The following is a 114,801-nucleotide window of genomic DNA, read 5'->3' on the forward strand; positions in this document are numbered from 1 at the left end:
TTTCCTGCAAAATGGCAGCATAACTGGTAAGGGAGCATAAAAGGAATAAGGAAGCTTGCCAGTGAACTGTACTTGTCCAGGGATTGTTGAGCCTTGTGTTGTTTAATAGAAGTCAATGCTGGTTTTGGATGTGCAGATAGAATCTGGCCTTCCACAGATCTGAGGAATTTGAGGCACCAAAATATAATGTCCAGTGAGCTAATACTACAGCATTTCCAGCAAAATAGTGCACAGCCACTTGGCCTTGCAACAAGTGATATGTGCAAGCAGCATGGCATGCCTGTGCACGTATGAGGCTTCAGAAATTAAACTGATGTGCAAGTGAGGCTGGGAACTGCAGGGAAGAGGGCACAGGAACGGATCAGCAACGTTGCCTGAAGAGCTGAGCCGTGTCCTGCTGTGACAAAGTGACAAATGGCCACTGGAGGCTGAGCCGTGCTACCTCTCCAGCTCCTAGCGACTGCAGAGAGGGAGCTGCGTCTGCTGGGCTCCTCAGGTCGTGCTTGTTCTGTGCAACAAAGCTGGATAGGCAGCTATTCAAGGCCATCTGGACAGGTTTGTCTGTTTAAGTGGAGTGTCAGCTCCAGGCTACGCTTGGCAACCCTCTTATCGCCCAGTACCACTGATAGCACCAGCCCAGGGATACCTCTGTAGTGCTTACTCATGTGGGTAGTTTTTACTCACTTCATACCTACGTTTCCTGTGTTTTACTGCACCATGTGAGTATGGATGTGAGCTGCCTGCAGGGCTTGGGCAGCCTGAATTGAAAGTTTCTGGGAAGTTTCCTTGGGCTGGGGTTCATCCTCCAACCTCCGTCCTACGGTTTGGGATGGAGGCTTTGTCACGAGAATGATGGCTTTCCCTGCCTTGTAGAAAGTCCTTGGTTTTCTTTCCTTATAACCTGGCTTAGCCCAGCAGCTGCACTTGAGAGCTGTCATTTCTGATTTCTCTCTCCTGGCTGGCAGCCATGATCCTGAGAGCTGCTGTGGGAGAGCTTCCCAGTCCAGACGTGATAGTGGCCCTCCAGGGGACCCTGCTGCCCTGTTGCAGAGTAAGTGGATGCTTTTAAGTAACCCAATGTGTTGGTGTCAAAAGTCCTTGCTGGCTTGCTTTTATTCAGCCTGGGGTTACCCGGCAGTGCCAGTGTCAGATCTGCCCTCTTACTGGTTACCTAACATAGCCCCCTACAGGAGCCTGCATTAAATGTTATTTTATATGCTGCCTCTTTCAGCTTGGTCCACAGTTTACCAAGGTACTACTGGGAAATGTATAGCCCTGATCTTTTCTAATGCTATAGGACGAATACTAACTTGGGGACTGCCCCGTTGTGCTGGTGTGGGACATGTGGCATAGCTGTCCTGGGGAGTGGGCTCCTCCTGGGAAGCATGGCTGTGGTGTGACAGCAGTGCGCAGGGTGCCAATGCACAGACCCCTACTGGAACAAAAAACAAATTAGTAAGCAACGATTAAGACATTAAAGCAAATGCTCATTAAGTATTTGTGTCTGCCCTGCCAAGATCTTCCTATTCACAATCTGAAGGTTTTGCTGTTGCCTGGAAAGTACTCCGGTATTACAATGACAAATAGCTTGCAGAAGTTTGGGATAGGTGTACCCTTAGGTGCCTGGTGCTTTAGTTATGATGTTAAAACACTGTTAAGCTGCATAGTCTCTATGTACTGTGCTTATTTGCGAGCCTGTTCAGTCAGGGTAACATTGCCAACAGCATGCTTCTTGTAATACACAGTAAATATTTGTTCATTGTCTTTTGTATTATAAAAACAAGGAGTTCCGTTTGAGGAGCGGGAGTTGTGAAAGCTCCCTGCTGAAGTAAGGAGCTGTATAAGGCTTGGCTAGACACTATGAAAATTCTTTTGCTTAATGTAACAAAAAAGAGAACCCCCTCCCCTTCTCTCCTTCTGCATCTCAGTTGCCTCTTTTGTTCAGACACTGCTGCAAAGCTCATGTAACCATCTCCTGATAAGTTGCTAAACTAGTGTATCAATATCCTGCATTCCTGTCTCACGCTGGGCCATCATGACCAAATAAAAAAAAAAAAAGAAGTTGAACCACAACGCCGAGGAAGACTACGGCCTTCATCTTCACGACCACCAGAGGGACAGAGACGACCCCCTAGCAACAGTGCACGCAGTCACAGAACATACCAGGATGTGCTGCATAATCCCAGAATTACCAAGATATAAAAAGGGACCCTGGCGGGGGTGAGGTGCACGCCGTTGGCGGAGCTGAGTCTCCCCAGCCGCCCAGCGCTGTTTTGCTTGCTGTTGCTTACTTGATAAATTCCTTTCTATTATTAATGCAATGCTCTCTGAAAATTAATTAAGGGGGCAACTTATAACACTTCTGAGTTGTGCAGAGACCTTTTGATTAAACATCACTCCTTAATCTTTCTGAATTTCATTTGCACTATGTACTTTCAGGTGGTGTCCTTATAAATGAGAATATTCCCCACTTTTGGGGTTATTTGACAAACTTGGATATTGGTTTAACATTTTGTTTCTTTCCACTCAACCCAACTATTCTTGTCACTTGTGAAATTTGTAGAAAGCTTAATACTGTTAAATACACACTGCTTTCTAAATAAGTCTGCTTCAAGTGCAGGCACACAAGTTGTGAATGAATAAAGCAGATAAAGGAACATGACGGTCTAGAAGCTGGAATCATATTGAAAATGAAAGTTTCACAACAGTCCTGAAACAGAGCATATGAGTGCTAAACTTATTTCTAGTACTTGCAAACAGGGAGGAGAATTACTAATCCTGACTAACCTACCCAAGAAAGTGCTTGCTATGACCTGAAGGACTGAAAAAAAATCCATTTGCTTGCTTTGGAAAAGAATCTATTTTTCTGTGTAGAAGGAAGCTGGACAGAAATTTAACTGCTGGGGAAGAAAGGGGAATTTAACAGGGCTGCAAATCCCCCTCCGTTTTCCCTGCTGACCACATCTTCTCACTCTTGGCCCTCTTCCCACTTTCCAATAAAAAACCAGACCCCAATATGAGGTTTTATTGAAAACAAACAAAAAAACAACCAAACAAAAACTTTCCCTAACTAAGAAGCTGGAACAATTTTGTGCCAGAAAGTTACTGGCAGAAAGAGCAAATGTACATTAAGCTAATGAGGGTGTCCAAAAGGAAGGAGGAAGAATGAACTCTTTTTTTGTTAGGGCTTTAAGATTTGGGGTTGCTGGCTCAAAGAGGAAATATTAAGCAGGTTGGAGATGGCCCATCTTTTTACCAAACCTTACTGTGTTGAAAGTCAGGGAAAAGTCGTTTGGGGTTTCAGTGGAAGTAGGGCTGAGAATGTCAGGCTCACTGAGGTCCTGAGCACCAAAACTTAGCTTGTGTCTGTTCAACCAGGAATCATTTGTGAAATATTTCCATACACAGCAATAATTAAATGCATTTTAAAATCAGAGTGTTTTCTGAAAGATACAGGTAACTTCTTATTACTTTGAAACAGTGTTTTTGACCTTTGCTTTAAATTCATGTCATGTTTTTCTGTCTTAAGGATAATTAACTATTTAATTACATTTACAGTTGTGGTCTCACATGAGTCAGAACCACCCAACCCACGGAAGTGTCTAGCGTTTTGCCTCCCAGGAGTTAGAGTGCTCATTTTCTGGCCATAGACTGCCCAGGTTGGTGAGGAGGCCCTTTCCCATCCACATGTCCTGTCGCAAAGTCCCTGCTTGGCCGGTCTTCTTAAGTCTGCTTCTTCTGCACTGTTTCTGCTGGGGTGCAGACAAGTTTCTGTGTATGTGTGTGTGTGTGTGTGTGTGCATGCATGCACTTGTCTATGTGAGGAACATTCGGACACATAGGTTTGATGTGGGAAGAACATAAAGTTACATGTGCTCTATCACCAGAAAAGCTCAATAATAACTCCTCCTTGAGAAATTGCTTTTGTGACGAAGATTATGGATACCTGAAGTTTTTAAATTGTCAGAGAAACTTTGTTTACACCCATTTGCATTGGCATTGTAAAACTGTGGGAATCGTTTATGGATGTGGCAGTGATTTTTTCACTTGGAGAACTTTCCTGTTAAGACATAAATGCTCTTAAGTTATAGGTGCATTTAATATCTGATTGTACAAAGAGTACATATAACTACCAGCGTGGAAAATGAGTGCCATCTTACTTTAGATAAAACCCCACTAAGCAGCAATAGATCTTCCAAGCAATACACTGCACCCACTGTGAATTATTTATATCCTAATCTAGTCTCTGTTGAAGCTAAGGGAGAGATTTTCATCACCTCCAGAAGAAGCTGAACCTATTAGCTAGCACCAGTATTCATGTGCGTTGTCACATGAAAAAAAAAACGAGTTGTTACTAGTTCCTGTAGTGATAATGAGGAGCCCATTGCTGTATGTGGCCTGGTGTGGTCTTGTTGAAAAAGGCTGAAGGTGATCTCTGTGTTTTTATTCCATCATTTTACTTCCATTTCACAATTCTCATCAAATTAACGTCAGAAATGTCCTCAGGGTAGCAACCCTATGCTAGAGTAGGTGATGACAAATTTCAGGAAACATCTGTTGCCTTGCTTTGGCTGGGCAGAATTTCCTGAAGTTTAGGAAGTTGTAGTTTTTACTCCACGTTATAAATGACTGCACGAGGCTGCTGGATACTGGCAGATTTTTGTGGCATTCTCTAGGAGATCAGAGTGAGAGGAAAAACTTTCTGCATGGGTCAAAACCATGCCCGACACTGCTTTCTGGGAATGTGATAAAGGTCCTTTCATCCCTATGAGAGCCAGGCCTCTGATAACTCAGCAGAGTTTGTGAAGGGCTGCTCTGGGCTTTATAGCCTGGGCCTTGAAAGGATTTTCTTCTGTGCTTAGATAAGAATGGAGAGGAAGTTGCATTCTCCAAGCCTTTGAACAGAAAAAAAGAGAATATTGAGTAAACTGAATGAAAATGAATGAACTCACATTTTTTAAATATTAAACATAGTTATGTTTTGGCTTCAGCAGTTCCCACTGACAGTTCAAGACCAGCCTGTGCTCAGTCAGAGGGACTTGCCAGAGGATGCAGGCACTGTGACATTGCTCTCCTTTCCACTCCCATTCGAAGGATGTGCACAGCATGAGGCTGTGCAGGGTGGGCGCTGCAGCTGAAGGCAGCGTGGAGCTGTGTCCACACAGAGAATAAAGCAATTGATACAAGGAAGGACATATTATCCCACTTTCTGGACAGGTTGCTAGCTCTTGGGTTGTTTTTTTTTTTTTTTTTTTTTTTTTTTTTTTTCTGTTATCTGTTTTGTTATCAGCTAATCTCTAAACTGTTATCTAAAGGTTACCTCCGTATGATAATGCCGGTTGAGGTGCATTATGCAGAGAGGGCAGAGGGAAGTTTGCATATGCACTCCTGTAAAGTGAAAGAGCACATTTGCAGTATTTTAATGTCAGGTCCCCAAGGAGAAGCAGTAGGATGTGGAGCCTTTCAGCACAGCTGTGATGCTCTAAACAACTGGGAAGTTTGGGGGTTAGCTCGAGGGAGTGCTGGCACCTAGCCAACACACACTGGTTTTAGTAAAAAGAGCAGTACCCCTATTTAACCTGGTAGGTGTGCGGTTGGTAACACAAGCACAAAAACAAGAGAGCAAAAGCTGCCCTATCTGTGCTGATTAGGTAATTTTCAGTTCATCACAGCTCAGTCAAGCCAAGCTGCTTTCTGCTGCATTCCTCAACGATTTGTGCCAAATCATATGTTTCAACCACGAGCAATTTCAGCTGCAAGTCTATTTTAATCTTGCTTTTTTTTTTTTTTTTTTTCCTAATGTTGTCAGCACTGCACACTAATGTCCCTGGGTCCTTATTCTCCATGGTCACTTCGAGTGAATAAAAGCTAAAAAAAAATCTTCCCCAACTGTGTGTTTTTTGAAATTCTGTCATCAAATCCTCATATTGTGAGAACCACAACTCCACCTAGCACAGTACCTGCTGCCTGTCACACAGGTGAGATGAGAATGCGAACAGGGTTTTATGTTTGCCCACCTACGTGACCAGCAGACGCATTTCCCTGTGACCTTGGGGCGAGCATTGCCACCTGTTGCCCTTTTTACACAAAAGCAGCGTGTGCCAGCATGCAAGAGCCAGTGCTGACCTCTCCCTGGAGAAGCAAATAGAGCCTGGTGGCAGTTTTGGAGTATAAGAAATGCTTGTGACTGGCACAAGAACCCCGTTTGTCACCTATTGTCATTTCTACCACCAGCCCTCGCCTGCTGGCCTTGCAAGTGCCACCCCAAGGTACTTGCATCCCGAAATACCCTTACCCCAAGCTGACACTGCAGGCAGCGCAGGGAGCAGAGGCTGAATTACCCTTTAACATTCATCAGTTGTATGATTTCTCTTCAAACATATTTATAATATTAATTTACTCTGGTTCTGTTTCCTTAAATGACACCTAGAAGCTCAAGAGGGGCATGGACCATCATCTTTATCAATTCTTACAACAAAAAGCAAGACTCAAATGTCATAAAAGCATTGAAGAAAAACTAATGCCGAGGAAGCCTGGGTAGGATTTTGAGGTGCTGCTAGGCAAACTAATGAAGGGGAATAAAAGATCACTCAACAGAAAATGTAGAGAAGCAGAGATGAAGCAAATGGATGCTGAAGAATAAAGGAACAAGTAAGATAACCAAGTAAATGTCTCTTCTTGTAGTTTAATACGGGCCAAATAAAGGACAAAAACAGTAGGAAGTATGCAGTAAGGCTGGATACCTCTTTTCAGGTCACCTTATTATCAGGTGACTAAGAGAGTTAAGTGTGTCAAGAAACACAAGGAAATAAGTTTAGGAATGAGAGAAGAGGAAATAGGAAGACATGATGGGCACTGTGAAATGTCGGTGTGAATGAATACTGCATGGGTAAGAACAAGGATCAGCCAAACAGTTTAAAATAAGCCATTGATATGGAGCACTGCAGTGCTTACTGCTGGAAGACAAGTGAACTCATGTTATATCAAAACTGCTTCTGATTTAAAAAAAAATAAAAAAAAAAATCTGGCTAAATATCCCCCTAATTCCCAAAAAGGATAGACATTTTTCTTAGAAAAACTGTTCTAGCTGGAAAAATGGAAAAATGCACATCAACCTTTCTTTGTGCCTGGAACAGAAGTGGCAACTTAGAATTAAGCACTTCTTATGGCACATGCTTGGGTGCTTGTCCCTGTTTTGCTAGTGACTCACTGATAATGGATCTTGCTATAGGTCATGCACCCCAGAAGTAGTCCTGTTGAAATCATTAGAAATGTTACTCTTGGTTGGAGCAAGTACGGGACTTCACCCTGTGGGGCACAGGGGAGCACAGTGCAGAGATCCTGACCTAGCTCCTACAGGATGGCACATTCAGGGTGAAACGTGGACCCTTGCAAGGGAAACTTGTGTGTGTGTTGCTGAGCCATACCGTTTTCCTTTTGTTAGAAGAGGACAAGAGGATTTATTGACAAATATTGAATATTCTGTGATAGGTGACACTGCTGGGTGAGATATGTGACAAGTTGGCTCTTGAGGCTTGTAGTATGCGTTGAACTCTGTAGTAAAAGAAACTGGATGTGGAAGAAATATCCAAATGGATGATGAACTTTAAATCTTATTCACTCATATTTTCCTGCTGAAAAGGCCATTCAGCCTCACAAAGAGATACATGGTCAGGTAGGTTTAATGCTGAGGGAGAACGTGGAGCCTTGGCTTTAGGAAAGCCACCCAGACAAGCAGCATGGTGGTTCCACACTACCAACAGATTTTGCCTTTTGCTGTCCCTCATCTATCAGAGAACCAAAAGAAGGGAAATTCTGGGCTGTGAAATGGGTCCTCCTGGGCCAGTTAGCACTAAGACCCCATGTGGTCCTGTGCAAAGGTAGCTCATTTCCAGCCCATCCTACCTGTTTCAGCCCCACATCAGTCCTTCTGGGCCCAAGCTGGCTCCAGCCACTGAAGCACTACTTTTTTTCTTTTTTTGTAGCTGTTATCCTCCTTTCAAGCACCTGTTTGTACAAGTGATTTTTTTGGAGACTATTTGAATTAAAACCTCAGAAGTATGTAAGAGATACAGTCATGCAAAATTTGTGTCTTCACACAGAGGTTAAACAACCTTGAAATAAGATCTGCCACCACTGCGTAGCAGAAAAGATAAGGAAATAACTTATTTTAGACACAGAGGAATTTGTTTCTTTGTCTTTATTAAGGTTTGTTGCTAGTACATATTTCTAGACAGACATTCTGGAAAATCATTTTTTTAAGGACCAATGTGCAGGTGTCCACAAATGTTACCTTAAAAAAAAAATAAAATTAAACACTTCAAACAAGGCTTCAAACAATCCAATAACAAGGCTCCCTCTGGGATGCTGCATGAAATGATGCAGGGGGAGGCTGACAACAGGACATGGTTGGAGCCACAGAAGATCAGGGTATGGTAAAGTGAGGTCTCTGAGGTGGGTAGCTGGGGTTGTAGGTGTCAGCATTGGGATGGGACAGGATGGGATGGGAAAACACCAGGTCAGAAGGGAAGGTTTGACCCACTTTTGCTGTTTAGGAACAGGGTAAGGAAACAATTTTGAAGAGCTACTCAGTGTCCTGTCTCTAAAGCTTGGGTCCATTCATGATGCCAGGCTGCATGCTATCCAGTGCTCACCATCTGGGAAACTGTGCCAATACCCAGTAGCTCTTTTCTGTGGAAAACTGGATATATGCTCAAAGTGTAATCTGATTACAATGTTTTCCTGATTGGATACAACACTTATTTTCTGCTTATTAATAATGTTTTACCTGGGAGAGGCATATTTAGCCTGTTTTCCATGTCCATTTCCTTTAAAAGGGAGCTTGGAGAGAAAGGTTTGTTATCCAAAGCCAGACCTATTTGTTTTACTGCACAGCATAACTCAGTGACTCACATCATCACAGAGAGAGGGTGGAATTGTTTCCACCCATTGCAAGAGACAATACAGGTAATTTATGATGAAGAGCCTTGACAAGATGCTGCTTTAATCCCTGGGTTGGCTTTTATCCCAACTGAAGATGTAGTTTACTTACGCACCTGGTTGTGGAATACTTTAGTGGGGTGTATGTTGGCTGTGCTGATCTTATCCACATCTTTTATTAAAAATATTCCCAAGGCTCCTCTTCCCCATGATATTAACCTGTGAGTTGGCTCTTGCCATCACCCTTTCTCAACACAACCTTGCAAAGTGTGAAGGAGTATGCAACCTCGGCCCTGTGGCCAAGGAGATAAAGCCTGAGCTGCTCCAGCTGTGTCCCCAGCTCCCAGGCACCCACATAGGGCAGGCAGAGTTTCTGCAGTGTGCTGCCATGGGGCTCAGCATGGCTTACTTCCCACACGGGTCACAAGATGTATTTGGAAACTGGTGTTTCAGTGCCTTTTTATAGGTGGTGGCTCACGCAGGTGGCTCCTGTGAGTTATTTCGCTTTGCTGGAGCTGTGCAGCTGGGGATCCATCAGCCCCGCTCTCCCATTGTCTCCCACTGGTGTCTGCAGGCTTGCTGAGACTTTTTTTGAATAATAGGCACTAATTAAAAAAACTAAATGTCACAATCAGTATATACCAGCTCTTTGGCTTTTAGAAAGGGCATTAATTCTTTGTATATTCCCCTTTAGGACCCCATAGGTGCTAGCATGGAGTTGAAGGGGTCCGAACGAGCCCTTGCCCTGATGGGGTGCACCACTGAGCTGGCAGACTAGGGGATGGGGACACACCTCGCCCCAGACATTCTTTACAAGCAGATGTTTCTTGCTTGCTTTTGGGGCTGAACTTGCATTTGTGCTCCAGGGCTCCTTGCAACAGTTACTGCGGGTGTGGGACGGATGTGAAAGCACGCTGGGCGCTTCGAGGTCAGCTCTGGCGAGGGACTTTGAGCATGCTGTAGTCTTGCACTGTTTTGGGCACTGCTGTTCCTTTTTGTGCTAAACATATTCTGGCGATCCGTAAACTGTACCAAATAAAACAATTCACTGTTTTTGTCAGCCAGAAATTATTGTGTTCAGGATATATTCCTCAGACGGTCTTTTTTTTTTTGACACAGACACTTCATTTTTTCAGCTGGAGTTTAGACATAATAAATATTTAACTTCTACACTTTCTTGCTCTGTTTATCTCTGTGTAATATTTTACTTTATACTCAGTTAAGCAGACTGCATTATTATCAGTTTATGTGCTTTGGTAATTTACCTTTATACGTTGTAACTTCTGTTCTCAAGAAGATTTTAGAAGTAAAGAATGCAAACTTCTTTCTCCTTTGTGTGGTGCCTTCGACCCTCAAAGAGGTACACAGAGGAAGAGTCATTGGGAAATAAATTTTATAAGAGGAAAAGTTAACAGGCACACTTGGCTTGTTTGTATTACCCTGCCATAAGCAAGCAGCAGAACATCTTTCTTATGTTTGAGGTTTCATGTAAAAAACTCAGATTTGAAAGGCTTTGTGTTGATAGTTCCGATAAGGCAAGTAGTAAATTTGGGATTACATACAGCTTTGAGGAGGGAGGGGGAAAATGCAGCGTGTGAGCAAAAGCTCAGAGAAGAAGAACTGGTGGCAAATGAACTGGCTTTGGCACAGTTGAATCTGCTGCTGTTTAAGCTATTTTTTCCAGTCCTATGCCATTACATCACACCTTGTCATTTGAGGAAATAACATTTTTGGTAGCCTGACATAAGCAAGCTGAATCAGTTATGGCCATGTCGTCTTCTTTTTACGTGACAGAATGCCATTTCCACAAGAGCTTGCTGTCTCCTTCCTATTTTGGGGATTCCCACTGACTCTACTGCCGTGGAAAGAGCAGGTCCTGTGTTCTGAGGGGGAGCTTTGGCAACTCGTGCCAGCAGTTGGCCATCAGAAGATCCCAACTCATAAGCTATATATTTTTATTCATAAGGGTAAGAGGGGCAGGAGAAGGAGAAACATTTGATAAACAAAGATAGTAACAGAAAGTGGAAGGCGTAGTAGCTGAAAAATCCGTTCTGTATTTGAAAAGGAAAACACAAAAACCTCGAAACCCAACAAAGTAATTACATATTTAAAAACATGTGTTTGCATTTTAAGCTGGCTTTCTAGCTTTGTTTCTAGTTTGTTTCCCTAAATATCCTCTCTCCACATAGTTGAGTATGCATGCATGCACATATATATCAATTCTCTTTTCTGGTACACCATAGAAGTTTTGCAGTTATTTTTCTCTGCTTTTATACAGGGGATTTCAGAAACACCTTGTTTTCCTGGTTTGGCATCTAATTGTTCAGAAGACTGGTATTTCACAGAACTCATTAAATTCATGACTTCCTTACACCCGTGTTCCTAAGCTGATGAGTGCCTATGTGAGGTTAAGGAGCAAGTGGGACTGAAGCACAGTTTTGGCTGGGTCCACGCAGACCTTTACCCAGAGCCCCACCAATCCTTGTCCCAGAGCTCTTGGAAGAACTGATCATTGCCACCTGCCCTGCTGCTCAGGGACTGCACGGGGGGCATTGCCTCTGCTGGAGTTCCCCTTGGCTCCTCACTCATTTTCTATCATGGAGGGACCTCACTCCTCCTTCCTGTTCCCTGGCAATTGCCATCAGAATTTATAATCTCTTCCCAAGTGTATAAAACAGTTACAAATGCAAAATGAAAATTATTCCATTCCCCACTATGGAGAGAGCTGAAAAGATGTAAGGAGCTATGCCTGTTCTGAAGATCCAGTAGCTCATGGCTTTTAACTGATACATGTGCTAGACATCTTGAAGTGCTTATTTACAAGACATAACTTTATTTTTTCTTCTCTTGATATTCCAAACAAGTGTAAGCAGATGCAGATAGAGTACAGTAGAGGGCTAGACAGTTTATGTTGTATATAAATGATGCACTTGGGATGGCTCTCAAAGAGGAGAGGCTGATTCAGTACAGTGATGTGCATACCCTGTAAATCAAATCGAAAAGAATGCAGCTAAGTGATTTTTGAGTCAGGCGCTTAATTTACTTCATCAATGATAGCTAATAGATGTATGTAAGAGCAGCACTTTGTTATCAATATTATTATATCAGTACTGGTGAGGCCACAGCTGGAGTGCTGGGTCCAGCCTGGGCTCCCCAGTGCAAGAGAGATGTTTATTGTGCAGGGAGAGGCTGAGCAAATTGAAGTGCTTAATCTCAAGAAGGGAAAGTTTGGGATGAGGACAAATCAGTGTGCATAAATATTTATAGCAGGCATGGCAAGAAGATGGAGGCAGATTCCTCCCAGTGGTGCTCAGTGAAAGAACAAGAGGCAATGGGCACAAACTGGAATACTCTCATCCACAGGAGCCAGTTTTGGAGCTCTGCTGTATAAGATAGCCCAACATTTTATTATGTATTTTATTTACATACAGCTTCCCTGATTTCTTTACATGTTTTTCTAAGTAATTTGGTTAAGACTAGGTTTGGAAAAAGCCAATTTCAGAGAGTAACAGGGTCCCTGGATGGATAATCTGGTGAGTGTCAAATTACTGAGACACATACTCAAATTGCTGGCAGTTTTGCACTTCCATGTTGATGACAGGAATCACAAAAGGGTACTTGCAAGTGATAGAGAGACAGACACACAGACACACACCTCCTAGAAACCCTCTTTTCAGTGGGAGACAAGGCAAAAGTAGGCTCACTTAAGTTTCTCTAAGAGGGCTAAAAATGTGGTTTGTGTCTTTTTGAGACCCGGACATGGAGAAGAATGTGATAGAAAGGATTAATTTGCATAGTATTTAAAATCTGAGTTTTGCTGGTTGGCAGATAGAGGCATTCAGGGGGCAAAAAAGTCGCCAGTGCCTGAGATGGTCTATTTCTACATCACTTGATTGTTGCCTTCACCCAAAACTATGGACATGATGCAAAAAATCACATGGCAGAGGCTGGCTCTGTCTACACAAGCAAGAAGTGTGGTGCAACAGGGACAAACGAGCAGAGTGCAGCTGTTCCAGATAGCTGATGTCCGCCCTCTCTGTGCCTTGGGGCTTTATTCGGATCGCTTTAGTTGTGCTGTGGACTCCATGGCTATTAGCAGCTACAGTGACTTAGATGCACTCCTGGAGGACATGTCCCCATTTCCTTTCAGGAGAAAGGAATCCGTTTTGCATTTGTGAGACCATCCACAATGCGACCGGAATACAGTTAAGCGGGGACTATCAGTACATGCACAAGTGTGCTCCTCCTTTGCGATGAGAAGGGAGTACAAGCTCTGGGCCTTGGGCAGTATTTAGATTTAGTCCTACACCTGGTATACTCCAGTAGAAACCAAGAGAGGTTGGTTGTCTTTATGTACAATAGAAGTACCTTCTATATTTTACAAAATATTATACATGTATTGGAATGTGTATAGTCTTGGCTCACACTGAAGGTAACTCAAACAACCTGTGAAACACAGGAGGCTGAAAACCATAGCACTACTCCATGTGTACGATATGGCAGGACTCTGAGATCGGGGTTGATGATTTACAAATGAAATGGGCCAGCGAAGCACACAGCCAAGCCACGGCAAGGTAACTTGACTTTCAGAGGTTGCTGAAATGACTCCAAGTTCCTCTGTTTTGTCACAGCACACCACAAACCTGCAGTCCCCTCACAAGCAGAATTTAGCGGTGGGTAACATATGGGTCTTGGGGTTGCAATGAGTTCTGTATCCCCTTTCATCATGAAATGTGCATCTTTTTAGCATCCTTGTACTGGATGCAGATGGCTTGTGTACAGCTGGAAGGAAAAGCTGCCCTCACAAGCTGTCACCTTGGCTTTGTAAGGTGTAAAGGGCTGCACCCTGCACTCCAAACCCTGCGAGCGAGCAGGCAAAGGAGGGACGAGGAGGCTCATCGGGGCTCCTTGAATTCAGGGGGATGAAGTGAGAGGGCTGAACCCCACAGGGAGAGAGGGACGGGGTGACTGACTGCCGGCCTGTCCCCGCTGCCTGCGGGGTCTGGGGCTGGCCGTGAGGGGTCGGAGCCGTCCCTGAGGGGCCGGGGCCGTCCCTGAGAGGCCGGGGCCGGCCGTGAGGGACCGGGACAGCCCCAGGCCCCGTGCAGGAGGCGGTGCGGGCCCTCTGTCCCTCCGTGCGGCGGCGGCAGGGGGCGGTGAGGGCGGAGGAGGCGGGCTCGCCACACGCACCCGCCGCTCCCGCCGTGCTCCGCTTAAATAGGGCGGCGCCGGGGGAAGCCGCGCACAGCCCTGCTCCGCCGTGCCGCCGCCGGGAGGTGAGCGGGGCTCGGGGGGATCCGCCACCATCACCACCGGGGGGACGGGGGCGAGGAGGAGGCCGGGGGGGCTGTCAGGGCCGGGCTGGGGCCTGCTGCGGGCGGCCTGCTTGGCCGGCTGTCAGCCGGGCTGCGGCGGGCACGGCAGCGCTGCCCGGCCCCCTGCCAGCCGTGGCGCAGCGCTGGCCGCCCGCTGGGCTGGGTGCCGGACCCGAGGGGGCTGCCGTGGGATACGGCGTGCTGTTGGAGCAGCGTCTCTTTATTTTTATCTATTTATTTTTTTTGGAGTGTGCTGTGAGATGACCCGGCCTAAAATGGAAGCTGAGGGGCTGGCAGCCCTTAGGCCGCCTGCCCCCTGCGAGGTGGGGATACGGAGCCAGGGGGTTCGCCCGAGCGCAGCGATGCTTTTGTTCCGAGGTGCGCGCGTTTGTTGTTCCTGTTCAACAGGAATTGCAACCCTGGAAGCCTCCTAAATTTCTAAAGGGCAAGCCCGTGAGCTGTCTGGGGTATTACCGAAACGCTTCTGGACACAGCAAGCCGTCTGAAGGCTTGCCTGCGTTGTGCCGGTGGCAGAGACGTGCTGGTGCTGTCCTGTGACGGGAGGCACTGACATCTGCACCAGCTGCTCCCGGAGCCCCGTGCTGCTGCACTTGTGCCTGGGTGAAACCACTCTGCAAGGTGTAAGCAGGCTTCTTGGACATGCCGCCTTGCAGGGAGCAGTGCTGTCTCCTCAGCCTGCTTGGGAGCTTTTGTATCTGCACCCCTGTGCTGGGGAGTGTGCTCTGGCGTGGGGCTGAGGCTTTGCAGATCGAGAGGTTCAGCTCAGATTGCTCGGATTGAGAAGGTGTTGAGCTGAGGGGAAAAACACCTTTCTCGTCTCCTATCACCAGTAACACCTAATGTAGAAAAAGGAAACACGGAGCTCCTCATGGAGCTGTATGGCTGTTGGCTGATTCCTTGAAACGGAAAGATATCAAGTGTGTTTATACTGGAATACAGAAACTACCAGGGGGTTGGATGAACAGCTTGTAGTTACGAGTATCTGTTCTGTGTAGTACTCAATTCAAGGTCCTGAGCAACTGGCCTTAGCCTATTCTGGGGGCTGCCGTGATTATGTTGAATCAAAAGGCTGCTTCTAAATTTGGTAGATACTGTTTTACAACCACAAATCTCCCAGCTTGAGGTTGGAAGTAGGTCATCAGTTCTTGAGAAGCCTGCCCCTGAGTAGCCTTTCGCGTCAAGGGCAAGTACAAGGTTGGTATCTGTATCAGTGGAAAAATAAAACCAGCAATTCACATGGAAGGAAAGAAAACTCTTCAAAATAGTTATCTGGGTAAGTAACTCTCCTGTTTCTTTGAGTAAAGCCTCTGTAACTGACTCTCCTACCTGATCGCTCCACTGCAAATTAATGCTGCATTGGATTTTTGGAGGAGGTAGATCATACCCTTTTCAGACCCAAGTGTGTTAATCTCCAGTGGGGAGGCGTAAACTCTTTCTATTTCCTCTACAAGAAGACATTTTAGCTTGTGTGAGCAATAGAATACAATAGTGGTGTTGTTTGTTTTGGTCTTTCTATTTATTTTGTACAAGTCATGATAATGCATATGACTGGAATGGGTAGACTCAAAGGCTAATGGCACCAGACCTCTCAAATGTGCAGCAGAGGGAGAGGTTCTGGCCCAAGGGAGTACATTGCTTGGTAAATCAGGCTTCTGGTAGTGTGACGTGAAGATTGGCTGCCTCATTCTGCTTCTGTGCTGGGCTAAACTGCAAGTGGAAAATACACAAAATACTTTGTTAAAATATAACCAGTGGTAACTCCTCAAATACTCACAAGTAGGAGGGGAGATGGCTTGTCTGTAGGTACAGGACTTTGTGTGGGAGTTCACTGAGCTGTGTGGCTGAGGGAAGGGCTGCTGAACAGTACTGACCTTTGCAGGCAGCAGCCTGAACCCTGCCTGCAGGTGGGGGGCTCGCTCTTCTGCAGGTCCTGCCTGACTCCTGGTAACACACAGGCTTCTGCTCTCCTTCTGTCTTTGGAGTTAGTCCTCTACAGAGGGCAAAATACAGTAGTGAAACACTTATTTTGGTTAAGGATTGAACCTTAGTACTGGTAGTTTGTCCAACATTGACTGAAAACAGCTTCTATGGTTTGATAGAGAACAGGGGAAAAAAGCTTTCTCTTATTGCTGGACTTCTTTATTTAAGGCTTATAGCAGAAATGCATGATGTCCTGTGGCAGCAAGCTGTTTCCAGAAAAGGACTTCTGGCTTTATATGAATTGCAGTTCTTAAAGAACTAAGCTTTTTTAGCCTGATGCTGCATGTGCTGTGTTTTTGACAACTTGCTCTCTGCAGTTGGGCTGCATTAATAGGCCAGTGAGGAGGGGTGAGCTTCCTGGAGAAGAAAGGTCCCTTTGGAGGAGATAAAGGGGCAGCCTAATACCAGGTGCCAAGGGGAGCTGCTTGGTTTGTCATAGCTTTCCTGTGGTGCTAGTGTTGGGAGAGCACTCTGGTGAACCAGTTGCTCCTAGGAAGTACTCACTGATCTGCCTGGCCTCAGTGCTGTGGGTTACACGCTTTTAAGCTTTCCTCTGAATGTAAACATCACTGATACAGCATGGCTGAAGTATGCCTGACCCAGGTTACCCTTTGCTGTGGCTGTCAGGTGAGCAAAGCATGAGTAAGAAACTCATTGTTGCGTGGTCTCAGGTGAGTACTTGAGGCATATGTTAACTTGAGGTACACGCAGGGCTTTCCTGGAAAAAGCAGCACGAATAAGTTGGCACGAGCTACTCAAGCTGTTAGTGCCACCAGGAAGCCGCCAGCTCAGGGCAGTCCCCTCTGTGGGGTGACTGTCATCTGTGCTGTGTTTGGGCTGAGATAAATCAACAGGGGAGTGTCACAGTGCTGGACAGAGTTGTAGGGATGCAGTTCTAAAGGGGAAAGCAACTTAGGCTTCAAAATAGGTGTTTGAGCATTTTTGTTCCTCCTTGAAGAGGAGAGACTGGTGAGACTTTCAGTGGCTGCTGTGTGTGTGTAGGTGCCGATCAATGGGAGCACTTCAGTTGGTCATGGTCTCAGGCGTTAGTGGGAGGTACTGATTTCTTCAGCGTGGTGGTGTTACCAAGCGCTGCTGAAGGGTGCAGGCTGCACGAAAGACATCGATCGAGCCACATGACAGGAATCCACTTGGCGTCTGAACTGCAGTGAACCCCAGTGACCTCGCTGGTGCGCGCTCAGATTACTTGCTGGGCCTCGTCAAGAGGCAGGAATCCAGGTGTTGTTCCATCTGTTGTAGGAGGGTCGCGGCCAAGTGTCTGAGGACAGGGCTGTGACTTTGCCTGTCAGTGCGGGACGGGGCCTTGACACATCCCTGTCAGATGCAGTGCTCCAAGGTTGCAACAAGCCTTCACTGCTGCAGCTCATTGAGTCACCGTGTCCTGCCTGGTAGGGCTGAATCGAGCTGGCAGGCTGCTTCCCTCCAGCCATCTGTCTGTCCCTAAATGAAGGGACACAGCCCTCAGAGGCAACCCAAACCACTGCACGGTGCCCTGTGCTTGCTCGGAGCCAGGCTGGGGGGCTGCAGGCAGCTGGGAGGCTCAAATTGTTGGGGGGTGAATATGGACAAGTAGGTCCCTGTGGGATGGGTTCCTCATTAAGAGCCTTTGGATTCTTTCTTCATCACTGTTGCAGGAAAGCGAATTTGGCAGCTAACTGCTTCAGAAGCAGGGTTTCTAGCTCTGAAACCTGGGTGGGGGGTTCTGGGTAAGGTAAGATACTTAGGTTCCTTTTAATTGGAGAAAGGGGGATGGAGGAGGAGGCTGGAGCAGCTGATGGGACCCTGCTACATTTCAACAGTATTGGGTTTGTTTGGGAGAGCCCCTTCTGGCCACTCGCATGTTATATGTGCCATGCTGAGCACCGTGCAACACATCCTGCTGCAGCCTTTCTGTCAAAGGAGGCTTAATCTGAGAAATCTCCTTCAGGTTTTAATGACCTCTGCTCCTCCGTGTCTTCAGGGTGCTTGTGGTTTCCCTGCTGGGTACGGCTGGCTCTGACACGGGTGGCTGCAGGACCTCAGTCAAGTTACTGCCTTGGCTGCAGGGCAGGGGGCAGAGAGTCCTGGGAGGTTTTAGATGTGGTGTCTGGGGTTACGTGCCTGAGGTGTAACTGCAGCTGGAGGAACCGAGGGGCAGCTGTGCTGTCTTGTTTCCTTCTGGGAGCTAGTGGCTATCTGCTCATCTAGCTGGGAACTGGCATCAGAACTAACCCAGGAAGGCTGGCTGTGCTAGACCACCTCTCCAGTGTGCGTGCACCACCCACCAGCTGAGTCCCCAGCCAGCAGAGGCTTGCAGGAATGTGCATCTGGGAAGGATTGGGCTGGTTGAAACTTAAGCTGATTGTAAATTGCACCATGAGATTAGGATTAGGTATCTATTCAGGCAAGGATTTCTTTTGTCAGTAGCCAAAGCTGTTAGTTGCACCCTCTTGTACTCTGCATTAAAGCTAGGATGTGATTCCGCACTTGGCTCCTCTTTAAAGGAGGAGTGGAGAAAGGCTTGGGCATTAGGGAGACACTGGGAGCTGGGGGGTGTAACCTGTAGCAGTAAGAAAAAAAAAAAACAAACAAATTGCTCAACAGCTCAGGCGAACCCAAAGGTAGGTGGGTGGCTGGTAACCTCTTCCAGCCTTCCCCAGTGAAAACATCCTGGGGCCACACAGCTCACAGCGAGAGGAACTGCAGGAGAAGCTGCCCTCCTTTCTGTAGGAGCACAGAAATAGGGTGGCTGCTCCTAGGCCGTGTGGGGAGCTGGCCTTTCTCACCAGCATCCTGCTGCCCTCAGTGTTAGGGCAGGGGAAAGAGGCTGTTGGCTCCTGGGGCTGTTTTCCCTGCAGTGAAGGAGCTGACGGCTGCTCTCCCGTTCTCTTCCGTCGCTCTCGGACCACGTCTGGCCACGGCCGGACAATGGGCAGGCTGCTGCCCTCTGTAAATAGCCCATTGTGCGCCCGGAGTAGGAGCAGCAAAGAACGGCCGAGTGCTGCCAACTTGGGCCGCTGCCTCGAGATACTGGCTCTGCTGTGAGGAATGAGCCCTGGGTGCTGCGGGGGGGGTGTGTGCACGCAGAGAGCTGGCTTTGTCTGAGCTGTGCAGACCTCTGAACTGATGCGATGAGTGTAGAGGGATGCGTTCAGGGGCTGGGGTTGGAAACTGCTGTTTCTGCAGAGCACAGGTAATTAATTACCTTTGGCATCGTTCTTCTGCCCTGCTACTAGAACCCCTTTCCTGTATCTGCCTGGTTTAGCTTAACTAAAACCAAACCAGCCGAGGTCTATTGGTTGCTTTGAGGAAAGTGGGTTTTGACCTGCTCAGGCGCTGTCCCTTGTGCCCCAAGCAGCAAGCTGAGTGTCAAGGACTGGTGCTTCTCACCTGGGACCTGCCTCTTGGAGTCGCCAGCCATGGCCTGCAGTCAGTCACCACGTACCACCTCATGGTAGGACCTCGTTCCACAGTCCACTGCCTGCAGCCCAGACCCTATCTGGGTAAGAAGTGACTTCAATACCCAAGTTTTTGGAAAAGAACATGGAGCTACAACCACTGGTCTCGTTGAATCTTGTTGGCCTTGCACAACTGCCTCCGTGTTGAGTGTCCTACCACCAAGTAGTTCAAAGTGCTTTTCTCCAAGCAGGTGGCTCATGCTGACTGCAGTTGGAGTTAATAGCGTACTGATCACTCTTCTGGTGGCTGAGGTGAAAGGTGGGGGCCAAACTTCAGTGAAGCTTAGATGGGGAGGTCCATAGGTAGCGGCTATGGAGTGCCCAGGTGTGGGTGAGCTCCACAATTTGAAGGGTAAGTTGGTGCTGGGGGGTGGAAGTAACAGAGATGAGTGGAGTGTGTGGAGCCTTGCTAGGCTGTCTTGCTTGTCTTGAGTAAGTAGGCTTAGCTGGGCCCTTACTCAAGGAAAAGGACTGAAGGCCAGGTCTAGTTGCATTAAAAAGACCTTTGTGGACTTCAAACTGTTCTCCTTAATCACGGGGAAGACCTTGGATGCCTGATATGGTTGGAGCATAAGCCAAGTAATTACTGGGATGGATTGAAGAAGGGTGTTGAAACCTCATCTTTTTTTGGGGGGCACATTCCTATATGTTCATGAATGTGAGTTCTTGTTGCATCTGACTTCATCTTAACTGCAGAAAGAGTTGGTACGACCCAGCTGATAGTGTTAAAGCTAGGAATTGCTTCATTCTGCGGAGAACTTTGTCCTGATCTTGTCTCTCTGTGCTGATGAGGCAGGAGGTGTAATAAACCAGCCTCCCTCAACACAAGCATAAGCAGTGGTTTCAGTTATGTAACTGAAATTCAAGAATGTTTTGTTATAAATTTCTCTACAAACAACTGGTCAAAGAAACAAAGAGTGGCAATACTCATTTTTCTTTACCTTGTCCTAAATCATCCCAGCTTCTTGACTACAATAGGACTTCTATGTGAACTAAATGAAGGTGTTTACTGCAGTTCTTGTCAGCTGTAATAGCACACCAGCCCTCTGAAAGAATAATTCTCTAATTACCCTGCATTCCTGAATTATACAGTATGTGAGCAGGATATATCCTGACTAACACAGAGAGGGAAGCAAGTATTTAAGTCAGAGCTGCTTATTGTGAGGCTTGAGGAAGAAAGAGCTCAGCTTGCTCTCTCCCTTACATATACTTTACCTCCCCTTTTGCTAATCTAATAGCATGGTGTCTAAGAGGATATCTAAAACTGATTTGTAAGCCAAGCCTTTCTTGTTGGAATTGGTTTGTTCTTAGTGTTCATCTATGGAAAGTTAAAACATCAGTTTTTCATGCCTGCAACGCAGAAAAGTAGTTTATGTATAAAAAGTGATGCCATAGTGATCCTAATTGAGTCAGTAATTTTTTATGCTAAGAAAAGATGAAGAGACTTCTTGATACACTCAGTTCTTCTCTACCTTTCAGTACTACAGCTTGAGGTGCCACAGATTTGTGGTGCAGTCTGCTGCGTGTTGCAGTGCGAATAACCAAAAAGCGCTTCCGTAGTGGCCCTAGGCCATGCAGTCAGCTACCTGGAGACACAAATACAGGGAAAGGCAGTGCCCCTGGGCTTGGTGGGGCTGGGACCTGTCCAGAGATGGACCTGGCACCCCTGTCCGTGACCTTATTTCAGACTGTCCTCCTGCTGACGTGCTCTAGGGGACCCTGCTGGAGCAGGGGGTGGACTCGGTGATCCCAGAGGCCCCGTCCAGCCTCAGCCGCGCTGTGCAGCGTTGTGAAACGGTGGGCCCTTTGAACCATCGTAAGGTGTTCTTGCTGTCTCTAGCAAATCCTTCTCAAATACTGGTTAGTCTCCTTATGGACTAGCCGACTCACTCCCCTGTCTAGCTGAATAACCGATGGCAGCAACAAAGATTTCAGCAGCGGACTGTAAACTTGAGATTTTTTCCCTGTAGAAGTGAGATGTTAGCCTGGTATGCTTGGTTTCAGAAATGAATGCACCTCTAATTCTGGCCGCTTGGATTTCAGCGTCTCATATACCACCGCCGTGCAGTAGTGTATTGCTCCACAGCACGTCCTAGCCATCCAAACACATCTGACACTCCCTAGGTCTCTTGCTGTGTTGTCTCTTGCCAGTGGCTGAGCTGCAGGGACCCGAAGGAGCACGCCGTGGGGCTGAAGGCAGGAAGATGAGGCTCTGGCCACGTCCCTGGGTGGCAGGAGGCAGCAGCCGTCCTTCAGCGCTGCGGGCCTGCTGCTGTCACCTCTAACCCAGTGGGCAGGAGCCCCTGGCTCTGGCATGTGACAAACGTCCCCGGGGACCTTGGCAGGGGAGGAGGGCACCAGCTGAGCTGCCCGCGAGGCTTTTTTCTGCGGCCGCTTCTTGCTGTGGAACACCCGCGTCAGCTCGCGGGGAGGCAGGGGCGAGGAGTCGCCTTTCCTCAGCTCTCTGCATGGACGTGACGGGTAAAACGTGCTTCCTGTGCTTGTTTATACCGCGGCTTGCTGCGGCCCCACAGATGCTGCTTTGTTCTGCCTCGTGTCCGAAGACGAATTGTTGGTGTGACGCCGGGAGAAATGGGAAGGCAGCTAGCACGGTGGGCTGCAGGGAGAGCCTTCCTGCAAGGCTCTGCAGAGCTCTCTGTGCACGGCTGAGGGGAGAGCAGGGAACAGGAGGTGAAAACTCCTATGCTCCTGCGGGATTAGGTTGCTCTCTGTTGGGTTAGTGCCGGAAAGTAAGCCAACGTAGCCCTGCCCTCTCTCCCCCGAGTCCCATGTGACACTGACTCTTTAAACAGCCTTGTGCTGTAGCTGTTCTGCCAGTAAAGGTCTAGCACTTCTGCAATACTATCCTTCAGACAAAAAACAAAGCATACAATCCTGTTTTGTTAAAATGCAGCGTCTTAAGTGATATCAAAACCCTGGAGAAATTTCTTCCTGTCAGCCACACCTGTTTTTCCAGAGTATGAACTAGTAATTGCTTATTTACGTAATTGCATTACAGGAATCTAAAGATATTGCTTGCTTAGTGGCAGATAAAGTCGTTTTGATAGTGAGAAGCTGGTAGGACAAAGCATACATTGCTCTCCCATAACAATGCTGCATTGAAGCAGAATTTCAAATCTGTCTAATTCTTTTCCTGTCAACAGATTCCAGCTCTGGGACAACTGCACTAAACTACAATGCAAGCACATGAGTTGTTCAGACATCTACGGATGCCAGAACTTGGGGATGTCAGGCAGTATGTGCGCACCCTTCCAACCAACACGTTGATGGGTTTTGGTGCTTTTGCAGCTCTCACAACCTACTGGTATGCAACAAGACCGAAAGCATTAAAACCACCATGTGATTTAGCAATGCAGTCTGTGGAAGTAGAGGTAAGTGTCCCTTTATGCTGTCATTCACTGAACTTTGGAGCCTACAGCAGTCACTGCTTATGCAGTGTTTCTGAACTGGAGAGGGGCAAACACTGCTCTGGAGTATGGCTTGGGCTCTTTTTTTGGCTTGCTGAATTTGAAAACCAAGTTGAGGTTTCAGGTCACTGATGATAACTAGCATGGGGGAAAGACTGGTGAGAAGAGCTTCTGATCTGAGTGGTGGGAGGAAACTTGTGAATGTTAGAGCTGGCACAGCGCAGTTTTCTACTTCAAAACTGTTTAGGCGATGACTTATTAAACTAAGTCTTGGTCTGAGTGTGTACGGTGGGGTGTACTGATGAGACTAATACTATTCTGTTACAATATCTAGCTTATAATAGCTGACAGATGAGACTTTATATTAGGTTACAAGCATGAAGAGGGTACTAACTGTCCTGAAATGATCTGCGGAAAGATATGAGTCCTGCCAAGACAGCCCAGCCATAGAGTAAGTTGAAATTAAAGCAGCCATGTACCAAACTCTGGATATGCTGGCTTAGTTTTTCCTCTTGATTTCAGAGGTGCAACGTTGCAGTTAGGTGGTCTTAATACTGAAGTCAAATACAGAAACTGACTGGAAAGAACTCTTGTTTAGAAGGAAATACAGACAACTGATTACATGGTTGGTTTCCTGAGCAGCAGTTTTTATCAATTTCCCTGTTTACTACAGAGTCACTGTTTTATGATGGATTTCATTCTCTCTATTTCCTCAGAGTATACAAAGTATTTCCTTTCCTGAAGGAAGGAGATAGCTTTGGATGCTTGTGATCTTCAGGTGAGGTTTTTACAAAATATAGGAAAATAAGGGTGACAGTTTACAGCATTACTCTTGATAGTCAGAAATGACATCTATGGATTTCTTCATACATCTTTGCAACCAAAGAATCCCTTTACATGAGATGCTTTTGTGTGGAAGACCCCATTTGGGTGTCCTGTGTCACAGGTGGTTTATGTGACATCTTGAGCTTAAGAGTAGATGTGACAGTAAACTGATATAAACAAATGTGGCAGAGCAGTTTGAAGTTTACAGTAGGTAACATAACCTTTCATGAGCTTTAGCAAAACACTCTTGTCATAGCCTCAGATCACACATTTCTTTCTCTGTATGTTTCATGATAGTGGAGCTGAAGAATGAAGCATCAGTTGGCCCCTCCATTCAGCAGCTTAGTTTCTTAGTCTCTTTTCCAGTATGGTATACTGGTAAGCTTGCCTACACTTTGTGTTACTGTCATGAAAACAAAGCAAGTAATGGTCCACTGTTAGAATTGCTGAAAGGAGACAAATGTGTTCTGGCAATGTGGTAGCTACAAAAACATCTCTCTGCAAGAAGCACATATATTTTAAGGATTCAGAGGCTAGATCTCACTTCTGGTGAGCTTTCCCAATCTGGACAGCAGCTATTTAGACAGTATATAGAATATTCTTGTAGAACTACATGTTTTAGTGGCTGCAATAAACCAGCTGTGAAGCCTTCCAGCTGTGGAGTGCCTCACTACCCAGTGCAGGCTGGGGGGGCTTTGCACTGGAAGATGGTGGAACTGCAGCTTTTAAAGGCCGTAATGTGACAAATGTTTATGTGCTTGAGACTAGACAGCAGTCTCAGCTCACTACCTTTTACCTCTTCAAGTTAAATAGCTCATCACTTATGGATTCCATGATTAAAATTGTTCTGTAGCATGAAACCTCACTAAAAATACTTAATTAGTACAATATGGATCAATTGAACATTAACATCAGCTCTGAGCAGAGCAGAATAGGTAGTGGGATTACTTTTCATTGCCCATTCAGAAAACATTAGTAGAAAGAAAGGCTAGTGTTAAATGAAGAGCAGCTGAATGTTTTGTCTTGAGGATGAAGAGCTCAAACTTTAATATCTTGAAATGACCGAGATCTGCCCAGGTCTGTTTGACAGTTCAGATAAAGCCCTCATCAATATGATGCTGCAAGCCATCTCAAACTGTAATCAAATGAGAATGTATGTTGAAGTGAGTTTCACATCTGTTAGTGGTACTTTTAACGATGGTACCAAGTGTAATGCAGTGCTTGAAATCCCATCTCTTGCTATGTTTGCTCAGAACTTCACTTCATGTACTCCATTCTCTTAGCTGTGTTAAGATGGATTGTCACTTCCACAGGAGAAAAATGTAAACCACTGCTCTCAGATTACGCCTTAATTTCTTCTTGTTTAATCAGAAGAGACGTTCAGAGGTTTAGAGAATCAGCAACATGCTCCAAAAGAGATGTAGCAGAACACAATTCTACACAGTTGTGAATATCAAATCTACCTGTTTGTTAATGGTTATAACTTTGAGTTGTAAATATGCTTCTGCTTAAGTCTTGCTCATGACATTCTCTTGGTATCTAATGAAGCTAAATGAAGCCAGTGACTGGCATAGGATTTCTATGCCTTCTGATAAGCCTTCATAGCTTCCTTAAAGGAGGAAAAATACCCTATTTACTGCTGTTCAAGGTCACTTCATGGCTCTGAAAAGCTGTAATTTAGTAGGTCAGCACCCAGTGACCTATTCTAACCAACACTGAGTAAGCACAGAGATTGTATGCTGAGTTAAATGGGCTCCAAGTTACTGGAAGTATCTGCTTTCTTTTAGAGTAGGTGCCACAAAATACATGGACTGCAGTCTTTGAAATGTACATGCCACAGTTCCATTTCACAGGGAAAACTGTTTTCAAAGCTGTAAACACAATATGAATTTTGTGAGAATGAGGCCTCAAAGTGAAAGCCTCTCAGGATTCACTTGAATCTGCTGTCTGTGGAAGGGAAAACAAGATTAAGAATGATCATAAATAAGCTTGAGACTATTGCTGAGACTCCTGCTGTACTCAGTTGTGCACTATACCAAAGATTTCAGTGCTGCAATAAGGCCTTAATATTGTAAGAGTGTGAGTTCTTGCTAAATCATATTTGTGACTCTTTAGGTGCATTTGGATCTGTCTGCTTATGGATTGCTTTTAGTTGGTGATGCATATTTAAAGAACCTGAACTATTGATTGAAGAGTGCAGGATGTATGGCTGTCAAATACATTATGTCATGCTTTAAAAATGCAAGTACTTCTCTTGGGTCAAGTTCTCCCGGAGTATGTAGAAATAGGGTGTGTAAACAGTAAGGATGTGAATATTGCCCTGTAAGGGTTTCGGTTGGACTTCAGCTTTCTTCCTTGGAAAGACATTCAAATATGGAGAGTGGTATTCCACTCATGAAGACTTTTAAACCTCCATGCACTTTCCTGATGGTACAGGAACTCTGCCTTGTCTTGTCTTGCAGTAACTGCTTGATTAGACCTGTGCTTCTCTCCATATTAAGGGATTGATTTGTAGCTGTTGTGTGCTCACCTGGGGATTAACGTTCTTAAAACTACATGGCTAGCTTGAAATCCTAGCTTGCACTTCTTGCTGCTCAGAACATGCATGTTAGTGACCCAAGCGTTGCTTGGCAGTTTACTTTCCCTTAGGAACATGGAAATGAGACCTCTTGCCTCTGAGGCATGGTTGAGACAGCAATATGTTTTGACAGTGCTGCTCATCCTAACCACCCTGTATCAACACGAAGTAAGCCTATGTCTTAAAGTGGCTGTCTTGTGTTACAATCAGTGCCTCTCTGGGTTATGTAATATGTCTCTTTTATAGAATAAATTTCTTTCCTTAAGATGCAGCTATTACAAACCAATCTAAGGTCTTACTCTTAATGTCTACAAGCTGCTGCATAATTGCTCATCTTCTTGTGACAACCTAAAATGCTGCAATGGCTGTCTTAAACAAGTAACCCAAGGCTGTTCTTAGCATTAAAAAAACAAAAACAAAAACAAAAAAAACTTTATTTCTTGGCTCCTTAAGGACACTTTAAAACTGACAACCCTTCTGAGTGCTTGCTTCTGTACTGGGCCTGCCTGTTGGAGCCCATTCAGGTAACCTGTATGGAATCAGCCAAACATCCAGTCCTGAGGCTGAGATGTCTGCTGTGAACAACACTGCTCATTACTAGTCAAACTAAAAAGCACTTCTGCTACAAAGCTATGCCTGATGGTTGCACAAATATTCTGGTAAGGACCCTTTGTACAGGCTCTTAAAATAGTGTAATTCTAGTCCTTTATACTCCAAAGCAAAATTAGACCAATACCATAATGCCACCTAATAGATGACTTAAAAGTGGCAGCATGAGGTGAGGTCTGAATGATCTTCAGCATATCAAGGTGCCTTTTACCACATCTCTGAAGAATAATATTGAACTCCTGATGGTCCTCACACGAGAAGCTGTGTTCTTCAGTGGGAAGTGAATTTCTAGCAGCCCTAGAGTAAGAGCTAGCTTCACTTTGTGTTGAGAAGAGGAATTAAGTAAGCAGGATAAGCTGGTTATGCTTTCTTTTACTAATAAAACAACCAATGGGTTTCTGCAATAGCAGTCTGTAATAGTTTCTTAATTCCCTTGTGAAGAAGGGGAGTGCAGTCAGCCCTGAATCTAAGCAGTGTGCTCTCTGCCTGATGAGCCTCGTCCTCGGGCTCAGGTAGTGCTTCAGGCCCTCTGAAAGCTGCTTTGTAGTTCTGAGCAGTGGGGCATGTAAACAAAATAGTACCAGCTCAGCTGAGAAGAAAACCAACTTCTTGGCAGTTGCCCAAGGAGTGACTTAAGGTGTGATACTCACCTGCACAGAAACTGGAGCGCATCAAACATGGTGCCAAAACATTATGTATAGATGTTTCCTATGACTGTGGTTACAAACTGTGTGGCTTCATCTGCCTCTGGTTAGCTCCAGAGGTGGTAAAACTGGGAAATCTAAAAGCTGGCCCTGGTTATCCAATGTCTGTGAAACAAATGCAATAAAACTGGCAGTTTGGCTTTTCTTTCCAGGCAGAGATGTGTCCAAGTGATCAGTCCATTTCCTATAGAGTAGATGTTGGTCTGAGGGCAAGTATGCTCTTGAATTTCTAATGTTATGAGTGTTTGGAGGTAAGCTAGTCATTAAGTTGTTCTGGGCCATGTTCACAGTGTATGCTTCTGCTTACAGTCAAAGGAGTGGCAAGCATTACACATAGTTTTGCTGAAACAAGTCCAACTTGTTTCAGTTTTAAAATGTTTTTCCTTCTCTGATGAATCACTAATGTGCTAGCTCCTTTCCATGGACACGTGTGATATGACATCTGCAGTTAAACCTTCATAAACCTGTATCTGTCCAGTTATCTGTAACAGGTGCTCTCTGATCTTCCAGGGTACACTGAAATCAAAACCAGACCAATAGCCTGGGAAGCACTGAATTGCATCTGAACAGGTTTTTGACATCATGGGTGATGGTACAATACATGCATAGACTTAGGTAGACCAAGATTTCTTTGAAAGGGCCACAAATTGTCTACAACCACTGATAAAGAGGATTTTAGGTAATATTTACTTGAAACTGCTTAACCAGCTGTACTGTCTCCGTGTTAAGAATCTGCTTGGTAAGTGTCTGTCACCTGAACAGAACTAATAAGTGTGACCCAATAGTACTTGCACAACTGCAATTCCTGAAACTTTAATAGGTGTAAAATGAGATTATTTGACATAGCCTATTTATAGTAGCACATTAAAACTGACCATGCTTAAAATCATTTAGGTTTTGAAACCTGAGTCTGAATGTGGTTGTTTACTATTTCCTAATTGGAAAAGTAAATTAGGATCTCAGTGTTAACATCTAGAATGCTCCAGTTGAGGTTGGAGGGATTTAGAAAGCTTAACTGCTGATATAATGGGATAAAATGCTTCTAAAGAAGATCTTTGTCTAGTGAGGGGTGTCAAAGGGCATTTTGTGGTTCTTACATATTTGCTCTGTGCTCTCATGTAGCTGAGGTTAGGTTTTTGCCTTGTACTTTCAGTAATGCAGGGAGAAATAGCATCTCTTTAAATGCTGATGTCCTGGGAAACAGAAATGAAGTTCTCTCAAGCAGAATTTATTAAGACTCATAATGTTTAAAATGGATGAGATGTTTTTATTCCTTGAGGAATTTCCTGTTAATTTGTAACTAACAAGTGTCCAACCTTTTTAACTGTTTTTTAGGGTGGTGAGCATGCTCGAAGGTCCTCTCTCCTTAAGAGTGATGAATTGTTAACTTGTTACTATGATGATGTGAGAACAGTTTATGATATCTTCCAAAGGGGGTTGCATGTATCAAGTAAGTTTAAAGTTACTCTTTTCAATGGTGTCAAGAACTGAAGGTCTGGGCTCCTGAAGCCCAGTTGTGGGTGGGGGATGTCTACCCATCAATAAGATGAATTCATTAAATGTGAGCATCTTGAAGGCAAATCCAATTACAATCTCTTGTGAAGCAGCATTGTGTGAACTACGTCAGTGCTGTCTTCCTCAGCCTAAGCCAACCTTCCCCAGCTTCATTCCCTGCTTGCTCCCCTCCCCAGCTCCAAAATGGGGTTTGCATTCTGAAGGTATCTCCAAAGAATTACAGGCTGTCAGCTTAATGCTGCTGGGTGTGCAGTTAGTGTGCTGTTAAGACAGGAAGCAGGGGTTAAATTTTAAGAAACTTTTTATTGCTGTTTTTTAGATAATGGTCCATGCCTAGGTGTTAGAAAACAAAACCAGCCATATGAGTGGATCTCCTATAAAGAGGTAAGTAGCCTTTCTAGCTTTGTGCTAGATCTGCTTCTGCGTACTGAGACCATTCACACAACATCCAGTGGTGTGATACGAAAAGACTTGATTATTCATGGTGTTTTAAAGTAGCATCAAAATATTGCAGAAAGATTCTAATTCTTGTTAAAATCCTAAATGAACGGCCCCAAAAATATGTCCAAGGGGAAGAATACCTCCCGCACTTTGTTTATTCACTGTTTTATTTCTGAATGCATTTTGGATTATCTTGGCAGCTCTCAGCATTTTATCGCTGAATTGCGTAGAACTTGGACACTACTACAAAGCTGCAGCCTTTCAGAGGCAGTATTTGGAGGCTCAGAATACTACTATTATAGTCACTCATTTAAGAGGCTAGTTTTACTTTACAGATCTTATCCGTGCTTTGTGGTTATTTGTCTCAATAGTGCTGAATAATGCTTGCACAGAGTGTTAATAGATAGACTTCTACCTAGTAGCACGCTGCTTCATGATTGCTAAAAATATCTTTATGCAAATCTTCTTCTGGACAGCTCTGCATTTTCAGGTTGCTCCTGATTTAGTAAGTGATATCTTAAACTTTGCATAAGCCTTGTGTAGTATGTAGGGCTAGGGTCAGTACAGACCTTTTGTATGTAGCAGAGGTCACTTCCCAAGGTGATTTTGCTGGGTATTTATTAGGTACACCCTCTCATTAACAAAACTTTTTTGGTCAAGACATATAGATTCAAGTCATACGCTATATGGAAGGAGGAATTAGAAAATTACTTTCCCAAAAGCTTTATTTATTGAACTGTTTTGTCTCCTTTATTCTCATACTTCTTGAAGAGTAGAGTGGTATTCATGTAGGCACCGGGAATTCAGTAGTTCAGCAGTCTTCTGAAAGCAGCAGAAGGATGGCATATGTAATGTGTGTCATTGAGAAGTATAAAGCTGCATCACTCCAGGGTCACTTCTGGGGGTCGATACAAACACAACAAAATAGCCTCTTCTGCATGTGAGCATTAAATCTAAATTCAGACTTTAACAGTTAAAGTCCAGCTGGATTAAGTACTCTTGTGTTTTGTGTGTGAGTATGGTGTCTATATTCAGTCTTCAGTTTATCAAGGTCAGAGGGTATCCAAAATATCCTGGAAAACCACTGTCTACTTCACATTAGTTAATCTTCTTGTAAGGTTAAAGGAAAATGTTCTATGGGGTTTGTACTGTTAAGCTTGTCTCATCTCTTCGTTTGGCTTCTCTTTATTTTCCCCCAGGTTTCAGACAGAGCAGAATATGTGGGCTCTGCATTACTCCACCGAGGCTTCAAACCATCTCAAATCCAATACATAGGAATCTTTGCACAAAACAGACCTGAGGTAATTTGACAGTGTTTCTATTAGTGATCTGGCTGTTTCTGAAATGGCACACTTCTAAATCTATTGATTTTTTGCAGTGTACCAAGCTTCTTTACTATGAGTTTTTTGGAGCTGGGAAAGGGCTCATAGCTGACACTGCAGACCCACAAGCTACAGACATCTAGAGCTAAGAGCCAAAACTGATAGCTGACACAACTGTTAGTCTCTTATGCTCGGGAGCAGGGAATCCAAAGTAACTTCTCTCTTCTTTCTAGTTCATAGGCTTAATGGGAAGCTAATATAGTGCTTATTTGATTTAATGTTATCACCATTTGCTTTCTCTTAAAGTGACAAAGGAGTACTAGGTGACTCAAAGTATTTGGAAGTCACAAGATATTTAAACCCTTCAAAACTCAAGACCTTTAGTGATGAAATATTTGGACAAATAAAAGATGGCTAAAGGTGATAGAGTTCTCTCTGAAAGAGGCCCTGGACATCAAGATGCTGGGTGGGAAAACTCCCAATAAAGGCAAAAATGGAAAATTCCTTAACTTAATAAGGAGGCAGAAAGACTAAAAGTGATACAACCGAAGATCATCTGATAATGCAAAATGTCACAAACCTTTGGCAACTGTGGGGATGTTTTGATTAGCTGGTGTCTATTCATCTTAATCCAGGAGTGGTTCTAGATTGCTGTTACTAAAAGTAGTATGAACTGTTGAGTAAATGTTTGCATATTCTGCCTATTAAATCTATTTAATAGGGGTGAACTTCTAACTTATGTTTGTGCTTAGAGCTTCAGCTGGTGCTTGCTGTGTTAAGCTAATTTAATCCAAGCCTGTATCAAGACAAGAGGATGATTCTTAACTTGTCTAAAATATTCTGTCCATCTTAAATAAACTCTGGCAGCTGGATTCTATCTTTGAGAGCCACCTATTGTGTTGACGTGGCTAGAAGTTGTACCACTGTCTCTGGTCCTGGACAGCACTCTGCTGTTGGATCTTTTCTGATTTCCAGTTTGTCACAAAGCCTTTCCTTCTATCATTAAAGTGTGACAAGTGACTTTACACCCCCAACTTCCTTCTTTCCTAACAGAAAACCTAACTCTAGCATTGTGCAAGAAAAAACTTTTCAGACTCTTAAATCTGGTAACTTGCTTGGATTCTTCTGCTGGAATTCTGGTTCTAACAGCTATGTTTTTCCTATTATGGCTGGGATGGCTCCAACTGGGAATCTGTTAAATGAGTGTACTTACAACATCAAGTAGAAATGAATAAAACAGGGAGCCAGATGTTAGCTAGGTAGACCTTTGAGTGCAAAGAAACTGGCCATCTGTTTTCCAGGGGCTTTGTTGATATGGAAAGTAGAATCTATGACTGTTAGGTCAGTGGATTTTCTGAAGGAGGGCATGGCAGTGTGGTCTGCTTATGGATGACAAAAACAAAATGTGCTTGAATTACTTCATTCCAGCAGGCTTTGAGCTGGATCAGAAATGAGCTGGAAAGACCTGTTTAAGCCAACAACTTCAATTCTGGGGTTTTCCCTACTGAAAACTACTGGATGAGTGTTGTGACATCCAGAATAAAATCACTAATCCAGACAGGAGATTATGTGAAGGTTTTTGTTAGTGATTCACATTTGTCAGTCTGGGGAACTGCTGGGAAAATCCCCTGGGGGGGAATCCTAGCAAGTTACTTGTTTAAACGTTCAGTAGAAAAATAAACTTTGGTTAATAAAAACTACTTTCCCTCTGAGTAACTGAAAAACAGATCTCTTCTACAAGTAGGGAACTTGTATTTTAAGTTGAGGGGGAAAAGCACAGTGAAATATGTGGTTTCCCTTAATAGATCATAGCCACATCAGAAAAATGGAAACTTTCAGACTGCCTCAATTCAGTACTAGCTGCTTGCTTGGGCTTTTAGAGGACTCCAGTGTTGAGGTTTGCTATTTGTTTAAATATTGTTTTAAATTGAGATGCTAAAAAGAAAAGAAATATCACTGGTCCAGAAAATAAAGATTGTCAATACAACAGTCAGTGTGCAAGAATAGTTGGAGGCTGTAATGGGAAGCTCAGTTGTCTGCAGCTTCTGAAGTCTGCTGTATAGGCTTATCTCCAATAAAACAAGTCCTAAACTTGAAGCTGCTCAACAAAAATGCAGGTGCCCCATTCTTGTTAGATGTATAGGTGGATGCTGTCTATGAAAAATCATCAGGGGACCCTGTTACAGCTGGTATAGGTATGTGTGCGTAGACTTCTTCATGCAGACCCTAGCTATACCAGTAAGTTCCCTCTTCACTAGTGTTGTACTAGATGACTTCTTTTGGGATAAGACATAAACAACAGGCATGTTGTATAGGTGCCTTCAGAAAAACCCCCTCTGTTAAAGACTCTCAATCAGTAGAAAACTTATTATGGGCAAGTTTCCTAAATTAACAGCTCGTAAAACTGAGATTTAGCAACTTTAGCATAGCTTCTGTTAGATCTCGTATGGAATAATCAGCTGAATGATGTTCAAACTTGTTGTCATTACAGGGGTGAGGCAATTGGCTAGTGTCCTGCAAAAACACTGGAAAACACGATAGTTGGGGGGGGGAATGGTGAAGGGAAATGCTCTTTATTAATGAAATCCTTGTTGAATTGCAAGTTTCTTCATCTTTTTAAGATGTATGTTTTATTTAGCTATCTGGAACTAGCTAAAGGTTCTGAGTTTGTCACTCTTGAGGGGAAAAACAGAGTTGTTCCAGTTCCACCGGCTGCCTCACTTGTCCAGAGGCTCACACTTAAGGAGTTGCATGCAACTCTGTTTTGGTGTAGCTGGTTATTTACAAACCATTCTCAATAGCTACTCTACAGAAGAAGAATTATGAGGCTCTTACCTTGACAGTACTTCAGATGAAATCTTTCTGTAAAGAATTCAGATGGTATCACAAAATAAGGCTACAGGGGTTTGATTACTATACATCTTAGCAGGTGAATCCTCTTAATTGCAGCTTGCAAGGCTGTCCTCTTCTGTGAAAACACAGAATTGGTACACATACATGTACAACCGCATCTTCAGATTAAACCCAATTAAAGGGGAGTAGTTAGTCTTAAGACATGATGACAGACTTCATGGAGCTGGCTTTCCAGAGAACTCTGAACTCTGTGGTAACTGTATGTTGCGTGTCTGGCCCTGATGAGATGTGGGTAATACAGAGATGAGAACAGGCTGTGTATAGATGTTATTTATACAATAGATAAATATACCAGTGTGTCAAGACATGTGCAAGTCCTTCATTGATTCATACTACAATGATATAAAATATTGAAAGCTTCAATGGCTTCTGTGATGACCTAAAGATAAGAAACAGTACTGTACTCCTATTAACTCCTATTCAAAACCTCTTTCCCCGTCACAGGTAGACTAAGGAGATGGAGATAGAGTTATTTTAAATAGTTTTAGAAGAAGTCGGTACACATTAACTAAGAACAGTTGAATTTTATTGGGTTGCATGCCTTCTCATAGCTACCTTCTTACTGACTTTTTTCTTCCTCTGACAAATTTAAAAATAGGCTTTCAAGGTAAACAAGTGATAGAAATTAGAAAGACTTTTTTGTTAAAATTTGTCCAAAAGAGCTCTGTCCTAATAGTGTCCTTATTAGGCTCACATTGGGATTACTTCTCAAAGGTCTGTTTCAGGTAAACACTGACTTGCATCTCATTTCTTTGTGCAGTGGGTCATCATCGAACAGGGATGCTATGCATACTCCATGGTAGTGGTGCCACTCTATGATACACTAGGAACTGAAGCAATTACCTACATTGTGAACAAAGGTAGGGTATTTTCAGTAGTTCAGCAACTGAATATATGATGGCAGAGCTGACTAAGGACAGAACTGTAGCTGCCTTCAGATGTTTTCCTTTCACAAGATCTGGAGTGTGAATGTAGTCCACACTTGTTGTATTGATAATGTTGTTCTCTTTCATCAGCTGACTTATCACTGGTTTTCTGTGACACACCTGACAAGGCTAAACTTCTGTTAACTAATGTGGAAAAGGGGGAGACTCCGATCCTCAACACCATCGTTATCATGGAACCTTTTGGCACAGATCTTGTAGAACGTGGCAAGAAGTGTGGGGTAGAAATCTTCAGCATGAAAGAAATAGAGGTAAGTGTGCTTAATCTGTTCTAGTGCTTTCATCTTATTTACTTGCAGAAGAATAAGATAGTGTCAATTGCACAGATCTCAGGACTGAACAGTGTGGTGGGTTAGTTTCAAACTACTTAACTGTCTCTTGGGTTGAAGCTCATACAAAGAGAAATCAACTTGCTAGTGGCATTTTACAATGTGCAAGATATAAAAATGTATGTCAAGATAATGGAAAAACATGGTACAGGTGTAACATCAGATCTGAACATTAAGGCTTATTCATATGAAACAATAAGTCATATGCTGTGAAAAATACTTCAGAATACAGTACAGTGAACAGAATCCTTTTTCTGGAAACTGACTTTAGCCTCCTAATGTTAGTCTTAGTCCTTTTGCTTGTAGCCATTTTTTCTGCTTGGATCTCTTGTGCAAGTTATTAGGAGAAATTTGTCCTGAGTACAAATTGCATAAATGGCATCTAACTGCGATATTATGAAATGGGATTTAGTCTGGTTCCAGCTGTAGTGCTGGTAAAGGCTTGGCTTATTAGGATCTGCATATCTCACAGTAACTGTGCTCATCTTCTGCAGAGGTGTGTGGTAACTAGTAATTAAAAACATAATTTCACTGAACTTGTTCTCATAGCAGGCTTATGTGCTATGTTAATAGGGCCACCTTCTGGTACAGATGCAAAACTGCCTGCATGTTATCCTTTACAACACAGTTAACTAGTCTCAGCTAGGCTGTCAAGTTGAAATGGTGCTAAAGACATGCAGAGTTGTACATGATCTGTACAGTGATATAGCTGACTGAGAAAATGGTTGGGTTAAATAAGGAAAAAACCTGCAGGGATAGGATGGTACACTAAAATCAGCTTCTTTGTGTTGAACTCTAGTTTTTATTAGGTATTGTCCACGGGATCTTCTAGCTACAGGGAAAAAAGTGAATATTTAGAGCATATCTGCTCGAGTAGCTACTTCCAGTACTGTGTTAGGTCTTTGCCATGCTATTGTAACAACATGTTGGGATTAATGTAGTAATGAGTGCTCCTTTCTCTAAGTCTAAGAAGTAAGACAAACTTGAGTATTCCTAATAGTGTCTCAGTGAACAAGAATAAGTTCTAATCTTTTTAAGGGGTAAGAGCTTTTAGTCTCTTAAAAGACAACTCTGCGCTGTTTAGAAGCTTAGATTAGAATGATTATTTCAAGCTTGTTTTCTAGGTTTCTGGCATGAACTTACTGTTTCCTGTACTCAGTGTGACCAGATAACAATCTTGGTTTCTGATGCTTAATGTCTGTACTTATGCTGTGATGATTTAGAGCTGATTAGCTGTGAATAAATGGCTATTTGAGAGGAAGAGATGTTGGCCTTCTCTTCTAGATCAACAGAATTGTGTAGGGATCTTAACTGTGTATTAAGTAAATACCAGGTCTTACTCAAAACAGGCTGTATTGAACTGCTGGTGGCACTTGAAATGCGGATGCTGTTTTGAGTAGACAGTAATATACTGTCAATTTTCTTGATGTAATGACACTTTCAGAAGGGCAAACTTACAGATTAGGGAAAAAGGAACATCTGTAAACAATTAAACTTCTTTGTTTATGGGTAATCTAAAGATGTAAAAACTATCTGTACACAAAGGCTAGTGCTAATAAATGAGTGTATAATAATCTCAAATACTCTGTACTTAGAATTTAAAGGCAATGAGGATGTACCTGCCCTAAAAGGGGCAAACGTGTATTTAACAAAAAGTCCATTTTTAACTTATTGAAGCCCTTAAACAAAACAACTATAGCTGCTTTTAGTCTTAAATAGATGTGACAGGAATAAGTCTGGATTTGAAACTTCTGAGCTCATCGGTATTGAACATAAGCTTTCTACAATTTCATATTAATCATTATATCATTGATGGTAAAGGGATCTTGATATACATTCCCTTCAGCCTAAAGATCTATGGCATCATTAATGTTCAGGCATAAATAATTGTAATGAGGAAGAAAAGGTTCTAGTGGACAGAACTTGCTGCACACCATTCATCAGTATTAAAAGGACTACAAACCACCAATGAGCCTTCATGGGGAAACTTCAGTCTTCTGTCTCAAAGCAGTGATGTAGATGCAGGGTGCTTCGTGACATGAATACTGCTCTACATGGTCAGCAGTTGTCAGGAACACATCTGTATGAGCTGTTGGACTGTCTGCTGTGGCTTGTTAGTATACTACTTAACCTTGAGCTTGTCTTATGAATGACTTCTGATTTACTAGTTGAAAAGAGTTTTAGGTATTGCTCTTGTATTTGTAGAATATACTAGATCTTCTAAATGTCCCTTAGAGCCTTTAATAAAGATACTTCATGCTTTTGTAAGTTACAAATGCTTTAACAGGCATTCTAAAGGATGGAATGTTATAAAGTTTAGTAAGGTTTTGTCTGGTAAATTTAACACAAAGTAATGTGCTCTGACTTAACAGTCTCTCCTTTCTTCACTTCCTGTAGGAACTGGGAAGAGCACACAGGCAAAAACCTCTAGTAAGTATGAATTCAACTGATCTAATCTAACGTATTCCATAGATCAAACTAGCAAATGTTTCTATCTCCCATAGTTCAAAAGTAACATGAGTATTTCACTGTTTTATCCAGGTAATCTCTTTCTAGAGAACTATACTAATACTTTCTTAACTCTCATAGCCTCCAAAGCCAGAAGATCTAGCAGTCATCTGTTTCACCAGTGGAACAACAGGTACACCTCATTACATTATGCAGAATTCATTATCTTATATGTGCAAAACTAATTCAGAAGCCCTCCTACTTTCTTTTCCAAGACTCTCCCCTGCCGCTGCATCTTTTTGGCAAATAGTATCTGGGGAGGTTTTGTGGTGAGGCTCACTGACTTTTCCTGTTGACTAATACAGAGCTGCAGTTAAGGGGGGTAGAGGTCTTATGTTTTGGGGCTTGGAAATAGGTACTGAACTTGTGCTTCCATTATAATAACAGCTCTGACTTCTGACTCAGTTCTGTTTTTATACTAGCAGGACTTGCTTCTTGGCTCTTATGCACAGCATACCCTTGCTGTAAGACCAAAACAGAAAGCCAACTGCCTAGATAACTGACAAATGTCAAGCATGTGACAATAACCAACATTGGTAGGGAGTAAAAGGGAAGTGTACAATGTTATTAATTATACTTTTAAAGCAGCTCTTAGATAAGTTGTCTGAGTTTGATAGCTTCATCTTCACAGAAATACTGAATTTTGAATGAGAAGCTTATCCAAGAAACATGACTGTTTCTAGAGGAGTTGCTGTACTTAATAAATTTGAAGGCTTCCACACAAACTTAGTACTTTAGCTGGTAATAGTTTTCTTAAATGTCAGCCACTTCTCTACCTTTAATACCCTTCATTGTATCTTAATGTCTGCGAAGAGTTTGACTGAAATGCTACTAGTTTAATTTTACCTTTGCTTGGAAACTTAAAAGATTGAAGGATTTCACTGTTGCATCTTGATGTGCTTCTTCCTTAGGAAACCCCAAGGGAGCTATGCTCAGTCATGGAAATATAGTCAGCAATGCTTCAGCTTTTCTGAAAAATACAGAGGTAAACATCAAGGTTGATGTAGGTTTATTTGCATGAAGGGGAGTATCTCAGGAGTGAAAATGGATCTTAGTATGTTAAGTCTAAAACGGGTGAGATTTCAGCAATTGAAAAATGTGTGGGCAGACTGCTGTCAAATTACTAGTTTAGGAGTCAACATATACCTAAGGTGCCTTTCTTTTACTTTGTAGTATATCACATAATTCACATGAAACTTAATAGAAAGCAAATCAGAAAAAAAAACTATGTAGAATAGTAGGCAAAGTAGATTAAACTATAAGGAATAGATTTGGTTGCATTTATCTTAGTTGTTTCTTCTTTCAGTTTCTCCTTAATTTCTTTGCATGTAATGTGGGGACCAGAAATAGAATAGCAACACAGTACTGATATTAATGCAGATCTGTTGGATGTTTTGGGGATGTTGGTAGAGGTGTTTTTTTGGTGATGCTGGGTGTTTGTCTTCCTCTTCCCCCCCCCCCCCCACTCCTACCAAACTGATACTGCTGTATTAATAATCATTGGTCCACCACAGCTTGGGAACTTGTAACTGTACTTGTTGTGTGGATGTGTCAAAAGTTTGGCATGCAAAAAAGCAAAATTCTCATGGGAGAGTTTTTGGCATACCTACTTTGCCAAGTGCCCTGCATATAGGATTGTTTCTAAATTAAGCAACTGGTCTCATGATTAGATCATGTGAGGTACTTTGATATTGACCTTATGTTAAATTGGGTAAATGAACTTTCTGACCTACAATGAATGTATGCAGTAGTATGTCTTGGGGGTTAAAAAAAATAAATAAATACAATCTTCACACCATCCTCTACATTATGTATATTGGAACTTCATGTGGCTTCTCTCAGAACTTGTTTCTATTCATAATTATATAATAAGCTGTAAAAATCAGTTACTGTACTTGGCTGTTACAGAAGATGACAATTTCTGCAATGTGCTCAAAGCAATGATTTCTAGTAGTCTTGTTAATGAGTGAAAGACAATGCAGCTGTGTTTCAAACAAAGCTGAAGTAAGGGCTGTGCTCTAAAGTTCTGATATCTATTTGTATTGTTTAGCTTAAAAATAATTCTTCCTCTGTTTTGCTTAACACTTTTCAGAAAACATTTATACCTACCTCTGAAGATGTTCTGATATCATTCCTGCCCTTGGCCCATATGTTTGAGAGAGTTGTTGAGGTAGGCATGTTCTTCAAAACTACTGTATTTTCTTACAGAACACGTGATTCCTGAGTCTCACTGATAAACAGTATTTGTTTTTGCCTTTTACACATGTATAAAAGCTTGAGGTAAGGTTCAAGAAAACATCCCACAATAGTGAGTACTAGACAACTAACTTTCATGTTGAAACATCAGCCTTAGGGCTAGGATTAATAAGAAACTGGTCTAGTTGAACAGGACACAATCCTTTGGTATACTTACTGCCTAGAAATTCCATCTAATCAGTGCAGTACTAAAAATGCATGCCCTGCTTTAGTCTGTAAAAGCTGTAATAAAGACTTACTGTGTAATGTGGCCACCTGCTCATTTAAACAACTTAAAAATAGTTTTGTGTATATTTACCATTGCTTTCAAGAAACGGGGGGAGGTGGATTTTGTTTGAATGCTGTTCTCTTCCAGGAAATGAAAATGGCTTTTAACTTCAGAATTTGTCACTAAATTACACTAACTTGGATGGCTTTTTTCTGTAGGGTAGAATCTGGAGCCTCGTTTTTTGAGAATGAGGGAGCTCTGGACTGTCCTAACCAGTAGTCTTAATTATGGGCTGAAAGGCCCTTAGTAGGTGATGCATAAGATGTCTGAGGAAATAGCATCATTCTAGTTGCATGTATAGTAAAGGCATGGCAGTCTTGTACTTGAAGTTTAACTCAGCTCCTTTAGGTGAGATAGAAAACCAATTTGAATTGGGGTACAGCCAGATTTGATATACAAGGGAATAACAGCCTCCATGCAAGTGTGAAAAGATGCATAGGGCTGGAAGCAGTCCCACAGTTTCAGTTTGGAGCCCTGAGCTTTCTACTGAAGGGGTTAAGTCTATATGTCTATGTAGTATGTGTAAATATATATGCTTATGTATGTGTGTAATTGTATATTATGAAGAAAGTAGATGCACCCCAAGATTTATGAGTGTCCTTAGGCTTGAAGGAAGAGGTGTGCAGGGGAAGGGGGAAGAAATAAAAACTAGTAGGTATGGAGAAACACAGAAAAGTAGGGCTGCTATTAAAAAGAATAAATAGGCTGTATAGGTGTGGTGGGTAGAGAGCTTCTAGGCTAATAGAGAACACAGAACACTGCGGGATTGTCTGCCTTCCATGGTGTAGGTCTGAAGTGGTACAGAAATAAGCAGTGGCTATGCTAGAATCTTCCAGAGAGCATCCTGAACACCTGACAAAAAAATCCTTGTTTGTTCAATCTTGTTGGCAAACAGTAAGGAAAACCAGAGTGCAAGAGAATACTACACAAGTAGCACACAGCAGAGATCCCTGCTGGATCAGTACGTGGTATATGTTGACTTCAAATGCAGATTTGCTAGTCTGTAGCAGGGAACAAAGTTCTAGTATTTGAGCTTGTTAGACGTTTAAAATAGAGGACTTCAATATTTAGCTACCTCTGAGCTGTACCTTATTTGACCAACTTCTTTGGTTAGGGACTTTTGTACAGTATTTCTGTTGGTCTTTGCCCCACATACAACAAACATGTCCTGCTATGCTTTATACATGCTGTCTTCAGACACTTTTTGCTCTTTTCTAACAGTGTGTGATTCTGTGCCATGGAGCTCGGATAGGATTCTTTCAAGGGGATATCAGACTACTTATGGATGACCTAAAAACACTACAGCCAACTGTATTCCCTGTAGTACCACGACTGCTGAACAGAATGTTTGACAAGGTAAGTCTAAAGCTGAGACTAAATCTGTGATGAGCTTTGAAAGACTTCCTGAAGTCTGATTAGGGCAGAAGTAACTATTGTGCTCTGATGTTAAGTCAGTGCTCACAAATTGTTGCATCTCTCTAAAAGTGATGAATGTACAGGGAGAAGTACTGGCTGTATTAAAGTGTTTTCAGGCAGCCAATACTTGCTGGAGAGAACCAAGTCTAGTCAGACTGTTCTGTGCATTTGTTAACTTAAAGCAAAATAGTAAGTTCAAGTCCAGTCAGCACCATGAACATGAGGCTTAGTGTCCGCAGGCCACATTTTTAGCATCTGACTCATGGAAGGGGATTTGCAAATCAAGGTCAGGTGTCTGCCTATGTTTGCATGGACAAGTACAAGTTTCCTACACAGCAGCCAGCATGTTCTAGCAGGAAGAACTATAAACCAGCCAGTCCGAAGTGCTGGAGAGAGGGTGTGTCAGTAACCCTATTCTCTCCTGTGCTTGCTACTAACCTTCTCAGGGTCATCTGAGATGGGTATTCAGAAGTAGTTTCTTGGCCTTTCTACAGAAGATATTAAGTCATTGTTTTTAATACAAATAGCTGACCCCTATGAGAATATAGCCAGAGGAGTTGGAGGATACAGGATGCAGTCTGGCTGCTAAAGAAATGGCAGACCTGTCTATGTTGCCTCAGTTGGGACAGTACTCCTCTCATGAGACTTGAGCAGCAGCAAGTGATGCAACATTCCGTTTGGTCACAGCAACTTCATCTGGAGGGGAGGAAATACTGAGGCCAACTGCCTGTAGTGCTTAAAACTTAAAATACCAGAGAAGAATGAAGGTCTGTATGTGTTGGAATTACAGAAACAGGGCTGAAGCTTAGAACTCCATTCTCCTTTCATGATCTCTTACTACGTGTTCCTAGTGCCATGAAAATCTCATTTCTGTGGCAGTTTCAACCTCTCAGCCTTGTAGTAATCTGGCATGTGAAGTTCCAAGTGGGAAATAGAGGTGACAAGCCCCATAATGCTGAATTGCTGCTGGGTCTTTGTCTCTCCAAGGGAATATACTATCTGTGGTTCTGTTAAGTCTGCTCTGTGGCTTCCTGGGAATGACCAGAAGGAAGCCTTAAAAAGTAATCTAAAAAGCAAGCTTATATATGTAAGAGATTGCAGACCCCTTCAGAAATGTCAAATATCAGTGTTTTCTAAAATGCTATTTATGCTTTTATTGATTTGTATTACTTTAACATGTTATGGTGATATGTACTCTAGACTATACTGAAGATTATGCTCAACTCGTATTTTAACCAAACTGGAATAGAAAAAGCAAGCAAAATGTCAATTTTCATTCATACTTAAATGAAGAAACTAAACATAAAGTTGTCCCCAGTTGGATGGGAAGAAAGGATTAAGCACTAGTTTTTGGTGTATACAAGAGGTAGAGAGGCCAAATCCAGAAATACTTCTTACCAGAAATATGATGCTTACCAGCAGATGTCTGACTTGCTTGTTTTTCACTGTAAGAATCTTTGTGTACTACTGTAAAAAAAAAAAAGTGAATGACAGTCTGAGACTACTAATTGTAAATCATCTTCCTTAATAGATTTTTGGGCAGGCAGATACATCATTAAAGAGGTGGATGCTGGATTTTGCTTCCAAGAGGAAAGAAGCAGAACTTAGAAGCGGTATAGTCAGAAACAACAGTTTCTGGGATAAAGTCATCTTCCGCAAAATACAGGTATGCTTGAAATTCTGAGTCTTTGTATTATGGATATTGGACCTCTTTTATTGCATCACTTATTTTTTCATGATTATTTTTGGGAAAGTTCCAGATGTGCTTACTTAATTACAGAACAGCAGTATGATGTGTTTTCAAATACTGGAAATGTAAAGCATCACTACATATGTTTTTTGTGGCTTATAGGCATCAGTTTGCAATTACTGAATTTGATATGGGTGGTTATAATCTGGTATGCTGTTTATCACTTATTAAAGATCATCTGGTTACTCAGAGTAAAATTCAAAACCTTTTTCCTACTACTTTCCAATTCTTCCTGTTCTGGTGGTATCAGTTAACTGCATTCAGGAAGTTGCTCTAGAAGTCTGTTTCTTTAAAAGAACTTTAAAAGTAGCAAAAAGTAGCAGACTTTAAAAGAAGCAAACACCCGCCTTCTGAAGGAGGAATGCAGAATGTTGCCCAGTTGCTACATGTAGCCCTTACAGTTTCCTCACTGTCCATAACTAGCAAACTTGCCTGGTATTATGTTGGGTGGCTTGCAATGGCCTGTATCCTGGTTGCACAACACCCTCATGTGGCTGCTTTTATAGTATTCAGGTTATATGAGAAACCAATAGAAGGCAGGTTAAAAGTAAAAACCCTCAACTTAAGTTCTTTAGACTTCTGGCTGAGTCTATATTTCAGTGGCACAAAAGTATAGTCTTTGTAGATGCTGTGTATTTGAGATACTGTTTATTCCGGCCATTAAAGAGATTAAAATGCTAAAACATTCCATGACGGACAACTTGCATAGGAGACTGAACTTCAGCTTTTAACATTTGTGGGTTGTGCATGTAGTCAGATAGTGACTGAGGGCAGAAGAGATAAAGACTCTAGAAATCTTTCTAAAATGCTTTTGGTGTCCACATTACCTTGTGTCTGTTGTAGGCAAGTTTGGGAGGAAGAGTAAGGCTGATGATCACAGGAGCAGCACCTATATCTGCAAGTGTACTGACCTTCCTGAGGACAGCTCTTGGCTGTCAGGTGAGTTCGTTGCTCTTGATCCAAAACCATAAACATTTTAGTACCTGATTTAAACTTTGATAGAAGAACACTTCTAGTGGTCTGATTATATGGATAACTTGTTAGCATTCTTTTTGGAGCTGTACAAGTACATATTCCTTTCCAGAGTTTCTCTCAGACCTCCAAACCTTCTGTATTCATCCAAAGTCTCTATGGTAATTTCAATAACCATCTAAGCCTTCCTAAGGGAAAAACTTTCTCACTGGCAGCTGTATTCAATGATTAATGTTTTTGGATTAAGTTTCTGGACTTGCCTTGTCTACAGAAACATTCATAACTGTACTATAGAGTATCTCAAAGTTATGTAGTATTGGTTTGAAGATAATTCTAGGTAGAATCAGACAAACTTCAAAGGCAAAAGACATTTTTGAGCAAAGTATATGCCGCTTGAGGTAAAATCTGAATAACAGATTCTGATGGAACAAATATAAAATAGATTTCAAGGATGGAAAACATTGAAACGCTAAAACTTATGAGGTTTCTGTGACTTGAATACCTTCAGTGGTATGCTAGTATAGCAGTGAGCTCTAAACAGAAGAGGCAGTTCTGTCTTACATACAATACCCACAGTGCTGGGATGAGATACAGGGCATCAATTCCTGGTCGTCTTGGACAAACCTGTCCTTCAGCATCATGCATGAAGTCACTTCTAGTACATCTGTTTCTTCCTGTTGCACTGTACTGCTTTCTGACTTAAGAATATGGGTAACATTGTGACCTAGATAGGTGTCACACAGCATGTGAAACTATGAAATCTTGAGTAAATATTAACTGAAGATGGAATATCATTACTTGAAAGTCTTTATTGCAGTAAAGCTTTTTTTAATTCTTAAAGATGCTGAGGGTTATGCTAAATTCAAATTTAAACTGGATTAGAAAAAAAGCAAAATCTTATTCTTAACGAAGAAACTTTGAAAAAACAAGAATCTTAAGCTCTTGGTTTTATTTCCTAGTTCTATGAAGGTTATGGACAGACTGAATGCACAGCTGGATGCTCACTGTCAATGCCTGGTGACTGGACAGCAGGTACAGTGTTTAATGGTCTGCTTGTCTGTTAAACTTCAGGTTGCTATAGAAGCCACAGTCATGTTACTTAGCCTGTTAACACCTGCTTTAAAGAACTAGACTTTATTTTTCAAGTCAAGTAAGAAAGCTTTGAAAGGATCTTGAAGTTCCTAAATAGGTAGGAATGTTCAGTGAGTGAAGTTGTTAACAGGCTTTGCCCTTCTAGTTCAAGTAGATGTAGGAGAGAAGTTATACTAAAATGTATAGCCTTACAGAATAGAAATCTGTGTATAAACAGTGCTAGAAGTTTAAGTGGCATTTCTGGTGTATTTGGAACAATCTGCATTTGTCAGCCATTTCATCTCTAGCTCTGTAACTGTAATTCTGATACTTGCAGTTACAGTAAGACTTTTGCTACTCTAGTACATCCACAGAGCAAAGATCCTGATTATACTAAAAAGAAAGCAAGCCTGAATAGATGGTTCAGTTTTTAAAGTTCAAGGGATATCTGAACTGAATGCTTCAGTCCCTACAAACTAAAAGCTATCAGTGTAATGGTATTAATGTGCTAAGTTGCCAGAAACTGATGTTCATCTCTTCCATTACTCTAGTATTTAGATAACTTATTACTTTAAAAACCTGATTAAACCCATTCAGGCTACTGAAGCTTTTCTGTTTAATAGGTCATGTTGGAGCACCAATGTCATGCAATATCATAAAGCTTGTTGATGTACAAGAAATGAATTATTTGGCTGCTAAAGGAGAGGGTGAGGTGAGTAACTTCAAAATGTCAAGCTTACTTGGATAAGGCAGGGGGAGTGTAGCTTAAGCAAGTAACTGGCTTGTGACTGCAAGCAATACATAATTGTGGTTATTTGCTAGTGACAAATCACTGGGCTACGCTTACCAGAAATGCTGAAGGAAAGAGCAGCGTTAAGATTCTTCCATGTTGTGCATGTGACCTTATCTCTAGTTTCCTTCAAAATCGTCTTGTCTTGAAATATGGTTTTAAAATTTAGTTGCTAAGGGAACTGAGTACATATTGTCTTAATGAAAAATGGTTAATGAGTCTTAATCTTGTTATGCTTCTCTTGCACTTGCTGTGAAAATTTGCTGAATTAGGAGTGAGTTTGGACTTAAATATAGTAGTACCTTAAAATTATCAGGTATCATCTTAGTCTCAGTTTTAACTTACTCAGTCAAATTCTTCTGGATTTGTCAAATGGTGTAACTTGTTTCACAGTACTGATGCCTATAGCTGTAAACTTGCTTTGCCTAAAAGAGGTCATCTTCCTCCTTGTCTGCCTGTTCTTTAGCTCTTATCTTCGGCTGGATTCAGCACTCCCAGTCTTCCTTTCTGAGAATAAGCTTCTATTAGTCTCAGCTCTGTCAGCCTTTCTTTTCACTCTTGCCAGTTATCCATGTTCAAAAAAGATAAACTTGCAAGTAGAATTATGTTTATATGCAGATGAGGTCTTAGTGCCAGTTAGCAGGATATAGATAAATGGCTTGTCTAAACTGGGAAGAGTTGTCACCTACTGTTATCCAGTAATTACAGGAGTCATGAGAAGTTTGATCAATCAGCCTTTGACTTAACTAGGACATGCAGAGTTCTCTATACATCCTTCCAGATGAGCTCTTTTGTAGCAGAAATGACTGAGGTTTTAAAACATGGCCTTGGTTTGGTCATGAGTTTGGCACTGTCCTTTCAAGGCTATCAGAATCCCTGCTAATATTTTGATGACATCTGTTCATTGTACAGGAGTTCACCTGTATGTCTACATTTCATCTTAAGGTAAACACTAAAAATGCTTGGAATTATTTATTTTCTAGGAATTGGCCTCTGAACCGTATTAGCAATTCTCAGACTACAGGAAGTTACTGTCAGTCTCTAAAAATTCTTTAGCCAGTTCCTTGCTCACTTAATTGAAAATAATTAATAAATTAATTAAAACTTCCCTGTGGTTATCTAGCCAGGTCAACTGTATTTGTCTAGGTGATTAGTCCCTATTCTAGGTAATTCAGTCCCTATTAGCATTTATTACTGATTTGACTGTAACTTAGAACTAGATTCTCTACCCTATTCTTCTAGACCTCTCTTTTCTAAGGAGGTATTTTATTTAAGGATCAGCATGACAATAATAAGAGCTCTTTCATCTCCCACAAGAAACAACGCTTCTATAGCTTTGACTATTGAGAAGAAAATACTTAAGTCTTGGATCACCTCTGGACACTTTGTGTTCTACCCCATGTTCCTGACTAGTTGCTCTATTATGTACTGTTTTATTGACAGACATTGTACTAATTGTTGTAGTGGATTGTAGGGTCAGACCTGTAACTATTTTTTGTGATGTTTCAGTTTTACCAAACCTAAAACTAACATTCTCAAGCTGAGAGGTGATTGCCAGATCCAGACATGAATTTCCTCAGATAAAGATAAGCTTACTCTGATAAATTCAGATTATTCAAATAACAAGCAGGAGTACTGCAGTTAAACTGAAAGAACAAACATGTGTGACTGCTTTTTATTACACTTCATACTAGTGGAAAATCTTAAGTCTTAAAGAGGACCTCAATGAATAGAGATTTTTCTACCGATGTGTAAATTTTGTCTTTGTAGTGGTGGTTATTGAGAGCTTTTGGAGAAAGCATTACTTGCAAATAGTGATTGCTGCTATGAAGGCAAGTTAATACACACTAATAAGCAACTCTTTTTCAGAATAAGCAACTCTTTTTCAGGTGTGTGTGAAAGGGCCAAATGTATTCCGTGGCTATTTGAAAGATCCAGAAAAAACAGCAGAAGCTATAGACAAAGATGGCTGGCTTCATACAGGAGATATTGGGAAATGGTTACCAGTAAGTTAACATTTTATATATATATATGAAACGTACTTCTATAGCTATTAGAAATTATTAAAAAAAAAAAAACACTTGGTATTAAGAATGAATTAAGTGAAAGAAGAGTCCCTTTAGGAGAAGGAAGAATTATGTACATATACAAATCTGTATGCTTGTGGTTAAAAAGAAAAGGTGGTACAAATTCTGAGGTTGTCCTTAGTTCAGGTTAGATGGGTGCAGAGCGTGTTTTTTCAACACTAGTTTAACAGTACCCTAGCAGTATTCTACTGTGTTGCCAAAATTTAACTTATAGCAAACTGTCTTGGATCATACACAAAACTTAAATTCATATTAAACCAGAACTTAGGCAGTAGTGCTTCTGGTCTGTTGTAAAGCTTAACAGAGGGTCCAGAGTATCTTCTGAAGCAGAAATGCAAACTGTTGTTCATACACTTAATTTTGGTGTATTATATGACTTGCTGTGACACACTTAGTCTGTGTAGACTGATTATCACTTGAAGTGCCTCTTCTGAGTGGGAAATTTATTTCTGTCAACAGAATGGTACGTTGAAGATCATTGACCGGAAAAAACACATATTTAAACTAGCCCAGGGAGAGTACATAGCACCAGAGAAGATTGAAAATGTGTATCTGAGAAGTGAAGCACTTGCTCAAGTGTTTGTCCATGGAGAGAGCTTGCAGGTAGGCATTCTTTGGGTAATTAAAAACAATGCAAGGAAGAGATGAAAGGTGGAGAAGTCTTTCCTCATTCTTCCCCATCCTTAACTTTGCATCTGAAATCTTAACACATTTGTAGAGCTTAGGGAAATAGTTTAGTGGGGACTGTTAGCATTAGGTCAGAGGTTGGACTCGATGACCTTGAGGTCTCTTCCAACCTAGAAAATCCTGTGAAAATTCTGTGATTCTGTGATTTTGTAGAATCAAAATTGAGTAGGAAAGATCAGCTAGTCCAATCCCCCTGCCATGGGTTGGGGACATCTTTCACTAGATCAGGTTGTTCAAAGCCCCATCCAACCTGAGTTTAGCACTGTCAGGGATGGGGTGTATCCATGGTTTCTCTGGGCAACCTGTTCCAATGTCTGTTTAGTATTAGACATGGTAGTTTTGAATCCACTTCAGATTCCACCAGTTATAACATGCTTCTGGATCTGGTTTCAGACCACATAGTAGAGCTGGATTAACTTAATTGATTATTAGGCACGGTAAATAAACTGCTAACAGCATGCATGGAAACAGTGTACCTGCCAAGATTTTCAATTTACATTTACAAAAACCTGAAGAGTATTTCAAGAGATTCTTTTATGAGCAGGCTTATGAACTGCACTCCTGTCTTAAAGCAGCAGAAAGCTGCTGAATTTCTAGTAGAATCAGAACTACCACCCAAAAGCAGACACTGACTAGTAGGTAGCATGTAGGAACTAGTGTTGCCTTAGATTCAAAATAAAAACAAAACCCTTCAAATTTCATTTTAGGCCTTCTTAATAGCTGTTGTGGTACCTGATCCTGAGACTTTGCGCAAATGGGCCAAGAAAAGAGGACTTGAAGGCTCATATGAAGAGCTCTGCAAAAACAAGGTGAGTGATACCTAATTAAACAGTTAGCTGTTCTGCATCAACTCTTTCAAGCTAAAAGTGTTCTTGTATCCACAGGATGTCAAAAAACACATTCTGGAAGACATGGTGAGGATTGGTAAAGAATCTGGTTTGAAGTCATTTGAACAGGTAAGATACAAATTAAAACCAGTTCCTGGATACTATGATCATTACTGAGATGTTTAAAGAATTAGGTGTCCAGTTGTAATTTGTTTCTGCATTTCTTAAGTGATGGGCTTTGTTATATTTAGGCAATTTTTTGTTAATAGCCTTGTGTATTCCAAGGAATGTAGCTTAGCTATTATCTGTTTCTCTTCCAGGTTAAAGACATTATCATGCACACTGAAATGTTCTCTATTGAAAATGGCCTGCTGACACCAACACTGAAGGCGAAGAGACCGGAACTACGAAAATATTTCCAGTCACAGATAGATGAACTCTATGCTAATACCAAAATGTAACTGAGTGGATTGAGGAAAGTGTCACACGTCTGTCTACTGTTAGCCTTCATATCTGTAATTTGACTACAGCAAATATAGGGAAGGAAACTGTGCAATCATTAACTTGTACAAAAATGGGTACTTGCCATAGGAACATTGAAGAAATGGAACACTGCCTTACTGTCAAGTTGTGTTGCATACTGTTTTTATGGTGACCTACAATTTCCAAAAAGAGCCTTAACTATAAATGGTAACTATATATAAGTTATTTAAGACTTCATCAGCCAAAAATGGACTCTCCTTGAACAAGGAGCTAAGGTTTTCTTATTGCCAGCATGTTTGCTGTCTGCAGTATATTTTCCAGTTGTCAATTCAAAAAGGGATTTGGCAGGTTTGAAATGCCTAAGAATCTTGCATCCTCAGAAGGATTACACTAACCTGTGCAAAAAAAAACCTTACAGTTGTATAGCTGGTATCACATCTTGCATTGGTCCTAATATTAATTTGGGCAAGGCATCTGAGTTTCTTCCCTTCTGTCTACAGCCAGTTCTGAGGCTTACTTTTGTAAGGTAGAAGTCAGAACTCCACCCAAAGGAGACTGATTAATACAGGTTCGGAGTAAGTCTGGATTTGGTGGTTCTGCACTAGCAGTGTAGATGCAGTAAATTTGGCAAGTTGTAGCCTCTGCTACATTAATGTAATTCCAGAGCGGTGCCAGTCCTGTAAGAGAACAGACACTAACTCTGGCAAGAACACTAGAGATCCAGAAACAAAAACCATTCAGGAGGGTAGGCTATGCTGACAGGCAGGTAAACATTGCACCTGTACTAGCCACTTGTTTCCTTGTAATGAACGTGTATTTAAAATGCACTTTAAAAAGTGCCAGGTCCCCTGTAAGCAGAATAGCTTCTGCCATAACCTCTGTTTTCTGTGCTTTGTGTATGAGCCACTGAGTATTCTTCACTGAATAGCAAAATAGGTCAGGTAGAATGTTTTTTGCCTGATGCTTTGCAGTAATTGGAAGCATTCAGATATGCCAACAGAACTGTGTTGGCACTGTATAGGTATTTGTTCAGGGATGAGAAAGTAATTCCCAGATAAACTACAAAACTATTTACCTTCTGTTTCAGAAATCAGCAAAAATAAGCCTTATGGCATAAGTCTCTTGCTATTCTTAACAGAGCTGGTTTTGCATTAGCATTCATTGCTGTTTTTTGAAAACATGGATATATGTAAAATACAAGCACAACAAGGTTTGCACTAAGATTTGTGTGTGATTGTAATGCACTACTCTGTAGCATAATTTCATACATGTGTGCAATTAAGGTACACAAATCCAAGTCAACTGTTAGAGCAGTAGTTTGTTACATTGGAATTCAAATGTTTGCTTAGTGTTGGCTATTTCTATGTTTTATAAAACCAAAACAATTTTCAAAACCAATGAAGGAAACCAAAATAAATATTTCTGCATTTCAACTCAGTGAAGTTGATTTGTTTAATCAAGGGATGATGCTACTGACTAGCAAGTAGAAGCATAATACGGTAATTCTTGACAAGCTGTAAAACTCCAGTGCTACAACCATGTTACCTAGCACAGGATCAGTGCTGCTTGTTGATGCTTTGTTTAGAAGGTAACTGTGCTTTGATCTGATACTTATGTGTAGGTTTTTGACCAATATCTTCAAGAAAGGGATGCTACTGTGTAATAGCATAAATCTATCTTTGTTGTCAGTATAGTTTGGTGTTCTTTCCCTCTTATGTTATGATAAGCTGTAGCTTTACTGATAGTACTGCTTTTGGGTGGTTACTGTTCCTCTGTGTATAATTGTTCCCCCCACACTGTGCCTCTGGCCTTGATATGAAGATCTATCACTCACTCTAGATAGTGACTCAGTTATGTTCCTAGGCAGCCTGTTCCAACTTCTTGTCTCCTACTTAGTGCCTACTTAGACCAGCCACCACCTTGCTATAGCCTCCCTTAAGGTAATTGTAGAGCATGATGAGAATTGTAGAATGTGATACTCTACTGCATGTCTCAATGGGGAAAAAAAGGCTAAAAGATGCTAGAACTGCATCTAAGGCCTGTTCTTGACACATCCTATCAAAAAGTTTTCTGTAGAAGCTGTTGATCAGAACAGCCAAGACAACACTAGAGTCTATAATTTGCTTGAAGGACTGTCCATAAACCTCAGGTAACAAGCAATAATACAAAGAAGTCACCTTAGCTTATCCTCTTGAATGGGGGGGGGGGGGGGTTGGGGCAGACAGCAGTAAGTTTTCAGAATACCCTAAGGAAGAATACCCAAACCTGCAGATGAGGAGTTGAGGAATTAAAAGAACCCATCCCCAACCTTTTGAAAACTAAAAGGGTTTTGTTTTGTTGACAGATAGCTAAACCTCTGTTAAGCCATCTAAACATAGGCTAAATGTGATTACATTGGGCTGGGGGCTAGTCACTAATGTGGTTCTGCAGGGTTCCACTTAGGGGACAGTTCTAGTCATTGTTTTCATAAATGATGTGGATGCAGGACTCCAATGTGCACTAAGTGAGTTTGCAAATAACACTAAGAGGAGCTGTTGACTATCTTGAGTGTGGAGAGGACTTGCAGAGAGAGCTTCTCTAATTAAGAGGTCAGGGCAATCACCAATGTTATGAAGTTTAATGAGCAAATGTGAGCTTCTGTGCCTGGAATAGAGCAATCCCAGATACCCATGCAGATTGGGGGATGAAAGGCTGGAGAGTAGCCCTGCAGAAAGGGATCTGGGGGGTTTTGGTCAACAGCAGTTTGTATAGTTTGTATAAGAGGCAGTGTGCCCCAGCACAGCAGTGCTAGCTGGTCAAGGGAAAGGACTGTCCTGCTCTGCTCTGTGCTGCTGTGGCCTCATCTCAAGTACTGTGTGCACCACAATATAAGGACATAAAACTATTAAGAGTATCCAAAGGAAGGACACGAAGATGATGACAGGTCTAGAGAGCAAGACATGAGGAGGGGCTGAGGTCCCTGGGTTTGTCCAGCCCCGAGCAGAGCCGGCTGAGGGGAGGCCTCATGGCGGCCTGCAGCTCCCTCACGAGGGGAGCAGAGGGGCAGGCGCTGAGCTCTGCTCTCTGGGGACAGTGACAGGACCCAAGGGGACGGCATGGAGCTGGGACAGCGGAGGGTCAGGCTGGGGGTTAGGGAAAGGTTCTGCACCCAGAGGGTGGTCAGGCACTGGGACAGGCTCCCCAGGGCCATGGGCATGGCACTGAGTCTGATGGAGTTCAGGATGTGCTTGGACAATGCTCTCAGACACAGGGTCTGATTTTTGTGTGGTCCTGTGTGGAGCCAGGAGTTGGACTTGATGATCCTTGTGGGTCCCTTCCAACTCAGGATATTCTGTGGTTCTTACACAGTAATTGTGTGGCAGAGATTAGGAATTCCAAGTTTTAAGCCTGAATCCTACTTTCTTGGCAGCAAGCAATATTGTTGTATGTTTGGAATTGATTTTGTGCAGACTGTGGCTATTTTTTCACCTCAGATTTTAGGCTTTGTAGAAATGATCCCATTTGCTCACTTTTCTACATAGGAAATTAGAGCCAAGCGATGCCTGGCCCCATAAGCGTATGTATACAGTCACAGTTTATGAAGCTGCTCTATGTTATAAGTGTCTGTGACGAATAACCAATTCAGAGTATTATTTATCAGAACAGAATTTATTTGAGCAACTGGTCAAGCAGGCAAAACAGCGCTGGGCGGCTGGGGAGTCTCCGCTCCACCAACAGCACACACTCACCCCTGCCAGAGCCCCCTTTTCTTGCCAGTGGTTCCGGGTTGGTGTAGCACATCCTGGTTCTCTCTGCGGTTGTGCATCCAGTTGCTAGGGGGTTGTCACGGGCTCTCTGGTGGTCGCGGGGATGAAGGTCATAGTCTTCCTCTGCATTGTAGGTTGAGGGCCTGCTGGCTGGTGCACGCGCAGGATGTGCCAAGGGTCGTCCTTTCCTTTGGGCATTCCAGTCACTGCAGTTGTTAGCTTACAGCAGGAAGTCACCACAATTGTTTGCTCGGCAGGATGTTGCAGATATGCCAGTTATCCAAGGTGACAGAGGTTAAAACAGCTTATCCGGTTACCCCACCAGTTTGATAGACAAATTCTTTATACAGCCTTTATTACAACCCTCCCCTTTTTGTTTTTACCATTTTGTTCATCAATCATCAAACCAGGCAATGGTTTCCTGGGCTAGGGAGAGGATGGGAGTTTCTCTATTAATAACTTCGTCATCCTCTAGGTGTTGACTGCTGTTGACTCCTTTCACTTGGTATCATAAGTAGCTTGCATTACTTTCCAAAGAGGGTTCTCCTCAACCATACCTGTAGGTGGGGTTATGGCACTATTTATATGTTATTTTCAGCCCGGCTTGGTGTGTTTGTTGGGCCCGAAGGGGGTAGTGCCTTTATCTTTGGCCCGTTAATGACCCTGTTAGGACCGACCCCTTGAGGAGGGCTCTCTACCCTCTCCTTTTTTATAAAAACTAGCCCTCCTCTATCGGCTCCAGGTTCCCAGAACCTTACACCCCAGATCCTCCCTACCAACCATCCTAGATCTTGAGGTTGTAATACTGTAACCCTCAGAGATTTACAAGTTCCAGCATTATTTACGCTACCGTCATAACTGTAAGTGGGCTCACGGCAACCATATGGTATCCAAGTAACATTGAGGTACCTATCGGGAGGGTGACTCCACCATCCCGGAGTAGCTATGGTTTCACAGCCCCAGTATGGGCAAAAATAGTACTCTGTACGGTTACAGTAACTTTTTCCCGGGTTTGAGCTAGGACACCAATAGGTAGCCTTCGCATTTGAAGCCCCCCAGGAGTATTGTCTCTGGGGACTACACAGGTGGTGTTCTGTATTTCCTCCGTATCCTAGTATTGTCCCGAGTAATTCACAATTGGTTATATCGAAAGAAGGTGAGCCTGCTGTAACACTAGTTTTGAGTATCTTTGAGTCATCCCAACTACCCAAGGTCCACTTGTAAGGCCGGTGAGGGCTCTCTTCTCCCTTTGTTACATCTAACCGGATTATCAGGAGTCCCATTACCCATACAAACAAAGTTAAACTCGAGAGAAACAGAGGGGCCCTGCTTTTACTACGGGTATCCCAGGGGTTTTGGTAGGCACTGTGTCTCTTACCCTGGTTGCTTCCTGCTGCATGTGGGAGATGTTGGGGAGGTGGTATTTCACAGGGCCTCATGGACTGCTTCTGGAGGTGGCTCACCAACCTTGATCCCCACAGCATTACGGCTCTGCCTCCTCCGTCTACTCTTTTGCTTAGAGCAACGGAGTGTGTTGTCTTCTCGGCAGCAGCCGTATTCTTCAGGGGAACCTCCTTCCTCTTTTAGCCCACTTGATTTGTATGCTTTCCCCCCCCAGCTCCACACCTTATCTCAACCGCTGTTATCTGTGGCCTATTCAGAGGATCTCAACCTTTGCTGGGCAGGGCCTGCTTCACGGCTTTCCCAGTGACCCCCCCCTCTTTTTACACTTACCCCTGAGATGGGATACCCGTAGGAGCAATGAACCCTCTGCCCTCCCTTACAGAACAAAAAGGGTTATATGTGGTGGCTTCACTCATGCTTCACTCATCAGTCTTCCTCTGGAAGGTGATTTTCAGGTTGTCAGGGCTCCCAGTTGCCTCCCAGTGAGGATCTCAAACGGGTCCTTTTTATCCTGCTAGGGTGAGTCCAACCTCATTCTGCCGTTCGAACCGCAGTGTCTGTGGTAAGCAACACAAGAAAGGGTCCCTCCCAATGAGGGATCAGGGAGGACTCTTTTCAGGCATTAATCAATACTCTGTCCCCTGGCTTGATCCTGTGTATTGCTATATCTAAGGGCGGTCTTTGTACTACTAATCCCTTCTTTATTAGTTCTCATCTTCGCTTCATTAACTCAATGATGTACTCTTGCAGCACCTTCTCTTCTACCTTTGGGTGCTCAGCTGGTATTTCCAAGTCGTAAGGCATCCCATACAACATTTCAAAAGGGGAAATACCTGTTTCTGTCCGGGGTTGTGTCCTCAGATTTAATAAGGCGATTGGAAGACATTTTACCCAGTTCATCTTAGTTTCAATCATCAATTTGGTCAATTGTTTCTTAATTTCCCCATTCATTCTTTCTACCTTTCCCGAACTTTGTGGGTGCCACAGGGTATGATATTCCCATCTCGTCCCCAAGGGATCCAAGGCTTCTCTGATAATCTTGGAGGTGAAGTGTGGTCCTCTGTCTGAGTCTATTACAGCTATATTCCCGTACCTTGGCACAATGTTTTCTAATAATATCTTTAAGACTGTCTGTGCTGTGGCTCGAGCCACCAGGAAGGCTTCTACAAAGTGAGTGAGATGATCCACTAAAACTAAAAGGTATTTATACTTCCCGACCTTTGGAAGCTCTGTGAAATCGACCTGTATCTTTTCAAATGGTCTCTTTGCTAGCCCCTGTCCTCCTGGTATCTTTTCTCTGAGTTGTTGTTTATTAACCCTTTGGCATGTCAAGCATTCTCCCACCGTCTTTTTAGCAATTTCATAAATCCCAATACACATATACTTGGTCCCAAAGTGGTCCACAAGCGCCTGTACTCCCCCGTGGGTCTGCCTGTGGAATTCTTTCATTATCATCCACGCCATGCCTTCAGGAATAACTTCCCTCCCATCAGGGGGTGCCCACTTCCCCTCTTTTTCAATAATCCCCATTTGTTGTAGTTTCTCTACCTCTTTTACCTCCAAGGTGTTCCCATCTATAATGGCATAACCTGATTTTCGTTTCCCATTTATTACCCTCGAAGATCCATCTACAAATAATTTCTCCCCATTCGGTAATTCCTCTTCCTCCAAGTCTTCCCTTATTTTGGTCTGGGATTCAATTAATCAGACACAATCGTGTGTCAATTCTTCACTTGGTTCCCCGTGTAAAAATTGAGCTGGATTCTGTAAACTAGTCGTTTCGAGTTCTAATTTGGGGGAATGTATCAATATACCCTCATACTTCAATAGTCTAACATCAGTAATCCACTCCTCTGCTTTCTGTTGTAACACCCCTCTGATGGTATGAGGTGTATGTACCTCTAATTCTCCCCCTAGGGTGACTTTTCCAGCTTCCTCGACTAAGAGGGTCGTAGCTACTGTAGCCTGTAAGCAGGTGGGCCAACCTCTAACTGGGTCCAACAATTCTGAAAAGAAACCTATGGGCTACGGTGGAGGAGGAGGAATAGGATCTGGTCCTGGGGCGGGGGGGATATAAGGAGGAGGGGATAGAGAGAGGGAGCTCCTCGGGACTCTCAGTTTTTTCCTAGAGCTCGTTTCCCTTAAGGTAAACACGTGGGTCCTGGTATCTGATCTTATCCATAAACCTTACCAATAAACGCTTACCAATACTTACTCAGTCCCGAGTCTTCGTTCGGATCTTCGTGCACAAGAATTAGGGGGTACCACGGGATTCTTCTGTCTGCTTACCCAAATTTAGGGTTCAGTGTACGGGATTTGGACTGGGGAGCAGCCACCCGAGGAGCACGCGGAGATGGTGCACCCGCCTCGTGCTCGGATCCCAGCCCAAACGGACCTGTGTCCGAGTCACGGCGCCTCGCTGCTACAAGTGCCTGTGACAAACCCCAATCACCGATAGAGCACTATTGATCAGAACAGAACTCACTGGAGCAAGCGGCCAGGCAGGCAGAGCAGCGCTGGGCGGCAGCGGAGTCTCCGCCCCACCAACGGCGCGCATCCACCCCGCCAGAGCCCCGCTTTATTGCCGAGTGGTTCCGGGTTGACAAGCGCATCCACCGGGTCCTACAGAGGGGTGGGAGGGCGAGCACCCCACAGCCCCAGCGGGGCGCTGCAGCCGCCATCCCCTCCCCTCTCCTCCCCTCCTCCCTCCCCCTTCCGCAGGCGGCCATGCCCGGCCCGCCTTTGAATCGCGGCGGGAAGGCGGCGGCGGCCGTTGGAGGCCGTGAGGGACGGGGGGCGGCTGCCTGAGGGGCGGGCAGCCCTAGCTGCGGTTGCAGATTTAGGAGACCACGCTTCAGAGTAAATGTCCTCCAAGAAAAAGCTGAAGAGACATCGCTCCAGAGATGAATTCAAGGTAATCTTCTCCGTTTTAAACTTAAATTAAACAATAAATTATTCGTTGTTTTACTGTGCTTTTACGTCACTGATTGCGGAGGTGGGTATATGTATGTTAACGCAGGGCTTTCCTTGCATAGCTTTGCTGTGGGACCACAAATTAGTACGGGTCGTGCAGGCTTAGTACAAGCTGTAAAGTCTTGTGTTTGTTTTGTTTTGTTTTGTTTGTTGTTGTTTTTTGTTTGTTTGGTTGGTTGGTTTTGGTTTTTTTGTTTGTTTGTTTTTTTCTTTAGGAGTAGTACATTGTCAGGCGAAATGAACCACTGACTTTCAAATAGGCAAAAATTTGAAAACAACTTCGTAAAAAAAAACAACAAAAAACAGCTTAAAGAGGAAATAGCTGATGTGTTCAGTAGCGTAAAACCCGTGAGGTGTTGCTCAGTAAATTTAGAAGCTTGTGAAGTCGATGCTTTCTTCTAATTCCTTCTCAAGGTACACAAATTAGCGAGGAAGCTTACTCCCATATTTACAGTGTGAGTAGCACACTTGAAAATATTTCCTAAAGTAATGCCATTCTCTCCTGTCTTTCCGTTGTCCGGAAGTGTCTGTATGGTGCTTGGCTTGCATGTTCCATCTTTTATAAGAAGTTACACTTTGAAAAGTGAAAATGAAAGTCATTTCCAAATCGAAAGTTAAAATGAAAATCATATACACTTGGTTTTGTAAATACAAACTATGGTATAGCATAAAATAGCTGTGTATGCTAGTTTCATACCATCACTTCTCTTAGGGAAAATAAAACAGCTTGAGGAAAAAAGTGCATGCTTCAAGTGCTTTATATCATAGCTTAGAAGTCACTACTGGTTAAACGTACTTTTAGTCAAAAGTTCTTGAAATTCATTGTCATATTCAATCTGCAATATGATAAGAAGTTTGGATGAGCTACCTATTAATTTCATACGCTTCCAGGAAGACAAAAGCAGCTCCGGTCCTCGTTGGAAATTACTTCCACCCGACGAACCAGATGTCTCAAGGATATTGAAGGTGGCTGGAGCAAATCAGGTTGAAGAGCTTGACGATTCATTTGGTTAGTATGAATTTAAACGTATGATTTTAATGAACTAACCACATGTAAACACTGAAATATTTTTTCCCTAGGAAAAGTTACTGTTTCTTTGCTAACAGAAACTGTGGACAGAAGACAGGGCAGAGAGGGTTTTTGTTTGTTTGTTTGTTTTTAGGGGGAGATGTTATGTTCTGTCATTTAGGAAGTAAATAGAATAATGTAGTAATATATGCCAAGTAAAATTTGATGGTAAAATACTGGCTATTCAAGTTTTATAGTGTGAATAGTAGAATTTCATGCAATATAGTGGTACAATCATGTAAGAACTTATATTTTAAAAGGGAAGTCCAGTTTCTTAAGTTATTCTTTGTTAAATTACACAAATTATGAAGTGAAATTGTTAAAGAGAATATACATGGCAGCAAGCTCAGAAGTTCACAGGGATCTTGTTCTGCTGTTTTCAAACATAAGTCCACCACTAAATCATTTCCCTAAGCTCCACGTCCCCACGTTTCTTAAATTCCTCCAGGGATAGCAACTCTACTGCCTCCCTGGGCAGCCTGTTCCAAAGCCTAACCTCCCTTTCTGTGAAGAAACTCTTCCTGCAATCTGATCTAAACCTCCCCTGTGCAAGCTGAGGCCATTGCCTCGTATCCTGTCACTTGTCGCACTTGATGCCCTCCTCGCTGCAGCCTCCTTTCAGGTACTTGCAAAGCATGATGAGGTCTCCCCTCAGCTTCCTTTTCTCCAGATTAAATAGCCCCAGTTCCTTCAGTTGCTCCTCATGTCTTGTTTTCTAGTTCCTACCAATAGCAGGTAGGCGAGTATAGAAACTCTGATGCTTTGACTATTCGAAGATTAGAAAAAATGTGTATAATACTTTTAACAAGACTTCATTTGCATAAGTGAGCAGGCCACAAAAATTTTAACTGAATGCTGAATGGCAGGCAATGCTGATATACCCGTGATCTTTGCCTCAACAGATGGGAACAGTTTTCATACAGCTTATTTTCCATTATTCACAGATCACCCTTTGCACAGTACTGCTGTGGATGCTTATGGAGAGGAACGTTCGGAAAGCGAGTCACTTAGTCATGTTTCAGCTCCACAAACCAAAAACACAGGAAGAAGGTCTGGTGAAAAAATAATTGCCAGCGTTTGTTTGTTTATTTTAGATTAAATCTTTTGTTTGTCAGGTTTCACTAACTGCTTATTAAAAAGATACCTAAAATCTCCCAGATGAGAAACCAAGAGTGAGTAATATCCAGGAACATAAAAAATGGGAGAATGAGCTAGAGTCTGCCTTGTATAAGTAGTGCACTGATTTAAGTAGTTACTATAGCTCTTTTTTTTTTTTTTAATGAAAGGATGGCTTTGTGAGGTGTAAATTAGTCATCTAAATCCTGGTGTCTTTAAGAAGGGAAAAATAAGACAATAATAGTGCTTGTATGAGACTGTGTATTTCTTCATGTTTTTGTTTTTTTTTTCCCCTCAGCCCTCTGACCCCCCAAAGGAATATTTTTCTATTCCTGCTAAAATATACCAAATATTAATTTTGTGTCTATTTCAAAGTTTCTCCCTGATACAACATGTTTGTCTCAGTCATCTGTTAGAAATGGGTTTCTAAATTGTTGCGAGGTTTGCTGTTGATGGATAAAGATTCTGTTCCCTTTATATACCACTTGAAATTTTAATGTAGTTATGTAGGGGAAGCTGAAAGGGACAGCAGTACGTGTTACCCAAACCCTCAGATTTTGTTGTTTGTATATAGAATATCATTTTTCTCAGTATGTAGTTGGCTTACATGTGGATTTTTTTTTTCCCTAGTAAACAAATGCACTTGAAACTGTCTGAGGGTGACGTTGACAAATCCAACTCAGATGATTCTACAGATGAGCCCCTTAAGGAGAATATGGTATGGAGAGCATTGCATGAGTATATCAGTCAAATCATTTTTAACTTGATGCCATGCTTGCATTGGATAATGGTGCGGAAGGAAGACCTTTCATTTGCTTTTTAGTACTTAACTGTATGCCAGATAATTAGTCCTCTTAATATTCCTGTGAGATAGCCAAGTGTTAAGTGAAATGCTTAAACCTACATGGTCATTTCAATGGAGAATATAATGGCTGGGGTCCTGTAGTCCGTTTTATTTGCTCGTTTGGCAATATGTTGTTGTTTTTTTCTTTTAAATGAGTATATTTACATCTGGAATATATGTTTTTAAAGAATGCCATACTACTTGGTATACAAATCAGTATAGTTCAGTATAGAAGAACATATTTATGAGAGAATTTATTTTTTCATTGATAAAATTAATTTTGAATATATATTGGAATTAGACAAAAACGATTGATATTGAATGAGTGTTTTTCCGTGCTTAGGCTGTAATTAATGTAAAATGATTTTGGCCAGCTTAGCTTCTGGGTCTACTGAGTAAGAGTTAACTACTTTGGGAAAGTAGGCCTGTGATAGAAGAAGCAATGCAGTAGTTTGTCTAAAAGCTTTTTACCTACTGAAGTTCATTGGAATTGTTGAAATTTGTGTTGTAAATCTCAGGACATAATGTTAGTCTTCTATCAGTGAACTGCACATAAGCAGCACTGTTGTTGAATACTTCCTGTGATATGACAGTAATTGTAAGTAGAGAAGGAATTGGGACAGATGTGGGTGAAAAGGAAGGTAAGGAGGAGCTGTTGGACAGAGAACTGTTGATACTGGTGCCTATGCTGAACTGAGGGGCCTTAGGCTCCTTAAAATGACCAATGTCTGATGTGTCGCTTGGTTAGTGCAGCCAAGTAGCTGCTCTCCCTGCGCAGTGTAATCAGTGTGCTGTGACTCTGGTGAAACAGACCTCAGTAAACGGTACCTAGTATTTCTTGACTGAAACATCACTAAAAATGCTTTCCTGAATTCTACCTGATTGCTGTCTCTCAGAATTTTAAATGAGTGCACCTAAGTTCTATTTCAAAATTAATCTGCTTTGTGTATCACAGAAAGCTCCGAGTACTGCTCAACTCCAGTTGAAAAAGAAGAAACTACCTTCAGAGGAGAGCACACCAGCCTCTTCTGGTAAAGCAGACCTTTCAAAACACTTGCGTAGTTGTATCTCATTCAAAATTAATATTTTTCCTTAACTTGGCAGTCTCTAACTTCTGATATGTAGTGGCATACTGCTTTGGGAGGTTGTAATTTTAATGCTGGTCTAAACACTCATTAGCAAAGGATAAATTGAGGGGCTGGTGTGCCACACAGTTCTGATCCTGCTGGGTTGCATCCCTGGACTTGCCTATTACTGGAGCATAGGTGTGTGTCACCCTTTGCAGGCAGCCTGGCTTCCTCTGGGGGAAGCTTGGATCCACACTCCAGTATGTCCCTTGGTTTTGGTGCCTGGAGCACCAGATTGTGGGGCACAACTTGGAGTAACCCTGATTTACAGCAGAGACACAACTGTTAGTGTGAAGACCCTTGAGACAGGGAGCTTCAAGATTGTGGCATTTTTTTGGTATGTGGAGAAATTGTTTCTCAGGTGTCATCTTGCTTCCTTCAAATTGTACCCCATTACATTCAGGTAAATCTAGATTTACATTTGGAGTGCATGAAGTTTCTGTGGAATTAGTGGTTAATATTACTGCGAAGTTTTAAAGAAATATATTTGCATATACCTTTTTTAAGCATATATGGTAGCAATACAAATATGATATAACAATTCATGATTCTTTGAGCAATGCAGGTTGCCCAAACCTGAGGCGTAGTTTTTACAGCTCAGACAGCTACATCACTGGGTAGTTTATCAGTTAGAGTAATGATGTTCTCCTGGACTTCTTTGAACTGATGAAGAATAAGAAATAAGATGTGTATGAATGCTCATTCAAATTTTAAAGTGTACTCAGATAAATATATATAGTTGTTCAGCCTAAAACATGAAATAATTAATACTTCTGCTTTTCCAAGATTCATATTAAAATATTTATAACTCTTTGATAATTTATTTTAATGTGGGCATAATAACGTCTGTTTCAGAGCATGTACCTGAACTGTGTAATGCTTATCTTTATTCTGTTGTTTCAGTTAATAACCCATGTTCTGTAGAGGTTTGGTGTCCCAAAGATCTGAAAAGATCTTCCAGAGATATTACAGAACTGGACGTTGTTCTGGCTGAATTTGAAAAGATAACGGCAAATTACAGGTAAATATTCTACTTTCCTTTGGCTGAATACTCAAAGTCTTATAAACAAATTACCTACTTTTTTTTGCTAATAGACTTTCCCTTGGTAATGCAGTATAGCTTAGTTAACGTTCTGATGTAATTTTAATGATTGTTAGGCTTCTGTGATACAAGTACTATTTATATGCAATCTTAAGGGAGTGGTCTCCAGGAATTTGATATTTTTCCAAACAGAAGAGCAACACTTCTCAGCTGTTTTCCAATGTAGAATTTAGGTTATTGCTAGAATATGAAAGGCCCACAGTTGCTTGTGCTGATAGCTATTTAGCATTGGGGTTATTTGTATTCAAAAGAATGCTTTTGGATGTGATTTCCCCTTTACTAAACCAAGTGGGTTGTGTTTTATCCCGACTTCTGCAGACAAAGCATAGAATCAGGAATTTGCAAAAAAGCTGTCAATGGCTTCTGTTCTGCTTTCAAGGACCAAATCACTGATCTTGTAAGTATACAGTAAAATAAATAAATAAATATTTGTGGTAATGATTTTAGAGCTGTGCATTACATTGTATATCACGTAGTAAAACTGGAGAGCTGCATAACTTGAAGAAGCAAACAATTATGGAAGACATTGTTTTAAGAGCTCCTGGACCGGATTTTTACAGTGTCTCAGCTCCCTGGTGTGTAGTAGCCTGACTGAAGCCTCTACCATAGCTTATGAAAAACAATCCTTTTTAGTTAACAGTGTGACCCTAACTGTCAAAAATTATTAGCTTGGAAGACTCAGAATTCTTCTCGCTAATTACAACTTGTAAATTGTGAGAAGTAAAATGGATGAATACTAAAACTATAGTTCTAAGTGATTCATTAGCGTAAACAAGTTTTAAAATGAGGAAATTTATACATTTATATAAAAGTTATGGAAAAATTGGGATAGGTAGCATTACACTAATTGGTACCAGCAGTATTACGTGGGCTAATTGGTGCAAGATGACTAACATTGTGTAGCAGTCTTCCTCTGGTATGAAGAGGGGGGAGAGAATTGATACACTTGTAATATTCCTTTGAGCAGCTGTTTTATTAAATAGCTTTTTATGTTATTACTAAGTATTTTTTTTAAATTAATTCTTGCAACCATATTTTTGGGAGGATAGAGGTGAAATCCATATCCATCATCAATCTGTAATGCTTCTTTTCCTCCACAGATAACAGAAGTCCAAGAATTAAAGAACGTGAAGAAAAAAAATGCTAAGGTAAATATCTGAAAGACAGGCTATCACTGAAATGTACAGCATACAGATGTGGGTGTTGAAATTTCAGGAAGCCGACTGAAAGAAATAAAATAATTCACAAAAAGAAGTGCACTGTTCTACAGAACCAACTGCACAAACAGAGGATAGGGCACCACCAGCGTATGGATTGCACACTGCATATATTTACTGATGTAACAAGAATGAAAACACATTAGGATGTGTAAGTATTTATGCATGAGAATTACTCTTATTTTTTTTGAGCAAGCACTGGTGAGGCCCCTGGGGAACCAATTAAATATTGGAAGTTCACCTTCAAGAAACACAGATGAATATAAAATCCAGAAGAGAACAGCAAAGATTGGTGAAAACAGAATTAGATTGTTTATTTTAAAGGAGAGTAGTCTTAAGGGAGATGCATTCCCTAAAGACATGCAAGTTTTTATTCAGAGGAGGCATTTCCTCTGTTCATTTAGGCTTGAAATGCAGCAAGAGAAATACAGACTGTAGGAGAAACTAGTGCGGGAGCAGAAAATACTGGAGTGGTTTCCTCAGGAGAGAGGGTGATGCCCCATAGCAGAGAGATTTAAGAGCAGGTTAAGCCCTATCTTCCAGAGACATACTTTAGGTACACTTGATCTCTCTTGTGAGAAGTGGCTGTAAAGCTCTCTGCCTTCAAACCTGGTAATCAGAAGCATGAAAGAGCAATTGGAACAAGCACAGAAGATTGAAATTTGTTGTCTATTTCTTGATATTGCTTTGTTTTTAATTATTAAACAATTTAACCTACTTAGCAACCACATACAGTGCACACACCTCTTCAGCAACCTTTTTGATGACTAAATAGCTTCTAACAATTGAAGTAAATGGAAAGCTTATTCTGTCATGCAGCAATTAATGTGCTGAATATGAGAAGTCCTAAAAGTCCTGTTAATTTGAGATGAAACAGTACGCTATTTTGTAAAATGAAAATTTTAATGTGCATCTGGCATTCACAGCTACTTAGCTTCCTTTTTTTGTATCTTATACGCTTGTTTAAACTTAGGTTTATAGTTACTAAATTGAAATATTTTGTGAGACATAAAAGAAAAAAGGATATAGTTATACTTAATTCCATAGTTATGGCAGTCATACTGAACATATGTTTGTATTCGTCTGTATTCTTAAACAAAGAAACCTGCTGGAGTTCAGCATGTTTGAGTTCAAATCCTCACAACTTCTTTTCTACACTTGTAAAGCCAGTGTTCCTCAGGAGACGTTTTGGATGGGGATGAGAGTTTAGCACTGTAAAGCTATTTAAGGTCTGGTATCTTCCACACCTTGAACTAGAAACATGAAACCTCAAAGAAAAAAACAGTCAATGACATTTGAGTTGTTTGCCTGTGAAGTTACTGAAACAGGTTCAAAGACTTTCTTCGCTATTTGTTACAGGTAGTGGCAGACATCAAAAAGAAAAGGCAGCGACTGATGCAAGTCAGAGAAGAGCTAATTGGGTATGTTTCTAATAATATACGGTATGTTTTTGTGCAATAATAGCCTGAAAAACTGAAGGAGGCTAGTAGTTCATAAAAATCAAAGAAAAAAATGTTAGTTTCATCAAAATAACTCTGAAGTGAAAGTAATTCTGTTCTGTATTGCTTTCTCTTCTTACAAAAGCTCAGGATAACCTCACCTTTCCGTGGGTCAGTTGCCTAGAGTATTTCTTCGAAGTTCTCTTATGTAATTGTGGTCACCGGGGCACTATTTCAGACAGTATGTTTATAAGAAAAACACTAACGTTATAATTGGAATTGCAAAGGTAATGAAGCAAAACTTACAGAGGCGGTACAGAGTTTGTTTTTGAGGGTAAGACAATTATTCATCACATTGCATTTTAGCATGGATGCCTCCGAATACATGGATTGCTACTGTCTCACAGAGCCACACAGTTCCCCTTCTACAAGGTGGCATTAATCTTAAATACCATTTAGATACAAACCAGAGAAAGCTAAAAAAAAAAAATATTTTCTTTAGAAAAATCATTACACTTCCCCAAACCCAATTAGATAGGAGGATAAAATTTATACTGAAGCTGCATATACCATGCATGCCAAGTCTATAGGGACCTGCATAGACATGGATCCACAAAGGCAGATGAAAAGCCCTTTCTCTGTGGTCACGTGAGCCTTTTTATTTTTGCAGTACTGAGGACAAACTTCTCTGAAAGAAATAAAGGCATCCCTCAGCCTGGGTTTAACCCCTCACACACAGACTGAAAGCTACCTTCATGTTTCTTGTGTTTTAATCATTTGATCATTCTGTAAAGGTTTGTTTTTGTTTGCTTGTTTGTTTGTTTTCTGGAGCTTAAATGAAAATGGCATTTTGTGTTCTGTTTTTGGAGTGCTAATCATGCTTTGAACACCATCTAATAGATGGAGCCCCTCAGCTTGCTTAGGCAGAGGAGTATCTAGTTTGTGGATCCTGAGTGTGCTTCAGCATAAGCACCGAATGCCTCAGCCTGCAGGCTGGTGTCTGCAGAAGCACACAGCATAGTTATGGAACTTCACTGGTTTTTGGGTTTAAGTGCTTAAGGAAGATTGGCTATATTGTCAGACTTGACAGTAAGACTTGGAAAAAGGTGTTTTTTGTTGTTGTATTTTTTTGTGGATTTGGACCTGTGGTCTAGTTTAAATAATATACTACTTTTTCTATTTACAGTATGTTCTACTAACCTATACTTCTTATTTCTGACCTACCTTTCCTTAAGTCGTCTTCAGAGGAAATAGATTCACAATCAGTCATGAAATAAATATTCTGATGTAGTCATCAAAGCATTGATCTTTTTCAGAGCCGAATCACAACTGGTAGAACTACAGAGAGAATGCGCTGAGGTACAGGAGAGGAAGTCTTCCTTGACACAAGCAGTTCAATTCCTTACTGATTTGAAGGAACTACAGCAGGACTACTTGAATTACAGAGAAGAAAACCCAAGAGAAAAAGTGGTGGTGAGTACACATTTTTGCATGTGTTTCTAAACTGTTCTGGATCAGCTCCCCCCCCATTTTTTTTTTTTTTTTCTCTGGAACTGACAAGTATTTCTATTAATGATTAGCCGACATTAAATAGCAGAGTTTTGTTACCTGTTTTTGTGGAACCAGCTTGAGAATCACTACTGTAACTGCAGTCCAGCGTCTCACTCATGTTGGAAACAGGTTATTTCAGAGAAATTCTGATACCTGATTCTGTGTCCAGGAATTTGAAGGACATAAACATAAGTGTTATCCTCAGGTCTAGCTTTGTTTTCTTTTTAAATAGAAACTGAAGAAAGATTAACAGTGAGAACCAAGTAATGAACTTCAATTGCTTCGATTAAAGATTATCTAAACTTGGCTGTTCTTCACTTTTGCAAGTCACATTGCACGATTTCAGGCAGAGGAATAATAAATAAGTCATGTGTGTATCTGTATTTATTTTTTTCTCCAAGAATTAAAAATGTTAATCTGTAATGTTATTTCCTTAACAACAACAGTATGGAACTTCCAGCCTACCTGCTCTGCTGGTGGAATCACGGAGAATTCTAGGAGCAGAAAGACACTTTCAGAATATTAATAGGAAACTGGAGGATGCTCTGGACCTACAAAGAGGGAAGTTATCAAAGAAAGATTAAGTGCTTTTTAACATTTTTAATCTTGGGTTATTTAAGTAACATGATCTTGAAAACAACATACTGTTTAAAAAGAGAACACGGGAACTTTGGATGGACCTAGTGATAAACACTTTTTATTAAATTTGTATTTGAAATAAATAATTTCCTCCTATTTCTGGAAGTGAAGAAATGTATTATTTGTCATATCAGTAAAAGCTGGACCAACAGCTAACAAAATAGAAACCACACAGCAGTAAGTCTTAGAAGTGCTAAACTCCTTGAAGCAGCCTTCATGAAGAACATTCAGGCCAGTATTCTCCAGCCCCAGCGTAACCCTGTGTCCTCTCTTCATGCCTCTAAGATTATCCGGTTATAAGGATGCTTTTAGTTCTGTGTCAGTTCTTTGTTTAACAGCTCTCAAAGAGCGCTTTTGAGCTACAGCACAGTATCTTTCACAGAAGGCATGTGATACACATGTTGTATTAAAGCAAGCTTTGTTGCTACTAGTCTGTTTGTCAGCCAAGTTTCTGATTAGCTGTCATCTTTGTTGCAAATGTCTTGTGTCCTTAAAGTTTCCAAAAGAATTTCATCAGGAATGTCTTCCATGCTGTAATCCAGACTGTCATTTGCAGCTTCTGCTAGCTCCACATCTTCAGTAGCTTCTACCAAACAGGCATCATCGCTTGCATTGTCCCACTCGGTGTCTGTTACCTGGAAGTCTTGAGATATGCTTTCTTCAAGAGATACCGAGCTTTTTGACAAATCTGCAGGGTTAGAATGGGGTTTTACTTTTTCTTCTGTGTTCCCCCATTCATCCATAACCATATAATCTTCTTCCTTTTAGAAACATAACATATTATTATAACATATTATTTATTACACACTAAGATGTTTTCCATATTTCTAAGTGAAACTAGTGCTGAACTCTTGCAATTGTCACGTATAATGAATACTATAGAAAGCTGGCTAACAAGACTTCCCAGCAAGTTAATTTATAGCCACATTACCCATGGAAGCCTGTTTCAGTAGAAAAATGAACTTACTGTTTTGCAAGCAAACTAAAAATAGTCTAGTGTACACAGATTTTTAAAATGATACAAGGTTAAAACTTATTTTAGTGTCTATCTAAAGATAGTGTAATGGCTTGAAAATGCATTTCAATCACACTTGCTGTGAAATAAAGGTAATAGCTATTGATGTTTTGCCTAAGTACAGCTTAATGTGCCATTCTACAGTCTGAAATTTAAAAGTGCAGTTGCAACAGTGTCAACTCTTAATACCCACTGAGTGGGTATAAAACTTAGTGGGTATAAAACTTAGGTACAGTGCTTAGAATCTAGGTCAGCATCAGGTCAGTTCAAATATTCTGCCCCTAGGGGTAAACCTAACTGCTTTTATACACTGAAATTCACTTAGGTGAACCTCAAATTTGAGGGTCACTGACTTGACTTTGAGAGAATTTTGACTGACACAAGTGTTCTAGGAACACTTACATTTTAGCTGACCCAGTATGAAGTCAAATGTGCACAGCAGAGGTTTACTTAGGCTGTTTTTTCATGCTATGCCTATTGTGGGCTTGCAGATTTTACGCTGGGAACTGCTGGTCCCAGAGTAAGACAGAAGAAAATCTTTAGTCCCAGGTGAAGTTAGGCTATTCTAGTCATCTAGCTTTCTCTGGGTTAGATCTGCTGCTGGAGAACTTACAAATGAATATACGGAGATACCACAACAGCAGAGCTGCTGTGTGGAGCTACTCTATGCTAGTGTAATTACTGTATGGAGCTTAACAAATTACCTGAGGTAGCAGGGATTTTCAATGACTTGTTGATACGACAAGATGTGGATAAGACAAAAGCACATACCTCTTTGAAGAGAGAAGGCAGACATATCCCAGGTGGTAATGGAAAGCCTAAATCAAAGAGAAGGTGTTTAATTAAAGTTAAGATTCAAAAAAGTATTAAGTATAATTGCTTTGAAAACAAGATACATACTTTGTGATCTGAAGTTTTTTTCCCTGCAGACTGGATCGTGGCACTTCTGATACCACACTTCCTTCTTTAGATCTACCAGAATCCTATGAATGAAATACTTTTGGTTTTAGTAACAGTATGTGAAGAAAATAAATATGTACAATGTGAAACTCTGATGCTAAACGAAGAGATTTTGTTTGTCCCCAAACTACGGATATTGTTTCATACATAGTCTGTCATTTTTCCAGTAAGCTTCAGGCTTATCTCTAAAGTCAAGATCTTGTACCACAATAAATTTAGAAAAAATAGAATAAAAAAGCACTGTACACCCAGAGTAAGATAGCAGTAATTGTAACAGGTGATGATTCTATCCATAAGAACTTTTCAATGTTTGTATAGAATTACAATTGACCAGGAAAATAAACAAAGCTGTTCTAAACTGAACTTAGAGTGAATACCGAACAGTTACAGAACATACATTATGTTGTTACTTTTGTGGGCTCTTCCAATATTTTCACACCACCGGTAACCAGAAATATCATACACAAGTATTTCCTCCAGAGAAAAATAACTCCATTGCCGTATCCCTGGGTGGGAAAAAAAATATATATATAAATAAATAAAGGTTAAAAACTACAGCTGCAGACTATTTGTTTGTAAATAGTAACATGGTTTTTACCTCCTTGTACTCCATCTTTATTAACCAAAGAACGAACAAAATAATCGATTTCTGGATATGGTGAATCCTGATAACCTTCCATGGACTCTGTTAAAACAAAAGCCACACATTCATCCTGGTTTTGCAGTTTTAATGTAATTCTAACATGCTGTTATGTGATATATAGGCCATAGACACGATTCACACCAGCTCCTTAAATAAAAGCTGGGACCAGGAGGGGACCATCTGTGGCATTGAAGCACTGCAGAGCACCCATCAGGACATCCCTATGCTGCCTCCTGCAGCAGCGCAGCAGGAGAAAAGCCCTCATACAAGCCATCGGGTGTGTAAGTCACAGCACGTCTAACTTAAACACACTTCCCCCGGCCCATCCAGCAGAAAAGGCTTGTAGTACCTCTACTGCTTCTGGTTTTACTGTTTAAAAAAGCAGACGTTCTTCTCTCTTCTGAAAAGCTAGAAGACAGAACTCTTGTGTCATCCTCAGAGCTGAAAAAGAGGGAAGGCAAAGGAAGATGTGTGATTCTTACAGCACAGCACAGTATGGCATAACAACATCTAACGCAGCATGCTACGACAACAAAGCAGCTGAGGGTAGCAGCCTCCAGAGAAGCCCGTCTCGCCTCATCCACACTGTGATCCAGTCAGTATGCTGCTACCTCACAGCCCCGCAGCGCCTTCTCGCAGTTTCCTCTGACCATGCAGCAGAGGGCAGGATTTCCTCCTGCAAACAAGCAAAACTTTCCTGGCAAAAATCCCAGGAGCCAGCCATTTAAAGACTCCTGCTCCACACTCTTAAAGTGTTTGCTGTAGATGCAATATTTAAACAATATATACCCTTTGAAAGGTTTCAACCTCTTTTTTTTTTTTCTTTTTTTTTTTTTCTCCCTATCTGCATTGAACTGCTTTTTCTTTCCATACTGCTACCTGCAAGCCAGCTGATTACAGAAGGCTAAACTCAACACAGCAGAATTTCTCACCCACATTTACGGCAGACTCAGCTGATACCTGTCATATGAATACACTACGTTATGCATGCTATCAGGTTACTAGCACCAGTTCAGGAAAATGAACATTTTCTAAAAACTGTAGTCATAAAAAATAAGTTTTAAGAAAAATACTATATGGAGAGATGTACCATTTTAACCTTTCTGCTGCAGTGATGACTAATTACAGTAATTACATCTTAAGCCCCAGGTCAGTACAAAGGAAAATATATAGAGATAAGAAAACTGAGGTTATTCTATGAGACCATCACCAACTTCAGGAGGTATCTGTAACATATGAGAAATCTGGTGCACAAGTAAACGTACAAAAATCCTTTTTACTTTTAACAGACTTTGCATGTTTAAAGGTAGGTTAAAGAAGAAAATTGAGTCCCAATTTTTTTTTTCTCCTAAAGCAAAACAATTCTACTGGAAACTCCTAAGTTACACTGTAACAATGTTCCTGGTTATTACCAGGAATACCTGGTAACCATTACCAGGTTAATACCTGGTTATTGGTATCAGTTATTCCTAACTGCTGGGGGAGAAAAATCACTGAAATACATATTTAAAAATATTTAAAACTCTGCTGGAACTAAATCATTACCTAATATTGCAGACCAAAGAAGACAGAAAATATGCTTCTTCCAAGGACACATTCTCTTTGCAAGTAGGGACAAACTTATTATCCTCTGCTATTGTCAGAATCACTTTTTTTCCTGCTTTTGATGATTTATACATCCGTAAATTTCTGTTCTTTGTATAAACTCCTAGAGGAAAACAAATATTTCACAACATAACTGTACTGGTAAGGATTTAAGGTACTTAGTGCTTGTAAATTAAACAATTTTTCTTAGACCCAACTAAGGGCCTCGGGAATGGACAAAAACTATTACTGATTTCTGCTCACCTCCCACAGAAGAAATGCCAGGGCTGTGCAAACATGGACATTTTTCATAGTACAGATTTAAAACACCCAATACATCTAGGTCAGCATCACTCTGATGTTAGCATTGCTAAAGGTTTATCTTCAGTATTAAAAAAAAAATCGCGCTTTCACAATAACTTTGTGAAATACAACTAAGCTGAAAAAACTACAAAGTTATTTTAATCCGAAATGACATCACATCCATCAAACTTCCTGTTTTCTGCATAGCAGACACTGCTTGTCTGAAGTGTGCAGGAAAGCCTATCAGGGAAATTTAATTCCAGTCTCAAAAACAAACAAACTAAAAGTATAGTAAACATTGCCTAATCTGTCCCAGAATTTATTGGAGCACTGGGTGCTTTATTTCTAGACTTTATTTCTATTTATTTCTATTTATTTCTTAATTTTCTTGAAGATAAAGGAACTAAAATGAGTCAACACGGTCACATCGCAGTCTGTGCCTGCACCCTCAGTTACTCAGTAACTCAGTACCCCAGCTATTTTGATGTTAGACTTCCAGTTTTGTGGTAATGTGGGTAGCATAAATAGTGATGGTTTAATTTGGGGGGACTAATATCAAATACCTAACAGGTGAATTGACAACAACGGTTTGTTTTTCTTTAATTTCCATTCACTAATATGCTTGATGGAATTTTGAACAGTAGATGCAGAAAGTAATCCTGAGTCGGTGATGGAGAAGCCTGATAAAAGGCCAACTTTGGGACTACATTACCACAAATCAGACATACTCAAGAGGTCAGCAATCAAAATGATCCTGTACTCCACGAAAAGAATTTGAAGTAATGCAGGTTCTACAGAGGAGTCTGAGGAAAAACATGATAATCAGTCTTCAGGTACATAAATCACTGCTGTAGGAAAGTGTGCTAAGATATTTTCACTTCACTAAGGGCAAAAGGCAGAGAATTCAGATAGTGTTGGAGGAGGGTGGAACTTTCAAACTTTAGTTTGACCAAGGGTGTTGTGCTCTTTGAGATTTTTAACATTTTAATTCCATGAATAGGCAAAGAACAACTAGAGCATGAAGTGCCCAGCCCTAATTTCTATTATTCTATCATCAAAACCCAACAACTGCCATTCCAAACAGCGGAAGAAGCCTCAAGTTCATGTGTGAATCGGTACAAAAGACCACACCTTTAAGACTTGTTCTGTAATCAAGCAGCTTCTAATTCAACTGAAATGTTAGAATGCAATATATGCCGTCCCCTTTTAATCAAAATAGGTGCACCAAGTCCTTAGGAATGAAATTAGAGTTGTGTGGTAAGAGTTTCTTCCAAATTCTGAATAAAATTAAATGTAGTAATATAAAGTTCCAAGGGCAAAGAATCTAAGGCTCCTGTAAATACAGCATTTATGACCTCTGTTTCAGCATGTATTGTATTTGAATTAAATTCTGAGCGTAGGCACAACATGCAATCTGTAATCAAATATTAAAGAACATATCATTTCTTAACTTTTGCTGCATCCTAAACAAGCTTAAAAGCACTTGTTATATTTACCCAGATCCACAAAAAGTTGCTTGTCTCCTTCTTTGTCATTTACTATTAGAAAGGAAAATTCAGAATTTTCTCCATGGTTTGATGTTTCTACTTCCTTTGTTTGGTGAGCAATGGCTGGCCAACCTTTGGAAGCATCTTCAGCTGCTGTGGGGTTTGTAAGAGAACCATCTACTTCAACTGTGGGTGAAGAACAATGGAAAACACGTTCTGCTCCTTCTTCTGGAACCACAGCAGCAGCATTACTCTCCATCAGCCTTATGGCAGGCTGCAAAATGGTTCTCACAAAGTTACCTTAAAAACAAAACAAAACAGATAGCTCTACGAGTCAAGAAAGAACTTAATAGTTCCTGTGCAAACATTTTCAGAACAGCCAAGATGGAACTGGTTGTAGTTGCTTGGGTTTTCTTTCCCCTCTGGGATTTTTTTTTTTTAAAACCTTTTAGACCAGCTCAGTACACAATCTTTTTCTGGCTAGTAAACAAGAAACCCATGCTTGGCAAGAATTTAAACCTTTTTTTTTTTTTTTTTTTTTTTTTTTTCCACCAGAAGAAAATAAACAATTCTGTGTGTATTAATTGTGACATATGGCCACAATTTTCCCATCTGCAATTTCACTACTGGGAACAGAGAGAACTGAGAAATTAGTTGGTTTGGTAATAACTTCATTAGAAATAAAGGTAAAAAAGTGAAACAGAAATGCATAGGCTGTCAGTGCAGTTTCCCTAGCAAAACCTCTGAACCAAATTCAATCTCAGTTAAAAGTCCAAAAATGAAACAAAAGTCTTTTGTGGCTTTCAGACAATTTCTCCGACCCATCCTGACACCTGCACCATTGCAGTTATACATGTAGACTCTGACAGACAAGATCTCAATTTTAAGCCATCATTTTGTGCATGACTGCTGACAAAATGCTTATGAAACAAGATTATTGAAGACGTGATTGTTGATCTTCCAGAATGACCAACACCACAATGATGAATTTAAAAACCATTGAATGTTTCTGAAAAATATATTAGCTTGTAAGTTAAATATTAGACAAAAATCTTCATGTCACATCAAAGAATATATAGTTCATAAACATTCTATGAAGTTACTTCATGAAATTGTCTGCATTTTTAGATATATACTAAAGTATTTTGCACACAGAATAAAGCTAAGCTTAAAGCCAGGTGTGTCAAACAGGTTACTAAAACACCCCAATAAAAGTCTCAACTGTATTATTTGTTACTGATATCATACACAAATTTAACTGACGTATCACAATTATAAAATGGATTTGTACCATGACTTCAACGTTTGTTAAAAAGGCAAAGGCAGAACATGCATACACAATCTAAAGACATTCTTTAGTCTGATAGTAAACATGTCAAATTCACTTAACAGTGGAGACACAAAACACTTAGCTAATGGACTAGAATAAATAGTTCAAGCTTCTGCTGAAAGAACTGACTAACACAATTTAGCTATTGGGATCAGAGGCTAAAATTGCTGTCATACCGAATTATTTATCACCCATGTATTACCTGGGAGTTTTCTAGTGGCACAGGAGTTAAAGACCATACTTTTGAAATACAAATTGGAATGATACTATACAAGTCTTTTGTGTTCGTAGCTGTTGCTACAGTGTCATGTAACAAACACTTCTGTTATAGGGACACAGATTGCACTGCTCCTAAGAATGAAAAATAGTTTTTTAACATTAAAAAAATAGGTCTGAGAAATCCCGTTGTCTTTGTGTTGAAGGATCTGAATTTTGCCTTGGGTTTATGTTCAGGCCATGAACTTTGTCTGTATATTACAAATATTATGGGGGGAAAAAAATGTACATGCACACAGACCTACAAGATCCAGCCTCTCCTTACAGTTTGTTTTACTCCTCCAGTTGCTCATGTTGACAAGACCTTTCATAGATGATTTCTCAGAACAACACATACATGTTGACCCCACACCCTTTGATTCAACAGTACATGTGTTATCCACACAGAATGACTAGACACAATCCAAAAGAAAGAGTAAGATTTTCCTTAATGCTTTGCGGGGCTGGAAAGAAACCTGGAACACAACTAAAAGCAAAGAGCCCATCTTCCAATATTTCAAAAGTATGTTTAAAACACCTGTGAAGTATGGAGGTATTATTATACTTATTTTTACAAACGTAGTGATGACAATTCTGAACTGGTAATTTTTTGTGCTGGAGTTACTCTATGCCATCAAATCCCAACTTACATCAACAACTAAAACTGCTTTCAGCTTTCTCTGAACCATGTTTACAAGTACTCGTGGCTTGAAGCCTTCTTTGTCCTGACTTTCTGACCCTGTGCAGAGCACAAACCAGCTGTATTTAGAGCCAATAATCTTAACTTTACTTGTTAAGATTTACACAAATCTGAAAATTAATCAATTACTGTACAAAAATCTTCCAGCCAAAAACCAGTCTTGCCAGCGGTTCGCAAAATAAACCACAGAGACATGAAAAAGTTATGTTGTAGAAATGCAAATAATAATTATAGAAAAAGGAAGTAGAAGATGAGTTGAGGAATGTGAGGCTTAATTAAATAGAAATAGTCATTTTTGCTGGGAATACGTGGTTGTTTTCACATGTAATTCAATTAAAACAAATATTCAAATGTAAGATGGCACTGTGAAAAGTCAAAACCTCACCTTTTATTTCTAGTTTATAAGTGAAAAGAACACACTTACCAACATGAATATTATCTTTAAATACAGTCTTGTGTGGTAGGAATATTAAGTGTCGACTAAATTTTTCATCAGTACTGGAATCTAAATTCAAGACGTCTTTGGCTGAACAGTTAACATCATAAAGTTCTTTCAACTTTTGGCTGACAAGCTGAAAATTATATAAACATTCATTAGGCTGTTTTCTTTAGCATTTGTAACAGTACTGTCTATAAAACCTAAAACAAATGCAGAGTCTACATTTTTTAAATCTTTTTTTTTTTTTTCATTTTGATGCAAGTAATTCAAATTAACTCACAATATGCCAATTTTTAAAGAAAATTGACATATATTGTATCTTCTGAATTGAGCAAATCACTGAATATAGTAACAGTGATGGGGTAAGCAGCTTTTCAGGTCAAGGTCTAATGTAGTGGCTCTATCCCTGTCTTTCTCCCCCCCAACAAAGCGGTTCACACCCACAGTGCCATTAATTCTAAGGCAAGCTTACCTAGTGTCTAAGATAGAGGCTAAATAGAAGAGTGAACTAGCACACCAACAATTTATATCAGAAGACCCAATGAACAGTAAACAAGCAGAAAACAACAGAAGTCCAGCTCTAAAAACCTGCTATAAGCTAAACGTCATTACTCATGTTTAGGACTGGGATTCAGAACCTGGGGGTCTGGAAGTTTATGACTATAGCATCTCATTTCCTCCCCAGCCAGCAAATCCAAAGATCTCTACCTAACCCTAGGAGTATCTAGATTTGAGAACTGATCCACAACAGAGTAAAACCCTCCAGATTCTTTACCAGCTAAGCATTATTTATGTAGAAGTAACCTTATTCATCTTACTCTTTCTGTTCTAGTTAGAGACACCAGATGTCTCACAAATAAATGGCCACTGACAAAGAGATTTTGTTGGAACAGAAGACATTCTTCTAAAAACCTGTGTTATTTTCCATCTCTGACATATTGCAGTTGCAATGTCTTGTTTTCCAGCTGAATTTGCAATAGGATAGAAATTTGCACTACTTAATAAAATTTATAATTAGCAAACATATTTAACTTTAGGTGTCAAAATTGATGACTACAGTCACCTCCTGCTCTCTACATCGTAATTATATCAACTGTAATGAAATTCCATCTGAAGGTGTCTTAACATTAGGAGGAATTGATCTAAGCCTTGATATATGATTGCACCTGTTAGAAAAGGAAATGATTTGCAGAATATTCAAATAAAACTTTTATTGATACTATTCTGAAGAATAACTAAACACTCCTTCAGTTTGACAGCTTTGAAGTGGCAGAGCACATAAAACAATCTGCAAACAAACTCACCATAACAGTAAACCTCCAGTGAATACAAGCATTCCAACAACCATCATGCTCTAGTATTTCCTTTTGTATAAAGCAGGCAACTTATGCTTTAATTAAAACAGTACTTTTCACTTTGTTAAAAATGCCCACTGACTCTATAATCCTCTTTAATTTTACTACAATAATCAAGATAAGGCGGTAAATACTTTGGTTTTATATTAAACCAACAACAAATTCAAATTAGTCTACAACATGACTGTGCCATTTTACCTCGATTAACTTTGCAACCATACTCTTGCCGTCTGCACCAGGATTTGCTGCTTTGTAAAACTCCAAATCAAAATAAAGTTTGCAAGCATCTTTTTCAGGAATCACCTCATAGCAATGCATAAGACTTGTTTTATAACCTTGGCTAAGGAAAAACAAAAACAAATTATGACCTCTCATGATAAGCATTATACATACCTATCAACTGCAAACACCAACTCACACGTACTACACAATGTTTTATCTCTTAGTCAGGCACTCGCATTAAAACCAGTAACAGCTCCATAGTCCTTTGAAAAAATTATAACTAATATTTGCTTGGTCTAAAATTTAAGTTTGGAAAGTGTTCCCTCTATCCCCACCCCCAAAGTCTTACAATATCAACAGAAATGGTTTGGGGAATTTAAATAATGATGTAAACAACAGGAAAAAAAATTGAAAAAAAAAAAAAAAAACACCAACCAATGTTATCAGTCCTAAGTCTTAAGCACAAGAAATAAGATTACATAGAATTATTTTTTTTTTCAACTAAATTAAGAATTAAGAAAGCTTAATCTTCTTTTCAAATCGAGAAAAAAAATCAAGTCTACAGTTCATACAAACTTTGACTGTTACATTTGTTTTACTTCAAAACCAGGTATTTTATTGTAAAACAAAAATTGGAAAAAACATTCAGCAAATTTTCAATACCTGAAACTGCACCATGCAAAGGCATAAAATGGTAATTGGACATTTATATTAATACCTATTTAAGTTGATATATGACTAATCACAGAAATATGTTTGCATCATTTGTTGACATGATCCCCTGAGGAAAGCTGACAGTAAAAGCAGATCTACTGCTATTAGATTTAAGTTCAGTAGATGGGGTCCTTAATTCACAGGAAATAATGGCAGTCTGCAGCTCAAAAGAAAGTTGAAAACCACTGTAGAATAGATTGGATTGGCATTATTAAGACTTTCTCTATGGCCAAGATCAAACCTTGGCCATAGCACAGCCCTTTACAGCTGTGCTACTCTGAGCAAGACTGACCTGTCCCCCAGCAAGGTATAGCATACATTTTCAAATACTTACACGTAATAAAACCAAAGCTCTTTGTATGTTGTCACGAGGTAAAACCTCTGTCCATTTTTTGTGTTCTTTTCCAAGGCAAATACATGAACGTCCTTTGTAAAGAAAAACATTGAAGGTTTGGTTGTTTTTTTTTTTGTTTGTTTGTTTGTTTTTTAAATTACTATTCAGAAAACTAATTAAACTCTTCAGAAGTTCCTATATCTATTCATTTCTTTGGTCAAAGTTTAGTTAATATTAGGAAACTAAGTAGCAGATCACTTATCCTTTTTTAAACTAAGTAGCATGAGTAACAAATGTGAAGCTTTTCTTTGCTGTGCATTCATGTAAATTCTGTTTTCTCAGTAGTCTTTTTTTTCCTGAACACTAGCAGGTACCTCTAACAGGAGGAAGAACAATGTCCTGAAACAAACACTGTAATGGGTATGATGGCAACATATGGCTTTACAGCAGATAGTCTTTAGGCTCTATGTTATTTAAAAACAAAAATAGAAATCCAAAACAAACTAAAAACACCACTACCAAGCCAGTAAAAGTACATTCAGGAAAAGATATGTTGCATTATATTTCTTTAAAATCGGCAGTTTGAAAAGTATTAAATATAGGGAACTGAAAACAAAGGATACATTTTACATAATGTATTTATTTGGATCATTACTTCTCAGCATCTTGCTACTCTGACGCCAGTAGAGTTGCATTGCTCTTTTTGTCTCTGCCTCCTGTCATTCTCTTCTTCATTTTCTCCACCTCTTTCTTCCTACCCAACTCACTTCCTTCCCATTCTCCTGCCACCTTCCTTATATTCAGAAGGAATATAATTATAATCACTTATAATCACTACAATGTTGCCAAAAAAAACACTTCTACTGTTAGAGGTTAACTCCACCTCTCAATTCTTATGTTACAACTAGTACTTAGAGCTAGCTACCTCCAGTATAGCATGATCTACAAAGGCAAGAAAAAAAAAGTCTCATGATTGCAAAAAAGGGATTTTGCAATCTGAAAAAGACTTCATTGTTAACCAACTTGTAAAATCAAGATCATCCTTGAATGCACTTGAAGCACAGAGACATTCACCTAGCATAATTTACCTCTTTGCAGGTTTTTACATAGCTGAAAGCTTCGGCCTGCCGACAAAATATTTTCCAAACAGGGGATGGCTCAAAGGGGGACAGCTTTGGTCTATAAACTGCAGGAAGTGGGTTTCTTTCATAGTGAGATGCTAGTTCTTCAACTTTCCTCAGCCTTTCTTCCCATTTTCTCTTCATTCGTCCTAAAGAAATTACAAATAGATCAATATCAATCTGGGGGGTTCACTTTTAATATATTCTATACGCGCTGTTGCCTTTTAAATCCATTTTTGTTGAGCATACTTTATTTAACTAAGAGTAACCAATACCCCAAATCAACACCCAGCCTTGCTACGATACTCCTTTCAACATCAAATCTTCTCATGCAGTTTTGGAAGGTAATTTATTTTCATATTAATGGCATCAAAGATCAACAGAACAGAATAGATGTAGTAAGGCAGGCAGCAGCAGTTCCCCTGCAGCCTGTGGAGAGGCCCCTGGTGGAGCAGGCTGTCCCCCTGCAGCCCATGGGTCCCACATGGAGCAGATCTCCACGCTGCAGCCCCCCCATGAGTGGAGGAGCCCCTGGTGGAGCAGGTGGATGTGGCCTGGAGGAGGCTGCGGCCCCTGGAGAGCCCCCGCAGGAGCAGGCCCCGGGCCGGAGCTGCAGCCCGTGGAGAGGAGCCCAGGCAGGAGCAGGGGGTCTGGGGGGAGCTGCCGCCCACCCGTGGGGGACCCATGCTGGAGCAGTTTGCTCCTGGGGGAGGGATGGACCCCGTGGACGGAGCCGTGTGGGAGCAGTGCTTGAAGAGCTGCTGCCTGTGGGCAGCCCCCACAGGCTCAGTTTGGGAAGGACCCCAAGGGGAGCAGGGGCAGAGAGTGACTGTGAGGGAGCAGCAGAGACAAAGCCTCAGGGACTGACCACAGCCCCCATTCCCTGTTCCCCTGCGCCACTCAGGAAGAGGTGGCAGAGTATAGATGGGGTTGAGGTGTTTTTAGCTTCTCACTGCTCTAGTCTGCTAGTGATAGGCAATGAAGCCCTTTTCCTTTGTATGTTCCCCACCTTTTCCTTTGAGGAGGGGGAGTGAGAGAGCGGTTGTGGTGGAGCTCAGCTGCCCAGCTGGGTGAAACCACCACACTGCTTTATCGTTGGAGAAATGAATGAGATAATTGATTTGTGTGGGAAACGCATCATGGGTTCCAGACAGAGTTAAAGATTTCAGTGATTCTAGCTGAGCTTTTTTACTCTCAAAGCAAAAGACCTGAAATCCAAAATGAGCGCTCTGTTCTCTGCCCCCTTTTGTTACTGATCCGTAACACGTTCACACGTTTTAAAACCTCACCTTCTATATAATTCCTCGCAAATTTCAGTAGCAATCCTATCCCTTTTCAAGAAATAGCCCGTGATGCAGCAGCACTTCCTATCACGCGACCTTTAAACTCCTAGGCATATAAAGTAATCCAAATACTACGAAGTGAGGTAGTAAAGCAGATTAGCATAACACACTATCATTATTTTCATGTGTCATTAACTATCTTCTGGGAAATTTCGTTGCCTGTCTGCACTTCTGCAAATGGCCGAGAGCATTGCTAAGAAACTGTGAAGCAGAGCAGGAGAAGCAAGAAGTAAAAAAAGAGTAAAGGTGTGGCTTTTGCTCTGCCTGGCTTAACCGCTCATCAGCCCTCGTTCTCAAAACAGCAATCTCATTGCAATGGAAGAAAGGAATTAAACCAATGATACGTGAAAGTATTCCAATCATAATAAGATCAATCCACAAGGCGAGTTTACATATTTAAACATCCTTGTGGTTTTCAAAGCCCAGATTTTAAGTTCTCTGAATCCCGCTTCAAGTCTTCCACCAAGGACTTTCCTGGACACCTACATTTCCATCCATGGTACACTTACGCCTGCCTGTGTTTTGATCGTTTAGTGCCTTTGTCAAGTCTTAAATAACAGAAGGCTTTTTTATTTTTTCCCTTTTGTAGGGGTCAAATATTATCTCTACGGATCTTATCAGACTGCTGACCTATGAATTTCCTCCACTCCTTTCCTTCTCAGGCTATTAGTTTCTTCTTTGGATATGAAAAGTGAAATTAGACAGCAATCAGGATTTCTCAGAAGTGCCAGCAGAACCTTTAGTTTCCTTTTGATGCTGGCAGTCGTGCCGTAAGCTAACCGGGTGCAAAAGCACAACAGACATTCCCTGGATCAGAACTTTCCCACCAGGTCACCATTAAAATTAGGGAAGTGAAGGAGAATTCCCATAATTCTGAACACATTTTAAGCTTCCTATTTAGAGCAGTACATTATCTGGCAAAAACACAGCCTCTAGAAGGGGATATGAACCTGGGTGAGGATCGATGGCCCTTACTTTAAACTGAGATCTGTCACTGTCACTTCAGTCCAACCAGCTGGTGGCTTCCCAGCAGTCTAACGAGTCAGTTTTTTCCACAGTAACTTTACTTCCTATATCAACCGTACCTAACATAACACATCTATCTAGAGCATGTACAATTTGCACGTACCGACTAATACGACTCCTGAGCTTATCAGGAAATTCCCACTTTGTTTTGGTCACTTGTGGCCCAGCAGAAGCAAAAGAAGGAATTATTTTTATTTCACTTGCCAGAAAGAAATTTTGTCACCAACATTCAATTCAGCAGAATGATAGCAAGAAGACACTGGGGAAAATACATCTTGTGGGAGATGACTTCATAAAGGTGCTGGTTCGTTTCCCCCTTTGATGAAAGACTACTTTTTTAGTGATGAGAACACAGCACATCTTGTATTTCTGTACCTTAGACTTGTTGTTTTTTGTAAACAAATGAACTCACCATTTCAGACACGGTGATTTTCTCTTGCTACAGGCAAAAAACAAACACAAAGGTATAATTTCATCATATACAACCCTACATTTCTGTAAAAAAAATAAAATAATAAAATACATACTCAAAAAACTGTAATGCTTGTGGACAAAACACTATCCACGCCTGCTGCAAAATGAAACTTAAACATGTAAATCAGCTACTATTTAAAATAGCATATTTACATTGGCTTCCTGGCCTGCACGACTCAAGCAACGTATCTGTACAGCAGAAATTCATAGCCCTCAACACCAAGAAATCCATACAGCCTTAGGTGAATCTATTAGAAAACTTTCACCCTAGTGCTAAATTTCTTAAGATGAGTGAAAAATAGCTTTATTATCTTTACACTGAACTGAACTGTGGCATACTAATGAATGCTACGCATCTGCACTCAACTGTAACAAGGAACATAAAACTTTATCTCACACTCCTAATATGAGAAATAGTTCCTTCTACAGATAAGAAGCTAGGAATTTTGCACAAAATGCAGGATATTAGACCTGGTGATAAAACCTCAAAACGTAGGATAGGGCTTATTTTGAGAGGCCAGGAAACATAGTTTCTAATCTTAAACACACTCCAACTCCAGCTACTAGAGACCAATGTACAAAAAAGGAACTAAAATATAGACCTTAAAGTTCATGATGAAGCTGAAACTAGTCTGCAGGTTCCAAGAGCTATTGTGACCCACAGCGTAGTCTTAAACTGAGGAAAACAAGGAAACCTCAGAGAAAACAAGGAGACTTGTAGCCTTGAGCTAGCAGAAGCAAGGGAGATAAGGGATGAAAGCTAAAAAGCAAGGAGAAAAACAGCTGAAGGAAGATTCCACACTGATCTGTGGCAAGCTTTTGCTCCTTAAGGGTCATTAATTTATTAAGAACCACACTAATTGAAATGTTAATGCATGTAAATGTGGGATTTGGTGTGTCCCACCCCCTGGTCCTCTGGAATGCACAGACTCAACAGAGATAAGCTAGGCGAGCTAAAACCTCCACTGAAAAGTAGCCAGAGATAGTTTCACAAGTTAGCTGTGTATAAATAACAGTGATCCAAGTCAGAGGGGTGCTTGCTTTGTGAAAGGTCGCCAAGCACCTGATTCTGCAGAATTATAATTAATTACTTAATTGCAATTCACCTTTGTGGGGATTCTGACTGTGTGCTATTGGCTAGGCACACCAGGCACAAACCTACAGGTAATGCTTTTGGTATCCCAGCTGGGACTCCTAAATCAGTTTTGCTCCGTCCAGCTTGTCAGCATCGGTGCCAGAGACCAAGAGCACCCTAGTGATTTTACTGGGGTCTGTCGTTCACCCTCTGAAAGCCTGGGGCAAGTGGTACAATGCTCTGAGGAACCCACCAAATACCGGGATAAATGGGAAGTCACTGGACTGGTGAGCACTGTTCATATCTTCCTGCGGGTATCTGCAGAGTGGATTGTCAGCCTCGCAGATAGGTGCTGTGGTTTAGCAAGAACAGGAGACGGCCCCATGAGCTACCTGACCCAACTGATGGGTTAATGTTACAGCCGAGCTACCAAAGGGGCAATGGGAAGCGGTCGGTCCAAAATCCTCCCTGCCCTGGAGGAAGAGTTTCAGTTACTGGTACCCTCTGCGCTGCTGATGTATAACCCAGGGTCTCCCCTATTTTTGAGACTTCTGTGGGGCCATCAAGAGGCCACGCTGGGGGCTAGATTTCCAAGGTTCCTGCAGGGACATGGGAGGCCCCTTTTGATGCCCAGACTGCTTCCAATTGCAGCCCGATCGCAATTCACACCCAGCAGGAGCCGGGTCCAGCTCTCCAGGCACTGCTCAGCGCCTGGCCGCCCACCTCCCACCCGTGCGGGGACCCCCTCAGGGCCGCCCCCGTCCTCCCCTCAGCACTCACCGCCACAGCCAGCACCGCGCCGCCCGCCCTCCTGCCCGCCCTTCCCCGGGCGGAGCCAGCGAGGCGCTGAGGGAGGGAAGAAGGGAGGGCAGGAGGAGGGCAGGAGGCCGAGGCCGGACAAAGCAGCAGCGGCGGGGCCGAGGTGAGGTGCGGGGCTGGGGGGCTGCAGGGGCTGGGCGGGCGGGGAGCCTGCTCCGGGCAGGGCGCTGGGGCTGGGGGCGGCCATGGCGCCCTGAGGGGCAGCGGCGGCCCCGCTGCGGGAGGCGCTGGGGGCCGGCAGGGCCCGGGGAGCCGCGGCAGGGCAGGGACCGCAGGGTGACGGCGGGGCAATGGGGAGCCCTGCACAAGGTGCGCCCGGCCTCGGAGAAGCTGTGGGTGCCCCATCCCTGGAGGTGCTCAGGGCCAGGCTGGATGGGGCTGCGGGCAGCCTGGGCTGGCGGGAGGTGTCCCTGCATGTGGCTGGCTGGGCTTTAAGGTCCCTCCCAGCCCAAAGCACGCCGTGGTTGCTGTTCTCTGGTTATCCCTGCTGGCCGGTAGTGTCAGGTTGGAATATAACACCTGTACCCCCAACAGCCCTGTCAGGCTTCAGGCTCCACAGCGTTATCTCTCGCCGTGGTGATGGATAGATAGGTGTGGACGGGCGAATTAGGGAGGCTTCCGTCAACTCCCCAGATACATTCAGGTCTTACTCATTTTGCAGGCTAACGATGATAAATTAAATTTGGCTTGGCTCTGTAAGATTAGAGTGCTGGCCCAGGGCGAGCCCTTTCCAGCGGCCACATCCAGAGGAGAAGTAACTGGGAAGGGCCCTCACAAAGCTGGCACGCTCCCATCGGGGGCAGCAGCTTCTGGTGGTGGTGTAACACCACACAGGAAATATAACGCTGCATTTCACATCTGTTTAGCTTTTTGAACAGTCCACTATGTCTTCCTTCCGTCATTAAGCATCTAATTATCAATAATTGTACATTCTACAATGTATAACTGGTTTCGCATATCTGCATTAGCATCACAGCGCTCTGTGTGCACAAAATATCTGCTTTCAGCCCCTGTCAGTCACGTAGTCAGAATATTGCAGTCACGTGAGGAGGAAAACCGTGCCCCCTTGTAACCTTTGAGGGCATGTTTTATGATTCTGGTTTCTGTTTTGGGTATGCATTTTAACGCTGTTACGAGCGGTGCTTTGTGGCAGCTGATGTGAAGTGAACATGTGTTGTCTTGTCCACTCTGGCTTGCAGATTTCAAGGCAGTATCGGTAACTAGAGACAGCTCAGTTATTTGCTCCCTTTCTTGTCTGAGAAGCTCTGGTATTTTCATCACTGTATTGTTAACTTGTCTTGTAGGGTTCAAAATTCAGACGGAGTGCTCTAAAGAGAAACTTGATAGTTCTCATATGGCAGTGGTGTGATATATGATAAAGTGAATTTAATTTCATTAGATCCAGGTAGAGTAAGTCAGTCCAGGCCAGACTGCAGTAAACGCATTGTTTTATCATCTTCCTAAAAAAATAAAAGCATTGGAACAACTACTTGTATAGGGCAAAATACAGTTTTTGCTTTTGTTGTTATACAGGGAGACTGTGGTTCATTCCTCATAGCTTGCTGAGCATAGTGCTGGACCTCTGTCAAGCACTGTGGTTTTCTTTAACTGCTTAGTGCCTCTAAACATCATCGTAGGATCAACTTCACATCCTATATCTGTCTCATAGGGTTTGTTTGTTTAATTTTTATATTTTTTTTCAAATACTGAAAAATAGACCATTAAAGTAGGCTTCCTAAAACTTGCATTAGATACTCTACTAGATTAAAGAAAAGCTATTGCTTGTTTTTGCTACTTTTTTTTTTATTATTATTCTTTCTATTTTTAAGTCTCCTGACAGGTGAAATCTTTTCCTACCTAAGCTTTCAGAGGAAAGAATATCAAGGAACAGAATAACCATTTTCGATTAAATCCATAAAGCCCTGTCCTGATTTTTTCCCCGTTCCTAAATACCATGAGCTCATTCTCTGCAGGGAAATGTGAATTCTGCTTGACAGAATGATATCACTGCATTACCTCAGCTGAGATGAGGCAATTCTTAGTAGTCTGTTAGAGTCAGCATCATCCTCCAGAGAGCGTTGCTGTTACCCTGACTGGAGCTTGAGAGCAGAAAGCAGGCGTTTTGTGCCTAGCAACAAATCAGGTACCTCTTGGTGGATGCCTTTTGTTCTTTGAAGAAGTGCAGGCAGCTTGGTGTGCTCAGAAGTCCGTGGATGTTAAAGGTGAGTTGCAGACTCTATTCTGAAGATGAAACATACATATTTTAAATGCCTACTGTGTTATATTCAGGTTTTCTTCATTATCTCTCCGGCTTCTGTAAAGATGCTTGGACAAGCTCCTCTCAAGATGCAGCCGAATGCAGTAGGCTTTCATGCTTCATTAAACAACTGAAGCTGTAGATAATGAGCAATTGCTCTTAGTTAGAAATACTTCTATAGTATCATGCTGCAAAATGCATCTTACATGCTTCAGAAGCAAATTACTGTAATTCACTATAATTGTAGTTTCTACTAGCCACTTCTGCAAGCTTCATTGTTTCCTTGGCACTGGATCAGGGAGAGCAATTTTAAATTAGGGTTACAAAAGAGTCAAGGAGATAAGTGTTGATTTAAGGACACTTAAATGTTGAAGATCTTTGTTTCTTACTGTTTGCAACGTGAGTTAACATTCGTGTTATAAAAGCAGACAGCAAGCCTGCTGCTGTTCAGCACTGTTATACCCACTGAGTACCAAAACCAGTCCCTACTGGGATGCAACAGTTTGGTTGGAGCCCATCTGACGTGAACCCAAAGCAGCCTGACAACCTGCTTACCCTCCCTAATGCTTCTGCACTCTCTGTAGGGCGGAGAGTTTTTAGCTTTCCCTATTCTTTAGCCAAGTCTTTCTCTAGGGAGTCGCTGGAAGCCCATGTTGGTTTATGTGATAGACAGGGTGTGACCACAGCTCAGGTAGTCATGTATTTGCTGGCTTACACCAGTGATCCAGATACTTAAACACAGCTCTTCGTGATGCCAGAGAGCTGCATGAATAGCGGGGCTTCAGCGGAAGCTGGGCACTGTGTGAGCACTGTGTCATCCAGGCTATCAGCACGGCTCTCGCTACGCCTGCTGACTGGTTTAGATAATGGGCTTGCTGTGTGATATTGTGCCTTTTTGTGTGGTGTGTGTCTTCGTTACTGTTGGCAGGCAAAGAACACGCAAGCAAACAAGTTGAGTTTTTCCCTGTCTCTCCCAGTGTGGAGGGGCTGGGTTGCTCAGAAGACTCAGAGAGCTGAAGAAAGCTGGGAACTGAAGATAAGGATGACCGTGGTAGGGACAGGGTGAAAGAGGCACAGAAACTCATGGAATCTGGTCTCTACCGGGCCAGGGGAACTTGTAGCATCCTTGTCAATGAAAGCCTTTCCTGCCCATGCCTGGGGATCAGAAGCTCTGCTCTTCAGCTACATCTGACTGTGGAGGCACAGGTTGTTGCTCAAGACTCGTTTCCTGTCAACACTAGTGCTCCTTGCCTAATGGTCAGGCTTAGGGCTGGATCGCTGTGGTGCCACGGGGCTCAGGTAGTTGAATTTCCCTGTGGGAGTGCTCCCTCTTTTTCCAGAGGGAACTTCTAAGAGATCAAGTTTTGTAGTTAGGCCGAGTGAACCCAGATCATGGTGCTAGGCAGGCAACATCAGCATCATAGACCTACTTTCCACCCAGTGATGTTGTATTTAAAGTACATTTCGAAGATATAAACTGAAAATGTATTTTGGAAACTTTATTTCTAAAATAACCAGCTTAAGTGATGCTTCTGTAACTTGGTTGTCAGACGACCTGTGTATTATTATACGATAAGGTTCTCGAGGCTGGAATAATTCGGTGAACAAAATTTCTTAGTTACATCAGTGCTCCAAGATACAGAGCAATAGTATTCAGAATAACCTCGAAGATCTTCTGAAGCCACTAAAAATGTAGGTAAATGCCTCTAAGAAACCAGGAAAGAGAAGGTTGTACATACCCAAGTTAGTGCTTCTGATGAGTAATTGCTCTACAGAAAACATGTGGGCCCAGGGATATTTATGGTACATAAATATGGGGCTGGTTACGTGTACATCCCTATTTACCGAAAATCTGCCTGTTCAGCAAATTTCTTTAAAATTCATACCTTGGAGCGCCTTGTCTTGTGTCTGAGCATTTATTTCACTTCTAAGCATTTATTATTCTGTCTGATCTGGTGGTTTAGCTTTATGAAGCTTCCTCCTCTTTCTGCATCCTGAGTTAAAGATAACATGGTGATGGCTTTAAACTAAAAGAGGGAAGATTTAGATTAGATTTCAGGAGGAAATTCTTCTCTCAGAGGGTGGTGAGGCCCTGGCACAGGCTGCCCAGAGAAGCTGTGGGTGCCCCATCCCTGGAGGTTTTCAAGGCTGGGCTGGATGGGGCTTTGGGCAGCCTGGGCTGCTGGGATGTGTCCCTGCCCATGGCAGTGGGTGGAGCTGGGTGGTCTCAAATGTCCCTCCCAACCCAAACCATTCTGGGACTGTGCTGTAATGTGTTTCGTGAGTATACACAGAGTAACTGGGAGGCAGGCGTAGTGCTTTTATATTGATTCCTGCCTTGGTATCATTCATCCTTTTTTGCCCTACATACTGATCAAAAGTCAACAGCAGTCCACAGTGCAGAAGTCATTCCACCAACTATTTACAGTTATATTGTTAGGTTTTTACATTATTTATGTTGCAATTACCTTCATTTACACCGATTAGGATGGGATGCTTTAATATGGGATGCAGTAATATTTTATGTGCAAACAGATTGCAGAGAAATGATTGATTTCTCAAAATACTATGACCCAAAACCTAATTTGTTGTGATTTTATACACATCAAGTAACTTGTATTGCTTGGTTTTTAATTTCTTCATCTTACTGAGAAGGAATGATCCAAATATGATATAATATTCATAGTATTAAAATGCTACTAAGGCATTTAGGGATGCTTACGCATGTTTTTAAGATGTCTTTCCATTTCTTTGTCTATAGCATAAAGTTACTCTGTGTGAATATTCCCTTCATAACATTCCTGTTTTCTCCATAATGCTAAAAAAAAAAAAAAATCACTCTGTGCAAAGCCTTAAAGAAACCTAACAAAAATTAGGCAATCTGGAGTTAATGTTTCTGTTTTCTTATGTTTTCAAGTTGATAATTGAGAGCCAGAATGGCAGATGTAAAAGATGGACTACGCTTGGGGGAAGATCTGGCAGATGCAAAATCTTTCCCTGGTTCCAAAGGGTAAGTGAGGTTCTTTTTGTTTTAAGTCACTATGTGTGTTGAGGAATCTTGTGCTGCAACTGAAGATGAGAACTGCAGAAGAAATGCTATTACCATAATTGACACCTTTACTTTTAAACTATAATCATTTAAAAAAAAAAAAAAATATGAAAATTGTTGTACTGACACTGAAAATATACCATTTCTGACAAAACAGGACGTATGTATGTACAAGGAACTAAAAAACAAAACACTTAAGGTGTGGTTAGATTTGGCTTAGCAGTATTACCAAGCAGTTAGCTGTTCTTGAAAAGAGAATTCTCTGTCTCACCCTGTGCTGGATGTTCACAGCTTTTCTTGGACTCCTTCTAGTGCTCACCTGAACTTGTAGCAGCCAGTGCAGTTGCTTAAACTGAGCTGCTGTAGATCTATGTGTGCAGAAGCAATATTGCAAGGGGAATTTACAGCAGTGGAAAGGAAGAAAAGTCCTGTGCTTCCTGGTGACAGTCATTACATTGGTGTAGCAGTATGATCAAATTACAGCCTGTCTGGGAAGTTGATTTGTTTGTGAAGTCATTCTTTTTAGTGTTTTAGTGAAAAGTTGATTTAAGAGCATTACAAACTCTTTAATTGTAAAATACAGTATGACAACAGGCCCCAGTCTTATAACCCCTTACCCATGTGTTTAAATGAGGAAAGGCATACTGACTTCAGTATGTGTTGACTGAGTAAAATTGAAAGCAGCTCCAGAGACACGAGGTAGCTAGAGTGCACACTGAGATAAAATTACAGCTACATGTAGAGTCTTCATAATTTTCTAGCTTTTGAATATTTACCTGTGAAAATTCAGTGGTAATATGGCTCTTGCTTGGAATTCAGTTCTAGACTTACAGTCTTAAATTTATCTTGCCTCCAGGTACCTAGCTGCTTAAAAGCAATAGTTTAAAAAGATTTCTTGGTATGATCATTGGTTTCCTTAAGTCACTGTTATGTGTTCTCCTGTGCAAAGGCATTATCGTTGTAGCTACGTTTCCTTGATTCTTTGAATTTTAAGCTTGTTACAAGTTGCACAGAGGATTACTAGAAATACAGATGACTCTTGTTTATTTTTGTGTGTGTAGATTTTACAGAGCTTGAAACATTTTTATTATTATTATTTATTTGGGAACGTAGCTATACAAAGCAGTTCTATTGGTTATTTCAACCTCTGGGCACCTACAGTCTTCATTTGTCTTACATCAGATCTATTCACTGATTTCGCAGACATAACTTCTATCAAAAAGCAAGTCTTACCAGTTCTGCTGTTTTTGCTAAAATAATAATTTATTTACTTATATATATTAGAAAATAGTGAAGAGAGAACAAAAAGTAACACTTAAAGGTTGTCTGATTTGTGTATAGAATGAATCTACCTGCTAGCAAGTCTATGGACTCAGGAATTCTGCCAGACTACAGCTACAGAATGGATTATCCAGAGATGGGAGAATGTGTTATAATAAACAATAAGAACTTCCACAAAGATACCGGTAATACCTTCCATTTTTTATTTATTTTTCCCTATTTCAGATAAAGTGATGGCATGTATTATTCTTCAGAATTAAATATGCAGTCCAGTTTTGACTGCATTGTAAAATTAAATGGTTTGGATGGGCGTGATTCATTTCAGTGTACTCATCTAAATATGCACAGGGAGAACATGTTAGGGTATAGCTTTAATGGAGAGAAAAAACGGGTGGCAGTGGAAGTCTGTCTTGCCTTTTAGTCATGACTTCTGTTATATAAATCTTTTTCTCAGTCTTATTATAGATATAAGATATAAAAATAAGTGATAGATAAATTACGAAACAGATACAGAGAGGGGAGGGGTGTGCATGTGTGACAACACACTGTTTTTCTATTAGAGTGGATCTGCAATAATGGAATATTATTCTAGACTGATGCAGGTATAAGAGAGAGAATAATTTGTCTGTCTTAGAGCATTTTATCTATATCATATCAAAATAACATGTGTCTTTTATGTATAGGACTGTCATCTCGTTCGGGTACGGATGTAGATGCTGCAAGCGTCAGAGAAGTTTTCATGAAGCTGGGATATAAAACCAAGCTTAGCAATGATCTTTCATGCAGGGACATTATTAAAGTTTTGAAAAATGGTAAGTTATCATATGATATGAATGCATGTTAAATCCCCCGCTGTTTTCAAAAACACCTCTAGCCTTCAAATATCTTCTCTTATTGTTCTTTTACATAATATTTCACATCTCCCCATGATTTATTGCTAAAGATAATGTGTACGTCATTGTTTTTATGTTTTTTCATCCTTGTCGTTTCTCCATCTTTTGTGCCATGACTGTCTCAGTCTCGTCTTCCTTTCTTGTCTTCTAAAGAGGGATGGAAAAACATGCTGCAACTTTAATGCAGGCTGATTTATTTTCCGACCTTTGGATCACTGAACCTCTGTGAGTTGGAAAGAATCCTGTTTTTTGGGTAGAATTGGGTAGAAGGGTTCTGTGCTATATGCTTAGTGGTGTGACCCAGGAGGTATATTGTGATCAAGGGGCCAAAACTGATGGTGTGTGGACTGAATTACTCTAAAAGAGAAGTAACTCATGTTTTGTTTGAGTTGTGAATCAAAACATCTTTATCTCAGGCAAGAACTTTATGCTATTGTTTGTGTTAATCCTGTTTTGTTTGGAGCTGGCTATATCTAGGCCACCAAATTAAATGGTGCTCCATAGCCCTGGAATGCAGTCTACTCTAGTTAACTGTCAGAAGGTTCTCTGGCACAACTGCGGCTTGTGCCTGTTTGCACTCTCCTGGGCTGTTCCTGGTCACAGTTCAGCAGTGAAAGTGTTCCAGGTATTATTCCCAACAGCCAATTAGTCTGCAGCAATCCCCATTTTTAAATTTGCATGTTTGCTAAAACAGATATAGACCCTTTAGTGCCAAAGAAGGCTTCCAGGCACGGTTAATTTGACGCCTGTGTGTTGACAGTAGCTGGAAGTGGAAAGTCATCTTCTCTGATTCCAGGCTTCTGTCTTACCTGTGGTATAAGGCCTCCAAACGTACAATAAATAATACAGCCTGATTGCACCAAACTAGCCTTTTCTGACTCTTCTAGATGCAGTTCTTGTCTTTAGATTATAGAAATACTTAAGTGTGCGTTTCATGTGAGGAAAAATAAAAAATAGTTCATATTTTCCGAAGTAGAAATTCAGTATTTTGGTAAGCTCTAGAACAGAACATTTCTGTTTTTGGGATATTTTTCATCTACAAACTCTTATATTTACTTGAGGTTCCAACTAAAAAAAATACTTTTGGATCCCTTCATTTAAACCTTTTTTTTTTTTTGTATCTTTTCATATATTTAAAATAATTGTCTTGGTCATCAAATTCAGGCAACAAAATACATCATAGAACATCTGTTACATGTTTTTTACATACTACAAGATGAAAAAATAAATCTATAATTGCTCTATAGCAAGCTTAAAGGTCTTCAGGTACAGAACTCAGAGGCCTGAATAATGTTGCTAGACTTTACTACTAGAGGGCAAGAGCAGAGAGGAGCATATAATTGTAGTACGTAGGTCCCCCAGCAGCCATAACTTTCATGCTATGTTCAGTTCCCATGTAATCCAAGCCGTTAAAGTGTCCCAGACTGGAAAGAGAGACAAGGCTTCCCTATCCTTTTCCAAAACTCGGAACTTCCCAATCAGTCTGATCCCATATACCATTACTGTATGAGTGAGGTGTACCGTCTGGACTTCAAGACACTGTCGTCTCCTCACCGTGTTCATGGCCTAGTTTTGTGTCCATGTTTTACAATGGGTAGGGCAGACCTTTGATTTAGGGACTTCTGTGTTCAAACTTCTGAAGTAAAGTGGGCTGGCTCCTTTTGTTCAGAAGTGAAACTGGTTTGAGGTTTCTACGTGTAGGAATAGTTGTTCTTAATTTAATGAGTTCTGTCATATAGGAAATACCAAATGTTCAAAGCTTTTGGGTAAATGCAGTAAGTTATGATATTTCTCTTTTCTTCCAAGTTTCTGAAGAAGATCACAGTAAGCGATGCAGTTTTGTTTGTGTGTTGCTAAGCCATGGTGAAGAAGGACTCATCTATGGTACAGATGGCCCCCTTGAACTGAAGGCACTAACTAGTCTTTTCAGAGGTGACAAGTGCAGAAGTTTAGCAGGAAAACCCAAACTCTTCTTCATTCAGGTGATGTAAAACTGAACAAAGATCTTCGAATCATAAGAACACTTCAAAACAAATTCCCATTAGTTACAAGTACAAAAAAGTTAATTATTCCTAAAGTTGCTTTAAATGGAATTACTTGCAGAATAAGATTCTCTTCAGGTTTGGTATTGATGCAGTCCACCCTCTGAGACAGGCAGCATTTGTTATAGCTGAAATTCTTATGAATTAAGGTAATGCAAAATCTTTTTCAATGCTAGCGAATATTTTAGTGAGTTTCTGAATGTACTTTTGAATGAATATCTATTTTAACCAAACTGTGCAGTTAATTTAAATAAATGCTTGATTCTTTTCTTCTGAATCTGGTTAGTCTAATACTCTTCAAAGCTGGAAAAAAAAATAAATCATTGTTCTGATCATTGTTATCACTGCCTTTTTCTCATTTATATTTTATTTTCCACTCTTCTTTCCAACAAATAGGCTTGTAGAGGGACAGAACTAGATTCTGGTATTGAGGCAGACAGTGGACCAGATGAAATGATGTGTCAGAAAATACCTGTAGAAGCAGACTTCCTATATGCATATTCTACTGCTCCAGGTGAGAAACTTGCAAAGAAAATCCTCATTTCTGAAACTGTATCTATATATCAGCTTATATTGATATATTGTACTGAGCATGGCAATTTACAGTTTTGTCCATTCGGTATCTGATTATTTCATTTGTTTGAAAATATAAATTTGAAAATTCAAATTTTCTTCCTTCTATCTTTTCTTCTCCTTGATTTAATTTCTTTTTGAGGTAGTTGTTACTTTCAGTTCCTACAAAAAATAATCTGATTATACATCTTCCTCATTGGCAAACCCTCAAACATTCATTTGCTGTAAATTTAGTTAGTCTGAGTTATGCAAATAAGTTAACAGCAGGAAACAAATGGTATTATTAATTCTGAAAGAAAAGAGCTGTTGGACATCTAAAGATGTATATACAGAAGTGGTGATAAACAGCAGCATATTATCTGTCTGTCAGCTCTACTTTCATCGTAAGCATAGCAGTGGTGACGGAGCCCTTAGTATGCCCATTACATCATGAGTTACCAGAAATAAGCTCCAGTCTTCAATTCATGCATGTAGACCTGAAGATAGTGTTGCTGAAATCCATTTTGCATCTTGGCTCTGTCTGTCCTATGTCTGTTCCTTCATATATGTGTATAGCATGATAAAATAATAAATGGTTAATGGCCAAGGCTGTTGGAGCAGAAGGTAGTTTTGATTTTCCACCTACTTAACATTTTCTTAGATTAGAAAAGAATGAGATGGTTAGAAAAATCTTTTGGGTTGAAATTTGAAGAGACTGTTAAATCTAATAGTTGATTAGTGGTTTGAGTTTTTATCTGTTTATTTTAAAACCTTAACTAGTATTGGATACATTACATTGTTCTGCTAATTGCTATCCTGTCCTGTGTCAGAGGCTGCTACATCTGATCATTTTGGTCTCTCTGTCTTCCACAGGCTATTACTCCTGGAGGAATGCAGCTGAAGGCTCCTGGTTTATTCAGTCTCTGTGTAGGGTGCTGAAGGAACATGCAAGGAAACTTGAACTCATGCAGATTTTAACACGTGTAAATCGCAGAGTGTCGGAATACGAATCCTACTCCAATCGGCCGGATTTTAATGCCAAGAAACAGATTCCGTGCATTGTCTCTATGCTCACCAAAGAATTTTACTTCCGTTGCTAGAAGAATTGCACCTTGCAATTTCTCAGTTCACGTTTTTATCTGTAATTTATACACTGTTTTAATATGGAATACCACTTTTAAATCTGAATTACTGTTCACTACTGTGTGTGGAATAATGAACTATCTTAAAATTAGATATGTCCAATATTAGAAGTAAACCATAGTATGGATATGTTAGAAATGCAAAACTGAGTAGTTGAAGCACAGGCAAGTTTGAAAATAGTGATCTGATAATCTGGAATAATCAGGAAGAAGAGACAGGGAAAAAAAGGTCAAATCACTTAATGAGACCTACTTGGTGCTACATTTCGTTTGAAAAAGGAGCAGAGAAAAGAAACGGTTCTTGTAAATATAGTTTGGTTCCATATCTTTGCCAATAAGAAGATTCTGAATGTGGTATGTTTGCTGATCATGGCAATATGATAAGTGTCATCACACATTTCATTTTCAAAAAATCATGTTTTTTGAAGTCTAGGTTATAAACTAGCCTGAACATATTTTATAACTTAAGAAACAAACTGTGGAAATTGGTCATTTCATTTTTTACATACAATTAGAAAGCATATGTAGAATAAATTCAACTTTGTCCTGATTATTTTCTAATGATTTGTAGTATGAAGTATCAGGTAAAGTAATTTTATCAACACAGTATCTGTTTCAAAATAAATCTTGTATTTCTGGCCTTGAAGAAGAGTGACTAAGGGACCAGTCTTCCAAAAATTTTTTTTATCTCCCTAGGAAAGGATGCCTAATGCAATTTGGTCATATTTGAGGCCACAAGATTCAGTGCAAAAGGAAGTCTGCATTCTGAGTAGTCTGATTTCCTCTTTTGGGGCATAAATTAGTGTAGGTCTGCTTTCTGCTGCGCACATACTACATATAATCTTTATGAAAACCAAGATACATGGTACTGGAGAAATTTCCTTTGTCTATTATCAATTGGGTTAATTATTCATGTCTTTTATAAGACTTTAGCTGAAGTATGTTAACAAATAGTAAATTGAAATCTCTTGATTCTGACTGAATTTTGTGGAATAGGCTTTTAGTAAATTGTAAAAAAAAAAAAAAAAAAAAAATTCTGGTGATGTTTCAGCTTGTGGCAGTCTTATGATGAATAAAGGAAGACAATGGTAAATGACTATAGGGTGCTTACAAAACAAAACTTGAAACTTGAAATTGTGCAGCATAAACAATGTTAGCAAATTAGTTGCTTCCAGAGGCATTTGGATTTTTTAACTTAAATTAAATATTGTTATCTCAATTGTATAATGTTTTTCTATATGTATTATTTGTTTAGGATCTGATAGTTTTTGCAAATTATTTTTAACTTTGAATTACATCTGTTTTTCTCAAAACACTGCTTTCTCTTTTCTTCCCCATCCGCCTTAACACGTAAAGTTGAAGGGAAGTTTCTTTAAAGCATTGTTATAGCCAGGTGGTGAGTGTAGTGACTGAGACATGGGGAATGCAGGTTCAAAAGTTATAGAGGAGGCAATTTTAAACATTGTAGATAAGCACTCTGACTGCTTGCTGAATAGGAGGAACCTCATCTATGTCTCTTTCAGAAATGTTTTGTGAGAGAGGTATAGTCTGTCTTAGCTGATTGAAGTTTAAGTTTCAGGCAGATTTATTACCCATGCTTCTATGGAAAAACTAAGTAGGACCTGTACAAACATACTTAAAAAAAATAACACAAAAACCCATGTGTAGGATTCTTCATATAGTTTGTGAATTGCAACAAGCAGCTGCACAGTGAGATGCCTGAAGTGGCTGATAGTTCTGTTACTCTACTCCAGAGTGACTGGGAACAGGAATGTTCCCTGAATTCTTAGGGTATTTTTGTTGTGAAAAAGTCCTGTCACTGAGTATGCTCTTCCCTTGGATTTGAAAAGGTCTTGATCTTTCTGATCTTGATCCTTCTTCATGCTCTTTAGTCCCATTTTTCCATGACTTGTGTTTCTCTTGAAGTATTCATTTATCTTTTTTCTCTACCTCATGAAGTATTGACATCTGTGAAGTTTGATATAGTTCTCCCTTTAAATTTGCTTGGCAGGTATTGTGTTCCTGTCCTAAAATAGCTGATTAATAGCAGATTGAATGTGCAGCACATCCATCTTTTGCATAATTAACTAAGATTGCACTCTTAAATCATTTTTGTTTCATCTGACACCTGCCCCTCCTTCCCCCAAAAAAGGCAGGGGTAGGGAAGCCTGAAAGGTGATATGAATGCTGTAGCACAAGTAATATGGAGTTATTATGTAAAAAGAAATATGAATTCCCCTCAAGTCTGCTATAAAGAAACAAGTCAAACCCTCAGCCGCCACGTTAACTTCTTGAGCCATGATTAGCAGCAATAAAAATCAAGTGTCCCAAAATGCATAAGCCTTGCATTATGCATCCAAAGTCAGCTGTGTTTATTTAAACAGAAACAAGTTCGCTAAGCAGTAACAAAGCTTAGTACTTAGAGCACCGTGTTTTTTCTGAGCTGTATACAATCATATGTTCTGTCCCAGCTAAAGCAGTAGCATTTCAATCACAGGGGAAAGCAAAGAAAGAGAAGGAGTCTGGCAGTTAGTTTGATCAGTCAGACATTCTGTTGAAATCTGGGCACTGTTTTTACTGCAGAGGTATTTCAGCCCCACAACTACTACTCCAAAATAGCTGCTTTGACTGGAGGAGCTCTGCTGTCCCCGGGTCCTGAGGATATTGCAGAATCGCACTCAGCTTTTGCAAGCAGAAACTGGATGTATGGGCTCTAGTCTCGTCTTTGCTATGTTGTGGTGAAATCCCAGGTAAATCCCAACTCCGTCCTTTGCAGTCCTACAATATTAGAATAAAACCACCAGCAACTGCCTCAGGATCCTTCACGAGAAACCTTGTGTAATTCAGATTCTGTTGTATATCAGAACTATTACATAATCCTGCCTCACAAGACTTAGCCTACTGAAGTTGTCATTACAGACAGTAATCCCATTTTGGATTAAAGGAGATCTCTAAAGGAAAAGTGATTCTACAACTTTTCTAGTGTTCACTAAAATAGAGAAAAACAAAGTCAAAGCTAAGCTGCAATGAATTTAGGATATTTAGGAAGATGTATAGGTAGGGCTTAGGGCAAGACACATGTTCCCATTGATCCTTTCCTCTCAGTACAAGAGCTGTGTTTCACTCCAGGTGAGTAAATTGCTCCACGGAGCCAGGAAGGCTTTGGGGTTACTTCTAGCCAAGAGCTGGTGTTCCCACAAGTGTAGCTTAAGGGCAGAGAAAGAGCCAGGTGGAGAAGGGTGGAGGTGAGAACATCCTTGAGCACCATCTGGCAAGGAGGATTTTAGGTCTGGATAGAGCTTGTAAACTAAGCTCATGGTAACTGGAAAAAACACAATCTAGTCAAACAGGTGAAATTGGGACAGTGTGTAAAACCAAAACAGCCCCCATGGCATTCACAGCATCCATCCCAGCCCTCCCAAGCTGCAGTCTGTGGCTGTTGCCTCTTGCTATGGCACCTGTAAAAGACTTGGTTCCACTGATGCTGTAGATGCCTTTCAGGTAGCTGAAGGATGCAGCAAAGCTTCCCATTAGCCACTCCTTTGTATTATTTTTGATAGCTTAAAAATAAGTTATCTTGATAAAGCAGAATTCAAATCATTCAAAACTCCAAATACACTGGCTCACTTTTTCAGGACACATATACTGTAATGTTTTTGATAGCAAATAGCTTTTTATATTCAAATTATATTTGTTAATGCAAGCTTATTATTTGTTTATTTACTGCTGAGGCTGGGCAGTAGGCATACAAAATCACTTCTAGAAATATTAACAGTATGGGTAGTAAAGGATAACAGCAGAAGAGTTTTCTCCCTATACCCTGTAAGGAATTATACTTAATCCAAGGAAAAACTCCCTCTCAGTGGTATATTTGCTCCTGTTGGTGACTGTCTGCAGCAGGACAGTCATAGCAGAACAACTCTTTCTCTTGCCACCAAGGTTCAGAGCCAAACTACTGCTTCATCACCACGGGGTGTCACTGTAGATAGCGCAATAACCCACAAAACTCACATTAATGGACAATTTGAAAACAAAACCGAAACCCTCCTGCATGACGCAACCCTCTCACACCTCCCAGTGGCTGCTTTCTGTCGGCCTGGGTGTTTATTGCTGCCGGGGACTCGCATCACAAAGAACACGGGAACATCACATCACCAATGGCCAAGAAAACCTCCCCCTGCCTTTCTCATCACATATTCAAGCAGAACTGAATCAGCTCGTTTTAAGGCCAAAAGGGGCTGTCTCTAGACCCACCCAGAGGACACTCCCAAATACAAAGCATCTCCCACTGCGGATGCTGCCAGACCACCGATGCATGGAGAGTGTTGTAATATTTAATAATTTAAAAATGCATCCCACCAAAAAAAATCTCCTGCCATACCTGTGGTGATGGTCTTTAAACAGAAGGATGGTGCAATAACTTGTTTTGCCTGCATCATGAAAGGCAATTGCTGAAAACACATGGAGAGGAAAACTTGCTTTGTAAGCTCTCAAATATTATATTTATGTCTGTGAGCCTTCAAAATCTAATTCAGTAGTTGGGACTTTCCTGGATGACCATAAAACTAAAATTAACACCTAACATTTCCAACCAAATAAAACATTTTTTTTTCCTTGCTAGAGACCAAAATGTTATGTCATGAAGTCAGTCTCATAATTAAAGTGCCTCAGAAGTAATAAAGATGCACAGTATTCATTTACCAAAAGTATTTTGTTTTGTTTAGTGCTTGCAGGCAAGACTCTGAATCGGCCTCAGTAACTCACAGCTGCTGCTCCCAGAGCTCAGAGGACTTGTTTTGGCCAGTGATGGTGCTCTGCCTCTGCTTGCTGCACACACAAGGCCACAAAGTCTCCATCTCACTGAAGATGTTGAGCTTTATGTAGGCTCAGCTGGTGAAATTCAGTAGCGTAAGGTGTAGAAGACTGACCTAGATGATATTAATTGGTTCACCTGGATTTAAATTGTGTACAGAAACAGACCATTCAAAGTTGTCTAATTACCTTTAAAAAGGATCAGGTAGCAGGTTTTCCTTTGTATACCTAAAATAGCAATATTAGCTGAGTGGTCTGAGAGTCTCTGATGCAAGGGTGGGCCTGGGGATGAAGAGTACTGCCACAGCCCTTCATGGTCATTAAGAAATAACCCTGTCACCATCTAAGGAGAGCAGTGGGAACCACCAGCACTGTGCAGTTTACACTTTTCTGCACAAAAACATAGTTAAAACTAAACTTTGGCAGCTGCCTTACAGAGGAATTTGGTTTTGTAGGATCCTTCTTAACAGACACCGGAGTTTCCTCTTTCCCTTTCAACTTCTGGTACCAAAATGAGAACGCTTTGGGTTCCCTTTTAGTCCCAATCAGCTGAAAGCAGCTTCCTCAAACACACAGCCCACACCTCTCCTGCATGGCACCCTACAAGAAGGCTGGCTGAAGGGAGGTAAACCTTGCCTCGTTAGCAGCAGACCTTAACGAGGTAAACCTTAATGAGGTAAAGGCGTACTGCAAAGGCCCTGAACCCTTCTGTGCCTCCTCCTCCCCAGCTGGTTCCTGTGCCCAGCATGGTGGTTCTCCTGGCCCTGCTGGCCAGACTGCAGGTGAGGCTGGTGGCCCCACATGTGTAGCCCTCTCCGTGCCCTTTATTAATACAAAGACCTCAGAAGGCAATCAACAACCCCAGGTGAGCTGCGGCCCCTCCACGCCTCAGGCCTGACATTTAATGCAGACATACATTCACCTGAGGTCCCTAATTATTGACTAGCCTTTGCCTGCCCACCATTGGGTATGCATAAGATTACGTGACCCTATTATAATGAAAAATGTCTTCTGAGGTGTGCGGAAGACCAGAGAAGCAGTGAGGGAAGGCAGCAGCTTCACCGAGTCTCCAGCAGCACTAGGCTGCTCTCAGCGGGCCTGTACCTTCCTTGCCTGGTGCTACCGAGGGAAAGCATCCAGCTGCAAAATGCAAACCAGGCTCTTCCCCTGCTTTCACTTCTCACTGTATTTTATGCCTGTTGCCCTCCCAAGGGCTGTATGTGATGTATAACCCCTCTCTGACTGGCACCCAGCTGTACTGGAGCATTCTGGTCCAGCTGTAGACCAGTTCTAAGAGGCAGCCCTTGCATTTCTCCAAAGGACCATGGGTTTCTAAAGCCAAGCCCAAAAGGTGCCTAGACACCACAGGGAGACAATTCATGAGCTCAGCTGGCTGGATCAGCTTTGGGACCGATGCTCTACCTCTCCCCCATCCCAGGAGCCACCACCTCCACACAGGACTGCCTGAACCCCACAGCCCTCAGCTGACGGCAACCTGCTTGCTAAGGCCAGCTGGAGCGGTATGGCTTCCTTGTGTTGTGCTGGGCTTGGTTTCTGCAGGGTTAGGGCGAGTGGCAGGAGCAGCCCAGCTATATTTGCAGCAGGGGTGGTGAGGAGGAGGGTGGCCAAAGGGACAAGGACAGTCTTTTCTGTGGCCCATGTGTAATTGTTGCTTGCCATGACAGAGATACCTTTGAGGGCCTCGGTTCCCAGTCTCACTGAGAAACAGCAGGGTTTGGGGTCGTGCTGGAACTGGCTAAAAAAGACACGCAGGGAGCTGTGAGGACACCTGCGGGCTCTGCTCCTGGGTTGCCCATGCCCCCCACGGGGACAGCATAAACACCCCTTGCTGGGGTGTACGGTGTGCAGACCATAGCGCAGGCTTGACCTGCTGGGCATGCCAGCATGGGTATTTTTAATCAGCTTTCCCCGAAGGTACCTCCTCTTTCCACAGCCCAGAGCCACCAGGGGAGATGCAGTGGGACGAGCTGGGGCAGTGAGAGGGGGGACACCGAAGGCAAGGTGGCACCTGGGGCTCCAGCAGCCGGGCACCTTGCAGCAGCTCTGCGAGCTCTCCCCAGGGGGACGGGGGGCTCTGCAGCAGCCTATGGGCTGCTCCAAGTCTTTCAGGCTGGATGCTGACCTTAGGAATGTAATCAGAGAGCTGATTATAAATAGTTTGTGCAGTTGTTGATGAGATTAAAATGTGCTGTGGCAGGCAGTTGGAGGCAGGGGGTTACTCCAGTGTGTGCCCAGGATGCTGCGTGCTCGTTAATCTCCGGGTGCACGTCAAGCCTGAAAAGGGGAAGTGGCTAAAAAAATGCTCAGAAAATGCTCCCAGGGAGGGGGGGAAGGAGGAAGCAGCCTGGCTTACAAAACAGGGGGTGCAGGACAAGGGGGAAGAGGCCAGAGAGCAGGGAAAATTGAGGAGGAGGGAGGGTGGTCGCTGCAAGCCTTCAGGGTGGCAACCATCCTGCAGGTACGGGGTGGGCTGAGCTCAGAGCCAAGACACACAAACCTGCAAAGAAAAAGGAGCAAAACCATAAAAACAGGGGAGTGCACTAAATAACAGAAGTAAAAACCTCCAGGTGTGTCCGTGCTGGTTTGTGTCCCCCTGGCGGTGTGTGATGGGGCTTGGGAGAAAGGCAGGGAAAAGGTGGAGGGGAAGGAGAAGTGCAAGAGGTGGGCGATGGAGCAGGTCAGGGCACAGCAATAGCTGTGGCAGCATGCGGGACAGGCGCAGCAGGGCTCTGGGAAGGGCTGACTGTGAGTTTGGGCAGGAGCAGAGGAAAGCTAATGCCTCCTGGGAAGGCCCAAACCTTCCCACGTTGCAGCCTCAGAGACCTCACAAGTGAGGGACTCAAGCCAGGTAGGTCCAGAGAGAAAGGAAAAGGGATCAGGGAGATGGTGCTGGGCATTGCAAGAGGCAGTAATCTGCCATCAGGTTTTCTGTGAAGAAAACACTGAAGAGTTTTAAGGAGAAATTAGAAGGTAGCCAGGAGCTGCGCAAGATGCCTCTCCACAGCATCTTCCAAGTGCAAGTGGCAGCTGGGAACAAAGTGGAGGAGCAGAGGTGGCTTCACTGGACAACAGGCACCAGGAAAGGCCTCGAAAGCCAAGAGAGGCATCCTGTGTCAGAAAACCATATTCAGAATGGTGAAACTGGGTGCCAAAGGGCCAGAGTGGTCACTGAGCAGGCACAGAGGAAGCTCTAGAAGGAAGACGAGGACTCATATTTTATCAACATTAAGCTTTTTGCTGACAAGAGGAATCATCGGGGAGACTGCCTGTTTTATAGCATGGCAGGAGAATTACGTCTGGAGCAGACAGTGGGTCCATCAGTAGGGGATGGAGCCGAATCTGTGGTTGTGGATGAAGGAATCCTGGAGATGAGATGTGCAAGGACAGCGGGAGGAGATAAGTGGCTCATTTACCATGTAAAGCCTGAGGATTTGGGGGAAAACTGCTCATCCATGTAATATATAGGTGCTGGAATTTTGCTGAGAGAATAATGAAAACAAAAATATGAAGGATTAAAATGAGCACTCTGAAAAATACCACAAAGCCCATATTTTCTCCCCCTTACTTCAGAACAAAATAGCAGTTATTGGCCTTGTCCTGATGACTGAAATACAGGTGAGGTGTGCCTTACTGCTGACCCCTGAGCACACACAACAGCAGTGACAGCAGCAAATTTCACGGACATCCAGCTCTGAAGAAATTGGCTCAAATACTGCCATGGAGCCAGCGCAGTACTCTGCTTGGAGCTGTGCCTGGGGCAGGATCTCAGCGCCCCTGATGTGAATAGATAGGGATCGGGGTTACCACGTTATAACACTGTGAGGATCAGACTGGAAAACAACCCAGCACCTGAAGGGACCAATTTTTTTCTTTCCCAAGGCCTGAGCAGAGTGAGAAGTCGAACACTCTCTCCTGACACGAGACATGGCAATAGAAATATTAAAAATAATGCTTCTATGAACAGTGAAACTTCAGTAGTCTAATTTCCTGTGGCTTTGTGCTTCCTGTTTATGTTCCTTTCATGCCACGTGTGGTGAGTGGTGAGCTCTGAGCAGAGCTTGCTCGGGGCTCTGCATGCTCCCTGGCTGGGCTGATGCCTGCATCCCCTCAGTGCAGGAGCTGCCCCCCACCTGTTATAAGGCGAATCACTTATAATCAGGCCTGCAGCTGAATCAAGACAGTAGAGGAATAAAACTGTTGTGTCATCAAGCTTAAATTGGGAAATTAGACTCTAATGTGGATGTGAGTGCAGGCACTGGCACGGAACAGCAACCTGTCTGTGTGCAAGGGCGCTGCACCAGACAGGAGCAAAACGGCACAGACCCCTGGAGCCCCAGGATGGGATCTGGAGAAGTGTAAAAGTGAAGAGGCAAGTTTCTGCTATCCCAGGCCTATTGTTCTGGCTGTGTCTCAATCCATGCATGACTGAAACGATAGCAGCGGAGTTCACTGTTTACCTCCTTCCTGAAACAGAGGATCGTTTGTGTGGCCGCCCTGCAAAGCACTGCGGAGCACTCCAAACACCGATGGCAGACGTAAGCAGACTCGATCGCAGGTGCCGCCCATTTCCAGGCTGCTTTCACTTGAAGCCTTTGAGGTCTAGATGAAAGGCGGGCACGGCCAGAGCAGCACCAGCACAACGGGCCTGCTGACATCCCTCAGGGGTGTTAGCAGGAAAATGGAAAACCTGCAACTCAGAGCTAACGTGATTAGAGACCGACAGAGCTCCTCCGTGCTGCTGGTGAGGCAGGGAAAATATCCAAAAAAAGAGAGGAAAAGAGTTGGGTCAGGTTTGCAGAGGTGGGGAAAGGGTAGACGGACGAAGATGCTCGCCTATTTCTGGTGTTGCTATGGTTCATGTGGCTGTTTGCAATAAACACAGCAAGGGAGATGGTCCCAGGCTAAATGGAGCCCAGTGATGATGGACACTCAGGAAGCCCTCCAAGTTCTGTGGCTTTTGTCCTCTGGGCCTTTCCTTCAAGCTAGCAAAACAAACAGCAGCCTTGCACATGAGCAGCAGCATCGGAGGGCTGGTGGGAAGCCAGAGAAGAAGGACAAGGGCTCCGCACAGGGCTCACAGGGTGGCAGGGTGCCTTTCACCAGCACCACCAATAACACAAGGAAGAGGGACAGCTCTGAGCAACCTGCCTTCTTTTGCCTTTGTCACGTCCTCAGTTAGTAGGGACAGCTTCATAAAAACCTGAAATACGGATCGGAAAGAGAAGAGGAAGCTTGCAGGAGCCTCACCGGCATAGCTGCTAATAGCTTTTGTGTAAATGTTATTTGCAAGTATTCCACAAACTATTTATGACTGTTTTATGTGTGCTAAGTGTTTGCTCGCCAAGAAATGACACATTACCCTTTCTTTGAAGCTGACTGGGAATTATTACCACCTGCTTATCAGGCTTTTACATATCTAGCCCAAGGTACAATGCTATAATGCTTTCCAGCAAAGAGAACTCTTGACTCCACAGCCAGATCCGCTCCAAAAGCGAAATGGTGGTGTGGGAGCAGAAGAAATGCAAGAAAATTATACATAATTACTTTTCCTCCAGCTCTTTTATGCAGGGAACAGGTGACTCAGCATTCCCATAAAGCTACCTTAATGGGAGAGGAGGAGCTCTGTCTTGAACTGGCAGCTGTCCGCCCTTGCCTTTGCTTCTCATATCTGCCTACTAAAACTTACCTTCAGGGCCGGTTGTTGCTTATCAGCGCAGTAACATGCATACTTGTGGAGTGCTCCTTTCTTCTTTCATTAAAAGGAGGATTTCCCACCCCACATGCAATTATTTAAAGCAAGGTGCAAATAGGCAAATAATAACCACAAGCATCTGAGCTTTTTTTTTTTTTTTTTTTTTCCCCAAAAATAATCCCATTAATTTATTCTACTAGTGATGTCTATCTGGGTTCACAGGTTCCAGCTGCTGTGCCATGTCTTACAGAGCTAAGGAAGTAAGCCTGCCCCTGTTTGCTGTCTCCTTGTTTTATGTGACCGAAGTAGCTGCTTTCTGGTTGCTGTTGTTGTTTCTCTAAGGTACTGAAAACACACGGACAAATATAACGTGACACTGGAGCACCACTGCACAGAGCAATATTGCTATTTGCAGCACTGCACAAGAGCAGGGGTCCTGAAAAAGCAGGGCACATTTGTGCCAGGCACTGTAAAAATGACCAAGACGAGACTCCTCAGCAGGTGAAGCACACCGCGAGCCTGACTTCTGCGCTGCATGGTGCTAATTAAATAGGCCCATTCAAAACAAAGCTCCCACTCATATTTGCTATTAATAGCCAACAGTTTTCCTCCTCCGTCCCCTCCCACAACCTCTCTCTCTTCCAGTGATAAAGCAACCCTACGTGGGGGGCTGAGAGCTCTCGCACACCAACAGGAGGAGTTCAGCACCTCACCGGCTGGCTCACTGCTGCCTTCCCCAGGCTGCTTTCCCTGTAAGCCCACCCTGTCAGTGATGGCAAATTCTGGGAACAGGTGGTTTGAAGTTGGTGTTGGGTCTTGTTCATCCTCTGAGACTGGTTTTCTGCTCGCCCCTTGTATCCCTCCTCCGAAGGAGTCCCTCCTTGGCTGTGCCGGCTTAGCAAACCTGAGAACAGGGCAACGGTCAGAGCGACAGAAATGACTTGGCAAAGGAGAAGTGCAGCATGATGGGCTTCAGGAGAGATGAGTCACCAGCGATCTGCACTCCAGAAACAGCTCACCAGAGCCAGCTGCTGCGTTTCAGAAGACGATCTTACTGGACTCTGCAGGCTAGCAACAAAGGTGCAGGAGGGGAGCTCAGCTTCAGCTATTTCTGCGCATGCAGGAGCTGATGCATCTGCCTGTGCCTGGGGAAGACGGGCAGTCCGGGATGTGGAGGCTCTCCAGAGGTCAGCCTTGCTGCTTTGGAGATGCACAGGCAGTCAGCAGGCCTCGCTACTCTCCCATTGATCATTAAGCACTGACTAGAAAAGACAAAATAGCCAAAGCTTCAAAGAGGGTTCTCACTTGGAAATGGCCCTGTAACTTTCAGTGACCATTTTTACTTAAGGTAGAAGAGCCTAAAATTAAATGTTTATAATTGGATCCTTTATTTATTTATTTATTTATTTAAGGGTCACATTCAGCCATCACCAAGTCTGTGTTGCAGTGTGGGGACCACACCAAGGAGGAAAGGCTCGAGCTGTATTTAAGCAGCCCCACAGGTGTGTGGCCTCTGAGGCTGCTGTGGGCACGGAGCACTGCCTGGCTTGCCATCAGGAGGCAGCCTGAGCTGGGATGCTGCTCCCTGTTGCACCCTTCTGGCACCCTTTCTCCTTTAACACAGCCTGGGCACCCACTTGTACCAGGCAGAGGCCAGAAATGATCTAAAAAGACTTGAAAGTCTTCTCCCTGTGCTGGTGGGGTAGGAGCTGGTGGGGCGACGGCCCATGCTGCTGCTCTGTGAGGCTGGTGAGGGAATAGGTCTGGTGAGCCCTTCTGTGATGCGTGCCCCAGGAAAGACTTCCTTATACATGAAAATCCACTACAAACAGAAAGCGAAAAGAGAAAAAAAAAAAATCTCTTTCCTCATCAACAAAGAGAATTGGCCTGATTTTAATAACAAATAAGTTTTGAATCCATTAAATCAAAGCCTGTGTTTACACATGATGTGAAGCATAGCTCTTAATATCTCATCATCTTCTGGAAGAAAAGAATTTGTTCTGCTTTGTCAAACCAGCAGACAATGCATCACTTATCTTTTATTCTACCTTGGTTTCACTGGGAAAAATGCCACAAAAGCTTCCACTTGGGTGAAATGCGCTACTACAGACGGGGTGAGTGGGACCAGTTTCAGGTAGGATCTACTGAAGCAGCTTGGCTGCAGTCCATGCTTTCTCTGCCAAGCTCCGCTTCAGCCCTGAAATGTCAAGATGCTGTACCTGTTTTTAAAGAACTGCTTTCCTCCCTAAAACTTGCTCTATGAGCCAAGAGACACGAGTGAGTAAAAAAGAAAAAACTCCCTGTTTTCTCCCTTCGCCCCTGTTAAAGGAACAAAACTGGGCACAAGCTGGAATGGGAGTTTCTGTCTAAACACCAGGCAGCACTTTGGTGCTGTGCAGGTGATGGAGCACGGGCACAGGTTGCCCAAATTGTGGGGTCTCCCTCCTTGGAAATCTTCCAAAGCCACCTGGACGTGGCCCTGGGCTAGCAGCTCTGGGTGGCCCTGCCTGAGCAGAGGGTCTCCAGAGGGCCCTGCCAGCCTCAGCCATCCTGCGATCCTGTGAAACCTGTCAAGGGGCATTATTTTGGCTCTTTCAGACAGAATCCCCTAACGGCTAGATAAGGCAGCACCTCAGTGAGGGCACCTCAGTTACAGAAAGTGTGAGAGGCATTGTGTTGCAATGGAAAAGTTTTATTTTCACATTGGTCTTTTTTTTTTTTTTCCTTTCTCCTTCTTTCTCTTACGCAGTATTGGCACGCTTTGAGAACTGCACACGCTGCTGGCTAGAGAAGACTGTGTGTTTACAGTGTTGATTAAAAATATCTTACTCAGAGCACTTTCTTTAGATAATTCAGACATTCCTGTTCTGAAGTCACCCTGAAACATACTTGCGCAATCCTAAAATAGCAAAAGATTTTTCCATCTTGGAATGGTCTTCTGTAATTATGACTGTAATTATTACCAATAAAAACAAAACAATGCTCCGATCATCTACTTTCTTAGCAATCAGGAGATGAGCACAGCTGAAAAATACGAGAGCTGAGGAGCACTCCGTAATATAGACACCCTGCTAAGACTCTCGGGGCAGGTCTCCTCACCAGCATAACCTAGCTGAAGACAAAGACGTCACATGGATGAGTTTGTACAGAAATGCCTTAAAAACCTCTCTCTGTGCTGTGAATCGTGCTGGGGTGGTGTTGCTGGCACACGGTACTGCTGCTGTCAGCGGGTTCCTGCTGTAGCTGCCTGGGGGCTGCTCAAGCCAGGTGTCTGTCCCCTCAGATGGCAATGACAGAGCCCCACCAGAAACAGGCAGGGGACCACATCCCAGCTTGTGGAAGCATCCCGAGCAAGCTGCATGCCACCCCGCAGCCAGGGGAGCATGAAAAAAAATAATAATAATAAAAAAAAAAATATGAGGAAAGACCACAAAAAGGCTGAGTTAAGGAATCCAGACAAAATCAAGGCAGGGAGGGTGAATGGAGAGACTTTCCTCCACCCATGTTCTTGTGTGTGCACATAACTTCAGGCATGTGAGGAATCCCTCTGAGCCCGGTAGGAACTGTTCATATCCTTACACTTAAGCCCACACTGGAGTATGTGCTCAGGTGGCACTTCAATAAGTTAGTCTTTTTTCATGCAGTTGTTGGGCAACACAAGAAGAAAAGCAGATGTCTCTCCAGGTGCATGCTGAGCTGTGCAATGATTTCCAAAGTCTTCCTGATGGCCTGTCCCCCTTCTGATGCCAAGGCTGGGACTGCAACGAAATCAACCAGGGAGCACCCTGCCAGCTCCATCCTTCTGTCCCTGGTGAAACTTTATTTTCTGTTAATTTTAACACGGTCATAAACACTTGTAGAACACTGCAGAAACACCAAAGACCAGACAGTCCTTTTATTTATGACAGTATAAACACCAAGTAAATAAAGAAAAAAACACCCAATGAATAAAGCTGATCTCAGAGAATAAAAGCATTACAATAAGTTATTAAACAGTTAAACAGTTAGCCAGCTTTTTTTTTTTTTTTCATTAAACTTGGAGTGATTTTATGTGTTATTATAATATACAAATACTTTTAATTCTTAACTATAATCAGAAATCTGTTGGGCTTTCTTTTATTATAAGTAAGATGGCATTGCTATGCAGTATCTAAAAATATCTGTATTACAGATTACATCAGCATCAGAATGTTTTCCACAGGACAACTTAAAAGTGCTAAGAAATTTCCCCATGCATCAAGATGAAAAATGGGTGTGGGCACTCAGGAAGGCATGGATGTGTTAAAGCAAGAATTATGTGAGACTTGCAACTAGTTTCTTCTCTTGCTAAGCACTCACCTGTACTGCAAATTACCAACATGGTTTCTGCTGCAGAGCTTTCCTACTTTAATATACCAGAACAATATGAGTACATAAGCTTGGGACCCAACTCCATGAGAAAATTCAGCTGTTCACCTGCAGGGCTCGTGATAGAAAGTCACAGTGCCCATGTGACAATGGATCTGAAAAACTGAAGTGATGCTATAGCCAGCTCCTCTTAAAGGCTGGTTTACCTTCTGGAGCTTCAGGAATTCCCATTTTCAATTTTGTGTTGGTTTTGTTGTTGCTGCTTTCTCACAGAAATGAAGGCCAGGCCAGAACAGTTAATCTTTAGTGAATGAAAGGCAGGATGCTAGTGGAATCAGCTGATTCCCTAAGGAAGATGATTAAATAGTGTGAGCTGCAAACTTTGGCAATTCTGCAGAGGAAAAGATCTGGATTTTTGATGCTTCATGGTTAAATTTTCTGATTTTAAGGATGTCAGTTCTTACTGAAACAGCAAAGCTGTGAATGGTAAGTCTCTCTCTCTCTCTCTTTTTTTTTTTTTCTTCACATGGAATGAGTCACTGTTGACAGCTATGTTTAAAAACCAGAAGCTGTCCATTCCCATTACCTTTCAACATCACCACAGAATCACAACAGAAGATTTAACTTCTAGTACATCCTGTAAATTTCTCATCACAGAAGACGTGGAGAGAAATGTCTTTGTTAATGCCTTGAATGAGCCCAATCTAGATCAGCTGAGGGCAGTGGGAAGAAATGGAAAGTGCGGGCTGCAAATTCTACTAAATGGCTTGGTTATTGTTTTCTCCAGTAAGCCACTTGTGTTTTCTGTGACTGAACACAATTAGTGTCATTCACAGCGTTGCCACTTTGTGAATAAGTAGTCCTCCGAATGTGAGAGTGTGAGACTAAATTATTAATAAGATTGTAAGCATTTTTCCCACAGTATATGCTAGTACCTAAACTACAGACTTTCATAGCTCACTCATTCTGTAAACGAATTAAAAGTATATTACTGGAAATGACAACAGCCACAACACTGCAAAAAGCAGCCTGGGCTGCTGTTCCCTTTGCGAAGAGTGAGCTGTGTGAGTGGCACCGGGCAACTCCCATCTCCTGAGCAATTTGCAGGCATTCACAATTAGGCCTTTTGTAACCCTCAGAACAAGGTGGTTGCAACAAAACTGTGTCTTATTAAGTTATTCCTTCCACACTGGCGTGTGCCACAGGTGTAAACCTGTGAAGCCTTTTGCAAGTCGGCAGGGTAACATGGCAGATAAGCCTCTGGTCCCTAAGACACAGCCCGTGTTTTCAAGAGAGCATTTTGTCAGCTGCTATACATTTGCAGAGCCCTGATTTGCCAACAGGTCTGCCAAGACACGTAAGGCTACTGCTGCTTGCGTATGGTGTTGATACACAACTGTATGACCGCAACAACGACTCTGAAGTACATGAGTTAGCTCGGAGACCCATCCTGCTGTGACCGACACACGTCTATGACAGCACGTAGCATGGCACGGACATACCGAGGCACCCACAGAACGGCTTCCAGCCTCTAGCAATCTGCTGCTTAGGGGACAGCTTGATGCAGAGGCCGTGTCCTTACATTTAAAGCACCTCTTTTTTTTTTTTTTTTTTTTTTTTTCTTCTTCTCTGAGTGCGCTCGGGTGCTTTTTTTGATTCCCTGTGAACTTTTGGCACCTTGAAGCAGGAAGTGCCACCGTTTAATTACCTGCTGTGTGAGGAACCACCTCCTCATGTTTGCTTTAAATCTGCCACCTGCTAGTTTCACTTGATGCTCTCTAGTTCTTATATTAGAAAAGAAAGCAAATAATCCATCCCCATTCTTCTCTATTCATGACTGTGTATTTTCTCTCGCATGACTTTTTTGCATTGGCTCATTTCTACAGCCTAAAAAGTCCTGGTCTGTTGAGTCAGTCTGGGTCATTCTGTATTGTTAATTACCTTTGCTGTTCTCTGATTGTTTGCCATTTCTGCCATGCCTGCTGGGGTGTGGAAGGGCTCCTGGTCTCATTCCATCCTAACGTTTCCCAGCCGCTCTGCAGCAGTTTTGGGTCACCAACCTGACCTGTCTCAGGGAGCTGGTACTACCATCTTAATCCTTCCATTTTCCTATGGAGACCTTAAGTCTTATAAAATATTTATTTTTACTGCTAGTGTTAGCTGATCTGACTGCTTCTTTTGGAGCGTATAGCCCCCTTCCCTTCAGACACAGCCCAGCCTGATCCTCCTACACAAGTGTATTTTGTTATTACAGCATCCCCCTGATCTCCTCTCCAAGCACACCCATTCTGTCGATGTGCTGATTTAAAGCTAGACACCCTGGGCCCCCTTCTCACTCCTGAGTTTGCTTATATGGCACTATCTTTTCTGACAGTTTTCCACCACTCTCTCTTTGGCTCTTGCCAACTTTCATCCTGTTCTTTACCCAGGGACACTGAATCCTTGTGATTTCCCTGCCAGGGGAAACCCAGTGTCCTTGGGTAAAGAACAGGATGAAAGTTGGGATGCACACTCCCAAGCGCTCTTCAGTACCTGTCTACTTTCCATCTCCTTGGTCTAAAACTCCCCTGTGACCTTCTCAATTTGAAGGCCAGCCATGCAGTCCCATGAGGGCTTCATGGAAGTCAGCCTGCCTGGGCTCTTTTCTCCTGGAAGTACCTGAAAGTGCCACGTGCCTCCAACCCTTCCTTCCTTGCAGCTCCTTCTCATCCCTCCTGGGACCTGTCCCTTTCCCATCGGTGCTGACCTCCCCATCCTGCTGTATTTCTGCAGGAGATGCAGAAAAAACATCCTGCCTAGCACTCTAAACCGTGCTCCCTAAACCTCTCTCTTGCCCTTTCCTGCCACATA

General features: G+C 41.8%; 5 protein-coding genes across 10 annotated transcripts; 3 read left to right on the top strand and 2 right to left on the bottom strand.

The window, feature by feature from the left end:
- Positions 1-14,135: 14,135 nt before the first annotated feature.
- ACSL1 (acyl-CoA synthetase long chain family member 1) lies at positions 14,136-52,099 on the top strand. Of its 3 annotated transcripts, none has more exons than XM_032186828.1 (21): positions 14,136-14,216; positions 22,879-23,106; positions 29,194-29,308; positions 29,693-29,757; positions 31,014-31,115; positions 34,810-34,909; positions 35,066-35,244; positions 37,720-37,752; positions 37,912-37,963; positions 38,742-38,815; positions 39,923-40,000; positions 41,576-41,710; positions 43,302-43,436; positions 44,364-44,459; positions 45,452-45,524; positions 46,187-46,275; positions 48,243-48,359; positions 48,900-49,043; positions 49,835-49,936; positions 50,012-50,083; positions 50,275-52,099. In XM_032186828.1, exons 2-21 carry the CDS (start codon positions 22,912-22,914, stop codon positions 50,413-50,415), a joined length of 2,097 nt encoding a protein of 698 aa, XP_032042719.1. In that variant the 5' UTR covers positions 14,136-14,216; positions 22,879-22,911; the 3' UTR covers positions 50,416-52,099. The 3 variants fall into 3 exon arrangements, with proteins under 3 accessions (XP_032042719.1, XP_032042720.1, XP_032042721.1); XM_032186829.1 differs by lacking the exon at positions 14,136-14,216 and adding an exon at positions 15,479-15,549; XM_032186830.1 differs by lacking the exon at positions 14,136-14,216 and adding an exon at positions 22,674-22,692.
- A 1,976-nt stretch (positions 52,100-54,075) lies between these two features.
- LOC116489212 (endogenous retrovirus group S71 member 1 Env polyprotein-like) lies at positions 54,076-58,139 on the bottom strand. 2 transcript variants are annotated; one of them, XM_032187413.1, is made up of 2 exons: positions 57,803-58,139; positions 54,076-56,144 (listed from the first exon to the last, which is right to left on the bottom strand). In XM_032187413.1, the coding sequence occupies exon 2, from the start codon at positions 55,665-55,667 to the stop codon at positions 54,765-54,767; it is 903 nt and encodes a 300-aa protein (XP_032043304.1). In that variant the 5' UTR covers positions 55,668-56,144; positions 57,803-58,139; the 3' UTR covers positions 54,076-54,764. The 2 variants fall into 2 exon arrangements, with proteins under 2 accessions (XP_032043304.1, XP_032043305.1); XM_032187414.1 differs by having other exon boundaries at positions 57,793-58,139.
- Positions 58,140-58,288: 149 nt separating this feature from the next.
- On the top strand, positions 58,289-68,760 carry CENPU (centromere protein U). Its single transcript, XM_032187054.1, has 11 exons — positions 58,289-58,501; positions 59,452-59,569; positions 60,574-60,679; positions 61,376-61,463; positions 62,545-62,620; positions 63,620-63,737; positions 64,137-64,215; positions 64,919-64,966; positions 66,395-66,456; positions 67,791-67,947; positions 68,472-68,760. Exons 1-11 carry the CDS (start codon positions 58,451-58,453, stop codon positions 68,607-68,609), a joined length of 1,041 nt encoding a protein of 346 aa, XP_032042945.1. The 5' UTR covers positions 58,289-58,450; the 3' UTR covers positions 68,610-68,760.
- Positions 68,761-68,821: 61 nt separating this feature from the next.
- PRIMPOL (primase and DNA directed polymerase) lies at positions 68,822-85,833 on the bottom strand. The gene is made up of 13 exons (XM_032187053.1): positions 85,825-85,833; positions 81,094-81,275; positions 80,006-80,097; positions 78,934-79,075; positions 77,366-77,513; positions 74,666-74,956; positions 72,828-72,990; positions 71,632-71,723; positions 71,238-71,324; positions 71,037-71,145; positions 70,580-70,662; positions 70,451-70,497; positions 68,822-69,425 (listed from the first exon to the last, which is right to left on the bottom strand). The coding sequence occupies exons 2-13, from the start codon at positions 81,268-81,270 to the stop codon at positions 69,120-69,122; spliced, it is 1,737 nt and encodes a 578-aa protein (XP_032042944.1). The 5' UTR covers positions 81,271-81,275; positions 85,825-85,833; the 3' UTR covers positions 68,822-69,119.
- A 73-nt stretch (positions 85,834-85,906) lies between these two features.
- On the top strand, positions 85,907-98,303 carry CASP3 (caspase 3). Of its 3 annotated transcripts, none has more exons than XM_032187280.1 (7): positions 85,907-85,966; positions 91,038-91,130; positions 92,511-92,635; positions 93,134-93,262; positions 95,150-95,325; positions 95,782-95,899; positions 96,811-98,303. In XM_032187280.1, the coding sequence occupies exons 2-7, from the start codon at positions 91,057-91,059 to the stop codon at positions 97,035-97,037; spliced, it is 849 nt and encodes a 282-aa protein (XP_032043171.1). In that variant the 5' UTR covers positions 85,907-85,966; positions 91,038-91,056; the 3' UTR covers positions 97,038-98,303. The 3 variants fall into 3 exon arrangements, with proteins under 3 accessions (XP_032043171.1, XP_032043172.1, XP_032043173.1); XM_032187281.1 differs by lacking the exon at positions 85,907-85,966 and adding an exon at positions 87,997-88,085; XM_032187282.1 differs by lacking the exon at positions 85,907-85,966 and adding an exon at positions 89,016-89,171.
- Positions 98,304-114,801: the final 16,498 nt, after the last annotated feature.

Source organism: Aythya fuligula, chromosome 4 (genome assembly GCF_009819795.1).
Source record: "Aythya fuligula isolate bAytFul2 chromosome 4, bAytFul2.pri, whole genome shotgun sequence".
Classification (NCBI taxonomy): domain Eukaryota; kingdom Metazoa; phylum Chordata; class Aves; order Anseriformes; family Anatidae; genus Aythya; species Aythya fuligula.

Excerpts from the sequence above, each read along its gene's own strand:
- ACSL1 (XM_032186828.1), top strand. The coding sequence starts at position 22,912 with ATGCAAGCACATGAGTTGTTCAGACATCTACGGATGCCAGAACTTGGG. Across the intron at positions 31,116-34,809 it reads TTGCACAAAACAGACCTGAG|TGGGTCATCATCGAACAGGG; the intron begins GTAATTTGACAG and ends TTCTTTGTGCAG. Across the intron at positions 37,964-38,741 it reads TTTCACCAGTGGAACAACAG|GAAACCCCAAGGGAGCTATG; the intron begins GTACACCTCATT and ends CTTCTTCCTTAG.
- LOC116489212 (XM_032187413.1), bottom strand. The coding sequence starts at position 55,667 with ATGCTGTGGGGATCAAGGTTGGTGAGCCACCTCCAGAAGCAGTCCATG.
- CENPU (XM_032187054.1), top strand. The coding sequence starts at position 58,451 with ATGTCCTCCAAGAAAAAGCTGAAGAGACATCGCTCCAGAGATGAATTC. Across the intron at positions 64,216-64,918 it reads AGGACCAAATCACTGATCTT|ATAACAGAAGTCCAAGAATT; the intron begins GTAAGTATACAG and ends TTTCCTCCACAG. Across the intron at positions 66,457-67,790 it reads GTCAGAGAAGAGCTAATTGG|AGCCGAATCACAACTGGTAG; the intron begins GTATGTTTCTAA and ends GATCTTTTTCAG.
- PRIMPOL (XM_032187053.1), bottom strand. The coding sequence starts at position 81,270 with ATGAAGAGAAAATGGGAAGAAAGGCTGAGGAAAGTTGAAGAACTAGCA. Across the intron at positions 79,076-80,005 it reads GAGCTTTGGTTTTATTACGT|CCAAGGTTATAAAACAAGTC; the intron begins GTAAGTATTTGA and ends GTTTTTCCTTAG. Across the intron at positions 70,498-70,579 it reads AAAAAACTTCAGATCACAAA|GCTTTCCATTACCACCTGGG; the intron begins GTATGTATCTTG and ends TCTTTGATTTAG.
- CASP3 (XM_032187280.1), top strand. The coding sequence starts at position 91,057 with ATGGCAGATGTAAAAGATGGACTACGCTTGGGGGAAGATCTGGCAGAT. Across the intron at positions 92,636-93,133 it reads GAACTTCCACAAAGATACCG|GACTGTCATCTCGTTCGGGT; the intron begins GTAATACCTTCC and ends TTTTATGTATAG. Across the intron at positions 95,900-96,810 it reads TGCATATTCTACTGCTCCAG|GCTATTACTCCTGGAGGAAT; the intron begins GTGAGAAACTTG and ends TGTCTTCCACAG.